This window comes from Dipteris shenzhenensis, chromosome 12, assembly GCF_047967505.1.
Source record: "Dipteris shenzhenensis isolate YYH24624 ecotype China chromosome 12, Dip_SZ_1.0, whole genome shotgun sequence".
NCBI lineage: Eukaryota > Viridiplantae > Streptophyta > Polypodiopsida > Gleicheniales > Dipteridaceae > Dipteris > Dipteris shenzhenensis.
In genome coordinates this window covers 5,911,323-6,055,501 of record NC_141607.1, presented here as the reverse complement: position 1 = coordinate 6,055,501, position 144,179 = coordinate 5,911,323, and the positions used below count along the sequence as shown (strand labels likewise).

The window sequence follows — 144,179 nt, the reverse complement described above, 5'->3', positions numbered from 1 at the left end:
AAGTCCACAAGCCCAGCCTGCATATGAGCCCAAAGGAAAGACGGACATTAGTCCAAAACATGCAGATTTAGAGAAACATTAAACAAGAAACAAGCTCAGCAACTATGACACTGGGAATGAGAAAAAAAATCAAAAACAAACTCAGATAGGTATTGATGCCCGACCTTGTATGCAGAAGAGAAGAGAACTTATAGAAGTTAGGAGTCATTTCTATAAGGCCTAGGTGATAACGGATACATATTACAGTGTATGCAACTTGACGACCATCGACGTTAGCGTGATTTGTCCAAAAATGTTATGTATAGAGAGTAAGTAGATTTCCAGGATGAAGGCACTGAATGTGATAGATCTAAGCACGATCGACCAAGCTTCTTCGAGACGGTCGTTTTCATCGAGGATGATGGCCCTCAAACTAATGAACATGTACAGAAGTGATGAGAAGGAGGTAAGGAGCAGTGTGATGCAAATGCGAGAGGGCATTATTTTGGGATTAAGTTGCAGCAACCATGCACAAAGAGCAAAGTTAGAGTTGGCGAGGTTGAGACAAAGTTTGGAGGCCAAGGGACGCATCATGAAGAAGGGTTACAAGGAGATGCGAAGAAGGTTTGTAGGGCGAAAGTAGTCATGCTAAGTAGTAAAGTACGAGAAAGTAGAGAGAGGAGGGAGACTAGAGGTCCCCGTTCTGACATTAGGGTCTAGAATCGTAATTTCAGGGTTTAAGCGCTTTGAGCACCGCCTATTTGGGGCGCCACTTCTCTATCTTGGCAAGTTGATTGTTGATAAATTGTATATCCCTGAGCTTCGAATCTCATCTGATTACAGTGCATTTTAATGCAATGTCCTCCTCCACTCTGCATGATCAGGACAGGTATCGACTGCTACATGATGAAGAGATTCCACAGGATTCCTTACCTTCTCATGATTTCCCTCGATTTTCTTTTTGATGTGATGAGGATTAGACCTCTCTCTACAAACTAGGCCAGAACATTGATCATTATATCGATTGGAAAGAGGCTAAGCTACAATGTTCACTCGTAGGGCCACTGATAGTCAACCACTTACTCAGCTTCTTTTTGCATATGGTCTCTGTCTTGTTCGTGTGACATTTTGGAGACCTCGAACTTGCTGGTGTCTTTATAGCCAACTCTTTCTCTGTAGTCAGTCAAAGATGGCAAGCACTAATCATGGTGAATGATGAGGCAAGGAGAGAGGAACTAATTTGAGGAAGAGATGTGAATGCACCAGACCCTGCACACACAACAATGACCACGGGCAAGCCTATTTAAGAGAAAGGAAACACCGAGTTTCCTCTAACACGTACCAAATCCTATGGCAGTTTCATCTTGCCATCCAAACGTGTTTATACTACTCGGTGCTGAGTGTCAGTCATCTATTGGTCATCCTTGCTTATCAAATAGCCATTTTTGTATACAAAATGCTTTACAAATGTATATGCAGTGTTTTTGGGCATAAAGTTTGTTGCAATCTAATGCCAGCCTTGTGACCTCGAGTACCTACAAATATGCATAGTAATCCCATGGGCCACACCCACTTATCCATGCTTGATTAAACTTTTCCCTGCTACACCTTGCTTTTATGTAATGTGCCCGAATGATGATGATGAATGACCCCTTTTGCCCATTTATTATTGTGGCTCGAATTAGATTCACAAAACCCACTTTGGGAAGGTCTATATTGTTTGAGCCCTAACGGGAAGCAGTTGGGATGAGAAATAAATCCTATTACAATTGAAGAACACCCTACCAGATTTCATGGAGGCGATATACATAGGCTTTCTCAACACTATCATAGACACTTCGGAGTAGGAAGTTGTTGCTGCAAATTTGCTAGAGATGTGAATCAATTACATTGTTGCACAAAATTTTATTGGATTGCTCTGTTTGGAAAGAATATAATTTTACATTTTTTGATTCCGTGGTGAGGAAATGATCTGAGAATGTAGGAAAATCAAATAATAAAATAGACAATAAAGGTTGTTCCTTGGAATCAGAGATCAAAAAGTATATTAAAACGAATTAAGGGTAGCTGAGCATGCTATAGATTGCCCAAAAACATAAGGCGAGAGTACAACGTGCCCTAGCTAACACACTCAGTTTCTATAATTAGAGAGGGACCAATCTTGTCATGTGTCTACTCATGAAGTTGCTTCCAGCTCTCGAATCTAGCAAGAAATTGTATAGTTGTCATTGCATTGGCCATTTTGCTCCATAGGAAAAAACCCAAGTCTTCTACCAAACAAGAGTGAAACAATTCAAGCTTAAGGTGATGTTTTGGGGAAAGGGATTTGTTGAGGTATGAAGGACTACTTTCATAATTGACTCCTTTGCTCTGGAAAACTATGTAATGGAATATGCAAATTGTAGACCGAGTAGTGATTGAGAGAGGAGCTGATAAGTTGTGCCAAGTTTTATTAGGATGAAAGACCTAACTATTTATAGTGAAGGAAAGTCTCATGCTCCCTAGCAGTCAAGAAGGAAATGATAGATTTACAAGTCAATCACATCTAATTGGAGCTAGAAGGCTTACAATCTAGGCATATTGCAAACCACTCCAACACAATTGATATGGTGAGGCACCTAGAAAAGACTCACAAATAAATGACTAGCCAACAAAAGATGCGAACGCCCGAGATGTCATTGCTTTTATGGATGAAACTCACAATCAACTGAGCAATTGATCCACATTCCAAATGAAGAAAAGAAATAATAACCCATCTCATGATCTTCAACAGATGATTTGGATATGTGAGCGATCGGGAGAGTTCGGATCTCATCAGCTCTGATTCCATCATACGGATAATTTGAATAAAAAATTCATTTTTTTAAAACATTAAAAATAGTAGGACAATCCAACTAATATTTATTTGAGTGGTAAATCACAATGACCTCTTGTTGGCAAAATCATCAAAAACTGGAAAAGACCCTGAAGCTTACTCCCTCTATGTCTATATTCTAGCAATTTTACTATATATTACAAGTATATTTTAAATTTAAGAAGATTGTGGTTCTATTATAGTTTAAAGTAAGGAACATTTTAATGTATGATTTTTATACAAAGTAGATTTTGCACATTTTCATTTATAGGTTTTAACAAAAAATAGATTATGGTTGCAGCCTACTCTAGCATTTTACTTTATATTAAAGGTAAATAGAGAAGGGGTGGATCAAATTCATTTTACTATCTCAAATATACTTAAATTGAATTGAAATTTAATTTTTAATAGATTCGTCATTTATTGTGGTCACATTCTCAAAGCGCAATAATCGATCATAGTTTGAATTATCATTACATTATCTAGGTACGTACCTTCTTGAATATATACTTATATTCTAAAATAAGGTATATTTTCTCTCATAAGCTATATTCAAATTAATATTTTAAGTTCTTCATGGAAAATATTTACAACTAAAACTACATTATGGTTTTGATTTCGTATTGTAAACTTTGTTTTGATAGCTTCTTCATTTATTGAGATCACATTCTCAAAATGCACTATTCAATCAAAATTTGAGTTTTCGTTACATTAATCACGTAAGTACCTTTTTAAAATATATACTTCTACCTTAAAATAAAGTCCACTTTCTACCTTAAAATAAAGTCCACTTTCTATTAAAATTTGTATTCAAAATGAAATTTGAAGTTTTTTATAGAAAATACTTTCATCTTAGACTAAAATCTATGTTATCTCATAAGTAGCATTCAAAGTGATATTTGGACTTTTCCATCTCCCATCTTAGTCTCTTTCCATTAGTCCTCTGTTTTCCATCTTGATTTATTCCATTCAATTTCTTTCCATTAGTCCTTTATCTACCATCTTGATCTCTTTCCGTAAGTCCTCATGTGTGTTAATGCTTTGAGACAGGCCATCAAAATTGTATCTTTCGTCCTAAAGAAATCAAAAGGGAGTGAGAGCTTCCTCTTTTATTTTCTTGGCATACTATGGTTGTATAAGCCTAGGAGAAATCCTATTTGAGAATGTAGTAAATCTCGATAAATATAGGTATTGAGAAATGATGTTAGAAACTCTAGCTACCATTCTTGGAATGGTAAAAACATGCTTCTTGAAGACAGTGGAGGATGAATTAAGACCAAATTCAAGTGAACTTGTTTCCTCTCAAAACAATAAATACAGGATTCAAATATTCTCACCCTGCATTTGAATTTTGAACAATAATGTAGATATAATGGATATCGAAAGAATGCAATATAAGTGCTCTTACTATGGTGAAATGTTATGGAAAGGTGAATTGAATTATGCAAAAAAAGGAGAAAAAAAGAGGAAGCTTCATATGGAATATTTTGTTGTTTTCATGGTAGGGTAATCTTATCTAAAGTAAGAAGACCTCCAAATGTTTTATGGCATCTCTTAAGCAAAAATGATGCAATAATCCATCAATTTCGAAGTTCAATACGTGCTTACAACAACATCTTAGCTTTCACATCTCTAGATGCAAAGATTGATGAAAGGGTTTCTAAGAAACTACGTTTATACTCATTTAAGATTCATCGATCCGTATATCATCGCATTGGATCATTGATACCATCTATGAATAACTATGAAGCTTTGGAACAATCTCAAGTTCCACAATTTGCACAAATGTATATATATGACACAGAACATGAGCTTCAAAATAAAATGGGTCTAATGCCTTCATTGGATTCATCTATACTTCAATCTTTACAACTCATGATGCATGAGGTAAATCCATACGTACATGTTTTTCAACAAGCAGACACATTTTGCTTGAAGAGCCTAATGAAAGTTTACAATTGATCGTGGTTGCAAAAAGAAGAATCACAATTACAATTTGCCAACAACAAATGAAGTTTTCGTGCTTATGATTGGGAATAATGATAGAGATGCAGAACATCATGAAATCATTCTTCATACTCATAGAAATGAGTTACAACAAGTTTCAAATTTGCATCCTTCACAAATGGCCCAATTACTAGGACAAGCAGCCAATGATCGTCCAGAACTATTAGTACATGTTTTTGCATTGAAACCTAAGGAGTTAATGGATGATATGATTAAAAGATCTATTTTGGGAGATGTCAAAGGATATGTATATGCCATAGAATTTCAAAAAAGAGTGTTACCACATTCTCATATATTATTAATACTTCATTGTAATGACAAGTTGAAGCATGTTCATGACTTTGATAAGATTGTTTGTGCCGAAATTCCATGTCCATGAAAATATCCTCTCTTGCATGAAACAATTTTAAAAACATAAATTCATGGACCGTGTGGAGCTATCAATCAAAAATCAGTTTGTATGGAAAAAGTAAGATGCTCCAAAAGATATCCTAGATCTTTCATTGAATCAACTATTCAAGATTGTGATGGGTATCCACTATATAGACGTAAAAATAATGGAATAATAGCTAAAGGGAGGAGCAATTATAGACAATCATTGGGTTGTGCCATACAATACTAACTTATCCTTGAAATATAATGCACATATAAAAGTAAAAGTATGTTCAACAATTTCGGCCATAAAATATGTTTACAAGTATGTTTACAAAGGTCATGATCGTGCTACTGTGCATCTAAACAAGAGTAGGAGATATAGAAAACAATGTCATCAAAGATGAAATTCAACAATATCTTGATGCAAGATATGTATCTTCAATGGAGGCAATATGGAGAATATATGGTCTCCATTTGCATGATGAAAAACTAGATATACAAAGACTCCAAGTGCATCTTCCAAATGAACACTTAGTAGCTTTCAAAGATAATGTGATGACATTAACGAAGTTCTTCAAAATGAGGAAACTAAACTAACAACACTTATAGCATGGTTCCATTGTAATTCATTGCATGAAGAGGCATGCTCAACATTATATCTAGATTTTCCAAATCCTTGGGTATGATCATCAAAGGAACATTAATGGTCAAAGCAGAAAAGGGGTAATACAATTGGACAAATGTACTTTGTTCCACCATCTACTGGGGAGTGCTATTATTTGAGAATGCTACTTTGTGTTGTACCTGATGCAAAATCCTTTGAACATCTTCAGGGAGTTACATATCTTACATTCAAAGAAGCTTGCTTTGCTAGATGATTGCTTCAATCTGATGAAGAATTGTATCAATGCATGCATGATGCTTCACAAGTTCAAATAGGAAGACAATTGAGACAACTCTTTGCAACAATACTCCTTTTTTGTGAAATAAATGATCCAATGTCTTTATGGATGGCAAACAGAGATGCTCTATCTGAAGATTTCTTACATAAAATGATAAAACTATGTGACCATGGTAATATCATTGAAAAGTCACTCAATAGTTCATTGATTAACATACAAAGGACTCTCGAAGCAAACAACAAAATCTTGAAAGATTATCTTGGATTACCCATACCCAATAATGAAACATTAAATGATGAAGGCAATCATTCATCCATGAAGAACTCAACTATGACAAGGAGAAATTGAAAATGGAGTCAATAGAAAATATTGAATCTCTCAATCTTGAGCAAAAGAATGCATTCAATGTCATTATCAATGCTATGAAATCAAATGATGGTGGAGTTTACTTTTTAGATGGGCCCACGAGGAACTAGAAAAACATTCATTTACAATTGCTTACTTTCAAAATTTCGATCAAATGGATTGATTCGTTTAGCAGTTGCATCTTCAGGACTTGCCTCTTTGCTGTTGCCAGGCAATCAAACATTACTTTTACAATTGAACATGATATATATCAAATCATTAAAAAAACACAATTAATATCTTTGTCATCTCTGATTTTATGGCATGAATGTGTATAAATCACAAATATACAGTAACTTATTTGCTATTTCTAGGTGGTCGAACGGCACATTCCCATTTTAAATTACCTTTACAATTGAATGTAATATCTATGTGCAACATATCAGTTAATAGCAATCTAGCAAGATTGATATCTTGTACATCTCTCATTTTATGGGATGAAGCACCTATGACTTACAAATATGCATTTGAGGCATTAGATAGAACATTGCAAGACATTCTAAAAAGCAACAAGCTTTTTGGAAATAAGGTAGTGCTTTTGGGAGGTGATTTTTGACAAAATATTTCCAGTGGTTCCTAAATGGTCAAGGGATGATATTGTGAAAGCTTCGTTGGTGAGAGTCATATATCTAAAACCATATTAAAATCTTATAATTGAAACACAATGTAACAATTCAAATGGGATATGATCATGGATCATATGATTTTTTTTGTTCTTGGCTATTAAATGTGGGTGGAGGATCAATTCAAAATGAGGAAAACCCAACAACCAAACTTCCAACTTCAATGATTCTCAACTCTATGAACATTTGTGACATTGTGGATCAGACATATGATTCATTATCACATATTGAAAATACTTCAAGTTATTTCCAAGAAAGAGCTATCCTTGCACCAACAAATGATGATGATAATAGCATCAATGAAGTTGCTATGTCTGAAATGATTGGTGACATAAAAAATTATCTTAGTGCAAATTGCATTCTTGATAGCAAATCAACCATTCATGATACTTTATACTCAATGGAGTTCCTCAATTCTTTGAAATTTGGAGGAGGCTTTCCTCCTCATAACCTTGCATTAAAGAAAGATCTTCCCGTAATGCTTTTAAGAAACATGAACCCAACTTTTGGTCTATGCAATGGGACAAGACTTCTTTGTAAAGTTTTTCATCATTGGGTTATTGAGGCAGAAATCCTAATAGGATCACATGCTGACAAAATGGTTTTTCTTCCAAGAATCTCACTCTCGACAAACAATCCGGATTTGCCATTCACAATCCAAAGAAGGCAATTTCCAATAAAAATTGCATTTTCAATGAATAGCCATAAATCACAAGAGCAAACAATGGATTGAATTTGTGCAATCTAGTCTTCTCTCATGGACAACTATATGTTTCTCTTTCATGTGCATCATCTCCAAATAATATCAAACTTGTTATCAATGAAGATCAAATTGAACAATCGAAAGGAACATCAATAAGTTATACAACAACAAACATTGTATATAAAGAAGTCTTTATTCAAATTTGAAAAAAGGTAAAATATTACTATACATTTGTTACATGAATATATAAAGATACTATCTATTAAAAGAATATGTAATCTAAGTAATTGTAAAAAAAATTTGGTATATGTAAAAATTTTCAATCTCATTTACATGAGGACACAAGTTTGGTTTCATCACATGTTTCAAACAAAAACTTTTATCCACAAGGGGAGAATGAGAAGAATGATTTTCATGAAGAAAGTGAAATATTGAAACAAAGACAAATGAGGATTTAGCAATTCCAAATAAGGTCCTCCAAAGAAGTATTGAAAATAAGAAAATTACAACAAGATCAATGAGAAAGAGAAAAATGGTAAATCTATAATTTCAATGGCTCTTTAATTAAAATAATAATAATATGAGATTGTGTTATATTAATTTTGAATATTTAGTCATTATAAAAAATAAAAAGTATATAATTTAATATAGTAACATGATAATACTTTTGATACTTTTAGAAGTTTTAATCTTTAATTATTTATGATTAAAATAGCCAATATCAAATATTCAAATAGAAGAAGAAGCAAAACCAAGTTCAATGATCAATGCCCAAGAAAAGAAAGAAAATGATTCATTAAAAAATATTGCAAGAAGAAAAAATCTATCTCTGAAAAGTGGGGCTTATAAAATGATCTTGGAACATCAAATAGCCTTGAAAGAGTATATTGTAAATAGAAACCATTCTCTACAAAATGACATGATAAAAAATCAAGAAAAGGTACAAATTACTATAAATTTCTTACATGAATGTAAAATTCTAATATTTATTTAAAAAAATTATAGTTTAAGTAATATTCAAACATTTTGTTATATTCCAAAATACATTTTTCATATATGCATATGAATCTGAAGAATTATCTCATCTATGTGAGGACACAAGTTTGATTTCATCACATGTGTCAAATGAAAATCTATATCCATAAGGGGAGAATGAAATGAATGATATTCATCAAGAAATTGAAATATTGAAAAACATATCAAATGAGGATTCAACAATTACAAATAAGGTCCTCAAGAGAAGTGTTGAAAATCTAAAAATTACAAAAAGATAAATGAGAAAGGGAAAGATGGTAAATATATAATTTCCATGGCTCTTTATTATAAAGAACATAGTATCACATTCTATTTGAATAATTATGAATATTTAGTCATTACAAAAATAATAAGTATATAATTTCATATAGTAACATCGTTAATTTTTTGATAATTTTATGAGTTCATTTAATTTTTTATGATTCAAAAAGCCAACATCACATATTCAAATACATGAAGAAGCAAGACCAAGTTCAATGTTCTATGCTCAGAAAAATAGAGAAAATGATTCATTAGAAAATATTGCAAGAAGAAACAATTTATCTCGGAGAATTGAGGATTACAAAATGATCATGGAACATCAAATGACCTTAAAAGAGTATCTTGAAAATAAAGACAAATCTCTACAAAATGATATATTAAAAAGCTAAGAAACATTCTTAGCAACCTTAAACCATAAAGCAGAGTTGAGTGTAGAGCAAGAATTTCTACAACATTCAGTGATGATTTCCTTGCTAGAGGAACATCTCCAAAAAAAGAAAAGAAACTATAAGTCAAAAAATGAAGCAATATATAATGACACTGGTCAACAAAGTGGGTAAGCCTGAGTCTCAACTTTTGAAACAACAAGATTAGATTGATTCATTATAGCGGCTTGACATCAAGCTAAATTCAAGCCTAAATACATTATCAGGGCTCCTAAATAGAGCTACAAATGTAATAGCAAATGCTACCAAATTTAAAAAAAATTAAAAACACATTAGAAACTCATAATATATTTTAACTACTAAAAAAATATTTCATATATAGCTAAATAGATGCTATATTTTATATATGTCAAACTTTTAATATTTGTTATGTATGACACTTTCAATTTACATATGCTTTAGAAAATTCTACCTTTTATAAACATATATAAAAATATCTATTTAAATATAATTTCCACACTTTAAAAAATAATTATAATTATTATTAAAATTTTAGATAATAAGTTTTTGACAAAAAAATATTTGTAAAATGCATTTGTAAAGATAATTTTTATTAATTTCTTATTCTTCATTTTAAATTATAGGTTTTACATGATGTTGAAGACAATAAATAAGTCACATTTTCATAATGAAAGGAGATATTTGTCAAAATTACAACGATCATTGATATCAATTACGCAAAAGATTAATGAACGATTCCTCTTAGCATATGGACTTAAAGAAATCAAGGAAGATATTACATTTTGTAACTCTATAAGTTTATACATAACATTAGATTTAAAGTTAGAAGAGAAGATATGTTATCATGTAAATAATTATGGAAAATGACATGATTTACATGTTATAGGACCTAAATCTTTACCAAAATTTTGGGAAGAAAAGAAATACAACATTGGTGTAACACATGTTACAATTTTATTTGAAAAATAGAAAATTCAAATTAATTATCAGCTTTAAATATGTCTCCTCATAGGACTTCATTGATGGATTATCAAAAAACTATTTCAAATGGAAAGAAAAAAGAAATCAAAAGAAAGAGGATAACATCCACTGCCAAAATAAAAGAACAAGTTCAAAATCTACATATTGAAGCAGTTATGTATTCAACAACATGCTACAATCTTCATCGACAAGGAAAACAAATAAGGAAGAAAATGAGGAAGTTCAAGCAACAACTTAGTGACTTCAAGAACCCAACTTCATATTTAAACAATTGAATCAATGACTATGAAACTCAAATTGATGAAATTTTGTGTATATCAATAACAAATATAGTTAGGAAATATATTGTGCATAAAGGCATTTAATTTTTAAAATTCTAAGAAAATAATATAACATAAACTATGTACATTGAATACATTTTAGTCAAGAAGGCATAATCATTGAAATTAATATCAATATTGATATTGTTTGATGAACATAATGCTTATATTTAAAAATAAGCTTATTTTTACACATATGTATCACAAATGTCAATAAAATGAAATCATTGTCATACTACTGCATTATTAATAACACATAAACATTTGGTTGAGAGAGAGAGAGAGAGAGAGAGAGAGAGGAAGGGAGGGAGGGAGGGAGAGGGAGAGGGAGAGGGAGAGGGAGAGGGAGAGGGAGGGAGAGAGGGGGGGGGGAGGGAGGGAGGGAGGAGAGTCATTTTCTCAAACTCGAAGGTTGTAATTCGGAATCCTATTCTCTATGGAACATCAATTTGGCAAGGATGTGCATCCAGTTCCGAGAAAAATTCGGCTCGGGGAGAGGTGCATAGCAAAATTCATCGGACTCTTTTTTCATCCTCTTCCCTCTCACAGTGTTGGTGGAACAGCTTCAGGGATGCTGTCCAAATGGTTGTGTTAGATTTCACGGCGAAAAGGTGTCTTGACAATGGGTGGTCCTTGTAGGTGTGCAAGTCCACTTGCATGATTTGTTCCTCATGTCGCATATAGATGTTATCAGTATGCCATTCGTGTATGAGCCCAAACAAGTATGCCATTCATGTATGAGCCCAAACATTCATAAGAAGGGCCTGCCTAGGATGGCTTCATATCCCGGTTGTTGCTGTGGGTAAAGTCCAAGACTACGAATCTGACAGGGTACGTGAACCTGAATACTTTGATGTTAATTACAGTGAGGACTCCTAAGGGTTCTACGGTTCCTACCATCGGCCAACTTCACCACTAGATGGGTTTGCTCGAGCATAAGTTTTCCCCACTTTATCTTGCATTCCTTGGTACAAACACTCACTCCCACTCCCCCATCCAAGATGGCATCAACCTTTTGGTGCTGATAGGTTATGTGGATAGCCGCGCTCGTGTCATCACCTTCAAAGTATTGGCCTAACTTATTTATGGGAACCTTGGGTAAGTTATGCCCCTCCCCTTGCGATTGATCGGCCTTAGTGCTAGCAGGTCCTAGGGGCAAGGATCATCCATTCATCCAAATGGATAGGTCTCGCTAGAGGATAGGATTCCCTCTCAACAAGGAGGCGATTGGCATTTTTATCTCAATCAAGATGAAGCCAGCTAACTTGGCACTATTGCACGGTTCCTATGAGGTCTCCCTTCCTACTGATAGCAGATCCTCGAAGCCATAAAGGTCTCCTTCCTCCTATAGGTTTTGCAATACTAGTCCTCTTGGAACATCCATTGCATCAAATCTGGAGCCTCTAACTTATAGAATCTAAAACGTTCTTCTTCTACCCTTTTTGGCACCATGAGCGCCTTTACCTCTTGGTGGTTAATCAGGTGGGTTGGGTGGATGGTATCCAACCCTCTACTTGCCTTGAGTCTATGCTCAAACTTTTCTTAAAAGTATCATACCAGGTCTGAGCCTCTATTACATATTGTTTTGCTAGGACTGGGTCCGGATAGTCTTCCTTATATGGAGGCAGAGGTGCGAGGCCTTGGGCCTACACTGGCTTGTTTACATCTAGGCATGGAGGTACACCCGGGTCACCCTAGGTGGAAGTACATTCAGACGTAGAGGAGGTGGCGAGTGTTGTTGTTGTTGGAGCAAGCATGGAGACATGATGGAGGTAGACAAGATGTAGAGACAATGGCACAAGTATGAAGGCAATGAGCAATTAATTCATTCATAGAATGGAGTACATATAGGCAACTACCCATGAGTATGTGGAATCTAGATCCACAATTATCTCAACTAGTAAGACCACCAATGTCTCTTAAAATCTCTCACAATCACACACCACACTCCCATATTCACTCAATCACACCTATTGACTGACACGTCATTAGTCACACCTAACTCAAGCACACCTACACACACACATGTGTTCACACACTCAATCACATGATTACTCATAGCCATAGACCTTGGTATGATCCATTACATCAATTTTTTCTTCAGTTGTCTTCTCATAGAAACCATCTTGAATGAGCACCTGGCCGGCCCCATCACCTACCCGTATGGCTTTCTTGGACCGAGTTTTTGTGAGTTGAGAAACCTCAGGGCTTTGTGGCAAGGGCCATTTATCCTTTCTTGCATGTTTCTTCATTGCCCTACCTATGGCTTTGGCCTGCATCCTTGTGATGACCTTCAAGGGTACCATGGCCACCTAGCGTTGTTCAATATTGAGCAAGTTAAGGCTGGTGCTCTTAGGCAAGGTGACTAGGGTGGTTGCTGGTCTTCTCAAGGGACAATCTTTGAATAGATGCTCGATTCCACACCCCACACACAAGGGTGTAGGGCCTGTGGTGGGGGGAGAAACTGGGGTAAGATCCCTATAGGGGCAATCCTTTAAGAAATGCAGCCCCTGACACTTGAAGCATGACACTAGAGGGTTTGAAGTACCCTTGTAGGGGCACTCACTTGCCTTCTGTGGAACCTGGCAGGTATAGCATTAGATCGAGGGCCTTCTAGCAACATAGTTTATGTCTGGAACACTAGGACTTGTTGATCCTCTTGCAGGAGTTAGTGACTTAGGGTACCACTTCCTTCCTTGTAAGGTAAGTAGTCGAGGGATCCGTGGTCCGGATCTATCTCGTCCTAATCATTGGGCACTTCCTCTACCAATACTTGATTAGCGGGAGCTATATGGGGTAGGGGAGGTTGAGAACCTTGTATGGGTAGTGATAGTGTAGCTTGTTGCACTCTTTACTGGCCCAGACTAGCCAAAGGGGCACCTTTTGCATTTATAGGATTAGGCAGAGATGTCAAGGCTAATGGGGGTCTTACTTGATACATAGGTTGGGGCAAGGACCTCAAAAATCCACATTGGGTGGTATTGTGTGCAATAGAGGGCTGGCCTTGTCCTAAGGCAAGGACACTCATTGGAGGGATGTGATTGCCATTACATATCCCGCACCAGACATTTTCTCTTCATGGAAACAAGTGGGGGTTTCTTGGCGCTTCCTTGAAGGTCCCTCACCTCCACCGTTGGCTCAACTGACTCAGCAAATTTGAGGCCAGCTCACTCACATCCAAACCCTTGGGCTCGTTGATATCCTTCTTGGTCGTCTCCACACTAGATGACCTGACTGATGGTAATGCTTCTGATGAGGTCAGGGTTTTATCTGAGTTAGCCTTGTCCATCATATTATCACTTATACGGATAGCTACCTTGTTACATAGTTCGAAGGAGGTAGGATTCATAACCATCAGGTGGTCATGCGGCTTCAGGTCTGCCAATCCAATGAGGAAGTGGGCCAACAATCATTCGTCGATCATCCGCTCATATGGTTTGTGGCGAGAATTGAGGTGCTTGATTATAGCTATGTAATCCCAAAGGTTCTTGATTCCTTGTCATTCTACTTTACCTCATATAACTGATTAATCGGGCTCCATTTATGTCCACTGGGGGCAAACCTTACAATGAAGGCTTTTCTCAGTGTCTCCCAGTTGACTTTTTCTTCCGAGGTGAGAGACCTATACCATTGTCCTGCCTTGCCATCCAGATTGAGACCAAACACATTAGCCATTTCTAGATCTCCAAGAGCTCCAACGGCTTCACATATTTGCTCAAATCGCTCCACGTGGGAGACCAGGTCTCCTTCTCCAAAGAACTTGGTCATCAACTTAGAGATGGCTATGGGTAAACTCCTTGAGAGTTTCATGATCCTTGCTAGAAACACTGGGATAGGTGGGGGTGGTGTGGCTTCCCTCCCTAGCGCATTCACTGGGATGCACATCACCTCATCTGATAGCACTGTTTGGGATGCTGGTGGAGGTGGCACCATTGTGGGCCTAACGGGACGTTAGGGTGGCCTTAAGCCTACTAGCCTTGGTGGTTGCATCCAATGAATGGTTGGTACCGGCATTGGGGCGGATGCACCAAGGCCTCCATTCATTGGAGCAAAAGCTGCGGGTGGGAATGGTCGAACTCCTAGAGGAGGTGGGTCACGGGGCATTAGCATGGAGGGTCCTTGCATTGGGTGATTGGGTGGAACTTGTGGTGCCAAATAGCCGACGAAGGTTGGGGGCACCAGGAAGGTTGGGAGTTCATAAGACGCCCCTCCTTGGGAGCCTCTCACATCTCCTCGGCTAGGGTCTTGTCCCATGAAGTCCCTCATCCAGGGGTCTTCATCCTCCATGCATTCCCACTGAGGATGCCATAACAAAGCTGTGTGCCTTGGGTCCACAAAGGTGGGGTTTCAGGCCCTGTCCGTGGTTCAAGAGCTGGTTGTTGTTGACCTTCCCTTCCCATAAACATGCTAGCGAAGGGGTTCTCCATGTCTACCGAACTTGTTCAGCCTAGACATCCAAACATGTTGGTGATTGTACCTCTTAACCTGGACACTACAGAAGGAGAAAGAGAGTTGGGGGAGCCAAATTAGTGAAGGGGGCCTTTGAAGCCCTTGGACCCGTTGGGTCTTGCATCTCCTCGTTCAAGCTCTCAGTCTCGTTGGAGCTAGGATCCTCCTATTAGGGTCCTATTATAGAGTGGGAGCTAGGAAGCGAGCTTCTGGTTTGGATAGATTTCCAACTGCAGTGAAAGGTGGGCTGAACGTAGCTTGAAGCACTATCCTCAGCCACGGGCTCCTTGGACAAAATTCTTCCAGATCGCAAGTGCATGTATAAGACCTCTAAAAGGGTACACTATGGCTGAAACTTTAATTCTTTATTTTTTTTAAACTACCCCAAAGGTATCCCGATAGTCGTAGGGATAGGACTATAGCAATGGTCTTAGGGATAAGCTTAACATGCCGGTCAGTGAGATATGAGTATGGCGACAGGCATGGGGATAGCTTATGGCGCCGGTCAACAGGATGGGTAGTGCCACATGTCGGTGGTATAAGACACAGGTGGTATCCCCACGGTGGTGGTGGGGATGAGAGCTAAGACTATGGTTGGTGGGATAATGGTATGGCCATGCACGTGGGGATAGCGATATGGCAATGGGTGTGGGGATAGCAATATGGCAACAGTTGCAAGGATAAGATTAAGACAACGGTTGACGAGATAGCAAAACGGCAATGGGCATGGGGATAGTGCTAAGGCCACAAGTCAACTATGGGATACTTGATTCTGACATGCATTGATTACGGTGGTAGGTTAGCTGGCCACGGTTCAACAAAGTTTGACCGATGGGATAGTGCTACAGCGACGGTCAACTAGATAGTGCTAAGACATCGACCCATGGGGATAGGACTGCATTATGTCACCGACTGATTTTTTATTGTTCTTGATAGTTTTGGAGTTTTTGTTCAAGGTTTTTTGTGATAGGGGATGCTAAACTATCTAGTCTATGTACTCACTGCAAAAAAAAGAAAGAAAAACAACATTTGAGTGCAAAAATGAGAGATTTCTTGAGGGGTGACTGTCAACACAAAAAACAACTTTGATTTTTAATTGATTCTTCATTCTTGGTTGTTTTTTGTGAGATTTGACATCATACACACTTTAGCAATCTCAGAAACTACCATCCTATCATTTTAAAACACTGAACAACCTCAAAAAGAAGCTTCCTAAAGAAGCTTCCTAAACTCAAAAATGCTTTTCAACATAAAATGATAGTTTTCTATTTCTTTTCAGTCCAACTCACACTTCCCTCCTCATTCCTCTACTAAAACTCCACTAACAAAGCTCCAAGTTAAGCTTGAAGCCATGTGCAATAGGTAGATTACGAAAGAAAGCAAATGCAAAGCAAAAGCATACCTTGAACTCCCTGGCAGCAATGGCAAAAAGGTGTAGCCTCGACGGTGACTCACGTGTCATGGGGATCTTGAAAGAATGCCAATGGAGCCTCCACTCCAAGCTACTCCTTGTGAGAGCAATGCAAGGCATGAGCCATCCGCATGTGTCACTCAAGTAGCTCCCGGATTGTTGCAGTGTGTTTCCACGAGAGAAAGAGGGAAGGGGGAGAAGGGAAGAGGAGAGTGAAGGGGGATGGAGTGGCAAACACAAAGGCACTACAAAGGAAACAAGAGAACACCAAGAGACACTTGTGAAAAGAAGAGGAAGAGAGAGGAAGCTTGTATTTCAAACTTGTGCATACAACAACAAAGACCAAAGTCAACCATTTGGTCTTTTATACAAGTCACCTTTTGAATGGAGTGCCAACCCTTTTCCTTTTAGCACTCTCTCTTTCTTTACATTTAAAAGGCTCTTGGACCCGTAGGGTGCCAAGTCATCTTTGGTATCCTTTCCATCTCTCTTCTATTGTTCCACTCTTGTGTGTCAAAAATAGCACTTGTGTTAACCATATAAGAGTGCCAAATAGCGCTTGTGTTAGCCTCATACCTCAGAGGCCAAAGCTATTTGGGACTCAAACCCCCTGAAGCTTGTATCCACTTGAGATATTTGTGGCAATCTGCAGCTTGAGCCTGTAAACGCTTGGGATATTTGGGGCTTAAACCCCCTAAGACTTATAATCGCTTAAGTTATTTGTAGTAACGTTCAAACCCCATGAATCTTGCATTGTACTCCTTCCATGGCTACAACCGTTGAAGTAAATCATGAAGCCTAATCACCTCTAATCACTGATTACCCTGCATTCTGTGACTGTACCTTGTGGATGTTAACAGATGGAAAACCATGGCAACAACGACATTTCTTCAACCTATCCTAATAAAGATGAAACCATATCGCAATATGGGTCCCTCAACAACCCGAGATTGTCATACATGAGATTGATTGATTGGAGGAAGAACTTAATGTTTCACAACATCAACCCGAGATTGTCATTTGGAAGGTGAATTGATTGTAGGAGGAACTATGGGAAGGCCTTCAATATTATAAGGACCCACAGTTTGCAAAGTACGTTGCTGAAGGCTCCCGTTGTGCTGTGTGTAGAGTGCATTTCATTGAAGCCTTGTGCACATCACAAGTTCTTCAAAGATCTCGAACATGATCTCTTGGAACTTCGGCTACTCTGTTTTTATAATAGTAAATTTGGATATATACCACCCAGGTCTTTCTTAGAGGCTGACCACCCCTCTAATATAGTGGGCTTTTCAATAGAACTTGAGATTTAAGTAGCAAATTGTCTTTGAATTTTATCAGAATGTGCCTACTTACCATAGCTATTAGAGGTGAGAAAGTAGATGTTGTAGCATGGCGATAGTGCCGAATAAGTGGTTGCCAGTGCGGTGGTGGTTGCACACTAGGATATTAACTACCACCAGTGCGATGGTTTGCTTTAATTATTACAATATGAATGGCATACAATTCATTCGTTTAGGATTTGTGGTCACTAGCCCAATGGCATAAATCTGAGAATAGATAAAGAGAACTAGCCTAAAGGGTATTGTTTTAATATAGCACTTTGCAACAATTTTAAGATAGCAATGCAGTAGTACAAGATAAGTGGTCACCAGCACAATGGTTGGTTGCACACTAGGCTATTAACTGCCACCAACATGGTGGTTTGCTTTTGTTATTACAAGATGAATGAATGGCATAGGATTTGGATTAGTTATGGGATTTCCTAAAAGAAGCGCAGTGGTTGTTTGGGATATACTAAAAACAAGTGTGGGATTTATTGTTTGGGATTTTAAAAAAACAATTATAAAAACATTGTTCCTTTGCAATGAGACTACATTTTCTTAGTACTACCTTAGTTGTATCACTCCAAGACACCGCAAGATGTGCTCATACATGTCTAAATCCAATTTGAAGACACTCTTGCCCTTCTTTCATTGTGGCATAGGTTGCATCTGGAACTTATTAGCTCTTACCAGATGAGATACACAAATGTTTGAGCAGCAAAATTTTCAACCACCAAGTTTCCCCCCTCCAATGGTACACGTCAGCAAAATTGGATATCCCAAACAATTGCAATGTGGCCTAAAATGCTTCAAAACACAAATAGGCCAAAGGGCATACTATCGGGTTTGATGCTATGTATTATGAAATGCAATGACCTTTGGCATGCTTATGAGCCATATAGCAAGCATGTGCATGGAAAAAGAAACAATTCAAATTTGTAAATAGTGTTGGATTTATTAAAACATCTTTGCACATGCACAAATTGCAATTTTCCAATTTCTTCCATTTTAGGATGAATTTAGATACGAATAATCCCACTAGTTTGGATTCAAAATTTTCAATCCCTTGGTTTCAACAAATCAAAAAAAAGTTATGGAGCATGCCCTCAAATGGGTGTGCATCATTTTAGCACAACATTGGAGGCATGTTAATCCATACCTAATGTTCTCACTTAGGTGTGTCCTTGGGTTCAAGAGAAGCTCATGTAGTGTACTTTTGAATGATTACTTGGTTGCATGTATGTAGAGAACAAAATTTTGATTTTTTTAAATAAATTGCTATATCTTATACTCTTCAGGATGCATGCCTCACATGCAACATAGCACTCGTAATGCTTTAATATCTCGTTTTAAATTGTTATTCCATTATTTTTTGATCTCATGCTCAATTTTGTAATGTGTACTACGACTTAAAGATAAAGTTTTCCGAATTCCATTGAGCAATGCATAAGTTATGGATCATGCAAGATACCTATACATAGAAAATTCCCTGGACCTCACAAAAAATGGCTACACCCAAGCAATCAATGACCCCATCATGCACCCTTGATGAGGATTTGGATTTTGTTATAGTTTAAGACCTATGCAAAATGGGAGGTATATTTCAAGGACATGCCCAAGCTAGGCCGATACTAACTCGTGCACTTAAAAAATTTTGAAGGTGCATAGGGACAATTGATCAAGGGGGGCACTCAAGGACCTATATGTGGAATACATTGGTTTTTTTGTATTGAAATCTAAGAAATACATCAACAAAATTATTTCCAAAAATATAAAGGATGAGGAAACCCTAAAACGTTCCTAGTTTTAACATCTTATAGTCCTTGCTAAGCCCGACCTCTAAGTGTTATTCCATAACCATAGGCTCAAATTGTAGCTTGACCTTGTAGTCCTCATTCCTCAAGTCTCAAAAAAATTCTATATTTCCATTGGAATTGGGTTTGATCTAGAACCACCTCACAACAATGTTCATTTCCTACATTTTAAGATTGACTTGGACACAAATTTTGGCCTTAATCAAATATGTGGCTGCAGATATAACCACACATGTAAGGTTCTATTGCTTTCCACATTCAAATGTATCAAGTCCATTTCACCATAAATTGCACACCATATACATTATAATAAGCCCCATCTTCATGCTCATTCCACCATGAGATTAGCTATCCATACCAGTGTTTTGAGCAAAGAACCCAATCTAGGTGCATTGTATCATGAGGCCAGATCCATGATTGAGGGTAAAAGAGTCTTAAGGTCCTTATGGAAATTAGTTCGACACCATCCATGTCACTTAAAGAATCTATTCTTGGATTTGCTTTGTGATCTTTAAGGTGAAATATTAATTGCAACTCCAAGAAAAAAGTGATAATGCTCCATGCATGCAAAGATCTGAGGTGTTGTGGAAAACTTGAGATGAATTATTAACAATTCATAGTTGAGGGTCTAAATAAACCTAGATGAAGATCTTTGCCATTAAAGCTATTTGGAATTAATATTTTCCATTTTCTCAATATAAATTTAGTATGGCATCATACGATGTATTGATAATTTGATAAGGAGCTATGCCAATGTTCTATCAATCAACATGGAAATCTATTAATTGAAAGGCCTCTAGGGAGGATCTGAAAAAGAACCCAGTTTGCAGTTGGGATTTCCACAAGCAATAGGACATAGCACAAGCAAGGTAGGAAATACCTAATGTATCCCAATTTGATAATTTTGATGGGGGTAGATCAATTTTATGAATTTTCATCAATTATCATTTCCTATCTCATCAAAGTGGTTTTATTCCTCTGTATGGATGCCTACTTTTTTAATTGATAGTGTTTGCTAAAGCATGTTACTGGATGCAAAGATAGACTAGGATTACAAACCCCAGAGGTATAATTATGCCTATAAGAATGAAATAGCCAATATCTCTTATTGGATAGAAGAGCATGGAAAAATCTTCATTGATATAAGTAATCCAAGGCATGACTCTAAAAACAAATCCTTTTTTTTCAAAATCTGCATTGGTCTTAGATAGTGGATTTAAGGAACGTAGCATTTCAACAATGCATAGAGAGAAGCTAAAAGAGGAGGTGGTTTCGAAGGCAATAGGGTTGACAAGGGAGGAAAAATAGCAACACGAGGTTGAAGAAGAAGAGAAGGAAGTGCATCTAAAGAAAGCCGAGGAGGTTGATAAGAATGACATTGAGGATGAGTCGAATGAGTCCTCTTCAAAGTGGGCAAATTTGTCCTATAGTTCTTTGTGATATTTATAGACTTTTTTTGGAATTTTAGGAGCTAGAGGTCCAACATACTACCCAATACAATATAATATCTTGGGATGATGAGTCATTGTAAAGGTCCTTCCATAATGTATAAACAATCTATGCACATCACCATTTAATGAAAATTGAACTACCCTAATCTACCAAAAAAAAGGATATACAATGTTGATATAAGCATTGATACATTTTCTAGGGATTTATTGATAACTATTTTGATGCACATCACCATTTAATGAAAATTGGATTTCCCTAATCTACCAAAAAAATATGGATTTATTGATAACTATTTTGATGGACATCACCATTTAATGAAAATTGGATTGCCCTAATCTACCAAAAAAAAGGATATACAATGTTGATATGAGCATCGATACATTTCTAGGGATTTATTGATAACTATTTTGATGCTAGTTTGATTTTACTCTTGATGTAATATTGAAAATGATATTTTCATTATAGTTCTATCATAATATTGGAAAAAATATTATCAAATGGGCCCCATTTGTGATGCCTTTACTCCGGATCAAAAAACTAGTTGAAGTCAAGGATATGGATTAATCAAAAATAGATTTGAGAATTGTTATAGTAGAATTTTATAATCTCTTTACAATCTCTCCATCAACAAAAGAAATTTGGATTTTTATATCAACCAATGTCTAATAAGTTTGCAAAGTAAGTGCTACCTAGTCTATTACATCACATGTAGCTATCATGCTATAATTTTAATAGTATACATTACAAGCTAGTTGTATGAAAAATAAAGTCCTAAAGGCAACTGATCAACAATAATGTTCAAGTAATGATTATGTGATTCACATTTGACTTCAATGTTGGAATGAAAAAGGTGCATTTTAAGAGCATTTGAATACAATAAAGTCTAGCATCATCATGTTTATGATCTCAAGTACCTAATCTTCAACATAGTAAGATATTTTGATAGCTTATAGTACACTCATATCTCAAGATATAAATCACTCCAAGATGCTAGAAGGTTTACATTTCATGAAAATAGGTCCATATCTTGTCAAGATAAAATCATACCTAGGCAAACATGTACTAACAGAACAATTCACTTGAAATTCGTCCAAGTTACATGGATGCCGTTATTGCTTACCTACCCTTATAATTGGTTGGCTGAAATTCTATTCATATCTCAAGATATAATAGATCACTTCAAGATTCTAGAAGGTTTACATTTTATTAAAATAGGTCCATATCTTGTCAAGATACAGTCATACCTAGGAAATCATGTACTAAGACAACAATTCACTTGAAACTCATCCAAGTTACATGGGTGCCTTTATTGCTTACCTACCCTTATAATTGGTTGGTTGAAATTCCACTTTACTTAAATTTGTTTTTGAATCCATAACCTTGTGGTATTCTATGTATTTGGTTTTGAGAGTGCCCACATTGTCTTTTCTTGCCATCATGACTACTCAAACTAGTTGAATGTCTGGCATAGTGCATCCTTAGAATTTTCATTTATTGCTCAAGTTACTAATTGATTACTACTAAGAAAACTAGAATTATGCATTATTTGATTGTGCATTTCATATGGATATGATATCCTTTCATATGTTTTGGCCATATGCATTAGCTACTATGATGCACCTTTTAATAAGAAATTGATATAAGATTGTTCATGGTAAAGAAAAATTGCATTCAAATCTAAGAAGCATTAATGACACTTTCATAAAATTTACAAACATATTATCAATCCTCAATTACAAAGTTGGGGGATAGGGTCATTTAGCCTTGTTCACACCACAATTTCATAAGTCATGCAATGTGGGGCTGAAAAGGACCTATTTAAAAAGGTACTAACACATTTTTAAATATTCACATTTGATATCTATGATCAAAACAATAGTGTTGCTCACAATATTGTCTTCACACAGTGCTAGCTTCATCCAAATAGCCTATTTGTGCAAGATGATGGAAGTTTCATAGGGGTACTAACCACATCCACACAACATAGGCATGCATGCACAAACACAAACATGCACATAAAGAAGCACCACCAAACATTCTATAAAAAGATTAAAAATCATGATTGTATATAATGATTCCATCTAATTACTTATTTTTTTCCGAATATAACAAAAGTAGGAGCATATGATGTTATGTATCTCATTTTTCATCAAATTTTCAATCTTTTGGTTGGACATGTAGGCATAATTGTTAAGTTGAGCCCAACATAATGACTACTTGATTTTTATTCTAGATGGATTGATTATTTTTGTTTTATTTCTTGAAAATTAAATCCTTATGGCAATGGGTCCATTAGAATGAATGCATATATATGCTCAAAAAATAAGGAGGGATAGTTGGCATGGTCTATTGATGATCCAATGAGCTATAGTAGGATGATGGCTATGACATTTTTTATTTTTATTTTGGGAAAGAAAAGAAGTTTTTGTATTATGTCTTAAAAGACATAGTAACAACTAGAAGTTCCAATTACAACTAGTTCAACAAGTAAAGCCCAAACAAATGGATATCATAGGCACATATTTATCTATGTCTACAAACCTAGAAAGAGAGTTGACTACTAAATAATGAAATCCTTAGAACTATCAATATCTAGATTTCTTGAGGTCAAGGCCCATGGATACTTTAATAAAGGTATATTAGCTTGTAGAAATCTCTCTAAATATGGGCTTATGTAGTCCCCACAATATGAAAATGCAATTGCACTATAATTATTACTTGAAAACCCGCATGCATTGGTGATGCTAAATCCCAAAATGAGGTTTATAAAGTCATAATTACAATGAAAAAAGTACCCTCTTTCAAATTTCAAGATTCTAGAATTATGTTTGCTGTAATACATGGTGTATTTACGTAATTGATTCCCACTAAAAAAAGGACTGATGTGGATCATTATTTCAAGTATCAATAAGTAGATCATTAGCTTTTAAATTTGAAAATTAATGCTTGTATATCAGTGTATATCACTTTTCCATTCCCAGCTACTTTGAAATTTTTTTATGATCATGTGTTCCATCAATCACTTGACAACATGTCAACAAGTATCAAAGATTTTGTGCTGCTTTTTCAATCCTTTTCCTAAGTGGAATGTTAATAATGTATCCATTTGAATGCCACTCGAATTCATTACAATTCAAAATTTTGAAATTTTGGTCTTTTATATAGATTTAATCTCAAATTGGGATATTGTTTCATAACTCCTTAAAGTAGAAAAGGATGAACGTGAATGCTACAATTTTTGTATCATGTTTGTGAAAGAGCCTTAATATATTGTCAATAATAGTTGAACTTTTTACAAGATTATTTGGTTTACATTTCAATAATAGTATGGCATTGTTACATGTCAATGTGTATATATTCTAATAGTCAAAATTATTAAATAAGAGATGTTTGGGCACCCTCATTTTTAGAATTCCTCATATGTTTGGCTTATAGAATAGTACTCCTATATTTAATCTCAAGAAGCTCTGAGTATAACCATTAGGGGAGATTTGGGGTCACAAAAGGGCCGCCTAAGGAGAAGATAAAATAAATGCTCACATTCTTCAAGCCAATACATTCATGACACATAAGCTCCAATGCCATATAAGATTCAAATTTGTAGGAAAATTAGAACTCTAATATGCCTTGTCCAATATATATCTGTGTGTGTGTGTGTGTGTGTGTGTGTGTGTGTGTGTGTGTCACTTACATGGGACAATTCTAATAGTATAAAGTCTGACAAAGTTGGGTGATTCTACTTTATAGGTTGTCCATGACTACCAAATTTCTCTCCAATATGACCATGAACATTTTGTGAACTTTTAGAAGCCCCTTTGGAGATCACAAATCTTCCTTGAAAAGATAGCTATCCCCTCTATAGATTTGTGTAAAGCACATGCAGTGGGCATGAAGTAAGATGCAAGGAATGTACACATGACCTTTACCCAATATATAAGCTAGAAACTCATTCTATTTTGAGAAAGCAAGTACACTAATCGTATGCTTCTATCCAACTACACTTTCATTGAGCTAATAGTTGATACTCGCATATTTGAGCCCATATATGGAATTTAAAGATTCCATTTACATGTATTTCTGATATCTATGTTCAACTTCATCTGATGTAACTTCAAAATTACTTGAGTGAATTGACGCATAGGTTCTTTAAAGCTATGCAACCTAGTCTCTTTAATTAAAAAGCCTTATTAGCTTCACGTGATTAAAGTGTGCATATCACATCAAGGCACCCAACCTCTCCAATATCCTTTTAAGTAGAACTTTTTTATCATGGAGCATCTTTGCTTGACTAGCTTTAGCATGCTCTACATGTATCTCAACATGGCAAACATTAATTAATCCCAAAGCTCCCATGTCGATAAAATTCTTTTTGTAAAATAATATGACTAGATTTAATATAGCATAAGTCTAGTCCTTATAACAAAAAGATGAGTGTCATGATATAGTGCATATATTTGATAAAAGTTCAATGCTCCATCTTATGCACTTTATATATTAGTTACAATATGTAAGACCAATTAAAACTATTTCTCAAATCTTTAAGAGTTTATTTTTTGGCACTCAGACCTAAATGTTCATAGACACACTATCTTCCTCAAAAGGAGCAAAGTTAGCTCATCCCATAAAGTTTGTCTTAATAGAATAAAACTATTATTGAGCTTTGATGTTCGTATTCGAAGTTCATGCATAGTAGTCCAATGTAGTATATCTCCTTATGAGCTTTGGATGAATTGATATTATATTATGATAGCCTTTTTCTTGGTTTGAAGGCACATGCGAATGGCTATTCATTATATATAAAATGGAAATTAATGGGCTAAATCTCATCACATGTGACTATTCAAGGCTAAAGCAAAGTTTATGCTTCACTGTACATAGGCTTAAGGTCAAAGCAATGAGTGTGCAAGAAGCATTTCAATTTTCATGGGAGTGTGGGATTGTCAATATTATAAAAATGCTTTACTTTATAGGGATCTTATATAGTCAAAGATAGTAGGCTTTTGGCTTAGAACCCGTGTTGTGTTACACCGTCCTAAGTTGTGAAGTTGTGAAATCATTTGTAGAATTCCCAATCCACCATCACAAGGCCGGGCAAAAATGTGTTGACTACAATGTAGCATTGTAAATTAGAAATCATGGGGAGGGATTGCTTTGAAGAAGAAGTGTCAAGCTCAAAAAAGGGCTACTAGGGCATGTAGAGATGAGGCATGCATACATAGAACACATAGGCATAAGATGGTAGGAGTATTGAGGGTGTGCACTCGCTCTAAAAGAGAAAATCAATGTGGACATGGCCTTATAAGTAGAGCAAGGGTCGTATGAGCCCTCTACACAAGCACAACACGCACGTCCCATATTAAACCTCTCCACACGATCAGGTGCTATCCTTTGAGAGACAAATCTACTATATTCTAAGGATTTTCGTTACAATGGAATTCCCCTCTTCACACACACACGAAGAAGACACTCATCAAGGTCATGTCAACGAAGACCCTCACCTTGCCATCCTTCATTCCTTCTTCCAACACGACTCCGGCGATGGTATAATCCAGCTTGTGCAAGAGATGGTTGCTCGAGGTACCCAGAGAGTGCCCTCCAATTACATTCTTCCCGCCTGCCAGAGGCCTTGCCTCTCGGACGTTTGCCACTCAGCGCGCGTACCTATTGTCGACCTGGCGATGTTGCAAGGTGCTGACAGGGGAGAAACTCTTCTAGAAATTAGCCGTGCGTGCCAAGCATGGGGCTTCTTCCAGGTATCTTCGTCGGAGGGAGAGAGAGAGAGAGAGAGATTTTTTTACTTCTAGCTGCAACAATGCCAGTAGTCAAATTGATTCGTCCGAAGCGATTCCTAGGCATCCAACACACAGTTGAGAGGAGAGAGAGAGAGAGAGAGAGAGAGAGAGAGAGAGAGATTGTTTTTCTACCGGCTTCTGTTGAGTTCTTCGTCTAATGGGTTCGAATCAAGTCTCTCGCTCATAGAGTTGAGCGCAGGTCATCAACCATGGGGTTCCCGAAGGCGTCATCCAAAAGATGTGGGCAGCTGCCGAGAAATTCTTTGGCCTTGGAGCGGAGGAGCGGGCGCGCATTTACATGAAGGATCCTCGCAATGCGCCTTGCGATGGGTTACAGAATCCTGTCCTCGGATGGAGAGAGACGATCCGGTTTCGCGGGGTCTGGGATCTCTCCGAGAATTTACCAACATTTTGCAGGTCGTAGAAAACTAGCTGAAAGCTTATAATGTGCTCAATGTGACGTACCCCCTTACAGATTTGTCTTGAATCTCCAAACGATGGATGTGTATGGTCGGCGACATTCGTTTTACTATTCATGCTAACAGGTGGGATGTATGCAGAGAGCCAGTGGAGCATTATCTGAAGGAGATGAGAGCTCTGACGCAGAACCTGCACGAAGCGATCATGGAGACGCTGGGAGTGAGAGTCCTGGATGTAGAGAAGGCGAACGTGTCCAAGACTGGGCTGAGCATACATCTGTATCCGGCATGCCCAGACCCGAATCTGACGCTGGGATTGCATGGCCACAAAGACGTCACCACGTTCACGATCCTGCTAGAGACGGAGGAGGTGGAAGGCCTGCAGTTGCGCAAAGACGGGCGATGGGTGGCGTACAAGCCAGTGCGAGGTTCGCTGAGCATCATTCTGGGGGAACAGATGGAGGTAATGGAAAATCAAAGCTTTGTAGAGATTTCGCTGCAGGGTTTTGCCTTACTCTGACTTCGTTGACAGTAAGAGACAGAATTTTATTTACGTAGGAGCGGAAAACTTTGCAAATGCTGCGGCTGCTAGATTGTCTCATGATGCAATTATGCAATTCACGTCGACTGATCATGAGGGTGTGCACTGTGGTGGCGTGACAGAGATTGAGCAACGGCAAGTTTCAAAGCGTGCAACATCGGGTTGTCACTAATCGAAGGAAGCTCCGAATGTCCATCGCCACCTTCTTTCTGCCGCCACCACACCTGCAAATTGGCCCCCTCCCCCACCTCCTCGACCCTCACCACCCGCCCCTCTTCCGCAACGCCGCCATAGCTGATCATCTCCCGCTAGCCTCCCACTGGTTCAACTAACTAACGCCACCTCCTACTTTTTCTCCTACCAACAATTGCTCTCTCTTTTCCCCTGCCCCCCTGCCTTCGCCGTCCTACAAGCAGCTAGCGTCTATAATATATATGCGTGTGTGCGCGTGAGTGCATGCAAGTGCGCAATCTGTATCCCCTTCCTACAAGCAGCTAAGGTACCGTATGCACGAAAGAGTACTAAGTGCAAGAGCGTGATGAGACTGTAGTATGTATGCTTGTGTTTGCATCCGAGTCAATACACACTTTAGCCGCCCTTGGTTGACAGCATTTACCATCTCCAAAAACTAAGCAAGCCACGAGGGAACCACTTCCACTTCTTTCATAGCTTGCATCATGTCTCCTCTCCATGACATTCCCATCTAGCTATCATCGTGTATTTCTTTTCCATCCTCTTGATTGTATACTCCATGTAAAATTTCAAGTCATTTGCGCTTAATGTTGTAATGTCTTCCCTCTATTTGGAGTTGATGTTGTAATTTGTCTTACCTCCATTGTTTATACATTGTGAAACGCCAAACACTTTCAAAGTTAAGTAATAACAAGTTAATCTCTCCTTCATACCTACCATCCCTCAATGTTAAAGATCTCAAGTATCTTATACCGAATAGTGCAATTAGTGCGCTACTCTTTCATACAAATTTGGTGAGACGTATAACACACTTGACTTCCCAATCCCCAATACAGTGAGATATAGGTGCAAGGCCAAGGTACTATTCTAATATAACCAAGTCTTGTTCCCATTTATGCATATCCATTGGATAGGTGTTAGGATGTATAAGGTTGTCCTAATGGCTCTTAGGTCTTCAAAATTTGTTACTCAATAGAAATATATAAGATTTTTAAACCTCTTTTTAACTTTACTCACCTTGGGAAGATAAAACTCCATGTAAAAGTCATGTGCAAGAAGAAAGAACATGTGAGGCCTTGATTAACCTTATAAGAGACAATGATAGGAGAATGGGATTGCATTTCTTAATGTCAAAACTTATGCAACTAAGCAACGTTAATGCAAAAGACATAAGCTATTTGATACATGAAGCAAAGAAATGAAGAGGACACTATGAACAACATTGAAGGAAATATAGAATAATAAGGGCTATATTGATGCACCACCACCTTCTTTTTACATTTCCATCCTTTGCTAAATGTCCTTTCCTTTTAATAAGGGCTTTATTGATATAATTCCACCTTTCCTTTCCCACCTTTTCTCCTATGCTAGAATATGATGTATCCCACCCTAACTTGTTCTAGTAAGGCCCCAATGTTTCAAAAATACTTTATATAAAAGGTAAAGTTATACCACGCACATAAGTTCACATTCACATGATTATATAAGGTAAAGTATATGTTGATTTTTTCATACAAAAAAGAATAGTTATGAGTCATAAATTTCCTTTTAAAGACACAAGTATCTCGTATTTCTTATAAGTCATAAAAGTAATAAGCAATCAAATTATAAGTCATAAAAATAATAAGCAATCTTGTATTTCTTATAAGTCATAAAAATAATACGTAATCAAATTATGTAAATGACTAAATGTCTTTCACAAACAAATACTCATCATCTTTATAAGGTGGTACCTCATATCATAAACATTGTCATGGTAGAGGCTTGCAAAGAATATTAAGGAGTCACACTATGTCACTGACAAGGTCAAAAAGTAACAAGAATATTCAACTTGCTCAAATCTTAATAGACTCTTAGTATATACTATGAGTAATAGAGTTTAGACTCTCAATATCCTCATGGTGATGCACATCATGTAGCATGGCTACTTAACAAAGTTATGCAATACCTGAATTGACACTACTACCACTTTCTTACTTTTAAAGTTTCTCACATCTTTCCTCTTGTACTACCATTTCCCCTCCCCATCACCTTTTCACCCACCTATGAGAATGTCTTTGGTGTCTCATTCTTTTCATGTTTTGCACATTGTGTGACCTTTCTCAACCACCCAACACGTGGCTCTATATCATATCTTGACAAAATAAGACTTCACTACAGTTGTAAGGACTTGGTACTAGACTGTACTAGCCACCAATGCAAAGTCCTTATAGATATGGAGGCATGTCAAAGTCAAATATATGAGGCCCAATCACATGAGATGGTTCTAAGGATATCTCTTTTGTTATTTATCTCATGGACATCAATGCTTTATCACTCATAGACACGTTGCTTGATTAGTGAGTTGGTTGATTGATTTTCTATTGGTTGCTTATTAGTGAGTTCATTTTTCTATTAAGTTGTATATTCAACATAAACTTTATTTAGTAATTAGAAATTTTAAAGATAATCCATAATAATTGAATTGCTCCTTCGTGAATGTTAAAGATTTCAGGGTCAACGTTTGCTTAGGTCTAGCCAATCGCAAAACTATTTTTGTGGCCATTTTGGGACCGCAACGCGATGCGCTCCTAGGTGAATATTTGAATTTTGCACAAACCCGCGCTCTCATCGAAAATTTTCCTGACATCATGAAGGCACACTGGCGTAATAATGAGATGCAATCTATTTATTTTGAACACCGCATAGCTCGACACACGGCATCTCTGCACTACTTCGCACAATGCTCTACACCGCCTGATCACTTATCATCGTGCAACCTTTTGTCGTAGCTTTGCTACCTATCACTGGGCACCGCACCCATGCAAATCATTAAAATTGAAGGTTGGCTTGGAGAGACTACCACACTGGTTCTTGGCATAATAATTAGACGTAATCTATCATTCTGAACACCACCGCAATGCAGTCTTTGGCTTGACCACCTGTCATCGTGCAGCCTTTTGTCGCATCTTTTCCCGCTGTAGCCTACCATGCAAATCATAGGTTGGCTTAGAGAGACCACCGCGCTAGTTTTTGGTGTAATAATGAGATTCAATCTATCATTCTGAGCATCACCTCAGTGCAGTCTTTGGCCTGACGACCTGTCATCGGCCAAAATTCAAGGTTGTCTTGGAGAGACCACCGTGCTGGTTCTTGCAGTTATAGCTCCATTACCTGTTATTGGACGTAGATGTACATTGTAATCTCTTTTGCTTAATTTTCACCTGATGAATTATACTTTTACCCTCCTTTATATTTATTGCAACAAGGACTAAAATACTAGTAAAGTAAGACTATAATTTCCTTGATTTATGACCAAAATAGTGCTAAAATAGCTCCAGCAATGACCCACCATTGTGGTTGCATGGAGATACATCTAGAAAAATATAATTAAACTTTCAAAAAATGCAATTGACGATATGGCCCTTGAGGAGTCCCCTCTAGGGGCAAAGGCCATATCGACATGCATTATATAATATCCAGGATGCTACTGAACAGAAATGGCATGTCGATATGGCCCTTGTCCCTAAAGGAGACCCTCAAGGGCCATATTCTTAATTGCATTTTGCTTGGTTGAACAAGGAAATACATTTTCCTTGGTACACAAATATATATAACTCCAAGAACGAGCATGGTGGCTATCATAGATTTCCTTCTGTTTGCCAATGCATTGGTCATCATAGACCTCCTCCTGTAATACGTAAAAATAGGTAACGGAGCTATAACTCCAAGAACCAACATGATAGTCTCTCCAAGACAACCTTAAATTTTAAGCGATGACGATAGGTCGTCAGGCCAGAGACTGCACTGAGGCGATGCTCAGAATAATAGATTGCGTCTCACTATTATGCCAAAAATCAGCACGATGGTCTCTCTAAGCCAACCTATGATTTGCATGGGAAAAGTTGTGGCAAAAGGTTGCACGATGACAGGTGGTTAGGCTAGAGACTGCACTACATTGGTGTTCAGAATGATAGATTGCATCTCATTATTAAGCCAAGGACCAATGCACTGGTCTCTCCAAGCCAACCTTCAATTTTAATGATCTACATGGGTGCAGTGCCCAATGATAGGTGGAAAAGCTACAAAAAAAGGTTGCGCAATGATAAGTGGTCAGGCAACTCAGCCAAAGACTGCACTACGCAAAGCAGTGCTGAGATGCACGATGTAGTGTAGAGCTACTGTGTGTCGAGTTATGTGGTATTTAGAATAAATAGATTGCGTCTCATTATTATGCCATTGCGCCATCATGACGTCGGGAAAATTTCTAGCGAGAGTGCGGGTCCGTGCAAAATTCAAATATTCACCCAGGAGGGCATTACGTCGCGGCCCCAAAATAGTCTCAAAAATAGTTCTGTGATTGGCTACACCCAACCAAAGTTGACCCATACTTTTCATAAGAAATTCCTTACTAATATTAAAGACCACTCCACCTGGTCCTTGCCGATCCCTTGCCCATTCAAAAAATGCAATGATGATGGCATTTGAGCACTTACTACTCTAACCCTGTAGCCATGCTTGGTTGCTTGTTAAGATTGCCTTTAAAAAAAATTTATTCGCTATCCACATAGTGTGTCACACACACACACACCGCGTGCTCGTACTCTCACGTGGATGGGCTGGGGGAAATGGTGTTAGGGCATTGATGTATTTCACACATATTCTTCCCATTTGATTGGATCACATGAGATGGCCCCCTCAAACTTTCGCTTTTTAAGGTTGTCCACACTGTGGGGGCCTATCAAGGTCGGATGAAAGCAAATACGATGTACATGAATTTTCATCTGAACCCTCACATTATAACAATCCTCCAAATAGCTCCATATAGGTTATAATTAGAGACTCAATTTCTCTCTTCAATGTTGGCCATTCGAGGCATGAAACACCTACTAATTGTGGACATCATGGAGGCAAGGCCACAATAAGGGTCCAAATGTATATTAGTAATCTTACTTTCATAGGAAAGGGAGCTTATGAAGCTGTTGTGCAAATCTTTCTCTACCCATCACGTAATTAGGGAGTAACATGGGAACGAGGTAAGGCGATGGGATGTAAACTAGATATGAATAGAATCTGGCTCACTTCCCGAACAATAACCTTGTCCATCTCACAATTGCTCAATGCTTGGGTTCTCCTACGCTTGGAGAAGCTACTAACCCTAGGACACTTTTTGGCATAAGCTATGTTAAATGCAATTATAGAGTGAGTAAGCATTTGGTAGTTCATGTAGTATTCAAACAGGTGATGAAGCCTCAAACAAAGGAACGACCATCAGAGTCACATATGTAAATACGTTGTGGAACATTAATGAGCAAGCATATTCTATAATTTAACATATTTCTAGAGAGTGAAAGGTGACTAGTGAGCATTATCTAAGCTTGGAGCTTTGACCTCTAGGATATTGAAGTCGTATGCAACTACTAAGGGTTCCAACACCGGGTCAGTTCTTCATCCTGCATACAATATCTCGTCCCCGCACCAGTCATGCATTGACAACTATTAAAGTTCTTGATTGTCATGATGAGAATCACCAACATAGAGGAGCATCATGATGGCATTTGGCCCATGTGCCACGTACATTGAAACCCTATGGGGGATGCTTTTTCTACATACAAGGCTCCATGCAACAACATTGTAAGTAGCTTCTATCTTTAAAGATGTGAGTACACGAAGGGAAAACAATGCATTCCTTCTGGCATGGGCTTTCGGGAACTCTGATGAGCTAGAGTCCTCAGTGCTTAGCTCTTTCTCCTCAATCACCAGACGTTGAAAGGCATGAAAGATAAATCCCATTGTTGGGAACTAGGACTATAGTCCTCATGCCTCTTCACTAGGTTCAAACAATACCTCTAGATACCTAGGCTTCCCCGTGCTTTCAAGCACTCAACCCATTCCATTAGGCTCATATTGCATAAAGAAGGGTGGTGATGACGAGTAAAAGAAATCTACTTCCCATTCCTCATCGAGATTCCTTGTGCTTTTTGTGCACTTAGCCATGGAGAAGGGCCCCAACTAGCCACAAGGCCAAGGGGTCTTCTCTTTGGAGGGTAAGAAAGCCTCTATAATCTCAACACTAGGCTCATCGAAGAGAAGGTATAAGTGTAGAGGATGTAGTCAAGAACTCCATTCACAAGAGCAATGACGGTGCATATAGTCTCCTCATCAGAACACAAGACCACTAAGAGAGAACAGCATGCACATATTGGCTAGAGCACCAAGGGTGAAGGAATAATATAGAGAGGGAGAAAGAAACAAGAGTGGATGCAAAATGGGAAGCTCTTAGCAAACACTCGAGCTCCATTAGTCAAGAGTAGGGAGGGGGATGCGTCATATATTTTCTATGGAAGGAGGAAGAATAGAAGTGGAGCGACTAACCTATGTCAACTTCCTTATGTCTTAAGAAGACGTTGAAGGTGTCAAGGAATCCGTGAGTCCTCTTCCTAAGGTGCCAACATGCCCTTACTTCTTGCCAGTAGTCTAAAAAAAGGTTTGGGGCACCGTGTTAATGCTTTGTATTCTATTGAGTCCAATAGTCCACCCACATTTCCAAGGGTGGGAATTCACTTGTTGTTTTATAAAAGCATCAAATTTTTTGTTATTACTTGGTCCATCTTCCCCACTCATGTGTACCATTGTCCATCCTCTTCCTTTCAATGATTTCTCCCTACTTTTTAGCTCTTCTTTCACCAAAGGGATTAAGGGAATAATACCGATGGGTTATTAAGTAGGACTCTTTGTTTAGTGTCAATTGAGTGTACCGCAGTAGATCCCATGAGGATCTACTCATGGTAGGGGTTAACACCCTAACAAATACCATGGGTAGGATGTTCAACCTTGGTTCCTTTAGTTCAGTATACCATGGATGCTCATGAATGCCCTACTCCTTTCTAGTGGTTAACCCCTCCTTTTCTTTGGTCCCCAATAAAAATTCCCTTAGGAACTTCTCTTCCCCAAAGCTTCCAAGAGGGGCTTCCCCCCATATGCACACATTCTCCCTTGGTTACTTGAGGGCCATGTAAAGTGCTAGACTATGTATCCATATACCTCTTGGAGTTAGGAGCAATGGAAGGGAAGTGTGTGGGGTGAGCGGGGAATAGAAATTAGGGCAAAATGTTCATCACTCAAGATCTACCATAATTGGTCATGTGATCCAACAATATCGGTTTTATAAGCTATCTTGTCCCCCATACATGGTCTCATCCCATAATCCCATGTTGTTCCAAATTTCATGGGCACACGAAGGGATGTGTGTGTCTTTGTGCACATGCACGTGTGCGCATGTGCATGCATGCATGTGTTCATGCATGTGTGCATGCGTGTGTGTGCATACATGTGTATATGTGGTGCATGTGTGCATATGTGTGTGCATCCATGTGGGGGTGGGCGTGTGTGTGTGTGTGTGCGTGTGTGTGTGTGTGAGAGAGAGAGAGAGAGATAGAAGTGTGTGTATCTATGTATTTATAATATGTATATATTTGTATATATGCCATGTTCTTGAATACCATAAAAATGTGTTGATGTTCTCTCCCTTGTTCAATGTCGAATAATCTCAAAAATATACTTCCCATGAAAAGAAATTTAGTTTTTGAACCATTTGTTCTTGAATGCAGATGTATCCTTTATACCTATAATATGATAAATCATACTTCAGAATAAGCTGGTAGGGGAGGAAAAATGATAGAATGTGACATGGTACCAATAGAGGGAAGGTGGGAAGAAATTTAAAAAGGATTGTAGCTAGCATGCTGTGTGACTTTGACACAGGAGGACTTACAACAAGATGATAGGGGGGGGAAATGTGATGGATGTAAGGGACATGGTGCCATAGAAGGAAAGGTAGGAAGGAATATAAAAAGAATCTGATAGTGTATTAATGTGGCTCTTTCTAGGAAATTATTGATAATGCCCATATATTTTTGCTCATAATCTCCCCTCATCTCATTGTTCTATATCCATTCTATACATTAGATAGTATATATCTTTTGGATCAATGTTTACTTACTTGTACAAGTTGTGAGCATAAGTAATTAATGCAAGATCTTTATCGAATTATTGCATCTTTTAAGATCAATCAATAACTCATATATTATTTCTTGTGGGAGTACCTAGTAGCACCATTTCCTGCACATTTGGTGCATGGACAGCTTTCTGTTTATGAACATATGCAAATGGATTCACATATTGGAAAGTGATTCTCCTCATTTCCACATCCCTCATGGGTTTCTTATGCATCCTCTTCTCATTGAAGACCACATCATAGCTTTATATGATCTTCTTTGCTTCTGGATCCCAAAGACGATAGCCCCTCTCCACTTCCACCATAACCACAAAAAATGCATTTTCTAGACTTAGAATCTAGCTTCTTTCAAAGCTCTTTTGGCACATGTGCATATGCCTCACACCCAAATATATGCAAATGAGGGTAAGAGGGCTTCTTACCACTCCATGCCTCTTCAGAAATACCACCATCTAAACTCTTTCTAGATGATTTATTGATCATATGCACTACAATCTTCATTGCCTCAGCCCAAAAACCACCAAAAAGAGTTTTGTTGAAGAAACTTCTTCCCATGGGGGCTAGCTTTTCTTCTACACTAAAGACTATGTATTGTTCATATCTTTGATGATATAATATAGTATAAACTTTTTTTTTGCCCAAAAAAGAAAAACCACCAAAAAGACTTGCATTGGAAAGCATACATTGCAACCTTTCTTGAAAGGTGCAGTTCATATGTTCTGCATGGGATTTTGCTCTAGAGTATGAGGGGATGTGAGCTCCCTCTTAATCCCACATTTATAACAGAAATGCTAAAAGTCATGAGAGAGTTACTCTCCACCATTGTCAGTCCCTAGGTATTTAAGCGTTCTACTTGACTGATTTTCAACCAAAGCCAACCATTTTTAAAATACCTAGAATACATCGCTCTTCCGAGCTCTAGCTTAAGCCCATACTTTCCTAGTTGCATCATCAATGAATGTCACATAGTATTCAGCCCCGCCTAATGACCGTGTAGGCATGGGACCACATACGTCTGAATGTACCAAATTAAGCCTTTCAAGCTCTTTCTCTCCCCTTCTTATATGGGCTGATTTAGTCTACTTTCCATAGAGACAATGGTCACAAAATTCAAAGTTAGAAAAACTCAAATGCGATACATAACCCAAACGGCATAAAAGTTTCATTCCATTCTAGCTCATGTGGCCCAACCGGTAATGCCACAAAGAAGTGCTTGGCTGCTCGGTTATTGCAACAACATAATCAAACATCCTTGATACATGTAAGGGATACAATGTCCCACACTTGGCACCTCTTACCAAAACCATAAAGCCCTTCTAAATTTTCCAACTCTGAAAACCAAAGGTGGTCTAAAAACTAGCATCATCTAGCTGACCCGTTGAAATGAGACTCTTGGTCAGCTTAGGCACATGTCTCACATTTTTCGAAACAAATGCAAACCCATTTGCAAAAAAAAACTTTATGTAACCTGCTCCCACTATGTCACATGCATAGTTATTTCCAAGATGCACACAACCTGTCTTTCCATTGCCATAAGTGGAGAACCAATCCCTCTGGGAAGTAACATGGAATGAAGCACCAGCATCCAAAATCCAATCTTGGGAATATGTATCATCTGAAGTGGTAAGCAACTCTGCAGGTAGACTAGACATGAAGAGAATGTCATTGTCACTATTATCAGTGACTACATTGAACTCCTTCTTGAGCCTGAAGCTGGCTGAAAATAATATTGACTCTCTTCCTTCTTGAGCCTGAAGCTGGCTGAAAATAATATTGAACTCATTCAAGTGAGAAGCAATGGATACCCCTTCCTTCATCTGCAGCTCAAACAACCTCTTCATGATGTAAACTTTATTAGAGGTAGTTTCCTTCTCATAAGTGGTAGATAATGTCTGTAGCTCAAACAACCACTTCATGATGTAAACTTTATTAGAGGTAGTTTCCTTCTCATAAGTGGTAGATAATGTCTTCCACAAATGCTTTGTAGTCTACTCATTTACTACTATGAAATAAACTGACTATGCAAGATGAAGTCTAACAATAGACTTTGCTAATACATCCAACTCATTCCAATCATCCTCAGGCTCATCCAAGAAAGCATAGCACAATCAATGCATCAACTGCAATGTGTTAAAGATGTCCCTCAGCATAAAATAGCATCTATGTCCTATATGTCCATCAATAAAGCATCCCATAAGGCAATCTGGGCTTATCAGCACATCCAACAAGGATCACAATGCATCCAAATGTTATGTAAATCATCCACTGCAACCCAACACAAACCATGAATGAGCACACAAGGCTCAAACTACAACCAGAGTGATCTACATAAGCTATATCCAAAAAATCACGACCCCACGGCAATGACCACTAGTGAAAATAGAAACTAGGATGCCTCAAAACATGGGTGTCATTGCATAATTGAACACAATTAGCAAATATCTCTCTTCTGCTAGAACTCAAAAATCCCAACCAATGAACGAGAAATAGGGAATCAACCCTTGCAATTGACCTGTAATCAAAAAATCAAAGTTTTGAACATTTGAATGGAATTTTTGATAGGAAAACAAACAATTTGACATCTCAGAGAGACGAAACTTTTCCAAATCTCCACAGAATTGTGCAAGATCTAACAGAGGTAGGGATTTTTGGACCTCTAGGACGCAATGGAACAAACGGTTTTGGAAACGATGGTCCCAATAATCGGGCCAACACACGGACCAAAAACTTTTTTGCAGACAGATCTATTTGTAAATACCACTAGAGTGTGAATGATGAGCAATACAAAAGTTTTAGGACCTCCTAAGTCCACAAAAAATAACAGATCTATGAATGGTTGCTTCAAACTTGACTTCCAACACACTGGCAGAAAAATTTTTAAGTAAAGACATTGAGTGGGAAATCCAATGAAATGATCCCGAATTCAAGAATGAAGGGGTTTTCAAACTCCCAAAGTGGAATGGACACCAAAAGCAAGCAATGGTTTCCTCAGCAAGTTGTTCTGGACTCTCAATCATGGAAAAGAACAAGGGAATCAACAAAAAACATCTTTTTTCTCCAAAACCACTCAAAGAACTTTCCAAAGGCTTAGGCACACCAAGATGTAGGTAAAGTCAGCTAACAAAGCTTCTTCTGCCTCCCACAGAGCTGTAGATAGTAGACTTCGAGCTCCAAGCACACACATGGGCTTAGCTAGACCACCTGTGCTCTGATACTAGTTGAGGGGATTCAACAACGAAAGTGAAAATGGAAGAGGGTGAGAGAAGGAGAGCCACATAAGGTTTATTGGATGCAGAACACCCTAATCTTCTATGTCATCCATATATATCTGTGATTGAGTATTGTACATAACTGAGGTTAAGGTACAGTGGCCTTTACCCACCACAAAAACAATAAAAAACCCTATGAAGTCTACTACCATAAAGTGGCCCTTCCCTAATCACACTGCATGTGCCAATCTCCATATAGAGCTCCCTTTGGTACATTAAACTTCAAGGTTAGCACTAGCTACTTGCTAGTTGTGGAAGTCCTTCCACCTGGATTCCTTGACTGGCCTAAGTAATTGGAAGTTTCTCAATAGGGGTTGAGACGTATCTCTTTAGGCTTGAGAATTGCTTTGACAACCCATGTTGTAGATAGTTTGTGGGTAGTAATCTATATGTCAATAACCCCTAGTGCAAACTCTTGTTCATCAATAGTGCAAAAGGACCACTTGATAAAAGAGATATTTCTCTTAGAGTTAAATCCTCCTCTTAAAAAGGACACACATATCCTTATAAACTAATTGAGAGCTTTTGAGAAGGGAGACCAACAAGAGAGAAAATAGATGACCATAGTGCAGATATAGTGATTGAGGACCATATCCCTCCTACCCAAGTTAGCTTTTTACTTCACCTTTTTTAAGAATCTCTCTAAAAAATTCCATATTTTCCAAAGCCTACTGGAATGCTCAGCAATTTGCATTTCCTCTCAATCCTCTAGTATCCATGGCATTTAGAAAAGGATGTTGGTTTATCAAATTGGGAGATCAATTTTGATTGATAAGAGACTCAGAGGCTAGGTAGAAGGTCTCCTTATGTGCTTGTAAGAGACTCGGAGGCTAGGTAAAAGGTCTCAAGAAAATCTATGACAATTGAGACATCCTCTTTAGTGTTTCTAGGTGTAAGTATTTTCTGACTTGCAAATTATTGATTAACCTAATCCATCAAGAATCCCTGTGCCTTTGATGTCATTATTTATGACCTCATGATCTATGAGCCACCCTAGGGCATCTTGACAAAAGTAGAGGAGCAATAGAGCATCCTTGCCTTGTTGATCTCTTTGGTTGGAAAGAGTGTGAAAGCTCACCAATGATGTCGACTTTAGCTAAAGCATTGTTGAATAGGAGCCTAATGAAACATGTAACTCTACCCTTATCCCCATGTCTATCAAGGATTAAGAAGAAAGTACCAATCCATCCTATCCTATGCCTTATTAAATTCCACCTTTGTGAAACATATATCATGTCGTCTCTTTCACATGCTCGCACCCCTCCCAAAGTTTAATAAGAACTTTTGGCATGTCTTTGTCATTAATGAATCAAAGCTTTGATTTTGCTACCTACTTTTAGAGCTGATGCCTTAGTCAAGATCTTATAGCTATAGTCGAGCATTGGAAGAGGTCTCCTTCATTTCCTCCTTTGGGGACCCCTTTAGATATTAATTTAATGATCCCTCCATTCATGTGTGATGTGAGAGAGCCACCCAATAGGCTATCTTACAACACACCAAGAAGGTAGAGTCCAACAACCTCCCAAACTTAAAAACATCTAAAGGCAAACCATCCTCCCTAAGGATATTTCCATCAACCATAGCATTTACTACACTCTTAAGTTTAGTTATGGTAAGAGGTGCCAGTAATTGAAGATTCAAAGTTTGCAACTACTTTCAAAGCTTCAAGCCTACCATAACTTTGAACGACATCATCCATCTTGGAGGTAGAGGAAAGAAACCCCTAGAAATGATTGAGAATACGCTTTGCCTTCTCTTCCTTGTACGTAGTTGTAGTCCCATTTTCCCTTGGCATGCTTTTTCTTGATTATCTTAAGGTCTCTTGTATGGGCCTATCTATATTTTTGGCTCACCATTCTATGAGGATTAGTCCACTATGACCCTTTGTTTCCTTCCTAGAGAAGTTTTTAAATTTATAAGGTCCATTTGGTCCTAAATGTTCCCAATCCTAGCCTTGACTTCAACATTTTTAATCTTCTCTTCAATCTAGTCCCTTCTTTTAGCTGTAGCTATTGCCAAAAAAGTATCACATTCTTCTATATAGCCTTAATGTGGAAGAAGCTAGGGTCTTTAAACCAAGATCAAGAGTTTTGACCCATTGAAAGTCACATGCATAAGCCACTAATTTGTGATAAAAAAGTAGTAGTGAAAGGTTAGCCTTCATCTCCACCCTAACATGGAATCATAGAGTGATTTAAAGGCAAATTCTATATAATCTAGCCTCTCTCTTTTTGTCTCCAACCTATTTGTTAGACTAGTGGAATCAAAGCCAACTAAAAATGTTTACTAATTGGATATTCTTCTTGCCTCTTCCAGTTATGGAGCTTAGGTCCTCATATCATCGTCACTTTTCAAGCCACTTGCCTTTTTATAAATCAAACATGTTTAATTCCCCTAGCAAGATGAATTTTTCTCCATGAAAAGGTAACCCTGCCCAGAGATCCTTCCTAAGAGAGCAAGAGGTAGGGAAGTATGGAGAAATTTGAAATATTTGATCATTCTCAACCATCGCCTTTACTATAATCTATCTACCTTGGGGGTTTTCTATAAACCTCTTTAGGATAAATCCAATAGGTTGCAAATTTCCAATCATTGTACACCCTTTCCCTTCAGTATGGTGAGCACCCTGTTCTCCTATTGTCCACTTTTTTTCAATCTGTTCTTGAGAGTCTCCCCATTCACGTCAACCTCTTGAAGGGTAAGAAAAAGCAAGACAATGTTTATTTTCTTTGAGCCATTGAGATAGGTAACTAGCTCTCTATATGGGTCTATAAGACCAAGAATATTGTAAAGTAACCATTGAGTTTGGTTACTTAAAATTCTTCTTCATTTTGGACTTGCCTCCAACAATCCTCACTCGATTAGGGTGCCTATCTTGGATGTTTTCCTCATTGCTTGAAGAGAAATAATTTCCTTTTGCAAGACTTTCTCAAGTCCATGAGTTCCATCCAATGGCTCATCATCTAAAGTGTCTCTGTCAATATTTTGTCATGCCATTAGCATCTTTGCTATTCAACTCAGCTTGAAAGGCATCATTGCACCCTTCCTCAACTAAGTTATCCTTGTTCCCTTTCTTAGCATTCACTATGGCCAATTTTGATGCTTGATCCATTTCCTCGTTCTTAAGGATTTCAAGGGCATTCTATAAAGATACACTTGTTTGACAACTATTTCCTCCTTCTCAATGTAAGAGGGAGATATGCATTCTTAGGATTCCATTTCTTTTGCACTTTTTGGCCCTCTTGTGTCTTAGTAGCCTGAGATTCTACTTTGGGCTTATCCTTTTTACCAAGTCTCAATTGTGTTCTCCAAGCTCTAGTTCACCTTCTCAACTTCTTTGTGCTACCCCTTGTTGGCTCGATGCAAGCTTAGGATTTGAGATGTCAGGGGGGGAAAGAAGAAGCTCACATCCATGGAGTTAAGAAAAGCCATTTCTTGGCCCTTTTTGTAATGAGGAAAGTCCAAACGCAATGCGATTTCCTATAAGGAAAAGCCAAATGAGCTAGCTTTCATCTCGATGCATAGAGGAATTATTATTGAAATCAAGGACGTGTCTATTGGAAGGGTGGAAATGAGAGCAATCTCATTGCTTATCAAGCTTTGGCCTTACTAAGAGTTAAAGTATACATGTGTGCATGTGTGCACATGCATGCATGCATGTCTGTGTGTGTGCGTGTGAGTGTACATGTGCATGTGCATGTGTGTTTGAGTGGGTGTGTCCAGGCATGCGTGTGTGCGTGCCTCTATGTAAATCACATAATTACATGAATTTGGGAATAATATTACCCACCATGACAATGTAAATATGATCTTAATGTGATACCATAAACAAGTAGACACAAGTGAAAAAGTGGCTAGCTTACACTAATGTATCGGATTATACATGTGTGTAAATTTTGCTTACCAACTGTTGTGGATACCAATGGCATTTGTATTAGTTAGGCAAAATATTCCTTTATAGCACTACGTTTAGACAATATTCAAGGGTTAACTTTTAAAAACCATTGGTCATCAATATAAGTTGGTCCCCAGAGTCATGTTCATAATAGAAAATTCTATTTGAGGGGCAACATAGTGTTACTTGCCTCTCTTGTCAACCTTTTCATTGAGGGTGAGAGAAGGCATTGTGTGTGCTTCTTGAGTCTATTTTGCATTTATTGTGTAGCATTGTGTTGTGTCTTATTGTGTATCATTTGTTGTGTTGGAGGACCAGGCTATGATGTTTCTTCTCCTTTTGGTCTTTGGATTGGGGGAATTTCTCTCAAATTTTGTAAAGTTGTTGTGCATGCATTGTGGGGAAAGCTCATGGCATCAGGATCTCTTTTGTCTTTAGATTATAGTGAGGAGTGAAGGTGTCATGCCTACCTCTCTCTAGAATCTTGTGCTTTATTTGTGATGTCATATGTGCATTGTGGTGAATAGTTTGTAGTGCGGTTTGTCCTTTTGATCTTTGGCTTGGAAACAAAGGGAAGGAATCATACATATATCTCTTTTTATTTCATGTCCAGTGTGCAGAATATTTTTTTGGATTGCCAGAGGGTGGAGGGAATGCACCATGTATGTTCTATTTAGTGAACATGTATTTTGCATTGATAGGGTGTACGAGCTTATAGGCTCTCAACTTTGAGGGGGAGATTGGGTCCTAAGTGAGACAAAATAGTTGGGATAATACATGCAAGCATTGCACTTTGTATATGAGTAGGATGTCCCATCAAGACTCTTAGTGTCTTTGGAATGTATTCAAGATTTGTTGCTGATGACTCATCTCTACTCTATAGGATCTACTCATGGGTGGCAAACTAACCTAACATCAAGATGTAACAATGCTAGTATCTTAGATGGGGTGGGTACTCATTGGACTTGTGTCTAATCTCTTGCTCACTTGGCATGTGTGAAAGACAAGATCTTGATCTTGACATCTCCCGAGCGAGCAAGCGAGAGAGAGAGAGAGAGAGAGAGAGAGAGAGAGAGAGAGAGAGAGAGAGGACCCTTTCCAACATTTATAGATAGGACTTATAGATAGGACTCTTTCCAATATTTACAATGCATAGTACCCACCACATTTACAATCACTCACATCAACCCATTTGAATGGCAGGTGACATTGTATTGGATCCTACTATTAGCTCTGATCTTTGCAGGATCCTATGTTCATTGGCATTCGGCATTTGCAAAAGATTTTGATAATTAGGACACTTTGTTGCCTTACCCTTGTCATGTAGTGCCGCCTTACCCTTTTCATGTAGTGTTGCCCGGCTTTGTCATGCTGTGCGACCTATTAGCGGTTGGGCATCAGGTAGATAATGTTGACAGGGGTATAAGAGCTACTCACCATGTAGCATGTCCCCGCTCTTTGGTTGGCTACTTTCTTTGCTCACCTGGGGCATTTGTTTGGGGCCTTAGTTGAATCCTTGAGATGTCAATACCAAGGTTCAACACATTTTTGCATCCATTAAGGTCACTTTAAATTTGCATGGATGTATGCAATCTCTATGGTACTTGTCCCTTGCCAATGACCCATACTGAGTAGATTAACACGTTTTCCAACATCCGCCCTAGCGGTGGGAATCTATGACATAGAGTCGCCTTCATCATAGACTAACTACTAACAAAGAGCTCGAGCTAACTAATCCACGTTGACTGATTCACTAACTGTGCCTTTTTTACATTTGATGTTCTAGGACCTCCATCGCCTCTACCTATATCTCCTTTTGTATGTAAAGGACCATGGTGAATTTGAACGTAGGAATAGCACATAGTATTACACAATGAACATGCTGATTCAAGTCAATGCTGGAGAGTACACCCAAAGGAATATACGATTGAGTTGAAGACTTTGATAGAGTATGGTTCCTTCAAGGACTGGCATCCCTTTCCACTCTGGAGGAATAGTCCTCGCTAGGGAATTATCTCCCCCTTCCACAGGTTACATGGAATCCATCAATGATTGCCCATCATATGCATATGTTTCTATCTACTAGCCATAGCTAGCCCTTCAAAGTTGAGCCTTCCAGTGTAGAGCTCAGAGGTTAGTAGCCCTAAACTGTTGACTAGAAACAAGTTTGATTCACACACACACACACTCTCTCTCTCTCTCTCTCTTTCTATAAACTTAGGGTTGGGACTTGTAAGAAACACAAGGAACTAGATGAGAGGACATTTCTACAGGGTTCTCTTTGTGTTGAGTAGCTTCTAACCTTTGCCTTCCCTATCCTCTTATATTAATAGGCAAATGTTGCCTCATAGGACCTTGAGGGAGCCTTCCGTAGTTGGCTGTTTGCATGGGGGCTCTTCTTCATGTGGACTCATAGTCTACACATATGTTTGGTTCCCTAATGGTCCCCTTTTACCTAAGAATCTTGCAACTAAAAACACCAAAGGTTAAGATGCCCTTATAAAGCTGAACATTCTATGCAAAGACTGAACCCTTCCATTTCCTTTTTCCCCTTCCTTGAGTATTCATGGGCTTGCTTCATTATTCCTTGAGTATTCATGGGCTTGCTTCATTATGGCTATGTTACAAGGTCCAGTTGAAAGCTTGAAAATATCAAGTTCTTTAATATATACAACACCTTTTGCCAAAAAAGATCAAGAATTTCATTGGGGAAGAAGAAGAAGAAGAAGACGATGAAGAAGAAGATGAAGAGGAAGAGGAAGAGGAAGAGGAAGGGGAAGAGGAAGAGGAAGAAGAAGAGGAAGAAGAAGAAGAAGAGGAAGAAGAAAAAGAAGCAGAAGAAGACTAGAAGAAGAAGGAGGAGGAGAAGAAGAAGAAGAAGGAGGAGGAGGAGGAGGAGAAGAAGAAGAAGAAGAAGAAGAAGAAGAAGAAGGTGAAGAAGAGGAAAAGAAGACGAAGGAGGAGAAGAAGAAGATGAAGAAGAGAAGAAGAAGACGAAGACGAAGAAGAAGGAGGAGGAGGAGGAGGAGGAGGAGGAGGAGGAGAGGGAGAAGGAGAAGAAGAAGGAGGAGAGGGAGAAGGAGAAGGAGAAGGAGAAGGAGAAGGAGAAGGAGAAGCAAAAGCAGAAGCAGAAGAAGAAGAAGAAGGAGGAGGAGGAGGAGGAGGAGGAGGAGGAGGAGGAGAGAAAGAAGAAGAAGAAGAAGAAGAAGGAGAAGAAGAAGAAGAAGAAGACATGGATTCACAAACATGGTTAGTTTCCTCTAGGGAGTGTCTATATCATGGATAAATGGACGGAGTACATTACTTGAAGATATAAAGAATTCCAACCCTTCTATTGCACTTTTGTGGCAAGATGCCATACTATTGATAACTAGAGACCTAAGGAATGGGTATGGGTTAATCTGAAGAGCATTTGTTTAACGGTCTCTTTTTTAGCATCTAGGGGTACATTCCTTGCCTTGAGGTATGATAAACACCCCTAGAGGGAATTATGTTGAAGTTGTCATTAAGTACCCATGAAGAATATGCATGGCATATAGCAACCATCTATAAATAAAATAATATCTTTTAAAATAGAGCTTAAGCGAACTGATCAATATGCATCTATGGAAGCATTTAATCCCCCTTGGAGGAAATTAATTTGTCAAGCTACTTTGATTATTTATTTAGAATTGTGCCCCTTGGAAAGGGTATTAGCATCTTCTTTTGTAAAAATCACATTGAATGCATTTGTCATTAGGTATGATGTTGAAGGATTTGTGGGAAATGGAATGGTTGCCAAGCTTTATATAAAATATATACATGAAATATAAGAGTTTGTATACTAAGAAGATGCCAAAGATAAAATCATTGTGTTTCTCTTAGTACTTTACATTGCAAAGTGTTATGACTAAAAATTAGGTGCTTGTTGATGTCATAAAAGTAACCCTTAAAGGAGAGCGCCATGAATTGAACCTAGTGAATGTTAAAATTTATGCAAGCCAATGATGTCATTCAATCTTTTAAATAAGGTAACTAGATATTTATGTTATGACTTAGTGGTTGTGATCCTTAAAGAAGAGTGTCTTAGTGTGTTTGCTTTTATTGATGGAGACAATTTAGTAAAGTGGTCAGCATCTTTATGATGTAAGGAAGTTTTACATGTTTTACATGGGTTTGTGTGGATACAAGTTGGCAGGCACATTGTGGAGATGTAATGCTTGCACATACAAACAAGAGATTTTGTGGGGTCTTTGAGGGGAACATTTGGCCTTTTGTTTACAAGATTAACTTGCATTCAGCCATGTGTTGTTATAGTAATGACGATGCAAATTAGAATTTAGGTTGACTACAATCTCACTTGCGCTTAGATTGATGACACCTTTAGCTTTTTGGCTAGTTACACCTATTCATTTTGCAAACTTCATGACATCAAGCTTGAAAGCTTGAGTTGGAAAGGGACAACAGTAGACACAAGCACCCATTATTTATATAGAAAGAATTTTATACTACTTGCAACTTGTAATCCCAAAAGTTGAAAATTAAATGTACTATACAAAAGCAACGCTAGGAGTTCACAATAAAAGATGTACTAGAGATCCAATGTGCAAGTTCACAATAAAAGATGTACTAGAGATCCAATTTGAAAATTCAATGTGCAAGGAAACATGTTACTATTTGAAAATTCAATGTGCAAGGAAACATGTTACTGTAGGGTAATCCATGGGCTTCATCAAAGGCTTGTCATGTGGCAATCTACTTTGCCCACTGGCCACAGAAATTGTGACATGATGTTCATTGGCCATGTGAGCATGCATTGTAGCTAAGTCAAGCTAACACTGTCTTTACTTGGCTAGCACTATGAAACTCTAAAATCCTATGAAGCCATGTGACACATTCTGAGTTGTTAGATCAACTGGCCTATTATTAGCTACTTACAATATACTTAGCAACTGGCCAAGCATTCTAGTTTATCAACTTTGTACTTTTGACATACCTTGTAGAATATTTTTAAAATTAGATTGTAGCTGTTCAGAATTGTTGCTTAGTGGTTATGCTGTAGGTAAAATTCTTTGCATTTGAGTTCAAAAATTGACATATAACATATAAGGTAGAATAGAAACTCAAGTTAGGAAAATTGTTAGAGCCTATTCACGCGAAGGGAGGGATTGCAAACCAAAAAATTGAATTTGGGTTCTCTTGGAGGGAAAACCTGGTTTTTTTGTTGGCCCCTACTCAAGAGGAGGGAATCCAGCAGCAACTAGTTGCCGATAGGGACAGACTGGATTGCAAACCACCCCTCCCACGTGAACAAGCTCTTATGTGAGGCCAAGATAATGGATTTTTTTGTTATGCTAGGTCGAACTTCTCGGGGCTTGTTTCCCCGCCATGGGGTGCGGTGGTGGTTGGGAGCAGATTCCGCCACCGATGGCCAATATCTAGAGTCCAGAGTGACTCTGGTGGTCTCTTTTGGCCACCGATGGCCAAACACCCAGCCAGCAATCATTGTCAAACTGCTGGGTGTGCACAGCGGAAACAGGCCCTGCGTTACTTTCTGAGAAATAAATAAGTCAAGTTGCTAGGTGGATGCATGCAGGGTATGTGATTATTAGGAGAGTACATGAGGGTTCGGTTCACGTGGGTGGGTTAATGAGGGGTTAAGGGGGCGATTATGAGGTTCATTCTTGATTAGGGTTTGCTGAAGCAGCTCACATGGCGATGGCGATGGCGTATTGTATAAGAAGAAGGACACCACAAAACATTCAAGAAGAAGAAGAAGACATCCGAAAGCTCAGCAGCCCAGCCGGAGGCCTCCGCTTGCCTCTCGCTTTCCTCTGCCTCATCCATCCATCCTTCCATCATGAGTTGTCGATTCCAAATGTCCGCCATCACCACTGCGCGCCTCGCTTGCAACCACCCTCCTTAATTTGTCGTTCCTCCGGGCCCTGGGCCTCGCCGTGCTTGCTTGGATTTGCACCCTGCCCACCGTAGTGACTCCGAACACACGATTTTTTTGCCTCCATTGCTTCATCTGCGACTGCGAGCCGTGCTAGATTTATGCTTTTCAATACTCCTGCACATTTCCTCTCTTTCCTCGAGCTGGCCTTGATGTATGCTTTGGAAATAAACGTATAGAGTCTTCTTCGATCTGCCTGGAGTTAGAAGCCCAACATCTATAATAGAGAAAGCTGAAAGGCTGTTGTGCCATTGTGTCATTCCGCATTGCCTCTGACTTGGGTCTCGTCACATCTGATCACTTGCTTGAACAATGAGGGCGCCAGGGGCTAACTCGGACACGGAAAACGCACAGGCATATCTCGCGGAATTTGAACCAGGACCGGTACCCCCCTTAAGGCCCGTTGATAAGTATGGATTCATCAAATCCGACCAGGTGACTGTGCCAGTGGAGGTTTCCAGCAAATGCAGGCCAAGGACTGACCGAGATAGGTGCGCTACAACTTAAACAATAAATCTCCTGTCCATTTTAGTATTCGAAGGTTAGAATGATTCGAAGTACGCCTGAAGTATAGTTCAAAGATATAGTGAAGTCGGAAATCGGCGGCTTCTTTACATTCCAAAGTCGATCCGTCCGGGACAATCGAGTGTGTACTGCCATCGTTCAGGGCTCCTTTGTACAGTCGTGAACAATGTTGATCTATCATGATACATAGAATTGCGTGCCCAGACGTGAATAAAAAATGATCCCGAGCGTTGGGCTGTTAGTAATTTTACAGCACCTACTTAAAGCATGCGAACAGCAGTATCGGCATGCTTTTTCGTAACGCGTACTTTGGGATCCTTTGCATCAAACAGAGAGGAGAAAAGATTGAGAAAATGGAGAAAAATGATCGGAGTTGGTGGGACTGATTGGAAGCATTATGCCAGACGGAAACCCAATGTTGTGAAGAGGCGCATTAGAAAAGGCATTCCCGATTGCCTTAGGGGGCTTGTCTGGCAGTTGATATCTGGAAGCCGGGATTTACTTCTCATGCATCAAGGCGATTATGAGGTAACACTCAACGTTTTCTCTGTTTTCTTTAACCTGGTTTCTCTTTTTGTAGGCTAGAAGTACTCTGGCTGAGTAGCTTCTTGGTCTGTATGTGCCTTTGATGGGGTGATTACTGCGGATGGCAGTCTCTCATTCGCTTGTTTTTAAATATTTGTTAATTTTGGAAATTTCCATCAGTGATGCTCTACCATCATGTCTCCTCGAGTTTTGATGGTGTATTTATTTTATTAATAATCTGTTACTTCTGCTAAGTAAACATGGCAAGTCAATGTCGTTTCTGCATCAGTACAGACCACTACATCAATAGTCATTGTTGGAAATCAAAGATGAGTCAGCGTCATTAGTATGGGATGGCAGTAGCCCAAACTAGTAAATTCCATAGGGAGGTAGGAAGAGGCAGCTTTTTGGACCTCCAATCGTATTATAGAGGGTCCAATTCTCTAGTAGTTCTACTCCGTATGCGACTTCATGTATTGGCTCAAGGTCTGTAATATCTGGTAGATAGCTTTGGATATACCTTTTCTTTTCCTTTCATCTTCTTGGCTTTCTTGAACTAGAATCTCCTTCTTGGAGATTCATTTCCACTTCTATGCTTATCGGCTGTTCTTTTGTGCTTCTCTTCTATGGCTGTCCAAATCTGAGAAAAAGCTGTCTTGAGGTCTTGGACATAGTGGTCAGCCGCAGAAATTTCATCCTTGGTCGCGAGAATGGGCGGTAAAATCACTGTCCCATAGATCACTTCAAAAGGGCTTTTCTTGTGGAATTATGAGTGGTGGTGTTGTTGCTAACTCCATGAAAGGAAGGTATCTTTTCCACTCAGCTTTTGGCTCAGACACATAGCACTTCAGGAGATCTTGCACCGTGGAATTCACATTCTCACTTTGATTGTCTAACTGGGATTGAAGAAAAACCATGGTGCGTGAAGATCCGTGCCATAAACAACTTTGCCATGTGATCCGCTGTGATTGTCTCCTTCCCAGGAATAAAGTGAGTCCAAATCCCATCATTTCCTTTCTTTGATCTCTGTAGATCAAAGATGAACTCCATGGCTATGGGGCTTGAGGCATTGGAAGTGGCATCAACAGCCATGGGAATTTTGTCTGTCATACTTTACTTTTTAGGAAGTAACTTTATTCTTCCGCTTACTTGGCCAAAAGAAGTACCTTTCAATAGCTTGGGTTGTGGTGGATATACCTCGATGACCTGCATAGGCTGGTGCATGTGATTCCTTCATTACTTTCATCCGCATGTCAGGGGTCACACACAGATGTTCATCCTTCATCAAATATCCATCCTTGAGAGAATACTGGCTGGTGGATTGACCTTGCTGAAAATTGTCCATGATATTTGCAAAGTCTGGGTGCCGTAAATAATGCTCTTTCATCTCTTCACGGTCTTTATCATGGGCAGTGGTGACATTATTTTCTTGGGGCCTTCTGGAAAGGGCATTTGCCACTCTATTCTACGCTCCCAGAGTATGGACATTCTGAAAATGGAATATGGACAGAAATTTGTCCATCTGAAATGCTTTTATGAGAGCTTGGTTTGGGTCAGGAAGTACCTGAGGCTTTGGTGATTTGTCTTGACCGTGAAATCAACCCCCGAAAGATAGTGCTTGTAGATAGTAAGAGCATGAATAACTGCCAACATCTCTTTCTTATATGTCCCCATATGTATGGCATCTCGCAATCTCCTACTTTGTAGGCAACCACGTGCCCATTTTGATAAGCAGCTCCAACACACTCTCCACAAGTGTCGCAGTCCACATCCAAGGACTTGTGTAAGTCGGGAACAGAGAATCGTCTCCGTGGTTAACTTCTGCTTGATGTTAAAAGGCTGTCCTCTATCACTCTCTCTGTGTATGTATGTGTGCATGCATGGGTCTAAATGACGGAATTGTTTCCAAAATAGGTGGAGGAATGACTTCTGGCAATATGTACTCTGTGGCTATTGTGGGAGTTCTGCCATTTGAAAACTGCAAATTTATTGTCAAATCATGTAACGAGACTGCGATATCAGCTAGGTGTTTGATGAACATCCTGTAGTAGAAACAAAGCCCTAAAAAGATGCCCACTTCTTGCATTGTTCTCAATTTGGGCCATTCTTGAATGGCTTTGATCTTTGCGGCATCCATCCGTATGCCATCTTTGGAAATGATGTGATAAAGGTCATTATGGATTTCATCTAGAATTAATTCGCTTGACAACACTAAAACCGTAGCCTTAATGCAGCTCCCATAATCATGCTCTCTCTGGTGTATCCGCACCTTAGGAAATGAGGCCAAAACTGGTTGGAAACCAAATTGCAGCAAGGAGAGTCAATTCACAGCTAGAAGGAATTCATCTAGAAGCGGGGAAACTCTGAACAGCAAGCTACAAATGCAATGATGGGGCTGGGAAACAAATCACAATAGAGAGAGACTGCGGGAGAAGAAATGAGAGAGAACACAGCACTAAATAAGGGCTAGCCCCTCCCTCCCCGCCTGGTCTTTATTGAGATAGAGCTCATAGCCTTTTAGTTTACAAGCAACTAGAAAGCACATGCTTTGCAAAAGCTGGCTTGCTATTCTTGCCTAGAATAGGCGGCTTTCTCCAAAAGCAAGGGCTTTCATGCAGGTGCTTTCTCCATAAAGTGGGGTGTGCCTTAAGTGATTTTAGCTCAAGTGGGCCCTTCAGTAAATGAGGCGCCACTTGTCTTGTGCTTTTCCCCTTAAAAGTCAGAGGGAATGAAGCAGACTCCAAAGTTATGCACCTTGCACAAACAATATCCAACATTTTAACCCATCAAGGTTAGCAAAATGCATGCAACTAGTGCAACGCAAAAGAGAAATGAAACTTGTACTAGTTAACTGAAGTCAGCTTTTTTGACCAAAGTCAATATAAAATATTTGTCTTTATTTCTTGGGAGAAATATAAATTCGGGAGTATTTTTGAATCATGAATAAAATCTAGAATAAAGATGTCTCTTAGCATCTTGCTCTCGAATGGGTCAATCATGTGGACATCCAAGGGTTCACATGTGTTGTGGTAGTGTTGGAGGAGCAGGGTTTCTTTATCCTTCAATTAGACAAGAAGCAAAATTGTTAGTGTGGAGTGGCTGACAATCCTCAAACTCGAGGGAACATTGTTCTGGGAATTGGGCTGCCATCTCATAGAGGGCTAACTAGGCTTTTGTTGAGTGGTCACTTCCCCATTTGTGAGCTCGCAAATGAGGAGTGCATTGGGGAGATGGACTAGGGATTGTTAGACTCCTGCCACATGGGCTGGTCTGACAAGGAAATTAGGGCTGCCACATGGGCAGCACATGGGCTGGCATGTGGGCAGCAAGCAATCAAAGAACAGTTGAAGTCTCCTTGGAGGCCTGGAACTGTATGTGTCAGTCAGGAAAATTACAGGGCAGACAAGTGTAGGCTGGAGCAAGAGGTTTGATACCTGAAATGAAACCTTAACGCAGCTGCCACCAAGAAAACCACAGCCTCTGGTAAATTCACACCTTATAAATTACAGCCAGAACTGCTGGAAACCAAAACACAGCAAGGGAAACCAATTAGCATCACGCTGGAGTGAATCAGTCAGGAAAATTACGGGGCAGACAAGTATAGGCTGGAGTAAGAGGTCTGAAACCTGAAAGGAAACCTTAACGCAGCTCCCACCAACTAAACCACAGGCTTTAGTTAATTCACACCTTAGAAATTACGGCTAGAACTGCTGAAAACCAAAACACAGCAAGGGGAACCAATTCGCATCTCTCTGGAGTGAATTGCACTTGTAGAAGGGACTCATTTGGAGGCTGTAAACTCCAAACAGCAAGCAGGAAACTCAGTGATGAGGCTGGGAATCAAATCACATTAGAGAGAGAAAGTGGGGGGAGTAGTGGTGTAGGCCATCTTCTCCCGGTCGTAGTGATGCCCTATGGGCCCTGGTATGTGCCTTGTAGGCATAGTTATAGGGACTTAAGTGTTTTAGTGCCTTTTATGCCACGTAGGACATTTCGTCCTATGTGACACCTAGGACACTTAGTCCTAGGGTCTATCTTCATGTACTTGGTACTTTCATTTCTTCTATTCTAGTTGACGTGACAGCCTTTAGCTTTGACTCTTGTGCTTGCTCCCACGCTCACTGCACCTACAGTGGTATCAGAGCTCCTAGGACCTGCTCCCTTGTCCCTGGACCTGCGTTGCTCCCAGCCTTCAACAGCTCGAGTTGCGTCCTCATCCGTACAGTCCATACGACTGTACGGACGTCCGTATAGGTCATGTGCCTTGCCCGTACAGCCTCACATTTTCTTGTTGTTGCTCGTCTGCTTGCAGTCCAGCGCCATTCGTACAGTGGTACATACATGTGTCGTACCTTTGTTGTACAATCGTACCTCCTGACGTACCTGCTTTCATACAGACGCACTTGCCTTTCGTACAGACGCACTTGCTTCCGCAAAAGCGTACCTGTAGGCGTACTTGCTTTCGTACAAACTTACATGCAGGCGTACATGCCTTCTGTACACACGTACTTGCAGATCAACTGTTATTACAGCTTGTACTTGTACCTGCTCGCAGCTCCACACGTACGAGTTTCGTACCTGTTTTGGCATTGGCTGTGAACTAGGTTCTTGGTTCTTGTTAGATATCAATGCTCCACTCTCATCATGTAACTACGCGGGAACCAACTAACTCTACTTGTAAGCCCCCCATATGAGGAGAAGGCATTTGAGTAGCTCGGTTATCCGGTAGGTCCTGGTTTGGACACCAGATGGGGGCCATGTGTGGCCTGATGGCTGGACCGCTTCATATAGAGTTGGCACACTGCTAACTAGGCTACATGCAAGTGTGGGAAGGCATCCCATGACTGACCGCACTGAGGGTAGACGGAGCATTTTTCGAGGCAGTCCACTCTCGGGTTCGGGGTGTGTTTGGAGTCCCAGATGATTCCGGATGGTTGTGGGCCGAACGGAGAACTGTAGGTCAGTTGCTTTATTTTGCGCACCGGTTCTATCGTATGGTCGGTGGTCTATTTCGGGACCGATCTCCAGTCGACCGTTTTGGACGGACTGGGTCGGTCATCCAATTGGGTCTAACCGACTACTAGTGGTGGTTGTATAAGAGCAAGTCTGTGAAGCTCATTTCATCACTGGCTATAGCAATCCTGATTCCTTAGTATCCAGCCTCCATCCTCTACTGTTTTCAGCACGCCATCAAAGCTTCTTTCATAGGAGCGCACGGCTGGGAGGCAGCGCCATTTATTATATCAATTCTACAGTAATCAAATTTTTGATTCTCCATACGATCTGCTTTTCTCTTTTGCATACGAGATCTTGTTATCTCTTGAACACAGATGTTGTATTGTTTTCTTATATGGTATCAGAGCTTGGGCTCTAGCAAGAAGATTTGGTAGTGTGTTTCTGTTTGCGAGCAGATTGTGAGATGGCCTAGCTCGTAAGGTTGCAAATCCCACCGTTTGGCGAAAGCGAAAAGTTGCACGGTACTAACTATCTACTATGGAAGTTCAAGATGAAGACCATCCTAAGCGCATATGAGCTTTGGGATACTGCTACTGGGGTGAACGTAAAGCTGGTTGAGAGACCGGATCTAGCCAATGTAGGACAACAGATAGTACCAACTGCGGATGAGATCCTTGCGTGGGTAAGAAGAAATGCAAATGCGATGTGTTCTATTGTCTGCAGTGTAAGTAATTCTGTCATGGCGTTAATTCAACATGTCACCACAGCGGAGGAGGCATGGACGGTCTGCTTTTCTCTCTTACGAGATCCTGTTATCTGTTGAGCACATACGTATTATTTTCTTACATGGTATCAGAGCTTGGGCTCTAGCAAGAAGGTTTGGTAGTGCGTTTTTGTTTGTGAGGAGATTATGAGAGATGGTCCAGCTCGTAAGACTGCGAATTTCACCGTTCGACGAGAGCGAAAAGATGAACGGTACTAACTATCCACTTTGAAAGTTCAAGATGAAGATAATCCTAAGCACATATGAGCTTTTGGATACTGCTATTGGGGTGGATGTGAAGCTGTTTGCGAGATCGGATATAGCTAATGCAGGACAACAGATAGTATAAAGTACGGATGAGATTCTTGTGTGGACAAGAATAAATGCAGATGCGTTGTGTTTTATTGTTTGCAGTGTAAGTGATTCTATCATGGCGTTAATTCAACATGTTACCACAGCGGAGGAGACATGGACGGTCTTGAAAAATCAGTACGAGATCACGAATTAGATGTGAATTCAAAATCTAGAGACTCAACTCGCGAACGAGAAATTGTTTGAGTCTGAAGCGGTAGAGAAGTTCATCACTAGGGTGAAGAATGTGCGCGATCAGATGATTGCGATTGGTATCACCATCACCAGTAAGAATCTAGCACGAAGGTGCATACGGATTCTTTCACCAAAGTACGATGGTCTTGTTACGGTATTGAATACGCAGAACAGAAATTCGTCTCTCAATTTTGAGGATTTTAGCGCAATGCTTCAGGAGGAGATGCGTTAAAAGACGAGGACTGGAGAAGATTCGGCTTTCTATGTTGGATCAAAGAAATGTAAGGGTAAGGACTCTGGTAATCCATCTTCTTCTGATGATAAAAAGAGAAAGAAGAAGATCAAGTGTTTTTATTGTAACAAGGCAAGGTACAAGCAGAATGAGTGTCGGAAGAAGATTACAGATGAGAAGAACAGAGTAAAGAAAGAGTCCAGTAACAGCGCGTAGGCAGTATCACTACAGCTATTCGTAGCAATTGAGGAGATTTGCACGGAGGTAATTCATGTACTTGCGGATGAACCTTGGATTATTGACAGTGGTGCATCGCATCACATGACCAGTTGGAAGGATTGGTATACCTCTCTACAGTCGGTAGGAAATAACATCCTGATAGCAGTCGACAATGATGCAAAATGTCTAGCAAAAGAAAAAGGTACGATTTCACTTAAGTCAGATGGAGTTGTAAAACAGTTGTCCGATGTTCTTTATGTGTCAGATATCAAGAGGAACTTGTCCGTTTCTACGATCACGGATCGGGACCTCAAAGTTCAATTCGATAAGAATGGCGTACAGATTTTGAATCTTTAAGGGAAGAACATCTACGAACTCTCAGCTTTCAGTGCTTAAGCCGGTGTGAAGAATACTAAGCTGTGGCATGAGAGGTTTGATAATCTAAACCTTAGTTCTTTAAAGGAGATGCATAAAAGTGGAATGATTGTAGACTTATCAGAAATTATAGATCTGTCCGACGTATGTGAAGCTTGCATCATAGACAAGCGGCATCGGCAGTTCTTTTCTAAAGAGACCAGCAGGACAAAGGCTCCTTTAGAGCTCGTTAGGACAAAGGCTCCTTTAGAGCTCGTTCACACGGACCTTTGCGGAAAGATGGAGATGCAAGCTTTGGGTGGTTCCTATTACTTTATGACGCTGATCGACGACTACAGTAGAAGGATATGGATATACTTCCTGAAGACTAAAGACGAGACTTTTAGTAAGTTCAAAGAATGGCATGTAATGGTCGAGAAAGAAATGGGGAGAAAGGTGAAGAAGTTGAGATCAGACAGAGGTGGTGAGTTCACATCAAGTGAATTCGAAAGTTACTGCAAAAGTCATGAAGTAGTGGTTCCTACTACTTCATGACGCTGATCGACGACTACAGTAGAAGGATATGGATATACTTCCTGAAGACTAAAGACGAGACTTTTAGTAAGTTCAAAGAATGGCATGTAATGGTCGAGAAAGAAATAGGGAGAAAGGTGAAGAAGTTGAGATCAGACAGAGGTGGTGAGTTCACATCAAGTGAATTCGAAAGTTACTGCAAAAGTCATGGGATCAAGAGGTAGAAATCCCCATCACATACATCACAGCAAAATGAAGTAGCAGAGCGCAAGATGTGCATCATTTGCGAAATGGGCAGGAGTATGATGAAAGGAAAAGATTTGTCAAAGACTTTTTGGGTTGAAGCATGTAACACGGCTGTTTACATTCTGAATCGTAGCTACACGAGGTTGTGAACAGGATGACTCCACTGCAGGTCTTTTCTGGTAAGAAACCTTTAGCTGCACATTTTAAAGTTTTTGGATGTGATTATTTTGTGCGTGTTCGTGATGCTAACAAGATCAAATGGGACTCGAAGAGCCGAAAGTGTATTTTTTTGGGCTACATTGAAGAGGCAAAGGGTTACCGTCTCTATAACTCAGTTACGAAGAAGGTAATAGTAAAATGCGATGTGGTCTTTTCAGAACAGTCGCATCAATTGGAAGAGGATGCTTCCTTTTCAGACAACCAAGATCAGGATATCCATCTAGTACAATCACCAACAACAGACCGAACTCCCCCAACGGTGCTTGAGAGGATTCACGATAAAGAAGAGGAAGAAGAGCCTACAGAATCAGAACGGCAACGGTCATTCTCGAAGTAGGTAAAGGAGCTTTTGGACGGTAGAGAACCTCCAGTCATTGAGGAGGAACCATCTGAACACCATCGGTCCAAGAGATTAGAGAAGCAAAGGACGCATGAACACTTGGTCAACTACGCTTTGATGACAAAGGTGATCCGTGTTGAAGAACCCAAGTATCTTGAAGAGGCACATGCATATGGTGGATGGAGGCTATGCAGTCGGAGTATGGCTCCATAATGAAAAATAACACTTGAGACCTTATGGATCGATCATCAAAACGTAAGGTAATTGACACCAAGTGGGTGTACAAGATCAAGTATAAGTTTGACAGCACGTTGGATAAGTACAAGACTGGGCTCATGGCAAAAGGATTCGCACAGGTATATGGTTTTGATTATCAGGATACTTTTGCTCTCACAGCTCGACTAACCACAATTCGCAGTGTTTTGGCTTTAGCTGTCTAGGGAAGTTGGTCCGCGTTTCAGATGGATGTAAAATTCGTCTTTCTGAATGAAGATCTTAAGGAGGAGGTATACGTGGAACAACCACCAGGTTTTAAGATTCTCGGTTCAGAAGGTAAAGTTCGTAAACTGAAGAAGACACTTTACGAGGTAAAACAAGTTCCACGAGTGTGGTATCAGTGGATTGATGCCTACTTTTTGTAAAACAGGTTCAAGAGGAGCCCATCTGATGCAAATTTGTATATCTTCTGAGAAAGAGGCAAGTGTATGATCGTGGTCCTTTATGTGGACGACCTTGTCATAACAAGGAACCATGAAGAGAAGATCTCGCAGACAAAGCATTTGCTAGGAAGAGAGTTTAAAATGACAAACCTTGGACTGGTGCATTTCTGTTTAGGGATTGAAGTTTGACAAGAGCTGAAACAGATCTTCATTTCACAGTTAAAGTATGTTGAAGAAATATTGAAGGCATTTGGCATGATTGAGTGCAAGACAGTTGGTATCCCTATGGAGGTTGATGTGAAGCTCTTAAACGAGGATTCATCACCACTGGTGGACGAAGCGAAGTACAGAAGGCTTGTGGACAGTTTGATTTACTTGTGTAACACATGGTCGGACATCAGTTTTGCGATTGGTGTACTAAGTTTTTCAATAAGTCCCAGGAGAACCATTGGAGGACAGGGATACGGGTGCTGAAATACATCAAAGGCACACTTGATTATGGCATCATCTATACCAAGGGCAACATCTTGATTGAATCCTGTGACTCGGATTGGGCAGAAGACATGGACAGCAGGAGATCAGTGATAGGTTATTGTTTCTCACTTGGATCTGGAGTTGTGTCATGAGTCAGCAAGAAGTAATCCACAGTTGCTCTTTCTGTTATCGAGACTGAGTATAAATCAGCATGTTTTGCTTCTTGTAAGACAGTGTGGTTAAGGAGGATTTTAGGAGACATGGATGTAGTGCAAAACAAGCCTACGCAGTTATTATGTGACAATCAAAGTTGCATGGCGATTGCAAAGAACCCTGTGTTTCACGCTCGCACAAAATACATTGAGATTCAATATCACTGTGTACGCGAGCTCATCATGGATGGAGAGATCGACTTGATGTACTGTCCGGCTATAGAGAATGCTGCGGACATCTTCACGAAGGCTTTTGGAAGAGACCTCTGGAGAGGCATCTTCATCGACTTGACATTGGCCCGAAAAAGTAAGTTATCTTGCGGGTGGACATTCAGGGGGGTGTTAGATATCAATGCTTCACTCTTGTGTAACTACGCGAGAATCAGCTAACTCTACTTGTAAGTCTCTCATATGAGAAGGCATTTGAGTAGCTCGATTATCTGGTAGGTCTTGGTTTGGACACCAGATGGGGACCGTGTGGCTTGATGGCTGGACGGATTCAGATAGAGTTGACATACTGCCAACTAGGCTACATGTAAGTGTGGGAAGGCATCCCATGACTGACCGCACTGAGGGTAGATGGAGCATTTCTCGGGGCAGTCCACTCTCGAGTTGCGGGGCCTGTTTGGAGCCCCAGATGATCTCGGATGGCTGTGGGTCGAACGGAAAACCGTAGGTTAGTTGCTCTATTTTACGCACCGATTCTATCGTATGGTCGGTGGCCTATTTCGGAACTGACCCCCAGTAGACTGTTTTGGGCGGATTGGGTCGGTCACCCAATTGGGTCTAACCGACTACTAGTGGTGGCTATATAAGAGCAAGCCCGTGAAGCCCATTTCATCACTGGCTACAGCAACCCTGATTTCTTAGCATCCAGCCTCCGTTCTTTACTGTTTCGAGCACGCCATCCAAGCTTCTTTTGGGAGGTAGTACCATCTATTGTATCAGTTCTACAATAATCAAAATTTTGATTTTTTATACTATCTGCTTTTCTCTCTTGCGTACGAGATCTTGTTATCTGTTGAGCACAGACGTATTGTTTTCTTATAGTTCTTGCTTGCTATAACCCTTTTTGGATCTCACTGTAGTCATCTACATACATTTGCAGTTTTGGGGCTTTTGCAGGATATTGGCAAATATGGGAATTTTAGTTCATTTTTCTTCTTTTTGTTGCAATTTCTTGCAAGACCTTGGAGCCCTGGGATTTGGATTGCAATTTCTTGCTCAGATTGCAGGACATTGGGTTACATTTACAGGACATTGGGTCACATTTGCAAGACATTGGGTCATATTGCAAGACATTGGGTCACATTTGCAAAATCTCAGCAAAATTAGGGGCTTTTCTGTATTCACCCTCTTTTTGGCTTTTTTGCTCTTTTGCCAAATTTGCTGATTTTTGCAATGGTCATTCTTTGACACATTCACATTTGGGTCAAATTTGCATTTGCCCTTTGATCTGGGCTGGAAATTTGCAGAACATGACTTGCAAACATTTACTGTCATTTTTGGACAGCCAGCTCTTTGCAATGATAGCCTTGAGGCTTTTGTGTTTTTAGGTCTTTTCTTTTCAGGGTATCCCATTTGCAATCGCTTGCAACAATCATGATCTATTTGGCATTCTTTGTGAAGATGATAAGTTGGATGGCACCGACTATCTGATGTGGTCTTATCTCATGAAACATATACTTGTTGGAAGGTGTTTTTGGAATATTGTTTCTGGGGTTGATCTGAGGCCAGCCAATGCTACAGTGGCTGCTCCTATTGCTGGTCCCTTTGCAGAGGGTACCCCTCCTGATGCTTTATCCTCTAGCACCCCTGCTGCTGTTCCTCCAACTCGGGAACAAACAAGATGGAATGCAAGAGATGCAAATGCACATTCTTGTATTGCTTCATCATGCAAGAGACTCATTATTTCACACATCCACTCTTGCAGGACAAGAAAGGATGCTCGGGACAAATTGGCTTCTCTTTATCAGATTCTCAATGAGGCATGTGTTGCATATTTAAGAAGGCAATTGCAAGAAGTCAGTATGAATGAAGGTGACTCTATGGATGATTGAATGGGCTGCCAGATACATATCAAGGGTTTGCTACAACCCTTCGTTTAGTGGCCATGGGTAATCCAAACCACTACTCTTTTGATCAGCTGGTCACTTTGCTTTTGCAGGAAGAGCAAAGTCGTGCTAATAGGCAAGCTACTATTTCTAATCATGCCTTTGCTTCACAGCAGACAGGAAAAGGCAAGGCTTCCAAGCCTATGGGCAAGCCTAAATATGTGCCTAACAGTGGCAATTCCTCCAATGCATCTAAAAATACAGCAGATAAGTCAAAGAAGAAACGATGCAACTATTGTCGCAAGCCAGGGCATGAAATTTCAGAATGCAGGAAGCGCATTGCTTCGGAGAAAAAGAAAGCATTGATAGTCAATGCCTCGCATGCACATGCTCTCCAGGATGATTGGGCATGGGCTGACCATTGCTCTTTTGATCCCTCCAAAGTTGATGCTTTTTTTACTGCTAATGATGCTCAGTCTTGGTATTTTGATAATGGTGCTTCCAAGCACGTCACATCTTGCAGACACTTGTTTCATTCCTTAGCTAATGTACCTCGAGGGGGACTGTCACATGTGCTAATAATGCTTCCTATGCTGTAAGAGGAATTGGAGATGTGCAGCTCACATCCATTTCAAGCCATCTTGTCACTTTGACAAATGTTCTTTTTGTGCCTGGAATTGAAGTCAATTTGGTTTCAATTTCAGCAATTGCCACTTCAGGTTTCAGAGTGATTTTTGATGGATACAGATGCCTAGTATATGATCTTCATGATGACAATGCCATAGTTCTCACTAGCACTTTGAAAAAGGGGCTTTATCACCTTGATGATCGCTCAGCTGCACTCTCTATTGAAGCATTTGCTATTTCAGATTCACAGCTTGCTGAAACTCATCTTTGGCATGAGAGAATGGGTCATCTCAATTATAGAGCTCTTGCCAAGTTACATTCACAGGGCATGGCAAATGATGTACCTCAAACTCACACAGTTTTCAAACATGTGTGTGAGGGTTGTCTTTTGGGTAAGATGCATCAGTTTCCTTTTCAAAAGAATAGTCCAAAACTCTCACAAAGAAAATTGCAGCTAGTGCACAGTGATGTCTGTGGCCCAATGAGGACCAATGCCATTGTGGGGTACAAATATTTCATGACTCTCATTGATGAATTCACAAGATATTGCTGGGTATATGCTTTAAAAGCCAAATCTGAAGTGTTCTCATGCTTTTAGAGGTGGCTGAATATGGTTGAGATTGAATCAGGATGCAAGCTTGTCACCCTCAACACAGATAGGGGGGGAGGGTATATGTCAAAGGAGTTTGATGCATTTTTGTCTTCACGGGACATCGTTCACTCATGCACTACTCCTTACACTCAGCATGATCCTGTTCGTAAAAGGAAGAACAGGTCCACTATGGAGATGGCCAGATGCATGCTTAAGGCCAAGTCCTTGCCCAATAAATTTTGGCTTGATGCAGTGATGTGTGCCAACTATGTGCTGAATAGATCACCTACAAGGGCATTGAGGACTGTTACACCTTATGAAGCATGGAAAGGCAAGAAGCCTTCACTTTCACACATGAGAGTTTTTTGGGTCTCTTGCATATGTTCATGTACCATCTCAGCTGAGACATAAGCTTGATGATAAGGAAATCAAATGCATATTTATTGGTTACAGCTAGGAGTAGAGGGTATCGGTTATACCAACCAAATATTGGGAAGATTATTGTCAGTAGAGATGTAATCTTTGCTGAACATTCGGCTTCTCCTCGTGGACTGCAAAGCTAAGCCAGAAGTTGACATGTTTGATGCCTTTGACTCTTGGTTACCTCTGCTTCCCTCAGAGGGAGACTTTGACCAGCAACATGAGCCTCGTGCAGGCCCTCCAACAAGTAATGATTCAGCCAGCACCCCATGCTGATTTGCAGGTTTCTCTTCTAGCACAAAATGATCCCACTATTCATGATGCAGTGATTGAAGAAAGAGCTGTCAATAGACAGCAAAGGCAAGTTCCCAGATGGCTTATTGACACGTTGACGGACAACAAACAAGATCAACCACTTGCTGCCCGGACAAGATCAGGGAATAGACAGATACATGGTCACTTTCTTGAGTTTGTACTCCTTGCTATAGCTTGCAATGAAGAGCCTTTGTGGCATAAAGATGCTTTTGACAGCAAAGAGTAGATGGATGCAATGAGAGCTGAGCTACAATCTATTGCCAAAAATGACACATGGGGCATTAGTAGATCTCCCTTCCGGCAAGCATGCCATTGGTACCTTGTCAAACACTCTCACTACCTTGTTCTCTACTTCGATCACGGGAGTAGTACCATGAATCACCTCCCAGCCATATCTCGCTAAGGCTAACAAGCAGACAGAGATCTTCGTTAGTTAAAAATCAACGTAAATCCTTTCCTTCTCTTCTCTCTCTAGTCTCAACAAGCCCTAATTCCCTAGATAGATCTAGATGCCACATGTCATCCATATAGAGCCTTGCTAAGGTAACATTCCACCCCTCTCTTGGGATGCATTAATTCCTTTGTCCCTAGGCACAATCATTGCACTAGGCTCTTGGCCTTAGATCTACCTAGTCTGGTGCTATGAGCCCTCACCTAGGACCTTGACATTAAATCCCTCCCGATCATTTACATGAAGCGCAAACACATATATTACAGAGATAGATCCTTTAAGGGAAATGTTGATTGATTCTTCCGAGGTCATGCTACTTCGACTAGAGCGTAACAATCCTTCCCTCTTCAGACATCAGCGTCCTCGATGATAAAATTTGGGAACACTCTCCGCAACTGATATACAGATTTTCAGGTAGCTTCGGATAGAGGCTGACCATGCCATGCAACCAACACCGTGGATATGTTTCGATTTCGTATTTGCATTGTTCCTCGGTCGAGGATTCTTGTTGATTTGCGCCTTGCAATATCCTCTATCTCCTGAAACAAAACCACACCTTCGATTAGTGAGTCACATGTATGTAAAAATTTCTTTAAACGCGAAACATGAAAAATCGGGTGCACCTTACACCCCTGTGGCAATTCTAATTTATAGGCTACATTGCCTATTCTCTTCAGAATTAACCACGGTCCACAGTATCGAGGTGATAACTTAGCACACTCTCCTAAAGTCAACGACTTCGAGTGCGAAGGAACTCTGAGAAAAACTTTTTCTCCTTTCTTAAATACCCTTATAGACCGGTTTTCATCCGCATACACCTTGGCTCTATCCATAGCCTGGCGGATATTATCTCCCGCATCCGAACTACAAAGTTTGCGGCACTAGGCACTTTCTGAGGTACTCCAACTATAGTTGGATTGGTTGGTCTATAACCATAGTTCAGCTCAAACGGACTGAACCCGGTAGATGAATGTTTTTTATCATTGTAGGCAAACTCCAACAATGGCAACCACTTGTCCCACGTATGTTGCCTCAATGACACATATGCTCTCAGCATATCCTCTAAAGTCTGGTTGACTCTCTCCGTCTGACCATCCGTCTCAGGATGATCCCCACTACTCATTCCCAACTCAATCCTTAGTGTCTCAAATATCGCTGTCCAAAAATGACCGGCAAATCTGACATCTCTGTCTGACACTATGGATCTAGACAATCCATGCAGACAAAATATATGTCTAATGAATAAATCCGTCACTTGCGGGGCACTAACAGACTCCCTAGTCGGAATGAAGTGAGCCATCTTGGTTAGACGATCAATCATCACAAGGATAGAATCATATCCTCCTTGCGTCGTAGGCAGCCCTACAATAAAGTCCATGGAAATGCTCTCCCACTTACTTAGTGGTATTTCCAAGGGCTGTAAAAGTCCGGGTGGCTTCACCCGCTCGGCCTTGCTTACCTGACACGAGAAACACCGTGTCACATATTCATAAATATGCTTTTTCATCTTTGTCCAAAAGAAATCTCACTTCACGAGATCATATGTCTTCTCGATCCCTGGATGTCCCGAACACGAGTCGAATGACTCTCTGCCTGAGATCATTCTGACCAGGTACTATAACCTTGCCATTTCTAACTAGCATACCATCCCTTATGCTATATATTGCATAGGTTTGGCCTTTTCTGGATGCTAGGTCATCCTTCTCACTTTCCTCGGGCTTCAACACATGAGCCTTAAGCCATAAGCTGTGGACAAACTCGTCCACTTTTTGAGTTTTTCTAATCTCGGTCATTAGAGTACTCTCTAAATCCGTGAAACTCAGGTTGTGCATAATGCGAGATAACGCATCAGCCACCTTATTATCTTTTCTTCTTCGGTACCGAATCGTTAAATTAAACTCCTGCATGAGCTCTGCTCACCTAGCTTGGCGGCGCCTCAAGTCAGGCTGTTTACAAAAATGTTTCAGAGTATCATGATCCACATCCACGTAAAACTCTGAACCATACAAATAATGCCTCCATGTTTTCAAAGCATGGATAACAGCATACAACTCCAATTCATGAGTTGGCCAATTCCTTTGAGAGGGAGAAAGCTTCTTGCTTTCAAAGGCTACTGGCCTTCCCTCTTGAAGGAGGACTGCTCCTACCGCAATGCCACTTGCGGTTTCTAGGAACAACGGTTTCTGGGGATCAACTATTTTTAACATCGGTCCTGAGACCAGAGCTTGTTTTATGGTGTTAAACCTTTCTTTTTGATTCTGTCCCCAAATAAAAGATACTTTATCTGAGGTCAGATCAGTCAATGGCGATACTATTCCGGAGTATCCTTTGATATGCCTTCTATAAAACTGGACAAATCCCAAGAATGATCGCAACACGGTCAGACTCTGAGGGATTGGCCAAGTTAGTATCGCAGTCACTTTCTTCGGATCCATTTCTACCCCCTGTGGAGTAATTATGAATCCTAAATATTCAAGCCTAACCATACACAGTATAGTTTTCTTTTTATTTACATAAAGACTGGCTTTCCTCAAAGTACTGAACACTACTCTTAAGTGTTCACGATGCTCAGTAATACTTTTACTGAATATCAGGATTGTACTACGAACTTTCCGATATACGGACGTAGTAAATCGTTCATAAGCATGACGAATGTCGCTGGAGCATTGGTAAGTCCGAAGGGCATTACCAAAAACTCATAATGACCAAATCTGCTTCTGAAAGCAGTTTTATGCACATCCTCAGCTCTAATCTGGATCTGATGGTAGCCACACTTAAGATCTATCTTGCTGAAAATCACGACTCCATGTAATGCATCTAGCAAATCATCAATCCGAGCCATCGGATATCTGTGCTTAACAGTGATATTATTCAATGCTCTCTAATCTATACAGAAGCGAAACGTATCATCCTTTTTCTTCTTTAATATCACTGGCGAAGCAAAAGGTGAGAAACTTGGTTGAATCTGCCTCAGCTTGAGGTATTCTTCCAGTTGTCTACGCACCTCCGTCTTCTCAGTAAAACTCATTCTATAGGGAGGTCTATTTACAGGTTCTGGCCCCGGGATCAGTTGAATCTTATGTTGAACTTTCCGCTCTGAAGGTAACCCATAAGGTAGTTCATCCCTAAAACATTCAGAGAACTCCTCTGTTATAAGATTAGCCAGCTTGGCCATCTCACCACTTTGCATAACATCAGTGCTAGCCGAAGAATCATCAACCGGCTCTACCGATGCTGTGCAAAGGAATAAAAACTCTACTTGAGCTTTTTGGATTTCCATCACGGAAACCAACGGTCCCTGAGGTATATCTTTTTCACCTCGTAAGACATAAAGCACATCATTCATCTTGAATTGATATACGTGCTTTTTTCAATCAATGGCTGGAATCTTTCTAGAATGCCACGCCGTACCCAGGGCTATATCTGCATGAGCAAGTTTGGTCATTTCAAAATCAAGCTTCTCAGCGTAGTCCTGAATCCGAAGCACCAACTGGGTAACCCTTTGGTCCCATACTTCAGTTGAACTTCCATCTGCCATCCTGACTGTATACGCATAGTCAGATGGGCTTGTTTTTAATTTCAGCCTCTTCACGAGCTTGGAGTTAATCACATTGTGAGTTGACGCCGAGTCAAACAACACAATGACTTCATGATTGGGCACTTGCCCTTTCATTTTAATTAACTCCGTATCATTAAAGGCCGTATACCCCGTTGCTGCGGGATTAGATAGGATGTTATCAGGTGCACTCGTCACTAACTTAGCAACAGACACACATAACAAACAAGGTACTAACGCCTACGTGTTCCGCTCATGCACGTCACATTTCTCTCTGATTTCGTTGTCGCAGTGGGAGCGCCACCAGTCCTTCGTTTCCTAGTTCGTGGACATCGCCAATTACCAGCCGTTCCACCCAGGTTACAAACCCGCTGTCCGCCACTAACTTATGGGACCCCTAGGCTCAAGCCACAATTCAGAAGCCTCCGTTCGTCACGTCGCAGCATCACCCAGTCAGTCCGTCGATTGGCGCTCAGATCGTTCGACGATCCAACTCTTTATCGTTCACGTGAAGGTCTTCTTATCCCCTATCTAGCTTGCGTAGGCCATCGTTGGACGACTAGCCACCAAGCCCATGAACACGACGTTTCCTCGTCACGTATCCCTTGATCTCTCCACAGGCTCTGATACCAATTGTCAAACACTCTCACTACCTTGTTCTCTACTTCGATCACGGGAGTAGCACCATGAATCACCTCCCAGCCATATCTCGCTAAGGCTAACAAGCAGACAGAGATCTTCGTTAGTTAAAAATCAACGTGAATCCTTTCCTTCTCTTCTCTCTCTAGCCTCAACAAGCCCCAATTCCCTAGATAGATCTAGATGCCACATGTCATCCATATAGAGCCTTGCTAAGGTAACATTCCACCCCTCTCTTGGGATGCATTAATTCCTTTGTCCCTAGGCACAATCATTGCACTAGGCTCTTGGCCTTAGATCTACCTAGTCTGGTGCTATGAGCCCTCACCTAGGACCTTGACATTAAATCCCTCCCGATCATTTACATGAAGCGCAAACACATATATTACAGAGATAGATCCTTTAAGGGAAATGTCGACTGATTCTTCCGAGGTCATGCTACCTCGACTAGAGCGCAACATACCCGGTGGGTCTACAAGTTAAAAAGGAAATTTGATGGCAGCATAGATCGACACAGCCCGTCTTGTTGCAAAAGGGTATGCCCAACAACAAGGCATTGACTTTGAGGAGACCTTTGCTCCCACTTCAAGGATTACTACTCTTAAATGTGTTATTGCCATTGCAGCCCATCACCATTGGCAAGTGCACCAGCTTGACATCAAGACTGCCTTTCTTCATGGGGATCTGCAGGAAGAAGTTTATGTGACACAACCTCTTGGCTTTGAGGTTGTTGGTTTTGAAAGCAAGGTATGCCGACTGAGAAAAGCCCTTTATGGTTTGAAGCAGGCACCCAGGGCATGGTATGCCAAAATTCATGCACACTTACTGTCCCTTGGTTTTCAAAATAGCCCCACAGAGCCCACTCTTTATGTCAGTGGGAATGGATCTGATTTTTTAGTGCTGATTTTATATGTGGATGACATGCTGATCACAGGCCCTGATACTCAGCATATTGCAGCTTTCAAGGCTGATTTGCAGCAAGCACTATTATTTGGGCATTCAGTTTGCTCATGTTGAGGGGGGTATCATATGTCACAGTCCAAGTATATTGGATAGCTCCTTGATCGTTTTCAGTTTGAAGATTGCAAGCCAATCTCTACTCTAGTGGATCCTGGCTTCAAATTTTCAGCTCATGATGGGAGCCCACCATCTGATATCACTCTTTACCAGTAGGCTGTTGGATGTCTCATTTACTTATGCCACACTAGACCTGACTTACAGTATGCAGTATCCCAGCTCAGCAGGTTGATGCACATGCTCAGTTCATAGGATTGGCAGGCAGTGAAGAGAGTCTTCAGATATCGCAAAGGCACTCAGGATTTAGCCCTCTTCTATGGTGATCAGGGCTCACTTACCATGCATGCTTACACGGATAGTGAGTGGGTAGGTTGTTCCGACACCAGAGTGTCACATACCGGCAACTGTTTTTACTTGGCAGTTTATGTATCTCTTGGCTAAGCAAGAAGCAACCAACAGTTGCCATGTCCAGCTCTGAGGATGAGTATAGGGCAACCTTCACTACTACAGTAGGGCGTATCTGGCTTCGACAGTTACTTTCAAATCTTGGTATTCGCCAGACATCATTCACTATGGTCTACACTGACAGTCAGAGTGCTTTGGCCATTGCGCGTAATCCAGTGTTTCATGCGCGTACCAAGCACATTGAAGTTCACTATCATTATGTTCGTGAGTGGTTGTCAGCAAGAGACATAGAGTTGTCCTACCTTCCCACAGAGGACAACATAGCAGATATGTTTACAAAGGCACTTCCTCGTCCCAAGTTTGAAGTCTTTCGACAGGCTTTACACTTAGTTCCCTTTGTTACATGATCTGACATACCTTGTACATTCATAGGTGGCTAGATGAACATGTGTCACCATGACCAGAAAATACCAGGTATTATGAGACGTTTCCAAAATACTTCAGTCCATACCATGGAGGGGGGTTTGTAGGCCATCTTCTCCCGGTCGTAATGATGCCCTATGGGCCCTGGTATGTGCCTTGTAGGCATAGTTATAGGCACTTTAGTGTTTTGGTGCCTTTTATGCCACATAGGACATTTAGTCCTATGTGACACCTAGGACACTTAGTCCTAGGGTCTATCTTCATGTACTTTGTACTTTCTTCTATTCTAGTTGACGTGACAGCGTTCAGCTTCGACTCTTGTGCTTGCTCCCACGCTCACCGCACCTACAAGTGGGAGGTGCGCCCCCCCCCCCCCCCCCCCCCTCCCCGCGCCCTTTTTCCCCTTCCCTTGTTTCCCTTCCAATGTCTTTATTGCAATAGAAATCTCTTTATACAAGGTGGCTCATGAGGGAGCAGAGTCTGGGTACAATTTCATCTGCTATTTTGAAGAGATAGCATCTCTCCTTCATGCTCCACATAAGAAGGACAAGTGGGGTACCAAGGAAATTGCAGTCTTTGAGGAGCTTAAGGAAAAGTTATTCTCCGATCTTGTCATCATCTTGCCAGATCCACACAAGCCCTTTGTTGTCCAATGCGGTATCTGAACAGCATAGGAGGAGTGCTTATGTAGGATGGAAGAGTGGTCGCATAGAGCATGGTGCTTAGTGATGCTGAAATGTATTTGTAGATTTATGAGAAAGAGATGTTGGCTGTCATACATGCTCTTTCTATCTGGAAACACTATTTTTTAGGTGCTGATTTTATGTCCAGACAGATGACGAATCCTTGAGTTACTTTCTCACTAAGAGAAAGCTGTCAGAAAAATACATGCGGTGGGCAAACTTCCTTTCCATGTTTCATTTTCAGATTGTGCATGTGCCTGGCAAGAAAAATGTGTTGCAAATGCACTTTCAAGGAAGCCAATGCCAGATGCAGTATCCATAAAACAACGGTTTCAGCTATCACGATTGCATACCACCGTAAGCTTGATGCCATGAAGGATCAATATGCAAATGATGATGTTAGAAAAATACATGCGGTGAACAACTTCTTTTCCATGTTTCATTTTCAGATTGTGCATGTGCTTGGCAAGAAAAATGTGTTGCAAATGCACTTTCAAGGAAGTCAATGCTAGATACAATATCCATAAAACCACAAGTTTCAGCTATCACGATTGCATACCACAATAAGCTTGATGCCATGAAGGATCAATATGCAAATGATGATGACTTTGTAAGGATTTTTGATTAGTTGGTTGAGGGCCAAAGACATAAGCACTATACACTTAAGGATGGTTTTCTGATGATGCATGGCAGACTTTGTGTCACAAAGTAGCTCAGGCCAAAAGTTTTGACAGAGAGTTAGGTTTTAGACTTGTTGTATAAATTCATGATATGCATGCGGTAGACGATTCACACAAATTCACAATGAAAGTTCAAGACGTATCGACGACTTCGGTACTTCATAAACACCACGAACATGCAGAAGAGAGAGTTGAAAAATCCTTAGTTATTCACGGTATTGAAGATAATCAGCTCTGGCTCATTCCTATTGGGCTTGTCACCGTTTACAACCATTAACGACTCTACTAAGGGACCCTATCACAACTGCGTAAGGACTTTGATATAGACTTCTAAGGAGAGCCACGAGGGCTCGGACAAAAGGAAGGAGAAAAGAGCACTTTGTGCCATATGAATTTCATGGTTGCCGCATCAGCATTGCCTCGAGGAAACCTAAAGATCGCCAGATAGTAACTGCCACGACACTTGCATGCACTGGCTAGCCACACAACGATGATCACCCAATCTCCTCTAGAGACCAATGCATGAACCAATAAGAGTAGAAGTTGCACCACGTGCCTTCAATCCACCACCAAGTGAGCTCACATATCAAACTGTAGCCATCTCCTTGCATAAGCCAATCAGTGGATAGTAACCACTTGACAAACCCCATGAAGATGCTCCATAGTCAAAGAAACTCCAACAATCCAACAAGAGTCATGCCCCACCATATGCAGGACACAGAGCGAAGCCACAGTAAAGGCAGTGGAGCATTTCTTTTATTGGCTAGCTTTGAGGAAAGATGTCGAGGCATTTGTGCGAACATGCATCACTTGTCAGAAGGTACTGGGATTGTTACATTCACTACTTATCCTAGATACCAACTGGACATGATGGGATCTAGACAATCATATACAGATTCAGCAAGCAAGCCCACTTCATTCCAGTTAGGAAGAAGATTTAGCGGATCGGATGGCGAAAATATTCTTGCATAATATTTTCAAGTTCATGGAATGCATCAATCCATTGTCAATGATAGAGATCTGTGTATGACCAGCCTTTTTTGGAGAAGTCTCCTTGAAAACATGGGCACTATGCTGAATTTTTCATCCTCTTTCCACCCATAGTCAGATGGACAGTCAGAAGAAGCAAATTCTACTATCTTGGATCGTCTCAAATGCTATGTTTCAGAGCATAAGGCAAAGTGGGAACAGTTTTTTGCCACTGGTTGAGTTCGTATGCAACGACACAGTGCATTCGTCAACAGGGGAAGCATCCTTTGAAATCGTGGAAGGCAAATTCTACTATCTTGGATCTTCTCAAATGCTATGTTTCAGAGCATAAGGCAAAGTGGGAACAGTTTTTGCCACTGGTTGAGTTCGCATGCAACAACACAGTGCATTCTTCCACAGGGGAAGCATCCTTTGAAATTGTGGAAGGTGGAATAAATTTTGCACACCAAAGAAAATATCTTTGAAGCACATCGGCATGTGGAAAGTTTGGATGCAGCCTATAAGAAAGTAAAAGAAGCTCTCTAGAAAAGCCACAAAAAGCAAAAGAGAGCAGCAGATTGTCATCGCTGGGAGCTCCTTCATTGGGTTTTGCTGCGTTTTCAGAAACCAAGACTTCAGAATAAGAAAGATAAAGAGTGGTGTTGTACTAAGCCCAAGGACAGGGCTCTAATACCAATGCAATGAAGGGGACATTGATAGATTTGGTGAAGGGGCCAGAGATGGTAGAAAAGGGGAAGAGGAAGGAGGGGAGAGAGAGAGAGAGAGAGAGAGAGAGAGAGGGGGGGGGGGTAGAGGGAGAGGAAGAGAAGAAAAGGGGTGAGGGAAGAGATATAGAGAGAGATTGGAAGAGACAGTATAGGTAGCACATAGGAGGAAGGAGGAGGGAGTAGATAGGATTTGATGTCACATCAAAAGTGTACAAATAGGGGTGGATGGGGACTTATAGTCCGTGATAATGAATTTGAACAGAATCAATCGGACAACCTGCAATATCTTACTGCAAACAAAGCTGAATGAAATCTAACAAAACAAAAAAAACCCTCTAAATATGGAGAGGAATAATCAATGAGAAATGTTAATTGAGGACAATACCTCGCTTGTGGATTGCGTAGCAGTGGGGGTTCGGCTAATACGTGTATTGGGCCTTGTGGCAAGTGAAGCTTGTACTTGAAACATGAGGATTGAGAATTGAATGCCTTACAATAGCTGTTAGCTCAGCAATTGCAAGCCAATGAGGGACAAGAAAGTTGTGTATGCCTTGGGCTATTCATGCATTACAGGGAGAACAAGGCAAAAGGGATAATGGAACCTGAATCTAGTGTTCAAATGATAGAAAAGGGTAAATAAAATGGCCCAATATAGCAAACTATATCTAGAGAAATTTGCACAGCTGATGTATGACATAAATTCAGACATCAGTGAAGCGTGGACCGTGAAGTGGGACAAAGCATTTGCTATTTGTGAAGTTCACAGTGACCGAATGATGATTTGCGAAGCCATGCATATGTTTGTGGAGGCTATAGATAGATGGTAGATTAAACAACAAAAGGATGGTGTTTTCTAATTACATGAGAGAATTTTAAACTGGAGTTGTTGGAAACATTTTCTGCCACTGGATGAAGCTTTCAAAGCGTAGAGGAGTATAGATACCTCAAGTAGGAAAAATTGTCAGTTGTTGAATATATTTATGAATTCCGAGAGATAGCTATGAGATTCTTGAACCTTTATCGTAGCTTTTCCAATTCAAAGCCTATATATTTGGTATTTGGGTAAGCATTGGGTTTGCCCAAGAGACACCACGGGTCTCAAGAAACCCAGTATAGCTGCTTGGGCACTGATGACGACATAAGCATTGCTTTGCTTGCTAGCTAAGTCTACCTTTTGTTTGTCAAAACATTTTTCCATTTTTCTTCTCTTTGTTTCCTTTTTTAATTTTCTTTGTAGATTTTTGGACTTTAGAAACAACAAAATTCTGAGTTTTGGACTTTGAATGATTGGATGTATTTTAGTCCTATAAGTGGGGTGTGTGATCTTTTGCTGATGTATTTTGGCACATCCCATTTTGGGATAGCTACTTTGTAATATAAAGTCTCAATATTATGAGGATGCAAGGGGCAAGACAAGTGGTTTTGCATGCCTTGGAATTCAGTAGAAGCTCCCAAGGAAGCGGAATTTCAGAAAAAGTTCGTTAGAAAAAGTACAGTATAGCAAATCGGTAATCATGTCAAGCAGGCTAGTATAATTGGTAGGGCTTCATGTCCACGTAGTGAAAAGGAAACTATCCCCTATGGTAGCTTGGGCTTGGTGAAAATCTTCTTTGATCTTGAGAGCAGAAGGAAAAGAAGGTATGTATTTCGGATGCCTTCAACCACATTTGTGGAAATATATTCAGAAAAATAAGAGCTGTGGCATGACTGAAAATGGTAATTTTAGAATGCGATGCAGAAATGAAGGAGATTCCCAATGCTGAGGACCTTCAAATCCAGCTATGGGGACCCTCTCACGTGTTAGAAACTGTATTATTATGCGTTTCTATTTCTTAAAAACTTAAGAATGCTTCTTATAATATCCTATCTAGACCTGCAACAGCGGGGTATTCATATTTTGCTGGAATGGAATTAATAAAGATGAAGGGCAATGTGACTTAGAGTCAATGCATAACATTATTGATTCCAAATTGGTGAAATGACTAAGCTAAAACTAGCCCATCTGATTATGCTTACACAGTTAGGATGGCAAATGGGAGTCCAACTGAGGCGTGGGATCTTTATTAAGGGCAATGTTGTTGTATTGTTTGACTCAGTGTCAATGCACAACATTATTAATTCCAAATTGGTAAAAAGACCAAGCTAAAACCAGCCCATCTGATTATGCTTATCCAGTCGGGATGGCAAATGGGAGTCCAACTGAGGCGTGGGACCAAAGGGTCACATTTGGAGCTATGCATCCAACACTAAGCGGAGAAGCTAGATTTTGTAATTATTAGACTTGTTCTCATAGAAGCACATCTACCAACTTGAATTGGACGGTCTGTTGTATATTCTTTGAGGTGAAAAGGATCTTCCTCAAGCTCCTTGATGTCGACTATTGATTTAGAAAGACTTCAGGTGAGTTTTTGTTTCTTTGTTGTGCATCAGTTGAATGGACCAACCGATTTTTCGGCTACTTAAGATGGGGAGAAGGCCTTATTAGCCAAGCAAATACTTAGTGAGTTCTCTGATCGTTTTAAGATGAATTCCCATTCCAGCTATCTTCGGAAAGAAATATTCAACATAAGAATGAACTTATTCCTGCGGCAGATCCTATTTATTGTTGAAAATGGGGAGACGGTGAGAGACACTCATCACATGATTGAAGACAAGGACTGAGGCATAAACTGATGTTGATTGATTGATAATCACAGCAAGTACATAGCCTCTTTTATAGGCTGGGCAAGCCTTACAGACACCTCATAGATGAGGTCACACACAAGAGAATCTAAATCCTATAATCTAGGTGAGGAATCACATGAGGTGGCACAAGTGGCCTCAAGACTCTTCACACTCACACAACTGTAGGTCATTCCTAAGACTCTAGGACCACACACACTAGGACTCCGATTCCAACAAACCCCCCCTCGGAGCTAGGGTGAGAGACTATGACATCATCCAGACTGTGCATCCCAGGCAATCTCAGAGGCTAACAGCTGAGCATAATTCAGAGGTTGAACCAAGCACTCTCATGGCTTAGGTGTCAACGTGATCAGAGACTCAAATCTGAGCATGGATGCATGACCAACTCATAGGTCGAGGGAGTACACCAACATCCTGGAACTCGGCCAGGCCTGATAAAGGAAAGACATAACAACCCCCCCTGTCTCCTAACTGGGTACATGGAAGTAAGTGGAGCCTTTTATAGGACAAGGCACACAAAATGACAAATTATTACAACATTTTAGGGGGACTACTCAAGGCAGAGTACCTAACACACATGACTCTAGAAAGCCCACTCTTCATCTATCACCTCATGGAGGGATAGAACAGAAATAGCAGCAGTGCAGGCTTGTTCCTCAGGTCTAGAAGGTGTAGTTTCATCGTCTTTGTCCTCGCTCTGCTCCACAACCAGATTGGCATGTTCTTTGGCTTGTACCTTTGCCATTTTCTTGAAGCAACGATCCTCTGGATGGCCAAGTTTTGGATAGTAATTACATTTAAGAGGTTTTCCGTTCTTCTTGGGCTTATTCTTGAGAAAGAATGCTTTGCCAGATTCGAAGGAAGATTCTGCTTTCTCTGTAAGCCTACGGTCCTCATCAATGAGATGAGCTACCATATCCTTAAAGCTCAGATTGCGGCTGACTCTTAGGACAGCAAGGATCTCATTGTACTTGGAAATGTCTTCAATACTGGAGAGAAGTACAGCAACTTGATCATCATCTTCAACAATGGCTCGGATGGCAGATAATTGTTGGAGAATTGACCCAAGATTGCTCAAGTGTTCATTGAGGGTTTCAGTTTCCTTCATCTTGAGCTTGAAGAGTTTTTGTTTGAGAAATACTTTGGAATTATTGATCTTATTTCCAAACAAATTCTCTAACTTCTCCCAAACGTCGTTTGCTGTCTTTTCAAAATCCACATGGTGGATAAGGTTGTTAGCTAAAGCTAGGCCAATGATAGCCATTGCTTTATCATTTTGGTTTTGCCACCAACTGATTCTAGCATCATCACTTTGGGGTTTTGGCTCCTTGCCATTGGTGATATTCCATATCCCTTCTCGCATAAGAAGAAGCCGGAGTTTTGTTTGCCAAGTTGGGAAATTGCTCCCTGAGAATTTCTCGATGAGCAAGGAGTTTTTTATGCTATCCATTGGTGGGAAGGCCTTAGCTGTTATTACAGCCAGTGTCTAAATCCCTTACAATGTTTACTCAGATTTCAAAAAGGGCCCAAATTTTACATGGTAGAAGCTTCAATTATGCCAAAGGAAGACATAGAACAGAAAAGCCCGAAATTTTAGTGTTAGGGTTACTGCAAAAATTGGGGTTTGCAGAAAATTGGGGCTTTTCAAAATTTCCTAGAGCATAGTGTTCTAGCAACACTAGGGGAGCTTCAGACTATAAAAGCCCCAACAAATTCACCCGAAAATGAGGCAAAAATCTTCAAAAAACAAAATATCTCAGACGGACTGTTTGGTAGGCTGCTGTACGGCAAATCGTACGTCAGTACGGCAGATCGTACAGCAGTACGACAGATCATACAGCAGCTGCAGAGATCAAGTTGTATGGCGCCACAACAGCAGCATCAGCATGGACAACGTGGATTGCAGGCTGCGGGCAGGCTGTACGGGCTGTTGTACGATAGGTACCTGCTGATGTACGGCAGGTACGGGCTGATGTACGCTGATGCTGAGGCTAAAGAGCAGTCGATGGTGAGGCTTGGGCATGAGGTGAGTCGATGGCCAAGGCCCTCAGGTTGTTAGTCGCCAAGTAATACCCTGCTGTCGACGCCTTGTTCATGGGAGAAGTTGCGTGGGCAACGGGCACTCAGCAGGCGGAAACAGCAGGTTCGAATCTGACAGGTCGGACCAGCAGGTGCAGCAGCAGCAGAGGCTATATGGCGTGCAGGAGCAGAAGAAGAGTGGCACAGCCGAAGGAGCAGAGGCGGGAGCAGCAGAAGAGTGGCGCAGCAGAGTGGCGATGAATGATGGGCAGGACGCTTCATTGCGAGGGAGGCTGACTCAGATCTGGTGATGAAATCTAGAAACCCTCCATGAGAAGTAGACGACAGGCTGAATGAACCAGCTCTGATACCATTTGTTGAAAATGGGGAGAGGGTGAGAGACACTCATCACATGATTGAAGACAAGGACTGAGGCATAAACTGATGTTGATTGATTGATAATCACAGCAAGTACATAGCCTCTTTTATAGGCTGGGCAAGCCTTACAGGCACCTCATAGATGAGGTCACACACAAGCGAATCTAGATCCTATAATCTAGGTGAGGAATCACATGAGGTGGCACAAGTGGCCTCAAGACTCTTCACACTCACACAACTGTAGGACATTCCTAAGATTCTAGGACCACACACACTAGGACTCCGATTCCAACATTAATAAATTGCCTTATAGGCTGAGTTTTATTGAAAGACAACTGGAAGAAGTGATACCTTTTGGCTGTGTATGGACTATCGAGTGTTGAGCTACATTACTGTTAAGCACAGATATCCGATGCAAGAATTGATGATCTGTTGGACGCATTGCATGGTGCTGTAATTTTTAGTCATTTTAACTTTGTGGTTATGCCATTCGGCCTTACTAATGTTCCAGCTACAATCCATCACGTTTATCAATGATTTACGATGCCCGTAGATCTGAAGTTCGCAATACATTTTATTGACGATGTAGTGGTTTACAATAATAGTATTGCTGTGCATAGGGAACATAAAGAAAAGTGTTCAGTACTGTGACACAGACTAGTCTCTACTTGAATTCTGCACATTGACTCTTCTGGAAGTGTTATTTCAGTTCTGCATTTGTATTTTTCAAAAATTGTTCACAGAATCATATGATTTGGAGCTGTGATTGCAAGAAGAGTTGAACTCCTTTCTTTGTGGTTGGTGGTGCAGAAATTGGTTTTGTATGAAACATCTGCCTCCGAATTGGACATCATAAGGGATATTTCACGTACTTTCCCATCACATGTGTTCTTCCAGCAAAGACATGGACCAGGCCAAAGATCTTTGTATAACGTTTTGAAGGCATATTCTGTGTATGATCGAGCTGTTGGCTATGTCCAGGTATCATCTATTTGTCTATTGTTATGAAACAGAGTTTCATAGCTGTGTATATTTTTCCTCATGGGATGTGAAACTGTCTTATAATTTTTGGATTCTTCAACTCACCTTCAAAATGGAGTTTGGTTTCATGTTTTCTAGGTCAATGAAATTCTCTGTACTTGATTGGATGGTCATTTGATGGTACGGGAGTTTGATTTATTCAGGGAATGGGGTTTCTAGCAGGCTTGCTCCTCCTGTACATGAGTGAAGAAGATGCTTTCTGGTTGTTAGTGGCATTGCTGAAAGGTGCAGTTCATGCTCCAATGGAAGGTCTCTATTTGGTAAGAAAAACAAAAAATCCTGCTAAAGGTTTGCTTTTGCATCAAAGACAAAGTTGTCTATGGTTTGGACATGAAGATTTAATTTGATTAACTTGAGTCTCTTAAGAAGACTGCTCTCAAAGTTGGGAAGTTGGATCTTCAAGATATCTTTTGATGTTTTGTTCCAGTTTGACGAGGTCACACAACTCCGCTGATTGCCTCGTGTGTCCACTGGACTATTGGTATACCCAAGCAATGGGTGAAAGCCTAAATGATCAGCCTGCAATCTCGGGAACTTTGCACTTGAACTGGAAGCATCCACTGTAACCACCCTGCCAACAAAGTCTCTCCAAGACACCTTACAACAAAAGAGTAGGATCAAGCGGAAGCAACTAGCTTGTCCTTGTCAATCTAGGGGCATCTAACTAAGCTCATACACGAGCTTGTGCAACCCATTCTCAATGGTGCATTATCTTGCTCGTAGATCAGCATACATTGCCCATACAACAGCAATAACAGAAGGGGGGGATATTTAATATATATATATATATATATATAGAGAGAGAGAGAGAGAGAGAGAGAGAGAGAGAGAGAGAGAGAGAGAGACGATTGAATGCAACCAGCCCCTTCTAGAGCAGCTCGTCGCCAATCGAGCTTGGCCTTGTGAGCAGCCAGGCCCCTCTATGGATGGAGTTGTAAGCCCATGAGCCTCTTTATTGCTGGCCATTCGCCGTACAAACATCCCACAGTCCAGCAAGCTATCTCAAGGCCACCCATGCGGACACTAAACTGACCCATAGAATTCGAAGAACATCGTATGGCCCCCGGCATGGAACCTGTGCGTCAAATCGTTCGTCCTTTCCCTTGCCTGTGGCCAATTCGCCATACGATAGGTTTTCTTCCTCTCGTTTGGCGCCCCACAATTTCTCCAAGTGCTTCTCACAGCCCGTGAGCCATGCACGTAGCCTTTGAAGTTTTAAATAGGTGCCATGTGGCACCTATGTTTCATTTGCATCAATGCTCCCTCTATATAAACATGAATTCTAGGGGCCTTTTGCCCCCTCTTTGGACCAAACAATCAATTCACCCCCAAGGCCATTAATCCCTAGGCTTCTAGGGAAGCCTTGCACACCTAGCAACTCATGGCCTTTCCTATTATTTTCCTAGGGTCTTGCCCACATGCAAGCACAATAACTCACGCCCTTCTAACAATAGCATCTATTTGATCAAGTTTGGCTTCATGTTGGTTTTTGATTAGATAGAGCAATGCTTGGTGGTCCACATAGAAGATGAAGGGGTTGCTCGGGAGATAGTGCCACAGCTTTTTAGCACTACATACCATCCCTAGGGCCTCCCTTTCAGTGGTTGAATAATTCATCTCCACCATTGAGAACATTCCGCTTGCGTAAAAGATAGAGAAATCCATGTTTCCATCCGGCTGAGCTAAAATGAACCCAATCACCATTTCGGATGCATTCACATGCACATGAAAGACCTTGTCCGAGCTCAGCTCTTTCTGACTATGGATGCCTTCACTGCCATCCCTTGCACGATTTGGAACGATTCGGCTCAATTTGCATTCCATTCAAACTTCCTATGCAGCCATGAATGACATAACTTGCTTGGTTCTTGCATCTATCTTAAGACTTTTTGATCACATTTGTAGAAAATTATGTGTCCAAGATAACATCTGAGAACATACAAGACACAGTTAAATGGATTAAGAGAGATTGTGGTCTCTTGACAATTTTGAAATACCTTCTTTAGGCCATTCAAGTGTGCGTGCTTCGTGTTGTAGATAAAAAAGCATCTAGGATAATTGCTAAAAATTCGTTGTGTATTTGTGGGCTATTGCTAGCATCAAGCATTGGAATTTGGACATGGCTGGTGCTTTATTTAGTCGAACTGGCATCACTTGCCACAAAGTCGTACACCGATTCATCAAGCTTTTGGTTGATTCAGCTGAGCTTCAGTATGACGTCTGCCTTGCTGAACTCATATGGAAAGCTCTCCAAGAAGGCTTCCTTCAATTCATTACATGTGGTGGGTGACATTGTTGATCAAACCAGTTAATGACTTTGTCTATTAACGTGGACATGAAGTACATTAAGTATTCTTCCTCATATTGACTTGCAATATTTCGGCTGTTCACAACAGCTTTGCATTTGGGATCGGGGATTTTCACCCTCTCGTCCCATGCATTTCTGAAATTCTATCCTTATCTTTGGTCTTCTTGTTGCTATTGAATCATTTCGAACAAATCCAGTACGGATTGCAACTGTTGAATTGGGAATTCTTTGCTTTCTTGAGCTTGTGGGGATTTGCTTCTCGTTTCTTGGTAGAATTCGCTCGATTCACCTTGTTTCCATCTTTATGTCTTCCCCTTCTTTGTCTCTGTATTCTTTGCAATTGTATTTAGTCTTGAAACATTCTTCTCTACACTGTCGGTATCTTTGTCGGTGACGTGCTCTTGCATCCTGTGGTCCTGACATTCATAACGAGTTGGTTCACACTGTTTGTTCCTATCACTTCATTGGCAGTGTGGTCCATTTCATTCCACAGCAAGATCAAAAAATATATCATTACAAATTATGGTCGACAGGCGGATTTGTTTGTCTATACGTGCATTTGCGATTCACATTTGTTAAGGCTGTTACGTGGTAGATTGTGGAATCAAGTGTGCGTTTGATGGGAAGTGCGTGCTATGACAGTTGTAACGAATGGGCAGATAGTTGAATGCAAGGCAAGTAAAATTAATTGCTTAGAATGAATGGAAAGAAAAGTTCTCAAGACGTGGGAATGATATATTGTTTGTAGTAAGAAAGAGTCTTCTGCGCAATGTGATAAAGGACAACAAATGGGGATGTTTTATCATCACTTCGAATCTCTCTGGCAAAGTGGGAGGTCTCCGAGGGGAAGTAGCAAACTGCGACAAACAGATCCCTGCTGTCAATGTGTCGTATCCGGATCCAAAGAAATCTGGAATGTGTATCTCTTTGCTCTACTGAAATGATTCCCCGAAGTGTGGATCTAAAAAGGACTGCAACTCCACGTGAACCTCAAACTCCTCTTGTACCCCTCGTCTCATCTCTGTAGGCAGACTCCCATGTATATCCACCGACTATTGGAAGAGGGCGCTCTGGACTCTAATGTGTCTCTGTATAGAAGACTATGTCGTGGCTTGTATAGGATTCCGAGAAGTTCCCAGGTTCTGACCATAAGGTACCATTACAGTCTTAAATGGTGTAGGACAGGGTCTCGAATATCTGAGTCTCGTAGACCTTGCTTCCTTATGTAGGGGAGGGACAGGTGCCCTACGGGGGCTTGTAAGAAGTCGTCCCTCTTGTACCACTGCCACTTCTCCTTTCGGGCCTGATCCCGTTGCTGTAGCAAAGAGCGCCTCTCCTCAACCTGTAGAGGTGTGAGGTCCTCATCCATAGAGATTGTTGGCTGATCTCGAAGGATTGACTTGCGTCGTAGAGCTGAAAGTCGTGCCTGACTGTATGATCAGGGGTTGCTCTCGGTTGGGATCTCTCCCCACCCGCCATGCCCTCTATATCTTGTGCTCAGCAACACCCAGGGTAGCGGCCACGAACGCAGTCGCATCTACCATTGGTGTAGTCTCAGTGCGTGGGATCCCGTGTACTCTGATGTTGAGAGCCTTAATGGCTCTCTGCTGTTGCTCCATGAGGGTAGCCGAAACGGTTACCCTTGTGGGTTCCCGTTTGGCCACGTCAACCCATATGGAAGTCTCCTCAATAGCAGATTGCATGCTCGCAATCTGTGCCTCGACCACTGGGGTACTCCCTGGGATAGTGTGTATGGCTGTGACCTCTTGTCGGAGCTGCATGATATCCTGTCTGAGTCCCTGAATAAGACCCACTTGCTCCCGAATGGTCCTAGCGTGTTCTTGTATGATGCGGCTCCGCTCTTGGTTGAAGCGGACCTGCTCCCTGCGAAGTGAGTCAGCTCCATCTCACGCTCACGGAAACTATGTATCTCCGTGAGCAAGGTCTCACGGGCCTTTGGTGTATTAGCCTGACACGACCCCGCAAGATTTGACCCTATCACTAACCTAGAATCTCGTCCTCAATCCAATTAGAATCATAGCACATGTGCCTCGATCCTCTCGACCACCCCCGAGCACGTGGGCTAGAGCTCGACTCATCCATAGGCCCGTATCTAACCCAGGCATCCCATACCACCTGAGCCCGTCCAGAGGATCTTCGATACACCACCTATGATCCGCCATGTAGATGGCCAGAGTCCCGGCCTTAGTCCAAGCCCCATCCATCAGTTGAGGAGCGCTCAACTGATCTACACAATAGCACCGGCTCCCCCTCTATAACCCGCTATAGATAGCACAATGCTATGAATAGCTCCCTCCATATAAAGCGAGCACTATATATGAAGCAACCTCTATATATAGCAATCTCGGCTAATAATAGCCATCCAGCCCTATGCTATCTCGTAACCCATGTTCACCTGATATCCAACCCTAGGTACACCATGCACATGACATACTCTCCTTCCTCTAAGAACTCACTCTTGAGTTCACTAGAAAGCGCGAAAACTCTCTGTGAAGATGAGTCAATGCCAACAACTACACTCTGACTATCAATTTGAGTATGCTATACGTTCCATGAGATTCAAATCAAAGAGAATCTAAGGCCAAAGCCAAAATCTTTGATCACTAACCCAAGGAAAGTAAATCTCTCAATCTAAACAAGGTTAGTATCGTCGAGTATTCTCCTCGAGAAATCCAAGAACCCCTGAATCCACAGAGTTAATTCTGTTGACATGTCCGTACTCAAGCATGGTAAAATCCGTACTTGAAGGTAAATGATTCTATCAACCTTATCTATTGAGTATCCTTGAACTCAAAATTTTAGGTTGAGATCAAGGAATCATTGTTCGAACAACCCCATCAATTGAACCCCTCGAGGTCAATTTGTGGGTTGCAATTTCTATCAATCCTAATTCTTGAATTACTTAGTATTCAGAAAATCCCTCAACAGAATACCCTTGTAATTCAAATTCTTGGGTTGAAATACATGACAAACTTTCCATCGCAGAACAATTAGGTATCTGTTCATAACTCATGATGGAAGAATCTTCATGGAAGTATCAATGCGCTAAATCCTGACCAAAGATATGGTCCCCCTTGATCTATCCTCGAAATGCCCCTACATGAGGATAATAAGTAAAAATTCAGTTGGCTATATCTAGTCAATGGTAATGTTCTAGTCATGAATATAGTCAACCATCATAGGAATAACATTCTATGTGATCCAAAGACTACGGAAATATACAATCCGAAATCTCTAAAAATAAGATCCACTATCGGATATCTTGGATAAACTTGTGCACAATAAACCGCTCCGATCACAGGATCATCCAATTCTTAGGATCTCTTATCTAGGAACACCAGGTTCCAAACAAGGCATTGACAGACCATCATCAGAAGAGATGTGGTAACCCTCCCTGAGATTGACTCTAGACTATGGAGCTCCAGGGTTGAACCCAAAAAATACATGGCTTCTCTCAGGGTAAAGAATCTTAGTCAGCCCTCGTAAAAAATCTCATCAGGTTACCCCCAATTTAATTCAGCCTACTTGTACTTCACCCTAGAGGTACTCGGGTATTATTTCACGCTGGATTATACCACCACATCAGAGAATCTTAAAGGTAACATACCTTAGTGTCCCATACCACCAAAGTATACTGCAAATAAAAAACTCAGTGGACAATATGAGTAAATCAGGTAGCCAATCCCTCTTCAACTCAGATGATCTCAGATTGAGTCAGGGTGGCAAATCCATTCTCCATCCTTTTCTTAATGTGATTATATCACCCCCTTGTGTTACAATACCCCAACCAATAGGTCAAAGAAGAAAATTACTTCAAGATATATGGAACAAGAGTACACTTTATATAATTTGAAAAAAAAACCCCATCAAATTATAGATGCCACAAGTTACAAATCATAACCAAATTAACCAAATCCAGGTCAATTTAATAACAAGACAGTTCATAATTCATACAAAATTGGGGAGCTTCTTGAACCAAACGTGGTTCAAAAGATCCAGTTGAGCAAAAAATAATTGGGTGTCGGTCAAAACTGAGGATTTCAACCCCTCCATCGCTTCTCAATAACTCAGAAGCGGTATAAAGACTCTAAAACAAGCTGTCTTCACTTAGAACAGCATGAGCCTTCTTCAATATATTTTTGGTACTGAGGGGTTTTATAGTAGTGAAGAGCTGCCCAGAGTTCATCCATCAAGGAATCCAAAATATCTCGCACGGGAGAGGGACTCGAAAAAAAACAGCTGCGTCCAAACGTGTGCTCTTCACACTAACAAAAGAGAATCTGGTGCTGCATGGAATCAAGGAAGAAGGTGAGTAGAGGACAGCAAGAAAGATGACGAAATCTGATAGGCTGATCTGAGACGGAAAGAGGGTGGGAAACTCGCCTTCATGCGCTGAGGGGAGAGTGAAGTGTGATGCGGCACAGTGTATGACACCTTCGAAGTAGGGGTCATAAGCTGTGCGAGAGCTGTAACAGGAGAAGAGGGGAAGGGAACAACAACTGGCGCCATGGGCATGAGTATGTCACTGATCGTAGATGTAGAGGGAGCTGAGATTGGAACTAGAGCTGGGCCTGAAGCGGGGGCTGATGTCGAAGTAGAGATAGAGATAGAGGGAGCTGAGGCTAGAGCTGAAAACGAAACTGACACTGTAGCGGGAGTTGAGGTTGAGGTTGAGATAGAGGCTGAAGAAGCTGAGGCGGGTCCTACCTTTGCCTTGCTGTCTACCTCGAGTCCACTTCGGTTGTAACGTGTGTTCACATCCTCCAATTTCAGTTGTGTCGTTTGCTTTTTTGTTGTTGTTGTTATTGTCGTCTTTCTGGGCTTTGTCCCCCATTTCTCTTGGGGTGTGGGTGCAGGTCTTAGTGTCCGGCTGGGAGCGGGAGCACCGGTTCCCCCCCCATAATGGGAGGCACGTCCAGTGCGAGGTGGTGGAGAGGCAGGGCGGAAGCTTGAGGTGGAGAGGCAGCCAGGAGGTGGAGAAGGAGAGGCTAAGATGGCGAGGAGAGAGAGAGAGAGAGAGAGAGAGAGAGAGAGAGAGAGAGGATTGTATTAAAGTCCTCTTGAGATCCTTCAGGATTTATGGGACTGGTGACCACTTTCGAACTAAATAGTGGTCAATTACATCCAGTGAAAGAAATCTCTACAAAGCTTTCTATGTTATGAGTATTTGCTGAGCTAGTTTGGTGTGCTAGCCTGAGGACTTTGCTGCGGTGCTCGAAGACTTCTTTCAGGTAGATTCCATGCTTTTGGGCTGGCTGTTCCAGTAGATTTTTCTGGCTACCCCTGTTGCCACTATGATGTGTGTGTATATGCTTGAGATCTCAGAATGACGTGTTGCTCATCTTATAGCTCCCATGTAGGGAAGATTTTGCATATCCTTTCCTCTCCTGGGATTGTGGGTTGTGGCTACCTGCCCTTCTCTGGTCATGTGAGCTGGTTCTTATTTTGCAGGTTAAATGCCATTTAAACATTGAGATATCTTCCCAAGATATTTCTGCATTGCATGCTTGTCCATCGAGATAATTCCCTGCTTTTAAAACTGTATTTTGTTCTTGGATCTAGCCATCTATATCGTAATGTGAGAGAGAGAGAGAGAGAGAGAGAGAGAGAGAGAGAGAGAGAGAGAACAATAATTGCGTCGTTTTTATTTTTTGAGATCAGGTTGGATTGCCACTTGTTCAACAATATCTTTTCCAGTTTGAGAGACTTGTAAAAGAACAATTACCGAGACTAGGTGCTCATTTCGAAGAAGAAATGATCAATCCAAGCATGTATGCAAGCCAGTGGTTCATCACTGTATTTTCATATTCTTTTCCTTTTCCGTTGGCACTCCGCATATGGGATGTATTCCTTTCTGAGGTGTGCAGTTTTGACCTTTCTATGAGTTGTATGATCTTTTATGTCGTTCTTTTCGTGAAATGCAAATGAATTGAGGAATTTAAGCCCCCCCCCCCCCCCCAAAAAAAAAAAAAAAAAAACTGTTGCTCATGGTTTGGATTCTTGAATTTTGATAGGTGATTGCATCCAATATTAGAGATTGAAGGAATGCACTTAGTACATATGTAGCCTAGTCTCAATGCTAAGATTGTGTTGGAGATATTGTTGATATTTCAAGGATATACAATGTGTTTTGTGGACACACTAAACAATATTAGTCTATATAGACGGTCATTATTTTTTTGTTCTTCTACAACTATTCTGGAGTTTGGACCACATTTGAGTACTTTGCTTCTACCCATAGTCCTTGTCATCCTGGCTCTGGAGTTGTAAAGTAGACCCTTAACACCTTTTGGCACATACAGACACAATCTTCTCGTCCCTAACTAAAAAATACGAAGGTCATCATAAATGTATGTTTCTATCTTGTTGTATGAGTGTATAGAGAGAGAGAGAGAGAGTCCAAACAAAGGGATTTTAAAAACAAATTGTATAGTTCAACCTCATTCAAAGTAAATGCTAACCAAATCAATTTAGTCTCAAAAAATACCCACATGTGAACTTGCAAGCCTATTTGCTAATAGGTGACTCTGATCACCGATAAGAAAAGCATTATGAAAGTTGGAACGGCAGGGAGGAGAAAGAAAAGAAAGAAAGATATATTAACGTCCATGGGAGGCCTCACGGGCCTATGGGACAAAGTACACAGCAAAGCAAACTCATACAAGCCTCAGTGGGCTGAAGCAAAGGGTACGCTAGGACCCTTGCTGAGTACTAATCTATGCTAACAGAATCATAATCATAGAAAAAAATCAACTACGACTGCAGAGTCACTGAGGCTACTAGACAGCCTTTATTTTACAAACCTTTGGAAACAAGTGTCAAAGCATGACACATACTTTGCATATGTAATTGGTTGAGCTTTCAGAGAAAATTTTCACCTCTTTATTATATATACTAGCAAACTCCTTTCCTTCATGTCTAGAGCTACAAGATAATCATTTGCCAACAAGTGAGATATTCACACATACTTCTGTCGAACCATAATCTATTCTGTCGAACCATAATATATTAGATATAAATAGATACTATAGGTGACAAAATACAATAGCAACAATCCTAAAAAAGGTAATCCAATGATATGGTACTCTAGCGACATGTTGATTAACTAGTATGCTGTTGTAGCGATGACAAAACAATACACTACCGTATTAGCGGACATGCAAATCTCACCTTGTGAAGACAATTGTCTATCCAAAATATGTGACCTGCTGCTATGTGGCAGCCCTCCTTGCGGCAACTGTTTGCTGCTTATTTCTGCCAGTTTGCTGCACAGGGCTGCAGCCCTGTGACTTGGCACTGACAGACGAGCCTTGCTCTCCTTGCAGTGTGTCCTGCTCCAGGCTGGTGCTGACTCAGTCATATTCTTCTGATAGCTTTCCATGCTATCTATGCTGCCCATGTGGCAGCCCTGCATATGCCTTAAGATCGGCCTATGGCATTCCTAAATACCGTCTGGTAGACCTCCCCCATGTCCTCCTCATTAGGGGGTTCATAGGTGGGGAGTTGACCCAGATAAACCCAACAGCACTCTCTCGAAAGCACCTGAAAGGGCATCCATAACAGAGTGATATACTGTGATTCTTGATGGTACATGATCTGTTGTGGAGTAAGAATGTCAATCCCATCTTCAAGCTCAGCTTCCTCTATCCAAAAATGCAGAAGTATCGCCATGGTATCTCTTCAAATTGCTCACATGAAAGATATTCTTCATATGCCAGGGGGCTGGTATTTTCAACTCATATGCTTGGGATCCTTCTTTTGGATATAAGGCTGCTGAAATCTGAAATGGACCATAAAACTTTGGTGCAACTTGACATGTTTTGTACTTCCTCTCACTGACTTGATTCTTCTTTTATCAATCTTTAGTAAAAGCCAATCATCCTCTTTGTAATGAACTTCCTTTTTCTTCTTATTGGCTGCCTTGGACTGTTGAACCGATGCCTTCTTGATATGTTCCTTTACCTGCTCAATATCCTGTGACATATCCTCAGCAAACTAGTCAGCAACAAAAATTCGCTCCCCCAAGTGTGTTAATGGAGTGGGTAAAGATTGCCCATACAGCTTTCTTGGTGGAAGTATGTATATTGTTATTATAAGCCAACTCTAACATGGGTAAGAATTATGGCCACCTTCTAGGTTGGTCATGGTCGTAAGCTTAAAGCAAAGTAGTTATGGGCTCAGTGGCATTCTCACTTTTACCATCTCCTTGAGTAAACTTCAGTTTGGTTCCGAGATTCTTTGATAAGGCTGTCCAAAAGTTGCTAATGAAATGGCCATTGTTATCGGAGAAAATAGGTTTTGGTAACCCATGCATAGTTACCAAGGAATGGCATTCCGACATCCAAAACGTTTGGAATGTCGTTCCAAGTAGCAGAACGTTTCCGTTCCTTGGTAACTATGAACCCATGCAACCTAAAAATTTCCCTAATGAATAGCCTTGTTGTTTCAGGAGTAGAGAATTCCTTTTTGCAGGGAATAAAACACGTCTGTTTACTCAGCCTATCTATAACAGTGAAACTTGTGTCAGATTTAATGTGCTGACATACATCACATTGTTGAACGAAGGCTGAAACTTTCTTGTGAAGTAGGAATAGCTGCCTTTGCTTGCCCTGTAAGTCAATGGATTTTTTACCCCTCTCTAATCCTCAAATCCCAAGTATTATTCTTGTTCAAAGCATCCATTTCTTCATTCATAGCAGTTTGCCATTCTGGCTTGTCTACTGCATCTTCGAAGTACAGTGGCTCTTTTGTAGCCATGATGGTAGTCATAAGAGCATAGTTGGTGGTTTCAACGTGAATTGCTTTGCCTTTCTGAGCATATGTCAATGTGGTTGGAGGTCTACTTTTCATAGTAGATCGTCTGAGTTGCTGTGGTTCATCTCAGGGTGCTTCTGGCAATTCTTGATCTTCTGCATCAACCTTTTTTGTAGATGACTATGAAGTTTGTGCGTCTATCTCCTGTGTATTAGCTCTACACACCGTTATAGGGGGTACTTGGTGGGTGGATCACCCCCTTAAAACCTTGTTCTAATCCAACTTCCCATTAGGGAGAACCGAGGGGGGGGGGGGCTCCCTGCTCTTCACGGTTTAAGGGTTGTAAGGGCACATTTGCACGAGGGTCACCTCGTCAGGGCACCTTGTTACCCGTCCAAAGAGTAGAAAAACCCCTTCTCTCAGAGCCTCCAATATTTGCCTTGGGTGGACAAATCCCTCCGAAATAAAATTAGAAAGCGTGGAACATGCAAACCGGGCGAAGATTCATAGACTAGGTTCCTCGTGGGCCGGCCCTTCAGTGCAGGCTGCTAGTTGGTTGTGTGGTCCTTTCGTATGCCGACCTCCTTGCACGTCTCTCCCTCCGTTTGCTATCTGTCTGTGTGTCTCCTTGTACGGCCTTGTCGGTACGCTGGCCTGCTTGCTTGTTTGCCTCCTCCTTTGCTCGCTTCTTCTCTGCCTCTTCTCGTCTTGGTCATGGATTGTCTGTGCTCTGATACCAAATGTGAAGTTCCAAGCTCTTTAAGAATGCAAATCTGTGCAATGCATGTAGAATTTGAATGCTGACTGGCTCTCCAATGGGGGGAGAGCGCGCTCGTGAGAGGACTTTTTTTCTTTTCGACCTACATGCAAGGTGGGAGAGAGATGACGAATGAATGCAATGTGGTAGAGAGAATGCTACGAATGATCACAATGAAATGCAGTACCCCTTCATCAATGTCTCTTGAGATCACTCAAGTTCCATCTTCCCATTTAAATGTACCCTTAGCCTATGACCCTTGCACCTACCATTCAATGCACTCTAATGCACCCTTCCCTTCTATGTTGCCCCTAGGACCTAGACATGTGTGTACATCTTTATTAATAATACAATATTGGCCAATGTTACATAGTTTCGCGGTACTATTTACATTGCTCGAATGATCATAAATACAAACATATACCGCACCATCAAATTAGTGCCTAACAATAATAATGTTGTAATGATTATTAATAACCAAATAATCATTTCTCTTGTCATGACAACTTTGAGATACCACGTTCACTAAAAGTCACATACGCTAATGGTCTTGAATTTCTTAGTAACTTTGTATTTTCCCCTTCATTACCAAGGCTCACCGCCTAAACCACTGAAGAATGATCTAAAAATGAACATGTGAGTAGGCCTTGTAGTTTGTGTGCATGCCAATGAGTATATCTAGTGGAGGTTGATACAGCTCTCATCTTTGTACACCCAAGGTTGAATCTTTGTATGCCTTCGGAGCCTCTATATTGGCTCTAATTTCTCGGCAAGGAATCCACCACATGCACTAGCCTAAACTTCACTAACGTTCATCAAATGTCGTTTGATGTCTACATTGAAAGATGAGAGCTTTTTGAACTGAAATTGTTGACTTGGGTGTCGTAGAGTTTGGCCAAAAAAGAAACCTCCACACAAATCATTAGTATGTGCACAAAACTAACACAAACGTAGCAATGGAAATATGGAAATAGAAAAGGATTGGATGGCGATTACAATTCTATATATCTCACTCATGCATGCATGCATAGGGACACACACACATGTTGTTTGTGCTTGCTGTGTGTGTGTGTGTTTCTCTCTCTCTCTCTCTCTCTCTCTCTCTCTCTCTCTCTCTCTGTGATTTACGATGAGATTCTTGCCTTTTGTTTTGGAGGCTTGTTTAATTCACTTATTCTTGGAAGAACCTCTCTTGTTTTTGTTCAATCATTTATTTTTTTTGTTTTAATGTTATTTTTGAATTCACATGCATTTTGGAGAATGGAGTCCATCGAGGTAGAGTGGAGATGATTCAATAATTTGTTGGTACCCTTAATTGTTTACAAAGGGAGGCCACTCCTGGGAATGTTTTCTTAAATTTCACTTTAGGTTCGATGATAAATTTTCATCTCGTTTGGTGGTGCAGCTCGGTGTTTTGATTGAGGCAATATAGAGGGTAAGGGTAGTTGTGTTTGAGTTTTTCTTCCGGCAGCCACCTTAGCATGTAACATGGCAAGGAAATCTGAATATTGCAGGATAGTTTGGAGTGGAGCCAAAAAAAGGACTAGAAGCTCTAAACTTTTGCCTGCAGGGCTGATGCCCTTACTTCGGACATGAAGCTGTTTGGTGGCTATTATAAGACTTTCAATGGTAATAAACTTTAGTCCTAGTGAGAGCAATGAACAATAGGAGCAAACAGTTTCTGAAGGTGCTATAAGATTGAGCTTGAGATCATGCTTAAGGAGCTTAAGAGGGGGAACACAAATAAACTAATAGTCTAGAACTAGTGCAATGCTGACGGTCTTTGAACTAGTCCAATGCTGCGTGAAGTCCTTGAACACAAATGAGAAGGGGTAACACAATAAAGTGGTCTTGAGCTAGTGCAATGTTACATCAAGTCCTTGAACAAACCTCCTTAACCTTTGTGTTGTCTTGTCAATACATTTGATTTCAAGTGAGGTGTTATAAAATTCTATCTCACTTTGGCTTATTAGAGGAGGAATGTGTTTTGGAACAGATGCTTTGTACTCTTCTGGATTTGAAAAATGGTTTATGATGGGCTTGGCTCCATAGACCACATTCATTTTCGCGTGCTTGAATTATCAGACATATTTGAAATCTGCAATTTGAACAGAACTACTGTATCAGGAATGATAGGATTGTAGATGTATTTGAACAATAAAAATTCGGAATCAAGGTTTTACTAATGTACAGCTCTGTCTATAAGGGAATGTTTTGCAGTCGTTATATAATGCTGTGCAGATGAGTGATCTATCAGCTTGTCATGCAGGGTGTGAAGGTAATTTTCAAGGTTGGCTTGGCACTTTTGAAGTACTGCCATGATGACCTAGTAAGCATCTTTAACTCTGGGTGGAGCAGGCTTTTTGTAGTAGAGCCTTCAGGTCTGGCCTCTGGTCTCCCCAGACTAACCAATACCTTTCTTTTTGAATGCTTTAAAAAATAAAAGGTGAAGCTGCCCTTTGAGAAATTAGTCCATGCATTACGGAATTTTCCAGACGATGCATTGGCTCCAGACACTTTATTGCCCATGGCTTTTTCAATTAAGGTATGCTAATTTCCATTTACAACAAAATTGTGAAATCCTTGTTCCCGTCATGTAATTATAAAGGTTGAAGTGTATCTGAAATGTAGGGGTCGATAAAGATAGAAAATGAATTCTCACTTTCTCTTTGGGGCTGCTGCATGGAAAGTGCAGCTAAAATGTATGTGTCGATGTAGACTGCAAATGAATTGTCACTCTCTTTGTGGGGCTATTGCATGGAAAGTGGAGTTGAAATGTATAGGCTGATTTGTAAAAGGTCTGCAGTGGAATAGGTGGTCTTGAATCAATAATGTCATGACATTGATGGTCAAATATTATGGATGTTGCATGGAAAGAGAGCTGAAGTGTATAGTTGATGTAGATTGCAAGTGAATTGTCACTCCTCTTTTTGGGGCTATTGCATGGAAAGTTGAGCTAAAATGTATCAGTCGATGTGCTAAATATATTTTGGTTGGTTGACATGGGTGGTCTTAGATCCAAAAGGTCATATAATGTAGTCACAATAATGATTGGATCTTCAAAATACACCCTTAAGTATAAAGTCAAATTAATAAATAATGGATATAACATTATAGAGACATAAGAGCCACACTTGATGAGAATTTGTGACTCAAAAACAAACTATATTAGAAATTCTAATAGATCTACTTAGCCCCACCAGGCTTGTTGTAGAAACTACAAAATAAGATTATCAACTACACTATTATAGGTCGAGATATAATGCCACACAATCCAATACCACACAAGCAGCTTTCAACATTAGTCTCTCTTATCTGCTCATAGCAACCCACTCTTCCACTGACTCCACCTCTGTATCCTCAATATAATTATAATGAAGGAAGAAATTCAAGCAGTCAAAGATTGTTTGTTGATAATTTCTTTGTGCAGCCCTTATTGTTTCTTGAGCATCCACATCAAATCATCCATACTGAGTCCTATGATAATGAAGGTTACTTAAGAAGTCTATCATATCTTGTCGTGCTTTTGTCATACTCCATAAAAGTGTTTCGCTCTCTCCTATCTTTAGAATTTCCTCTCTCTCTACTTGCCAAGCGAAAGCTGATATTCGAGCATTATGCACATTATACTGATGATGACTAAGGTCTGATCATATGGATTTTGGTGATACTCTTTGCTAAGTGAGGAGGTTAGATTATGACTGTGCCTTAATAGAAGGTAGATCTGTTTGGTTGGTTTATGTTTGTTTGACTTTTTCAAACGATGAATTTCCCCTGATTCGTGATAATTTAACGTCATGGTTGACTTATCGTTAGATTAAAATATTCCCATTTCATTTGTCTTTTGCATGGATGTCTTTTTTTTTGAGGGGGGGCGGTTAACTAGGTGAGAGGTGGAGAAAGCTAATCCTTTCTTGAGAGAGACCAGCAGGAAAATTACACATTTTGCATTGCTCAATTGGGTCTGTGGGACCCTTGGATCCCTAAGAGGTGAAGACTTGTCACAAGCGAGAGGCTCAGTAGATGGCGATTAGGAAAATGACTGCCATTTGCGCAGGGGTGTCCCTAGAAAAGGGCACCCGCACATTGGATATAAACGATGAGTCTCACTGCAAACCTTTGAGGGGGTCCCATACTTGAACCTAGCCCCATCTTAGTTCATCTATGACCTTGTAGTCATAATATTGTTCCCACCATAAAACAACCTTACACTAGGAAGTTTTAGATGCTCGTTTGGGAGAGACTTCACAAGCAGTTGTAGTTTTTGAATGAAGAGATTTTGGACTACTTTTTTTTATCAAGTATCCTAGAATTTGGATAATCACGACATGAGGTACCCTTTGTACATATAGGGTAGTCTTAGGGTTGAGACACTGTGGCATCCTAGGCCTATATTAGTGAGAGCCTTGGCTCCTTTGGGACATTTTGGGGGGTGGGGCCTCCTAAAAATCCAAAGAAGGGATGGGAGGCTATGTGTAAACCTATGTCTCCCTAAAGACATTTGTGCACAGGTGGGTTTGTAATATGGGACGTGTGGTGTTACTTGGGAGCATGGTGGGTAGGAGTTGTGTGGCCTCTAGCTAGGGGTTGATCCTTGTGAGGATCCATGGTTGAGTGGTGATGTACTAGACTACACTAGTTTTGTCTTTGAATTTGTGTATTGACCTTTGAGGTAGCTTGAGGATAGAGATTAGGTTAGCACGTCCAATAGTTGAGGCTAATCCTTTAGGAGGTGTTTCATTTGGTATCAGAGTTTAGTGTGTTGCAACAATTGCTGAGTTATTGAGGTGGAAAGCCTAGTGCTTGGGGGTAGGTATCTTTGGCCCGATTTCGGCCCGTTTTGGGCTTGTGAGGATGCTAGTATGGTGACCTTGTGCTCCTCCTTAAATTTGTGGCATGTGCGAGGCAAACATGTGCATATACGTGGTCCGCGTACATGTTTATGTAAAGTTGACATGTAGTGAGATCTCAAAGTTGCACGCGAGTTAATAAGCTTGCAGGTGGGTACATAAGAGCGTGCATGTAGGAGTACTAGTGTTTAGCATGCATGTTTTCATGTAGGTGCATGAATGCAACTAGTACACCCATTGTACTAGTAACTTTGTCTCTACCTTAGTTTAACCCAACTTCAATTCAGAAGACACCTTTTTGTGCCTTGCATGCATGCACCAGTAACACTTGGCCACACATGACTAGTGCATGTGGATGGCCAAGAGTTCCAGCTGACTAGACTACTTGCTGAAACCGGACCAGAAACCCTAAAATGACTGCTACTTCCACGCCATATTTTTGAAATATTTCACAAGAACTTCGGATGGAAACTGGAGAACACAAACTGAAATCTGAAAATCAGAATTGCAGCACTTATCTCAAAGATTGTTCGCGATAGAACAAAGGGAGAGGAGGAGGAGACGCAGCATACACAACACTAGTGTCCAGAAATAAGGGCTGGACCCCCCTTGAAGGTCTTTATTGCAATAGAAAATACTTTGTACAACTGGCTCTGAGAAGAGCATGAAGCTGAGTACAACTCTCAAATGAATCTTGGAGGCATGGGGTCTTTCTTTTATAGACTAGGCCTAGCAAAAAGCTAGGGCCTGCTTTCTAAAAGCTACTTTTACCAGAAAACCCAAGCTTTTTAGGCTTTCTTTTCAAATCTGGTGCTGTTGGTGCCTTTCTAATCTCGTGGGCTCTCCTTTTAAAGAGGCTCTCCCCTTGTCCATGCTTTTAGGCCTCGTGGAACCTTCTTTTTGTGCTTTTCTCCCCACTCTTGGGTTCTTTTTGCAAATAATGTGTAGATACACTCAGAGAAGTTTCCCAGGCAAATCCATGCCTCTTTCACTTGGAGTTGAGAGCTTCTTCTTTGACTTTCACAAGCCCTACTAGAGATAGTTCTAAAACGATTGCTTCTTCCAACAGCTCTGTATTCCCCTCGGCTTCTTTGGTTGCAACTCGATCTTAAATCCGAATAAAAAGGAAGCCATAAATCGGCATGGCCAATATTTGGGCATATTATACTCAATGACTTCTCATTCACAAGAGGTGTCTTCCTAAAAGAAAATCAAGAAAACAGTCTTCTTTTCTCCTTGTATTGCCATACAAGGGTTAGGTCTTGAAATAAACATAAGGCAAACTTTATCAACATGAATGAGATACTTAGCCTTGTATATTTCTTGGAGCCTTTCTTTGACTTCTTTTCTTGAGAGACCCCTCGAGTCTTCTCTCATGGAATGATTTGCAGATATACTGATATTGTTTCCAAGTAGTGTAAAGGGTCCATTTAGCTTTTTATGTTTTGAATGAGAAAGAAAGAAAGAAAGAAAGTATATTAACGTCCACTGGAGACCGGTCTATGGGACAGCAAGAAACCCTCTAGTACATCTGCTTTAGGGAGGGCACATGGTAGCTCCCAAGGAGTGCAAAAAGCCACCCCCATTATTTAGAATACCTACATGATAGTCTGGAAGAGTAAATCGCCATACATCAATTTAAGATTGAGAGTCTTTTGGTTTTGATTTGAACTCTTTGATTAGTGCTACGTCTTCACGGTAAATTGCCCATTTTCCATCCTTTCTGGCAGCCCTGACTTTAGCTAATTCAATTGCCTTAATCTTAAGTTGAGCTTGTGGAAGCTCCTTTGCTATCCATACTTTGGTGCCCTTCAACTTGTAAGATTGTTGAAGAAGTTTAATCCACATATCTTTTGACTTCGGTGTAAGGATAGCATGACCTTTATAGTGCAAAATAGAAGCTGGCTTGGAGTCATCGTCATCCTGCTCATCATCATCCACCCATTCAATGTTGGGCAAGCTTGCTTTGATCTTTGTCAATATTTCACTATATGTGTCCTCTTTGTATCAATCTTCTGGGAGTCCCCCTATTCTAATCTTCAGCGCATTATCACATCTAGCTTCGTGTTCTTTAATCTCTGCTTGAATATCTGACTTACATGTTTTGGTGTCCACTTCCACAATCACTTCCTTCTTAGCAATTTGTACTTCAGTGTGAACAAGATCTTTGACTGTAGAGACTAGTTGCGGGTTGGGGGGGAATCCTTACAAAATTTTACAGCCTCATCAATTCCTGCCTGCTTACAGGGCCCTTCCAGAATGTGAAGTCGAGCCCGTTTCAATCGTAGCTCTCTCACTGCCTGATGCAGATAAAAGATCTGATCTTGTTGCCCAAGGATGGGTCATTTTTAGCAGCCTTGTTGGTAATTCCGTGCATATGGAGAGGGTGTCATGGCTGCAATTGTAGAGTACCGAGTCTTGATGGATGTTGAAGGAGTTGAGGGGGACTTGGAGGAGAGGGTAGGTCAGTAGTCCATAGTTGGCTGTCTGTTTGAACCCCCTAGCTTAACCTAACCCCCGGGTTGGGTCAGGGGTTTAGCCCAACCTGAGGTTAGGGTTAGTTAGTTGCTTCTAATGGGTGCGGAGGGAGAGGTACGAATGGAGATGTATGGCTTCTGTTGATAGGCGGTACGGTACTGGTTGCTTGTTGACGGGCTGTACGAACATGGGGGAGAGGTACAGATGACGGGGAGAGGTACGGACGAGAGAGAGAGAGAGAGAGAGAGAGAGAGAGAGAGAGAGAGAGAGAGAGAGAGAGATCCATTTTTTGGGAAGATTTTGTTTCTTGACTTGCTTGTTTATTTAGCTTAGTCACCTTCTTCCTTTCTTCTTTATTTCTTGTTTTCTTTCTCTTTTATTTATTTGACGTATTTTAGTAAGCACTAGGTTTGTCCAAGAGACTCCCCGGGTCTTTAGAAACCCAATATAGCTGCTTATGCTTGGGCACTGATGACGAAATAAATGTTTCTTTGCTTGCTAAGTATGTCTTCCTTTGGTTTTTCAATAAAGTTTTTGTTTACCTATTTTTTCTTCTCTTTCATTTTCTCTTTTATTTTTTGTGTAGATTTCTGGTCTTTACAACAATAAAAAATCTAAATTTGTATGATTGGACTTAATCTAGTATTACAAAGGTATACTGATATTGTTTCCAAGTGGTGTAAGCCTCTTCTTGGAATGGCTTGAGAAATAACTATTCTGAAATAGATTCCATTCACTGCACAAGTGCTCTCAATTCTCAACGGTCTTCTTGCTATCAAACACTGGCAGTGTTGGTCAGACATAAACCTGGAGGGTTCCCAAACTTTCCAAAAGGACATATAATTGATAGATGACTGTAAAACTCTGTTGCTTTGACCATAATAATCCATGAGAAACCATAAGAGTTCTTGTATAGAACAAATCCCAATGGAAACTATTGAATAATAGAATCTTGAAGAAAATACTGGGTTAATGATGACCATAAAATGCTGCCATATTGAGGGCTGGTACTTGAGCATGTCATGCTCCCATAACAAGAAAACAACAAAACTGAATATCATAACTGAAACTCCGGGAGCTGAGATAATATAACTTGAAATAGAAATACTTGGTCAATCATGACCACATGGAATTCGGCCATAAAGGATCGGATACTTGATCATCTCATCCTCCATAAGAACATAATGGATTATCACGATTCCGGAGTGTCGATAGCCTTCACCTCCGGAGTGCCAACAAAAACTCAGTTCGAAGACTTTGTATAAAAGGATGCTCAAGTATGTGTGGGTGTGTCGATTTGTATGTGTGAGATCATATTTTTATACTATGGTCTACACCCACTGTTGGGGGCTGATGATGTCAGTGGGGTTGTCATAGTAGCTAGTCCTTGCTATGCGTGATGGAGTTTATGGTTTTCAATCTTTTGAGTCACTATCGTGAGATTGAAACTGCACTATGTTAAGTTTTTAGAGGATGAGTTTGGGAATGTTCTTGGATTCATTTAGGTATATCATGACTAGCTATTATAACTCAATTCCCTAATTGAAGATCATAAAATCAGGCGCATGACTATCAACTTGCCAACTTTGAACATGCTACCATAGGGTCTGATCTTGAATCTGTCATGAACCAAACTCTTTAATTCATAAAAGATATACAAGTAGTGACTAGTCTTTGACACTTCTCTTTGGCATAAGCTGCTCAAACCCATAAACTAGATATAACTACTTTGAGATTCTTTTGTCTTGGTACTATGTATACAAAAGTCTGATGAGACCAAACAAATAGTCCATAGCCCTGACCACATAAGTCATAGAAAACTGGTTCATAATAGAGACTATATCACTCGTGCACAATAACTTGGAATCCTCCAAAACTGAAATATAACTCGGAATAACTAGCTTGTCCCATCAAGGAATACTTTAGGACTGCTTATGTATGTATAAGCAATCTTATATGCTTGGATTTTGATTCTTGAAACAATCAAGGAAGAAATACTTATCTTGAAAGAAACATGAAGCCACTTTGTCCAAGGACAAGCTTTAACTAAGAAGTCGTTATCTCTTGCTTTTGCCAATTGAGCCAATAGTTCTCGATAGGAATCCTCATCTGAGGACCTTTGCCCCTTCATCTTGCAATCTTGCTTAGGCACTTGGACTTGTGAGGGCTGAGAGGCCGCGGCCATTATGAGAAAAATGAAAATAGCAACTCTTGCTTTTTGCTGCTTTTCATTGCTTTTTGTTGCTTTTACTGCTTCTTTTACGTTGCTTTGGAGAAAAGAAGGCCACGTGTGCTCATGGTTGCTTTTTGGGAGAAGTAGGTGCTTTTCGTGAAAAGCAAGTGATTTTTGTTGCGAGAATTTTGAGCAAGAGATTGGAAGCATGTCACTAAGGATGATGACAGGATGGACGTCTTTCCCACTTGATAGATCACAGAGAAGAGAAGGAAACAGCCCAAGAGATAGGTCAATAGAGAGAGAAGAGACGTTTGGTCAAGACGAATTTGTGCCTCCTGAAAAGTGCCACCACGAGCCTCCTAACAGGAGTGCCCCACCTTCTCGAGCAACAATTAGGTCACAATTGGTGCGCCTCACCCTCCAGCACTCGAACTGATACAAAAAGAGGTGCACCTCACCTTGATTCACAGCTGCGTGCTAGCCTTGAACTTTTTCCACCAAGGAAAGTGGAAATCCTATGCTTTGATACCACTCAAACCGGACCTGAAATCCTAAAACGAACTGGTGATCAGCCTTGAAACCCTAAAAACGAATCAGTTTTGGTAGATATGCAGCTTGGATCCTCAATTTGCAGCAGCTAATCACCAAGATAGATTTTGAATTTTAAAGATATCAGGGAAGAAGAACATCTGATAGTTTTGTTTAACAAGGAGCAGTAGCGGATTTCTTATGGTAAACAAAATAAACTGAGAGACTGCAATGAAGGAGGCCGGGGCTGAATTGGTGAAGCGCCAGAGATGGTAGGAAAGGGGGAAGAGGAGAGGGGAGAGGAAGGGAAGAGAAAGAAAGAAAGATATATTAACGTCCATAGGAGACCTCACGGGTCTATGGGACAAAACGCACACCAAAATCATCATCAGTTAGAGACTGAGAGTCTATGGGGGAGTATAGCAGCTCAGCCCCAAATTATTATAGCATAACTACATTCAAGTACTATATTAAAGGTGGTCTGAATAACATCAGTCTAAGAGTGAGTCTTTGGGTTTAGGTTTGAAATCTCTTATGAGTGCTTGCTCGTCTCGATAAACCGCCCATTTACCTTCTTTCCTTGCTTCTTTCACTTTGATAAGTTCATGCCCTTTGTTTGAGTTGGGTCATAGTGAGCTCTTCAGATATCCAAATCCTAGTACCCTTGAGCTTGTTGGTTTGTTGTCTAAGGATCTTGGTTCTCAGAATCCTTTCTTTGAAATAAATCTGTGCTTGGTTTCCCTTTCGAGTGAGAAGACTTATGTCTTTTTCATCCCAATCGATTTGTGGCATTGCCTTGTTGAGTTGGATAATCTTTTCCTCATCAATACATTCCTCTTCCTCTTCCATTTCAAAATAGCTAAGGCAACTATCTTGCAATCCCCGAATACGTAAAATCTTATTGTTACTTGCTATGGCTTGCTCCTCTCTTACCTCCTTAGCACGAGAGAGATAGGAGGGAAAGGGGTTAGAGGGAGAGGAAGAGAGAGAGAGAAGGAGTGAGGGGAAGAAAGATAGGGAGAGAGAGTGTAGGCAGCACTTAGGAGGGAGGAGGTTGGAGTAGATAGGATTTAGATGTCACATCAAAAGGTGTCCTTGTACATGAGAGGATGGCACTTATATAGTACCTCCTTTGCCCTTTAGACCCCTCTATCTTGCAAACAACCCAAATACTAATTATCCTAACCCCCACTAACTTGACCTACTTTTGGTCTTCATTACAACCATCCCTCCTCCTCTAAAAATTCAATTTGTCCTTAAAATTGCAGGTGATGCGCCCCCTGCTGTAAAGAGGACAAACATGGTCATGCATACTACCAGGGTCAAAAGGAATGATTGCTTTGCCATATACCCTCAATGGTAGCTTCCATGAGTGCCTCAATGAGCTGTCTTTGCATTGCATCTCTGGTTATGCTGTGTCCAGAATTGAAAATCATCTTCATTATAGCTGCTGTATTTGGACTCAAACAGCTCCATAAGCTTCTCCAATACCCCAACATGCCATGGATCTAGAATTCTGACAACGCAGGGCTCCAATATTTGGATACTAGTAGCATACATGTCTTTCAGACGGTCCAGGTGCATCTAGCCTGCGACAAATAATCTTACAAAGACGAATTAGGCCTGCTAGGAGTCATGTAGGCATGGTCCCATAAACTTTCCTTGTCACTGGAGACACCAAAATCCAACTTCCAGACTACACAATAATCAAACACATTGTTTGAACCTATTTTGGTAGGCTGAAAAGTGTTAGCTGTCCATGTTGTTGTGGTAGTAAAAGGACAACACAAACATGCACGGAGAACAAAGGCTATCAGCCATGTGCAACCCAAAGTGTATGTGCTGACCCATAGTCTTGCGTACGCATGCCATATCGATTGCATCTGAGCATCATTGAGCAAGTCGCCTCTGCCATAGTCCTCAAGTACAACTAACCAAGATCCAGTCAAGCCCTCTGAAGAGTACGCCTTCTTTGTTGAAGGAGAGACATGAGCTTGCATACATTGAAATTCAAATCAAGATATGCTGCAACCAAATCTGTAACCAAATTACCATTGGCTGGCTGGATGCTTCTGCCCCTTTTCCCACACAACATCAGCAGGTTGCATGTAGCATGAACATTAAACTTGGAAAGACAAGGCCTAGCCATACATTCTCGTGCAATCATTCTGTTCCAAGTGGCTCCTTCAAGCTAAGTGAGTTCTTTTGCAAAAGCTGCCTCTGCTTAAGCTCTGCATACAAGGGACAATTGCCAAGATTGATCACGTAAGGCTGTGTAATGTATCATGCCTTGAAAAGAATTGCATAAAAAATTTCACATCCGTAGCCACCATGTTCAAATCTGGAATCGCAGTGGCTTCATTTCCGTCTAGGCTTGAAAGCAAGTCTATCAAGCAGCCATTCATTTCAATAGCATGATTCCCTTCTATGATTACATTTTGCATGTGGCAATGAAGGAAGTAGCAAACGCATGGATGATCTTCCTGTGATATCAACACCCATGGATCTTCATTGTTGGTAAGCTGTAATAACTGCATACAGCATAAAGAAGTATAATGCCCTGATGATAAATATGCCAAAATTTGTGGTCCAAAAACATCACCATCAGACTGCATTAGGACTGCAATCATAACAGCTGTATCTTGGGGCTTGTCTTGCTGGCTTATGTCTGCAACTTGCTGGACCGAGAACCATTTTACATATTTCTGAATTTCTAGCTCATTGGCTAGTGACATCTCCTAATCTTTTTGCATGCTACATAAAGCCCTGCATAAGCTGTCCAAAACTAGAGGCATGTTGTCCCATGTTCCCTTCATACGCATAAAGCTGTCCCATGGTGTGCATTAAACCTTCGTGGCTGTTCCACTGTGCCAAATACATGCACATGTGCTCATTTTTTGCCTATCTCAAAGCTCAAAATGTAATGGAGAGGCTAGGAAGAAAGTGCCAAAATAGGCTCGAATGTCCATGGAGAAGGCTTGAGAAAGAGGTTGATGAAGAGGCTTCAAAGTTGGGCTGTGGAAGGCCTTGAGAATAGGGGTAGTACACTAACCTAGGCCTCCCTAAGTCACCTATGACAGCTAGTACACTAACCTAGGACTCCTAAGGTAGTTAGGACACTGACTTAGTCTACCTAACCAAACCAAACTTAATCCAACCCTAGTTAAATTAATCTAGCCTAAGTTAACCCAAATGTTTAACCTTGGTTAGCATTAACCAAACCACACCCAAACTACCTAAACCTAAACCTAACTAACCACACCTAAACCACACCCTAACTACTAACCTAACCCAAGTTAATCTAACCTAAAACGTAATTAAGTCAAATCTAAGGTCTAGGCTGAGGTGACAATTGCACGGAGGCGTTGGAGAATCGACGGCGGGCGACGGGAGCGACAGCGAGTTGACGATGGGCTCGTTGCAATGGTGTTTGGCAGGGCGGCGTTTGGGTTGGCTCACAGTGGCACACAGTCTACACGGGGCTGACATGTGTCGATGCAGAGAGGGCGTCTGTTGATGCAGAGAGGATGGACTGCACATGATGTTTTTGGCACGGGAGCCGTGTAAGGATACCATAGCATAGATGGCTCATTGTCGCTTGCTAGTGACGATCCACATGGGCTTGCTAGTGAAAGCCCCAATTGATTGTCGTTTGATGGGGGGGCTGTTGCCTCAGATGCCACATTCTAGCCTTTTGTTTGTACGTTGGCAAGTTTGGGTTGCGAGAGGTTGAGATTCGGGTGGCCTAATTTCTATGGTGGCGAGGCTAAGACTTGTTGTCGTTATGCTGTGCTGCACACCACCTGCTGCTACATGCAAGATTGGTGATTGTGTTAGCGAAGTAGTCACACCACCTGCTGCTACATGCAAGATTGGTGATTGTGTTAGCGAAGTAGTTGAGTGAAAGATGAATTGGAGTTGCAGAGGTGCCAGGGTTGGAGCTTTGATACCAATGCAATGAAGGAGGCCGAGGCTGAATTGGTGAAGCGTCAGAGATGGCAGGAAAGGGGGAAGAGGAGAGGGGAGAGGAAGGGAAGAGAGAGATAGGAGGGAAAGGGGGTAGAGGGAGAGGAAGAGAGAGAGAGAGGAGTGAGGGGAAGAGAGATAGGGAGAGAGAGTGTAGGCAGCACCTAGGAGGAAGGAGGTGGGAGTAGATAGGATTAGATGTCACATCAAAAGGTGTCCTTGTACATGAGAGGATGGTTCTTATATAGTACCTCCTTAGCTCTTTAGACCCCTCTATCTTGCAAACACCTAAAATACTAACTATCCTAACCCCCACTAACTTGACTCACTTTTGGCCTTTATTATAGAGACGGAGAGAAAGAACATAGATTGCTACCTCCACACCAATTTTTCGCAATATTTCACAAGAACTTCGCGATAGAAAATGGAGAACACAAACTGAAATCTGAAAATCAGAATTGCAGTTCTTATCTCAAAGATTCTTCGCGATAGGACAGAGGCAAAGAAAGAGACACAACACGTGCAACACTAAGGCCTAGAAATAAGGGCTAGACCCCTACGAAGGTCTTTATTAGATTAGAAAATGCTTTGTACAACTGGCTCTGAGAAGAGCATGAAACTGAGTACAACTTTTGAATGAATCTGGGACGCCTGGGGCCTTTCTTTTATAGACTAGGCCAAGCAAAAAGCTAGGGCCTGATTTCTAAAAGCTGCTTTACCAAAGAGGCCAAGCTTTTTAGGCTTTCTTTTTAAATCTGGTGCTTTTGGTGCCTTTTTAATCTCGTGGATCCTCCTTTAAAGAGGCTCCTCCTTGTCCATGCTTTTAGGCCTCGTGGGACCTGCTTTTTGTGCTTTTCTCCTCAGGTTCTACACATTGCACAAACCTGCACTATGTTATGTTTTTAGAGGATGAGTTTGGGAATGTTCCTGGATTCATCTAGGTATATGCTTTTGCCGTATTAGCGGACATGCAAATTTCACCTTGTGAAGTTTTCGTCCATTTTTTCGTTTTCGTTTGCCCTTCAGCTCCAGAGTGCCGATAGAAACTCAGTACGAAGACTGTATAAATGGATGCTCAAGTATGTGTGGGTATGTGGATTTGTATGTGTGAGAGCATACTTTTATACTATGGTCACACCCACTGTTGGGCGCTGATGATGTCAGTGGGGATGTCATAGTAGCTAGTCCTTGCTATGTGTGATGGAGTTTAGTTCTCTTTTACTAATGCAAAGCAAATGTAAAACAAAGCTTATTCTAGTTAACCAAAGTCAACTTTCTTGACCATCGTCAATGCAATACATATTCCTCTTTATGTCTTGGGAGAAGTACCAATTTGGTGACACGTGCTCTCTCTACACATTGGCGTAGTTATTGCATCTCTAGCCTTCTTTCGCTTTGCCGTTGTTTATTCGGGGAGATAGCATCGAGATTTCGCATATAGCTTGCTTGGTCCTTCACATTTGGAAGCGACCCTTTTCGCCCGACAATATTGTGCATTCCTCGCCATTGCCTAGCTTTCCCGTCAAGGAGAAAGGCATTGTCATGCTATCAAATATTTGCGCTTGCACTCTCCATTTCTTATCTTCCTCCTCACAAGAAGTTGTTGAGTTTTTTTGATTAAATATTTTCAGATTGAGATTTGGGATTGAGAAACACGCATTCTATATGTATGCAATTTTGTTATGCTAGCTTTTGATACATGCTCTCCTCCTCTTTGTTTCTTTGGGCTTTGTGCCTGTAGTCTTTGGACTTTCGGTGTATGTGATTGTGACTTTATGCATGTGTTCTTTTGAAAGTGTGCTGTGGTCTACGTGGGTAACTCTTCGTTGAAGTGTATTTGCAATAATTTTGACCTGAGGGATATAGAAAGTCCCATCAGTTTGAACTTATGCAAGAATTTGACTTGAGGTGGGTGACATCTTGAGTAGAATTGATCGTGTGAATCAACCTTGCTTTAGACAGACTTGTATGACTGTCTCACTAATCTTTATACCGAATTTCTTCAAACTGCTTGGGATGAAGCACAAGCTGTGAATGGTCCTCTTGGTGGCAAAATTAGAGAATGTTCCAGTTGGAATGGTCTGCTTTTTCGAAAGGATTAAGTTCTGTGTAACTTGGGTGAAAGATATGGGACGTTGTATCTTGATTGATTGTCATGACAATTCTAGTGCTGGACAGCTAGGGGTCCAAGGACCCTTGGATCCAATGAAAAGAACCTTCTTTTTGCCAAAGCATCAAAATTGTCAATACTGCCAAGTCACTAAAGCTGAGTGCTTGAGATGAGGTGGCCTGTCGTATCCTTGAAAATACCTGAGAAGATGTGATAGGTTTACCACAGAACTCTCAAGGGCAAGATGCAATTCGGGTGTTGTTATGACCTATCAATTGTCATGATTGTCGATTCATTTTTACGAGAGATACTATTTCAGTAACACAGCTTGTTCACTTGTTCGTTGAGAAGTTGTTTAGTCTATATGGTTTATGGGCTGAAGTAGTTAGTGATAAAGATTCCAAGTAGTGCTCAAGAAGTTGGACATTCAACTCAATATGAGTCAACTTATTATCTTGAGTAAATGGACAGACTGAGCGAGTAATCAGACATTGGAAGACATGTTGAGCATGTCTGCTTAAGGCAGTCTGATTGGAACTCTTCTTGAAAACTCTAATCGCGATTGTTTGCCTATCCTGCAAGGCTCTTGCACATCTAGAGTCCTTGGACCAAGTAATGCCCAAGTTCCTGCTATGATTGTTCCTACTTTTATAGGTCATCTACCAGCCCAACCTTTTGCATCTCGGAGAGGAATCACTGTTCTTTTATGCAAGACAGCAGAAGCAATCTAAACTTGAGAGTATGTAGAGAAAAGGATGAACGTTTGTTGCTCAAACAGGCTGAAGCAGAAGCTTTACCAATACAAGAAGTAGCCATGCTCTTCTTCTACTAGACGTCCATAGCCTCCATGCACCTTCCTGAATGGGAAGTGATGAACAAAGTAATGCGCAAGTGCTCACTATGCTTGATCACTCTACTCCTCCACTGATGAGGGATTCTGAAATCCCTTGAAACATAGACGATGAGATCACATACTTGATTTTCTAGCATGGTTCCAATTGTTTTTTGGTTTTGTTATGGTGTTCTGGCTTTTCTAGTGAGTATTTCGGGGGTTGCTACCTCCTTTTGCCTGAGCGTTTTTCTGTTCATTAGGGAAATTTCAGTCAATTTTTCTGGAATTTCTGATTTAATTCTCTAAGCTTGTGACTTCTCATTGAGATATGAAGTACAACACATTATGTCCTTTGTTATCTTTTGTACTAGGCGGGAAAGCATTTAGGCTCACTTAGCTCTTTGACTCCCCAGGTACTTTGTTGTCTTGTAGATCATTTCGGTCCTTTTCGATGCTGATTAACTGTGTGTGTGTTGAGTGTGCGTGCGCGTGCGCGCGCACGTCCATGTGCGGGGTCCATCCGCTGCGCTTCCTATTCTTTGCTTGCCATAGACCTTTCTCTCGTTTTTTAAAGTTGATGTTCTGTTGGCTTTGCTATCCTTAGCTGAAACAAAAAGGTTCTGGAATCCCTTGGATCCCGGACTGATGACATAATAAACTTTGGTTCGTTTAGCACAGTTTTTTGTTTTTGTTTTTGTTTTTTTGGCGGGGTTATGATGTCCATGCTTTTATAGTGAGTATTTCACTTATTGTTAAGGCCCCGTTTTTCTTAGCGTTTTGCTCGCCAGGGAATTTCAGTTGCTGTTTTTGGAATTTCTGATTTAACCCTCTTCGCTTGTGACTTCTCATTGAGACATGGAGTGGTGCACATTAGGCTCTTTATTCAGGCTTTGGGTTACTCAGTTTTATGACACAGTAGCATAGTCAGTATTGTTTGTAAGTAGAAAATTCACAATGGTCTGAATACTTGTTAGTCATCTGAAAAAGGATTGTTAGTCATCTAAAAAAGGGAAATTGCAAGTTTCTGAAGCCGTTTGCAGATAGAAAGTTGTATTCTTTCTGCTTGTGAGTGCAAGTAGTTTTCAGCCTAATTTGTACAAAATGTGGGCAGGTATCAAAGAGGTTGGAAGAGCTTAAGCAGGAGTATGATCAGATGAATAAGCCCTTGCAAGAAGTTCAAAGCTCAAGATCTACCAAAGAGTGGGAATTATCGAAAAGGCTTCAAGAAAAGTCTATACGCTGTTGAGACTTGTAAAGCGATGTAACCTGGTGATCTTGTATTCTGAAAGGTGGCATTGGGCTGCTACTATTTTGCATGGAAATATATCCCATTGATTACGGGGCCTTTTCTAAATCTGGGAATTGGTTGTTTTTGTGTACGAGGTCTTACTCCGTAAGGATGTACTTGTTTTGTCTGCCATTGTTTTGGATATATTCTTATGCGGTCCCCAATATTAACAACGCTGAGTTTTCTTCGCTTAAGGCATGTACTCGCCAGAAAAATGACACAGCCCTTTGGGTGATTTTATAGGCTTGCTGTCGTTTAGGCCCTGGGGCTTGTCCCTGTAGTGAAGGTAATGCCCCACAACAAATGCATTATTACCTTTCTTGTCCCATATTAGGTCAAAATGGTCTATTGCACTCCAAAGAGGAGCATCCTTGACCCTACAAAATTGCTAGTTAGAATAACGGAATGTTGGATTAGGACCGGTCACCTCCCCACTTGTGAGCCCCCATATGAGGAGTGTATTGGGGGGGGGGGGGACATAGAGTAGTAATAGGCATGGGGCAGCACACGAGCTGCCATGGTGGCAGCAGAGAGAAAGGACAGGTACCTGGTAGAGGAGACCCACCTTGGAGGGCGGATCTGGATCCACATGCTGTCCACACATGGAGAGGACAGAAATGCACAGGGAAAACAGGTTCAGCAAAGGTTTTGGACCCTATGGGCAGGTTTGGGGCAAAGGACAAACGGTGGGACTGCCTGGGCCAATGGCTGGAAGCCATGTGGGCAGGCAGGGCCAATCAAAACAAGGAGCTAAGCCCTGAGGGGCTATTTATAGCCCTCCCCCTCCAGTCGGCTGGTAGGGGCAGTAAAAGTCAGCCATGCTGGTCTGTTTTCTGGCGAGGGCTCCAGACCTATAAAAGGAGGCCATTTCGGCCTCATAAAACATCACTTGGAGCAGCCACAGGACATCAGCCAGGAGCAGCAGTGTTACGCTCAAGTTGAGGCAACATGACCTTGGAAGGGTCAGCCGACATTTTCCTTTAAAGGATCAATGTTTGTATTATATTTGTTCGAGCTTCACGTAAATGATAAAAAAGGAATCAAGGTCAAGGTCTTTGGTGAGGGTGACATGGCACAAGACTAGGTGGATCTAAGGCTAAGGGGTCTAAATGCATTAAATGTGCCAAGGGGCAAATGGTTTCAATGATATTCCAAGAGGGGTAAATGATGCATTTAGGAGGTAACCTAGAATGAAGACATGTGGCATACTAGATCCATCTAGGGAATTGGGGCTCGGTGGTACTTTGCAAGCATGAGCTTTCACGTAAATTTGGTGTTTTGAGTTTTTGCAACCACTGAGGTTGGTTGGGAGGAAATTTTTGTGCCTGCCTTGTGATTGACTGTCGAGTTGACAAAGTAATTGAGTGATTGTAATATTTGGTACAGAGCGCAGATCGCTTAGCTCTGATAACGGTTTGGCGGAGCGTCAATCTGTTGCTCAGATTCTTCGTTAACTTTTAACGAGCTATGAACATGAAGCCATTAGAGGAGTTGGGATCTTGTCTTACGGGATCAGAGAAAAAGACTAAGGTTGTAGATTGTTTGTGTCATCTGGTTCAGGCCATCGAGTAGTTCATCAGTTTGGGTGGGTGTTAAACATCAGGGTGGTGCACATGTTGGTCACGGCTTATTGACTGTTGAGCTGAAGAACTTGAAGAGAGTGATCGTAATATCACTGCATCATATTGAGCGGGCGTAGTATCTCTCTCCTTGACCTTGAATTTCGTTAATGCTCTCTTCGATGCTTGGATGACGACACCGGTGGTTTTTTGTTAGCACGTAGTAGAAGACAATGTCCCACTTCTTGTTCAGCAATCTTATTTGTAAGGAATCGGCATACGGAAGCGTAATTAAAAGCTGGATCTTCTTTTGCGTAAAAGCCTTGGCCAGCATGCCATACTCTATGTGGTAGAATTGCATTATTGGAGGATGCATTGCAACAAATTTTAGTGCAATAGTTACAAGCAAATGTAGGGCAATCTGAGCTCAGGAAAATGGTTCACAGTATGTCTACCAGACCATCTCGTGAAGAGAAAGGTAAAGCTCCAATGGAGCTTGAATCCAGTGTTCATACGGTCGAGCCTAGGAGTGCCAAGGTGCCTAATATTGCCAATTATAGGCCAAAAAAGTATTCTGGTCGGATGTCTAATTGTAGTTCCGATATCATAGACCTGGTTACACAAATGGGACGAGGTCTTCGCCATTTGTGAAATCAGGAATGATATGAAGAAAATCCGCGAGGCCACCTATATGTTTAATGAGGCAGCGGATAGGTGGTGGATAAAACAACAGAAAGATGAAGTGGCATTCACTACTTGGGAGGGGTTTAAAAAGGAATTTAGAAAACACTTCTCTCTTGACGAAGCGTCTCGAGCTTGGAATTAGTATCGAAACCTTCGTCTGAGAAATTTATCAGTGGCGGAATACACTGATAAGTTCAGAGAAAGTGTAATGAAAGTTTATGAACCCCTACCTCAGTCAATCCAGGTAAAAGATTTTATCTTTGGATTGAATGATCGGATCAAAATGGAAGTTTGGGTTAAGTATGAGAACACGCTAGATGAAGCAATTGCCATAGCCTTGAACTAAGAGGATGCAAAAGGAAACAGACCAAGTGGGTTTGTGCAAGTTGGGACTCGGTATGAGTGCCCCAAGAAAACTGGGTTTAAGAAGTGGATTTGCAAAGGAAGTGGCTCACAGCCTAGTGGTCAAGCCAAGCAGGCGAAGCCAGTTGAGACTCCTAAACCAAGTATCACCATTGGAATGAAAAGTAACACCAATGGCAGCCCGGGCTTGGTCGAAGTCTTCTTTGAACCCAGAGCAACCCAGAACAAAGAAAAAGCAAGGAAAGAGGGCTTGTATTTTGGATGCCTTGAGTCTCATCAGCGGAAATATTGTCCACGAAACAAAGATCGTTGGATGGCTGAGATAGTAATCTCAGAATGCGACGTGGAAATGCAGGGAAGTCCTAGAGCAGAACAGATGCAGATTCAGCTAGTGGGATCTTCCCAAAGGTCAGTACTTGTTTTGTTATGTGTGTGTTGCTAAGCTAGTAACTAATGCACTTGATAATGTCCTGTCAAAGCCTGCAACAACGTGGTTTATAGCCTTTAACGATATGGAGTTAATTAAGATGAAAGGGCAAGTAGCCAATCATGATGTCATTGTGTTTGTCTCAGCGTCAACACACAATGTAATTAACTCTAAGCTTGTAAAGAGGCTAAAATTAAAGACTAGCCCATCGGACTATGCATATACAGTTAGAATGGTAGACGGAAGTTCAACTGAAGTATGGGACCAAAGGGTTACCCAGTTGAAACTTTCGATGGCTCAGATCGATGATTTGCTAGATGCGTTACATGGGGTCGTAATTTTCAATAAGAGATCTTAAATGTGGCTACCATCAGATCCATATTAGAGCCGAGGATGTGTATAAAACCGCTTTTAGAAGCAGATTTGGACATTATGAGTTTTTGGTAATGCCATTTGGACTTACCAATGCTCCAGTTACATTTGTCATGCTTATGAACGATTTACGCCTTAGGCCAAAGACTCTGGATAAACTCGTCCACCTTTTGAGTTTCTCTTATCTCAATTATGAGAGCACTTTCTAATACCGTGAAACTCATATTATGCATAATGCGTGACAACACATCAGTAACTTTATTATCCTTACCTCTTCGGTACCGAATCGTCAAGTTAAAACTCCTGCATGAGTTCTGCCCACCTAGCTTGGCGGCCTCTCAAGTCAGGTTATTTACAAAAATGTTTCAAAGTATCATGATCAACATCAACATAAAACTCCGACCCATACAAATAATGTCTCCATGTTTTCAGAGCATGGATAACAGCATATAACTCTAATTCATGAGTTGGTCAATTTCGTTGAGAGGGAGAAAGCTTCTTGCTTTCAAAGGCTACTGGCCTTCCCTCTTGGAGGAGAACTGCTCCTACCGTAATGCCACTTGCATCGATTTCAAGGAAAAACGGTTTCTGGGGATCAATTATTTTTAACACCGATCTTGAGACCACAACTTGTTTTATGGTGTTATAACTCTCCTATTGATTCTATCCCCATATAAAAGGTATTTTATCTGAGGTCAGATCAGTCAATGGCGATACTATTTCGGAATATCCTTTGATATGCCTTCAATAAAATTGGACAAATCCCAAGAACGATCGCAAAGCGGTCAAACTCTGAGGGATTGGCCAAGTCACTATCGCAGCCACTTTCTTTGGATCCATTTCTATCCCCTCATGAGTAATAATGAATCCTAAATATTCAAGTCTTACCATATACAGTACAGTTTTCTTTTTATTTACATAAAGACTGGCTTTCCTCAAAATATTGAACACTATTCTTAAGTGTTTGATTTGGGGAAAAGGGTGATCTGGCATCCAGAAAAGGCCAAACTTATGCAAGATATGCCATAAGAGATAGTATGCTGAAAAGAAATGGCAAGGTAGTAGTACCTAATCAGAATGATCTCAGGCAGAGAGTCATTCAACAATGCCATGATAGCCCATGTGGGGGACATCCAGGAGTTGAGAAAACATATGATCTCGTGAAGCGAGATTTTTTAAAGCCAAAAATGAAAAAACATATTCATGAATGTGTGACGTTTTTGGTGTTAGGTAAGTAAGGCAGAGCGGGTAAAGCCACTCGGACTTTTACAACCTTTGGAAATACCACTAGGTAGGTGGGAGAGCATTTCCATGGACTTTATTATAGGTTTGCCTACGACACAAGGTGGTTATGATTCTATCCTTGTAGTAGTTGATCGTCTTACCAAGATGGCTCACTTCATTCCAAATAGAGAGTCTGTTAGTGCCCCGCAAGTGGCGGATTTGTTTATTAAACATATATTTTGCTTGCATGGATTACCCAAATCCATAGTGTCAGATAGGGATGTTAAATTTACCAGTCATTTTTGGACTGCAATGTTTGAGACACTAAGAATTGAGTTGGGAATGAGTAGTGGGGATCATCCAAAAACGGATGGTCAGACGGAAAGAATCAACCAAATTTTAGAGGATATGCTTAGAGCATATGTGTCATTGAGGCAACATACATGGGACAAGTGGTTTCCATTGTTAGAATTTGCCTACAATGATAGAAAACATTCCTCTACAGGGTTCAGTCCATTTGAGCTGAACTATGGTTATAGACCAGTGAATCCAACTATAGTTGGAGTACCTCAAAAAGTGCCTAGTGTTGCAAACTTTGTGATTCAGATGCGGCCTAGTGTCGCAAACTTTGTGATTCAGATGTGGGAGATGCTAGCACTTGCGAGAGCTAACATTCGCCAAGCTATGGATAGAGCTAAGGCGTATGCGGATGAAAATAGATCCGTTAGAGAATTTAAGAAAGGAGAAAAAGTTTTTCTCAGAGTTCCTTCGCACTCCAAGTCTTTGACTGCAGGAGAGTGTGCTAAGTTATCACCTCGATATTGTGGGCCGTGGTTAATTCTAAAAAGAATAGGCAAGGTGGCCTATAAATTAGAATTATCACAGGGTTGTAAGGCGTACCTAGTGTTTCATGTTTCTTGTTTAAAGAAAATTTTGCATACAAGTGACTCACTAATCGAGGGTGTTGTTTTGTTTCAAGAGATAGAGCATAATGCAGGACAATAACCAACAAGAATCCTGGACCGAGGAACAATGCAAGTGCGCAATCGGAAGATGGTTACATGGCATGGTTTACCTCTATCAGAAGCTACCTGGGAATCCGTATACTAGTTACGGAGACTGTTCTCGACTTTATCATCGAGGACGTTGATGCCTGAAGAGGGAAGGAATGTTACGCTCAAGTTGAGGCAACATGACCTCGGAAGGGTCAGTCAACATTTTCCTTTAAAGGATCAATGTTTGTATTATATTTGTTTGAGCTTCACGTAAATGATAAAAAAGGAATCAAGGTCAAGGTCTTTGGTGAGGGTGACATGGCACAAGACTAGGTGGATCTAAGGCTAAGGGGTCTAAATGCATTAAATGTGCCAAGGGGCAATTGATTTCAATGATATCCCAAGAGAGGGGTAAATGATGCATTTAGGAGGTAACCTAGAATGAAGACATGTGGCATACTAGATCCATCTAGGGAATTGGGGCTCGGTGGTACTTTGCAAGCAGGAGCTTTCACGTAAGTTTGGTATTCTAAGTTTTGCAACCACCGAGGTTGGTTGGGAGGAAATTTTTGTGCCTGCCTCGTGATTGACTGTCGAGTTGACCAAGTAATTGAGTGATTGTAATAAGCAGAGGGACCAGTCTTTGGCCTACATTCAAGTGGAGAAGGTGACCCTAAAGGAGCTGCAGACTGAGCTAGAGTGGCAGCACACCTACGCTAGCTTTTCAAACAGCAATATGGAAGAGATCCTTTGGATAAAGAGTCTAGCGGAGCACGTGGGTAGAGGTGCCCGGCATTATAGTAGTAGAACTTTTGGTATTGTATCCTATGTAGTTTGTGGACGGGTGGAAATATGTAAGAGTTGCTTCTATAATCTTTGAGCATGGTCTATTTGCTAGTCTGCACACACATGTGAATGGTTGTGAAGCGCACACACTTGATGAAGCTTGATTCCATGACGAAACACTTCTGCTTGTAATTCTTGGGCTATCTATCAGTCCTCCACTGCGGGATACCCTCTCGTGGGATTTCATTTTGTAACATGGTATCAGAGTTCTGACAAAAGTTATCGGGAAGTGGAGCTTGAAGGCAAGGATCTTGTTGAAGGACGGCCTTGATTCATTTGCTGGGAGGAATTAGCTTCGGTATGAAGGATTGTACCTAGGCGGAAGGCTTAGGTCCTGGCAAGCGTCTAAAGGATTATACCCAGGTAGGAGGCTCAGGTTGAGATGGGTGTACGACACGCCAAAGCTATTGACCTCTTTTAGTTCATTATCATGGCCAATACATACCAGATTCCAAAATTTAGCAAGATAGGAAAACTTGACGGGACCAACTACCTGTTGTGAAAAATGAAGGTTTGGAACCACTTAGTGTTGAGGGAGTCGTGGGGGATTGCGAATAGGAGGGGGCTGATATCTTAGGCACCGTAACTACTCTAGTCACATCATCCTCGACGGCGATGATAACGCTAGCGGATGTTGTATTAGTGAGAGCATGGCAGATTCGGGATGCGGAAGCCTTTGCTATTATTGTGGGAACGATGGTCAATATGGTGCTGCCTCATATTCAGATGGCGAACATTTCTTTTGAGGCTTGGACAACATTGAGGGATATGTATGAGCTCGAGAATCTTAGACCTTAAGACAGAGCTATATGACATGAGGATGGAAGAAGGGGAATCGATACAAGAACACATCACCAAGATAAAGGTAGTGCGGGATCAACTGGCGGCAGTTGGTCAAAGGACGAGCTCGACCAGCATGGCAAGGTTGTTGTTGAGAATGCTCTCCCAGAGCTATAGTAGTTTTGACTACGATGACTGCATGAGATAGGGTGGGGTCGGTGACTTTTGAGGAGTTGGTTTCATCAGTGTGGCAATAAGAAGCTCACGAAAAGAAGTATGATGGTACAAATAAGGATGACAAGGTTTTGATAGCTTAGGACAAGAGCAAAGGCAAGGGCAAGGGTAAGCCTAGTAAATGTAAGCCCGAACCTGATGACCGAGCGTACTCTTCAGATGAAGACACCAAGAGGAAAAGAAAGAAAGAGAGGAAGTGCTTCTACTGCGATAAGCTTGGACATTTTGTGATGCAAAAGGAAGAAGGCTGATTAGAAGAAGAAGGGCGTAGCTTAGAGTGAGGAGTTTTGCTCAATTGGTGGTAGGAGAACTTTTATTGGTGGCAACTCCGAGTGTCGGTGAGATTAGATATGCGTACCTTGGAGTGATTGTCAAAATATCAGACATTGAGGATTGGTCATAAGAGGAGTCAGGATCCTTTCTGTAGGTGATCGACAATGACGATTGCTTGGAGTTTATCCAGGTGCTTGGTTGGTGTTAGGGGGATTCTTTGTTGGGACATGAAGACTGAGGGTCAGACGGTGGCTGTGACTTAGAGGGGGACAATAGTACATAACCACAATTTGAGCTTGACGATCCAAGTAATTTGGATTTTGCTTGGGATATGATGTCTCAGATATGTTGTTTGGTTGCAAACTAGCTAGATGGAGAATGGGTTGAAACAGACGTTGAGAGATTGGTGCTTGGAGGACTTCAGGATGTTCACCTATCATGACAAGACGTTTGAGGATACTAGTACCTTGAGAGCTTGAGTCTAAAGGCGGGTTCGTGATTAAAAGTGGTGGTGCCATCAAGTGTTGCCAAAGATGGACTTCTGTACTAGACTGGTGACTTGGCGGAGTCGGGGCCATTGGTTGAAAAGACTATGACGATGCCAAAGTGTTCCAAAGGGTTAGGACACAAGAGCTACTAGAGCATCTTCATCGATGGATTGGGATCGAGCTAATGTGTGGGTACTGGAGTACGACTGGTTACCTCCCCACTTGTGAGCTCCCATATGAGGAGTTATCGTCCGAGGGGAGGGGGGACCATCGAGTCGTAATAGGCACGGGGTTGACACATGGTTGTCATGTGGGCAGCAGAGAGCTCAGGTACCTAGTAGAGGAGATCCACCATGAAGGGCAAATTTAGATCCAGATTTTGTCCACACATGCACAGGGAAAATAGGTTCAACAAAGGTTTTGGATCCAAGGGCAGGTTTGGGGAAAATGTGAAAGGGTGTGATTACCTGGGCCAATGATTGGAAGCATGTGGGCAAGCATGGCCAATTAAAACAAGGAACTGAGCTCCAAGGGGCTATTTATAGCCTTCCCCTTCTAGTCGATTGGTAGGGGCACTAAAGTTGGCCATGTTGGTCGGTTTTCTTGTAAGCAATCCAGCCCTATAAAAGGAGGCCATTTGGGCCTCATAACCAGTGTCACAAGAAATGTTTCTAGATTTTTACAGGGGCTTTGCCTAGAAACATGGTAGAAATTGCAGTTTTTCATATATTATATATACTTTAGAAATATTTATAAGCGTAGGGAGTGATTTGTAAGCAAAACATGGAGCAGGATTAGTAAATTGACGGCCAAAACGATTCAAAACAGTGTTGAAAATCGCGTGCAGGCTTTTTTGTACCAGGGCAGTTTTCCCAAGACACCCACATTCTCGGATGTTTCGCCGAAACATTTTTGAATGAAACGTTTCGTCACGTTTCGGTGCCCCAAAACATGTTTTTTGGTTACACTGCTCATAACACATTACTTGGAGCAGCCATAGGATAGCGGACATGAGCAAAGAGGGACTGGCCTCAGGCCTACATTCAGGAGGAGAAGGTACTCTAAAGGAGCTGTAGATTGAGCCACAGTGGCAGCCCACCTAGGTTGGCTTTCCGGATAGCAAGGTGGAAGAGATCCTTTGGACAATGATCTACATACACTTAGTGGAGCACGTGGGCTTAGAGATCTAGTGGTGCTAGGCTTATAGTAGAAACCTTTGGTATTGTATCTTGTCCAGTTTGTTGACAAACAAAAATATATAAGAGTTGCCTCTATATTTGTTGTCTTTGAGCACTGTCGCTAGTCTACACACACATGTGAATGGTTGTAAAGCACACACACTTGATGAAGCTTGATTCCATAGTGAAACACTTTCGAGTGTAATTCCTAGGCTAATCTATTAGTCTTCTACTGCGGGATATATCCTATGGTAGGATTTGATTTCTAACACAGTGATGATAATTGATTGGGTCTTCTGTGGTGAGTTGAACATAGAGATGGGATGTGAGGGTCCTGTTCCGTGGCTCTATAGGACATATCATTCCTTTGGAAGATTGACTACACATCGTTTTATTTGCATCAATTGTGAGGATGCTCTCCCATTCTCTGATTTTGAATTTGTGAGCATTGTCTCTATGGGAAGCAGACTAAATCAGCCCATAAAAGAAGGGGAAAGAAAGTTTTTGAAAAGCTTGATTTGGTGCATTCAGATGTATGTGGTCCTATGCCTACACGGTCATTAGGCAACGGTCATTAGGCAGGGCTGAATACTATGTGACATTCATTGATGATGCAACTAGGAAAGTGTGGGCTTATGCTATAGCTCGAAAGACTGATGTGTTCCAGGTATTTCAGGAATGACTTTGGCCTTGGTTGAGAATCAGTCAGGTAGAACGCTTAAATGCCTATGGACTGACGATGGTGGAGAGTATCTCTCTCATGACTTTCAGTATTTCTGTGATACACGTGGGATTAAGAGGGAGCTCACATCCCCTCATACTCCAAAGCAAAATCCAATTGCAGAAAAGTTGAATCGTACCATTCAAGAAAGGTTGCAATGCATGCTTTCCAATGCAAGTCTTTGTGGTGGTTTTTGGGCCGAGGCAATGAAGACTGCAGTGCATGTGATTAATAGATCACCTAGTAAGAGTTTGGATGGTGGTATTCTTGAAGAGGCATGGAGTGGCAAGAAGCCCTCTTACTCTCATTTGCATATATTTGGGTGTGAGGCATATGCGCATGTGCCAAAAGAGCTTCGAAAGCAGCTAGATCCTAAGTTTAGGAAATGCATCTTTCTCGATTATGGTGAAAGTGGAGAGATGGGCTATCATCTCTGGAATCCTGAAGCAAAGAAGATCATATGCAACCATGATGTAGCCTTCAATGAGAAGAAGATGCATATAAGGCACCCATGAGGGATGTGGAAATGAGGAGAATCACTTTCTAGGACATGAATCCACCTACATCTGTTGATAGACAACAAGCTGTCCATGCACCAAATATGCAAGAAATGGTACCACCAAGTACTCCCATAGGTATACAAACAAGGGTAGATGATGAATCATCTATTGGTGGAAATGAAGAGCCAAATGTGGCTGATATGCAGGTGGGACAACAAGCTGAAATGCCCTTGCGAAGATCATTTAGAATGTCTAAATCGCCTGATAGGTTTATTCCACGGGTAGACTATGTGATGCTTACTGATTGCAGGGAGCCTTCTTGCTACAGAGAGGCTATAATGCACGAGGATCAACACAAGTGGAAGTATGCTATGTAATCAGAGATGAGTTCACTTATGAAGAATAAGACTTGGGACTTGGTTTCTTTACCACATGGAAAGAAAGCATTGCCATGTAAATGGGTTTACAAGATGAAGGTCACAGGTGATGATGTGCCTAGGTACAAGGCTCTTTTGGTCGCTAAAGGGATCAAGCAAGAGAAGTGTGTGGACTTTGATGAGATATTCTCTCTGGTTGTGAAGATGACCACACTTAGATGCATGCTTGGACTAGTGGCAGCAGAGGATATGAAGCTTATATAGATGGATGTCAAGACAGTTTTCTTGCATGGGGATCTGCATGAGGAAATTTACATGGTGCAGCTAGAAGGCTTTGAAGAAAAGGGCAAAGAGCATTTAGTTTGCAAGTTGAAGAAGAGTCTTTATGGTCTTAAGCAAGCGCCTAGAGAATGGTATTAGAAGTTTGATGCTTTCATTCGATCCCAGGGTTTTAGAAGGAGTGAAATTAATCACTGCCTTTACACTAAAAGAGCTAAGAATAATAGCTTGATACTCCTGGCACTATATGTGGATGATATGCTATTGGCTAGCAAGAATACTTATGAGCTAGATGCATTAAAGGACAAGTTGCATGAGGCCTTTGATATGAAGGATTTGGGACTTGTAGGTCATATTCTTGGTATGCGCATCACGCGTGATCGGAGTAGGAAACTCCTTTGGATTTCACAGAAGGAGTATGTTATAAAAGTATTGCAGCATTTCAATATGGAGGGGGGGAAGGTAGTGAGTACTCCATTGCCTCCATATGTGAAACTGAGTCATACAGATAGTCCCAAACCAGATGAGGAAAGGGCCATGATGGCCAAGGTTCCTTATGCATCAACGGTTGGGAGTCTTATGTATGCTATGATAGCTACTAGACCAGACATTGCATTTGCAGTGGGAGTTGTTAGCCAATATGTGGCTAATCTAGGAAAGAGGCATTGGGAGGCAGTTAAGTGCATCATGAGGTACATTAAGGGTACAAAGGAGATGTGCATTTGATTTGGTAGAGGAGACATGCGTGTACTTGGATACATAGATTTAGACTATGCAGGGCATGTGGATAATAGGAGATCCACTTCTAGTTATGGCTTAAAATTACACTTTTTATAGTTATAAAAGAGAAAAATTAAAAATTTCAAGATGTATATGAGAGTTACAACTTCTCCCTAATTCATATTATGGTAAGAAGGAGTTCAGTAAAGACCACACTTCCTTAAAAGTACTTAGGTTTGGAGAATTGGGAATATTTTGAAAATCCCTCCCTTGCCTTTCCATATTTGATAATGTATTACAGATTAATTTATGATAAATTATAATGGCTTCAAGTATGAGGTTTCCAATATCTTTTTCCTACTCATCCAAGGAATATGGTATACATTGTTATATGAGAGCTTCAAATATGGGATTGCTAAAGATTAGGGAAACTCTTTTAAATTGATTGAATTACCATAATCCTCAAAAGAGTGTATGGTAGGGAGGTATTTATAGGAGTTTCTAAAGTGTTCACTATTTGTTCATATATAGATGATGTTCTCTAAAATGAGGGTTATAATGAAAAAGAAGTAAGTATATGGTTGCATAAATGAGAAATTAAGAAAGAATTGTATATTCCTTTGAGAAATATACAAGCATGGTTGGTGTAAAAAATTATTGCACATCTGTAAATTCCTAAAGCTTAGAAATTCACATCCCTATGACACTTGGCTCAACTGAATTGGGGGCTAAGCCAAGGCTAGTTCAGCTCCATCTTAGATTAGAATCTCATTTTTCTTGCTTCTTAGCTATCCACACACCTTCCAAGAGCCAATTTCTTTGATCTGCCACCATCATCAAGGAGCCTTGCCAGGTCCCAGACTATAAAATCGTGCTTCCTAGGAGCTATCCTAGCAATTCGCAATCTACTAGTAGCATGTTCAGGGTTGTATGCTGAAATTGCAATTTACCAAGGTGCCTTCCAAGATAGGTAGTTGATGATCGCACACTTCTCTAGGCTTATTTCTGCTTCCAGACATGGCGATTCACTGTTGTGCATGCTTTCGGGGGTGATCTAGCTGATTCGCACGTTGCAGGAGCCTTCCAAGGCTGATTTTTGAAATTGCAATCGGCCAGCAGACTCTTCTAGTCTACCACTTTCAGATTCACATCAATCTAGGATGTTTTGGTGCCCTCTAGCAAGTCGCCTTCAGGTTTTCTCATCTGCTAGAGCCATCGAGGGTTTCCAGGTTTGGCGAATTTCTCCAATAGGTCTCCTAGGTTGGTGATTTTCCTTTAGCAGGTTTCCAGACTTGCTTTTGTTGATTTTCGCTTGCCAGGGTGTTAGGTAGTTGCTTACTTTCAAGAAGCTTTCCTACTACCTCAGAACCTTCAGATCCTATTGCTTTGTTGCACCTAGCCTTTTTGTTTGCCAGGAATAGCCATGGGTGGTTCTTTTGCTGGCCTCTGTCTTGCCAGGACTCCCTTGATAGGTATCAGAGCTACCAGACATGCCAGGTTAGAACCCTCAATCAAAGTCAAAAGAAGGGTTGCCATGGGATGTTGCACTTGAGTGGGATGCCTTTTCTACGATTGCCTAGCAGGATAGAAGTGCCTGTAAATGGATTATTGAGTTGGTTGTCTTTGGACTAATGCACGATAGTGCTTTCTTTGTATTTGAATTACTTTTGAATAAAAGATAAAGAAATACCTAAAGGGGCATGAAGTTTAGGGCGAATTTGGTGTCCAATGCAGGACAGGGGTGATCTAGCTCTCAGGTGTTGTTTTCTAAGTTGTTCTGGTTTGCTGTGGAAAGTTCTTAGTGGCTGGAAATTAAGTATTTACTATTGAAAGTTCTAAGTGAATGGAAATTAAGTATTTTCTACTTATTAACCATTCACTACCCTTTGGATTTCTTGAACGCCGATTACTATGCTTCCATTACGTGGAGATCGCCATTTTCTTCAAAAGGGTGAGCTTGTGGTTTTGTTTGGATGACTTGATTCTCTAAGCATTCTGCTACCAGGGGAATTGTAGACTATGTCAAGAGACCGGAGTGCTCTCGAGGCTAGATTGCTTACATGATATACATTGCAAGACTTGATTATGTAAGCATTCTTCCAAGGGAATGCATATCATTTTCTTCAAAAGGGTGAGCTTGTGGTTTTGTTTGGATTAGTGCACAACTTAATTCTCTAAGCATTCTACTACCAGGGGAATTGCAGACTGTGTCAAGAGATCAGAGTGCTCTCGAGGCTAGATTGCTTACATAATATACATTGCAAGACTTGATTTTGTAAGCATTCTTCCAAGGGAATGCAGATCATGTCAAGAGACCGGAGTGCTCCCGAGGGTAGATTGCTTACATACTATACATTGCATGACTTGATTCTGTAAGCATTTTACTAGGGGAATTGCAGACTGTGTCAAGAGACCGGAGTGCTCCTGAGGCTAGATTGCTTACATACTAGCATTGCACAACTTGATTTTGTAGGCATTCTACTAGGGGAATTGCAGACCGTGTCAAGAGACCGGAGTGCTCTCGAGGCTAGATTGCTTACATACTATACATTGCATGACTTGATTCTCTAAGCATTCTGCCAGGGGAATTGCAGACCATGTTGAGGCTAGATTGCTTACATACATAACTTGATTGTCCAAGAATTCTACCAGGGGAATTGCAGACCATGTCAAGAGACTGGAGTGCTCCTGAGGCTAGATTGCTTACATACGAAGTCAAAGTAATGGATTTCAAAGTTATTAGCTACGACAATAAATGAGTAAAATTTAAATACAATTTCTTACAGTGTTTAAATAGTTATTCAAACATAACAAATATGCATAATTATATCAAACATAACAAATATGCATAATTATAAAGTAAATATAAACTTAGACCTCATTTAAATAATGATTTTCCAATTAAAAACCAAAACACTCCATAAACGAGTTATATCATTCAATAAATATTTGACTAGAAAGACCTTCAAGGACTTATATTAATTCAACTTAACTCTTAAATTTTGATCCATAAGGCCAAAATTATCATTTTTATTAGAAAGGTCAAATCCTCTTAAACAATAAAAATATTATATGTAGGTGTATGTGTGTGTGTGTGTACACTCACACACACTTTTTTTAAAAATGAAACCACAAAATTTATATTAGAAAAAAGTTTTTAAAATGAGAATAAACTCAAGAAAAGACTATTCTGAAAAACCAAAAGCACTGGGAAAACACCTCTAGAGAAGAGCCATCCAAGTCATTCTCATGACAAGCTACACACACACACACAACCGAGAATAAAAGTGAAAGACTCAAATAGAATAATTAATGATGGGAAAGAACATGCTACATGTCCATGTAACAACACATAAAGAAGAATATAGAAGAAGCATAATGACATAGAAGCATATAGAAACATAGGCATAAGCATATCGAAGCATATAGAAACATAGGCAAAAATGTATAAGCATAATGGCATAGAAGCATAAACATAGGCAAACATAGCATTAGCATAGCATTAACATACTCACTGACATAAGCATAATGACATAGAAGCATAAATTAAATTTTTAATGTTATGAGAGAGAGAGAGAGAGAGAGAGAGAGAGAGAGAGAGAGAGAGAGAGAGAGACTGCAAAAAGCCATGCTATCACAAACCAAAATACATATATAGGCATAAACATAGGCAAACATATAGGCATAAACATAGAATCATAAACATAAATAGGCATATATATAGGCATAAACATAGAATCATAAACATAAATAGGCATAAATAGGCATGAATCATAAACATAGACATACATATGGACATGAATAGGCATAAACATAGAATTATAAACATAAATAGGCATATATATAGGAATAAACATAGAATCATAAATATAAATAGGCATATAGGCATATATAGGCATGAATCATAAACATATACATACATATGGGAATAGGCATAAACATAGAATCATAAACATAAATAGGCATATATATAGGCTCATATAAACATAGAAATAGGCATATAGGCATATATAGGCATGAATCATAAACACAGACATACATATGGACATGAATAGGCATCAATAGACATAGAAGCACAAGCATGGGCATAAATAGGCATTAATCATAAAAATAGACATAAATATAGGCATAAATAGGCATAGAGTCATACACATAGGCATAAATATAGACATAAGTAGGCACGATCGTAAACATAGACATAAATATAGGCATAAATAGGCATAGAATCATGTAATACATAGGCATAAATGTGCATGACATAAACATAAGCATAAATATAGACATAAATAGGCACGATCATAAACATAGACATAAATATAAGCATAGAATCATGCAATACATAGGCATCAATAGGCATGACATAAACATAGTTTATAAACATAGATTACTACTATATGGATCCTTACAATACCGGAATGTTTGAATATAAAATATCTCTGTTCACCATATGGAGCCTTACAATATTTGAATGTTCAAGATATACAAAAATCAAGAAAGCTAAATACATATGAAGGGATTAATCCAAAATACAATGAATTACTACTCTGTGGAACCTGAATGAAAAAAATACCTCTGTTCCCAATGATCTGAGCACAAGGAAAAGGGAATTTAGTCATTCCAAATGTACCTGCAAGCTTGTTGGAAAAATGTCTCCAGCTCCTCACACACGGCTGGGCAGCAAAGGAAATAGAGATGGGTAGATGAGAATTAGGGATGGAGTGATGCGAGAGGCAGAAGCATGAGAGGGAGAATCCTTGTTTCATTAAGGGCAATCACTTTGCACAATACAAGGTCTATGTAAAATAGCAGAATGGGATGCCACAAGTTCTTTGATGGGAACGGGATGCCCTAAAATAGAGCACACTATAGGTACAAGATGTAGTTGACAGTAGATACCATCATGTATGGGTAGGTTGGAGCCTTGAAGTTATGGGTTGAGCATGGAGACAGGGTGCAAGGTGCATGTATGAGATGCAGCTGAGAGCAAATACCATTGCATGGAGATGTATCTAAGAGATACTATCACGCACGAGATGCAGCTGAGAGCATGGAGATAGGGCGACAAGGTAGGCTGGAGCTTGGAGATGACGAGCTGGCCATTGCTGGATCATGGAGATGTAAGAGGCTAGGCAAGGAAAGAATAAGGCTCTGTGGAGGCTCGCAAGCTGCATCAAGGTTGCGTGGTGACAAGCCTGCATGGAGACTCTACAGGTGACGATTCATGGGCAAGCGTAAGCTGCGAGCTGGATAAGGCTTGTGATATCCAACATGCAACATGTCAGCTATACATCCCTCTGCAATGTTTTGATAATACCATATGTAATGTTTTATTATCAAATTATTCAATTTGATTTACAATTATTGAGCAATTATTGAGACCTTTGCATGATTTTGTAAGTCTTGAGAATTAAAATACCCCTCATTTTGAACTCTCCTAGTATACTTACATTTCCCAGATGGACACCTCGAGATTGCAACGAACTAAAAACTAGGCCTATGCAAAACATTTTTTGGATCCCTTAATTAAGGGCCAATCCTAAAGACATTAAGGGAAATCCTAAAGCTTAACCGGGACTATATCCATATAAATATCAGAATTTCCCAATAAGATCAGTAATCATAAGACCAGAATTTGCAAGACCAATAAACATAAGACCAAAATTCATAACAAGCTTGTATTCATAAGACCTATTGCTGCAACTACCATGCTGGCTGGTGATGCAGAACATGTGGTGTTGCATGTGACCACCATGATGGCTAAAATTATATTGTAGGTGCAGTGGCCACGCCAACCACCATGATGGTTGCGCACACCATCAAGATGACTATAACCAACCAACTATCCATGCAAACGTGTTTGAAGTTTTTAAATTAAGGCCAATCCTAAAGACAATAAGGAAAATCCAAAAATAAATATCTCGATTTTTGAATAAGACCAGTATGCATAAGCCTAAAATAAATAAACAAAAAGTAATTTTCAACAAAATCAATCATTGAGATAATTGTGTCATTGGGGAAACTTTCTTGTCTTGCCAATGTGCCACAAAATCATGAAGCATCCGGTCAAAAGGCTCCTACGATGAAGTGGCTTTGTATGACCACAGCCATCTCTTCTTGTCTTGTCCTTCTACCTAGAACACTTACTAATTTCCTCCAATTTATTTCCAAGGGGTTGTCTTTCTTGAAATCATTTGGGCAAATAAACTGCTTCTCCTTTGTACAATCCTTCACACCACACTATGGCATTTACCACAAATGCAATCGATTTAGTGCCACTCAGAATCTCCCTTTGGACAAACCACTAGATCCCACACAAAATATCCCACACAAAATGTAGTGTGTTAAACTTGTGTGCCCTTGCAACACATAAAGAGGATCCAAGTGGTTGACATAATAGACATTCACTTGGGAGACATGGGCATATATCTCGATGAAGCAATGCACCGATATGACCACATATCGTTTGATTCAAAGCTTTTCAGGCTAAGTTAAAGTCTATGTGTATTTTGCAGTAGCACACATTCTTGTCTTTGAGTCTCTTGCTATACTAGGGTTTGCAATGCTCGAAGCTTCTTTGCTCAATCCTTATGTTAGTATCATCATCCTTAAATATCAAATATAGCTCCGTTTACTTATCTAATAAATTATAAAGGGTATTCATACACCCCTTGCAAACTTAAAACCTTTGTAGACTAAGTGTAAACTAAGGTTGCAACTAGCATGGTGGTTTTGACTAGCAAAGTGGCTTCGACTAGCAAGAGGCTTCAACTAGCATGTGGGCTTTGACAAGTAGGGTGGCTTCGACTAGCATAGAGTATTTAATCAGTACAGTGGAGTGGACACTCAATGAATCCTAGGATGCAAGGTAAAGCTTCTGAGGACACGAGCCTCATAGTTCCCTAAATGACCTCATGTTGCTACCTCGAATGCTCTCAATAGTTTTGAAACCAAAGCTCGTGCTTTTCATTTTGATGGGACTACTTGAATTGGTACATCTGTTGCTTCCGAGACTATTCTGCGAGCCTTCTTCTTGGCACTCTCTCTCTCTCTCTCTCTCTCTCTCTCTCTCTCTCCCCCTTCTCTCTCTCTCTCTCTCTCTCTCTCTCTCTCTTTGCATTCATTGCAAGTGTGTTTTCTATTTCCGATTGGATGTTGTATCATTGGTTTCCAACCTTCACCTCCTTCTCATACCTTGATTGGGTATATCAAATTTCTATGTCACAACCTTTGTCTAGTTCTTTGCAACCCATGACAAACTACATCGCACTATGTGGCTCTTTATTTTAAATAAAGAAAGTGAACAAAGAAAGAGAAATGATTTATTTTGTTAGAAAGCTACCTTGTGAAGAGAAACAAGGACTCGTCTGAAAGCATTGCGATACGAATTAAGCATTGTGCACATTTCAACTTCCAAGAGAGCTCGAGGAGTACAGATTGCCACATGGGAAAATGCCCCCAAGGAGGAGAGAAGTGAGAATAACAAATTTCAAAAAGAAGCAAGGAAGAGAGGTAGCCGAGGTAAGAAAATCTCATGTGACAGGGTGCTAAGGTCAGGACTCAAGTGACACATGGGTGTGGACTATGTACTTTATCTAGGATTTACCACCACAAGAGAAGTAAATTTAGTGAAAGTTTTAAATGCAATAGCAAGAGTTGTAAGATTTTTGGAAAATCCAGTAGTCATGTTTTGCTGCTTTTAGATGTATACATCACCAAGTTGTGCCCCCTAAGTGAGTGTAAAGAGGCCCAAAATGGTAGAAAAACGCAAAAGGCTAAATGGCTCACTAGTGGGTTTGATGCAGTGGATTAAGAAATGGAACCACCTTTGACATGGTTATGGGCCTCATTGCAAGGTAGTGACTCTAAAAGGAACCAATGCAAAATGATAAAAATGGTGGGATTTATTGAAAGAGCATTGCACATTTATGAATTTAGAAATTTCTAGTGCATCCATTTATGGGTGAACTAAGCTATAAATTTCACCAATATCGAAGGTTTAAGACCACCATGCACTAGTTGATCCATAAGTTTAGAGTACATTTTTACAAAAATTCTTCCTTCCCAACTAAATGAGAAAAAAATATTAAGCTTGCCCTCAAATGTATGCGCATGATTGCAACACACTACTGGACACCCTTTAAACCATAGCAAAGTAGAACAACTATTTGATGTTTAATTTTTTTTGGGATGTCCTATACAGTCTACCAACTTGCATGCTTCATATGCATTATATCATTTGCAATACCTTAATGATCTCATTCAAGATGCCATTGTGTGACATTCTGATCTCAAATTCAAGTTCAGAATGTGTAGATTAGTTTAAACACCAAGTTTGTCAAATCCCCTCTAGAAATGCATGAGCAAATCCCCTCTTTAAATGCATGATCTATGAATCGAGCAAGTTAGCCATATGCAATATATTCTCTAAACTTCACAAAAAATGGCTATATCCAATCATGCATTGGTTTAATCGATCTTAGTGTACTAAAGTTTACCATAGAGTTATTACATTTTATCATGCAATATAAAACCACAATCACTACAAGACATGGACCATTTTTCGATGGAAATACTGACCTTTTTGACACTATTAAAAAAAAAAAAAGGGGTGCAAAAGTCGCTATTTATGTCGAAAAATAAATGTCACTATATAAGCATCGCTATATAGCAACTCTGGTAAATGTCGCTATATAGTGACACTCATAAAGCCTCGCTATATAGCAACCCTTAACAAAACTTAAAAAAAACATTAGTGGGGCTAAATAGGGCCACAACAAGCCCTGTTTTACCCCACTAATGTTTTTTTTTTTGGCATTATAAAAGAATGTTTACAAGCACACAAACTCTCAAACCTCGTTTGTTACAAAATTTCCCTTGTGAAAGGGGTGATAGAAAATTGCTCAAACGAGTCGAGAGATGCACCTACAGTGTCCAGTCGTCTCCTCGCATCCCTCCTTTAAGTGTCGAACTTTTGGAGTTCATCCCTATACTCCTTCAAAAACTTCTAGTTAGCTTTGTTTGCCCAGCTGGGTTTAGTCTTCCCCTTTGCCCAGCTGGGTTTGGTCTTCCCCTTTGTGATGGAAGTTCGCAAGGTTGACCTACGATGCTTCAAGACACCACACATGCACTCTCGCACGTAATCCTCATTGAAATCCCAATTTGGGGGGTTAGGGTATTGTCTTTTCAATCCCTTGATGACTTCCATCTTCTTTTCGTCATCCTGGTACCGCCAGTCAGTAGCTATGCCACTCTTGAAGTGGTGGCTCATCAACTGCCTCATGGTGGCTAGCACTTTTGAGCTCTTTTTCTTCATAGTACAGGTCCTCGGGCGGGATAGAAGGAGTCATGGGAGTGGTAGTAGCAAAGCTAGAGCAAGGGGTGGTACTGCGAGCACTTACGGAGTAAGGAGTAGTAGAGGGAGTGGGAGAGGGTAAGGGACTTGACTGGTACTAGGTTTCATGATCAAGTGGAGACTTGTAGGGATGTGAGTTTGCTGACTCATCTACATCTCCCGAGTCACCATAACAACCTCGACCCTTCCTACTCTTCCTATCCTTATGATGGGTACGCTCAGGTGATGATCCCTTAGTCAAAGGGGCTAGAGGGGATGGCTGTTGATGAGTAGGTCCAGCCGTCGGTGTAGGAGAGGGAATAGCTGAGGTCCTCTGGGATAGCAGAGAGAAGAATCTCACTGCCTCCGCATTGCTCATCTATGAGACAAACTCATCAGGACTCCCTACGAAGCCATGGGTTGCTAGCAAAGGAGTTCCCCAAGGGTAGTCGCAGTGCTAGACCCGAGAGGAGTCGGGCCAGGGGTAGTCGCAGTGCTAGACCCGAGAGGAGTCGGGCCAGGGGTAGTAGGCCCTTGAGGAGTCGGCTGAGTGGAATCAAAGTCCTCTAGAGAGTATAGATCATGATGTCTCCTCCTACGAGGTTTTCTATACTCATTGGACATGCAACATGATCCCATGTCTAATTTGGGGGGATTGGACAAACGCAAACACAAATACAAAAACAAAAACAAAAACAAACACAAGAGTGGGTAAGAAGTGGAAAGACAATTAATTACTTAAGACAATTATGGAATGCAAACTCAAATTCAATTTAATAAAACTATGAAAAGACAATTAATTACTTAAGAAAATTATGAAAGGACATTAATGCAAAAAGGACAATTATGAAAGGACAGTTATTTACTTAAGACAATTATGAAAAGACAATTTTGAAAGGACAAATATTTATAAAAGACAAATCGAATCCAAGAAGGTCTTCATATATAAAAAATATCGCAAAAAATACTATTGTTAAACAAGAGTTCTCATATACAAAAAGAGAGTGCAAAATTTGTCTCCAAAAGTATGCTTAAGCAAAATCTATCTCCAAAAGGGACGTTCTCCGAAAATGCCAAAATAATAGAGGAGGTCTACTGCTCTGCATTATTGTCCGAGGTACTTTCCTCCTTCGAGCTGCTAGGCGAGTCACTCAGGACCTCATCTTCCACTTCTTCTAATATGAGGTCATACTCTTCAAGGATTACATACTTGCAATCCATGAAGACCTCTACACAACCCATTATGTCCTTTATACATTCATCTTTGGTGCTCCAGCAGTCGTGGCGGTCTCTCCAAAACCTACCGAGATCCTGTAGGTTGTGTCATGCGTTCCTCAATTGCCCCTGCTCCACGCGCCTTCGATGAGGACCCCACCCAAGCGCACACACTTGGATGTTATAATTCACCCAGTATTGGTATCATGCGCAATCTTCTCTGTTACATGTAATAGCAGAGAAGAGATGTCTTGAATCACTCCAACATGGGAAATCGGGTTGGCGTTTTGGGAGGAAAGTCATGGGTGAGGGTGTGGTTGTTCCATTTAAAATCTGTTTGAAAAAAAAAAGAACCAAATAAAGCTAAGGAGCAAAAGAAAAAATAGGAAAAGGTTCTTGAGAAAAAGATAGCCTAACATTGAGCAAGCATTTAGAGACTTTGCATTCTTTGAATTAGAGTAATAGAAGTTTGTATATGCTTGCTCAATGTCTGGCTATTGAAGCTTCACATGGGTGGAAAAGAGAGAAAGAAAGAGAGGAAAAGAGAGAAAAAGAGAGGAAATGAGAGGGGAAAAGAGAGGAGAAAAAAGAGTAAAAAAAGAGAGGGGAAAAGAGAGGAAAAGAGAGGAAAAAAGAGAAGAATTAAGAAAGAAGAAGAGGATGAAAAGAGAGGGGAAAAGAAGAGAAGGAAGAGGGGAAAAGAGAGGAAAAAAGAGGAGAATTAAGAGAGAAGAAGAGGATGAAAAGAGAGGGGTAAAGAGAGGGGAAAAGAAGAGAAGGAAGAGGGGAAAAGAAGAGAAGGAAGAGGGGAAAAGAGAAGGAAAAAAGAGAGGGAAAAAGAAGAAAAGAGAGGAAAAAGAGGGGAAAAAGAGAAAAAGAGAGAAAGCATATGCTTATGCTTATGCATGAGCATATGAGCATATGCTCATGCATAAGCATAAGCTTATGAGCATATGAGCGTATGCTCATGCATAAGCATTATGCACAAGCATATGCTCATATGCTCATGCATAAGCATAAGCTTATGAGCATATGAGCATATGCTCATGCATAAGCATAAGCATCTACTTTAGCATATGCTTATGAAAAGAGAGAAAAGAGCATGAAAGAGAGGGGAAAAGAAGAGGAAGGAAGAGGGGAAAAGAGAAGGACAAAAGAGATGGGAAAAGAAGAGAAGGAAGAGGATAAAAGAGAGGAAATAAGAGAGGGGAAAAGAAGAGAAGGAAGAGGACAAAAGAGAGGAAGAGAGAAAAAAAAGAGAGGGGAAAAGAAGAAAAGAGAGGGGAAAAGAGAGAATAGAGGATGAAAGAGTAGAAGGAAAAGAGAGGAGAAAAGAGAAGGAAGAGATTGAAAGAGAGGGGAAAAAGAGAAGAAGAGAGAAAGCATATGCTTATGCTTATGCATGAGCATATGAGCATCTACTTTAGCATATGCTTATGAAAAGAGAGAAAAGAGGATGAAAGAGAGGATGAAAGAGCATAAGCATATAAGCATAAGCATAAGCATATGAGCATATGCTTATGAGCTCATGCATAACCATGAACACATGAGCATATGCTCATGCATAAGCATAAGCATCTACTTTAGCATATGCTTATGAAAAGAGAGAAAAGAGGATGAAAGAGAGGGGGAAAGAGAGGGAAAAAGAAGAGAAGGAAGAGGGAAAAGAGAAGGAAAAGAGAGAGTCTTTAAAGAAGAAAAGAGAGGAAAAAAGAGGGAAAAAAGAGAAAAAGAAAAAGAGAAAAAGAGGGAAAGAGGGAGGAAAAGAGGGAAAGAGGGGAAGAAGAGGAAATAAGAGAAGAGAAGGGAAGAGAGGGTTCCTACATCCATCACTCAGAAAAGAGAGGAAGCACTTTCTTACTTGGAAAAATCCCATTCGGTGTTTTGTGGACTGGCCCTACAAAAGAGAGGAAACATACCATTTTTCAGATAGCTAATTAGTGAAAGGAGGAGTTTGGAGAAGCAACTTTCCAAAGGGATTGGATTGAGGGGACAAGCATAAGCCTACAAACAAGGAGAAAGCACGAAAGGAAGGGAAAGAGGAGGAAGAGAAATACCAAAAAAAGAAGAGGCGTCTTCTTTCTTTCACCAAATCTAGTTTTCTGTCCTTCAACTTTGAAAATCAAGCATGAAAATTAGCACATGGGCTTAACAATACAAGGAGAAACATGTTTGAACACTCACAAAATGAAATCTCATAAAAAATGAACCTACATTGCTTAAAGAGACACACCGTCTTGAAAAACGTCCTTTCACACGAGCAGAGAGGGAGAAGGGTGGAGAGGGAGCACAAGTGTTGGGAGAGGGGCTAGGTAGGGGTGAGGAGTGTGGGGAAGAGGTTGGAGGAAAGTGAGGTCACCGAATCTAATGAAGGAGGACTTCATGTCAAACATTTTTAAAAACTAGTACTTTTATGAAAAAAGAATGCATAAAATATTACTTACATTTTACTCCAGAACCCAAAAATGTCTAGTATTATCAATTGAAAAAAGTGTTCTCTTCTTTAATTTGAAAAATGTGACAAATTACAAAGAAGAAGAATCTCCTTCATTCAACTAAGAGAGTCATTAGAGCTTTTGCTTTAAAATACCAATTGTTTTTCGTGCAAGTGCCCATATATTTTAAACTCAAATCCATATAAAAGGATTTCTACATCCTATAAATCAAGCATGTCCACACATCGATGAATTCCATTTTTTTTCTTTTATCGCATTGTTTAAGCACCTCTGGATGATATGTTCCTTGAAGTCCATTGGTTGAAAGAATCTTTTATGAATTGACTTCCACATAAGTAACAACATTGCCCTCATGGATAAGTACACATTTCTAGAATACTTGTTGTACATAGCATGCTATCCACAAATTGATAATTCGTAAAATGATGTGACTTTAATATCTAATACAATTCGATGAAACACTTTTAGTGCATTGTCTAACAAAATAACTTTTCTTTTTTATACACAGTTGATCAAATGGTGGAATTTTAATATATTTTGACATTAAGATGGGTAGGTATATATGGAGTCCATGACTTAGGGGGGTCACTCATCATATGTAACCCTATCACGTGAGTTCAACAAAAGGATATTTTTTATTTCTAAAATTTACAAAAATAAATATACATAAGGGACTATTTAAAATAGTTTTGGGAAAATTTTACAGATTTGTATAGAAAAGGGGTACACTTTATTAATGAAAAATTTACAGATAAGGGATTTTAGAAATAGGCCTTGAACGCACGTGGTATAGAGGGTTTATACATAGTGACCCCCTCGAGGTCCATGACCATAGAAGAGGTTTATTCAAAGCAAGCATGTCTCTAGATTTATAAAAGCCCAATGACTCAAATGGTCAAATTGTAAATGGTTCTGATTAGTACAATTTATCATTTACTGTGTTTCGGTCTATTGGTTCGATTCAGAGCACTAGCCTTTGTAAAAATATAGCTTTTAGATTAAAAAGGCTAGATTTGGAAGCATGAGTATGCTAGCAATTTTGTTTTTGAAAAATTCATGAATTTTTGAATTTTGGAATCCACTATGTTGACAAGCGTGAACATAATGATTTTTTTATCTGAAAAAAAGTAAAGTTTTGTCAACAAACCAAAAATTTCATATGAAAAAAGATGAACTTCAAATTATGAATGAACAAAAATATCGTTTAAAAAACTTCGTCACATAAACCTTTCATCAACAGAAACTTTTTATCGACGGAATTTTTTTTCCATGGACGGAAATTTTAATTCGACGACAGAATATTTTTTTCGTTGATGAATTTTGGAATTCCAAAATCCAGTGGGATACTAGAACCCCAAATTTCATCGACAGGAAAATTTTTTTCTCTCCCGTCAATGAATTTGAGATACATTTTTTTTCCTGTCGATGAAATTTGGGATTCCAGAATCCCACTGGATTCTGGAATTCCAAAATACAACAACAAAAAAAAATTCCGTCGATGGGAAAAAAATTCCACCGACAAAAATTTTGCATTGATGAAAGTTTTACTTGATGAAATATTTTTCCTTGTACTAGAATGACATTTGCATTCAATCATGTTAGAAATTTTCCTTTTTTCGAATTAAAATTTTGTTTCATTGATGAAATTTGTTATCCGTTCAACGTTATCACAACAAAATGGATTCCAGAATCTAGATTTACATCATTTTTAAAAAGGACAATAGTTTTCATTTTCATGATTCATATTTAGATCAAAATAAAGTAAACCACTAAAATGTACTACTCACAATCGTCTAAAATTTGATCGTTCAGATATTTGATTTTCTTTCTACATCTATCAAAAAATTTTCTTTCAACGAGCCTCTTCTTTGTCTATGGACGACATACCTACTTATCTTAACACCACATATATTCTCTAATTCAATGATAAGGATGAACTTCAATGATTGGGATGAAGTTTTCGTAGAAGAAAAAGCACATTTTTGTAATTCTAAGTAAGTAATGTATTATACTTTACCTACATGAATTATTAGTAGTTTTAAACAATATTAGATCGTATCATTGATCTTGTTTTTTTCAATTTGTCATTTGATGTGAAAAGTAGAAACTTTTTCATCTTTTAATTAGCAATATATACATTTTTCAAAAGAAGTTTGAAATTATGCTTATTTTGTAAAAGTTACGAAAATAGTTCTCATTAATGTCTCCAAAAGATTGTAAAATTGATCAATATTTAAGACTAGTGAAAAATCATAATAGCCTGTTGCAAACGACAACTCATGACTCATTGTCGTTTTTCATGACATGCTATTTTTTCCCGCAATAGAGTTGTGAAAGATGGCATCATGCGGGGTTTCGGGTTTTCGCCCCCAGCGTCGCTATATAGCGATGCTGTATATCCTAAAAGTATCACTATATAGTGATGGAACAGGGTATAACGTCACTATATAGTGAGCATTTTATGTCGTGAATTTGGAGGTGTGTAGGTGATGCGCCAATGGCCAGGAGTGTAGAGTGGCTTATGGAGAGGTTATATTGTCATTACACTCATTGCAAGCGAGAAGAACAACATCAACGCCATATTGTCATGTGCCACTTATGGATGTATGGGGAGGAGCCTGCACCAGTACCCACCGTTGGTGGTGCACATGGTGATGGATCATCAGTAAGTCAATGCTATTTGAGTTCGTGATTAATATTGCATGCGTACATGACACAAAACCTTGAGATAGGATGAGGAGGGTGGCAAGGGTGCACATATACCTTCACACTTTGAGCAGGAGGATAGTCTCTCGGATGTGCTAGATGATGACAAGAGTATGGTGGACATGATGGATTCTATTTTTAGGGACAATACATCACATGCACGTGATGTCCAAGTCTGAGGCCAATATGTGAGAGTTGCAATCAACACAATTGTACGAGGATGCTGGGATGTCAAAACTATGGGCTTGTCTCTCAATCTTGAATCTGCAAGCAAAGTATGGGTGGTCGGATACAAGTGTCTCAGCCTTAATGAGGTTAGATCCTGCATTAATTTATCTCATTATTTAGATATTGTTTGTTTTGAGAATCATCATAGTTTCTCATTATTCAAAGCCTATGTATGTTTTAATTGCGATAGGTGGCTCCAGAAGATGTTACCTATACCTAATACCATGCTTGAAGCAAAGAAGACGGTGACAACAGTGGGTATGGATTATGATACCATCCATGCTTTCCGTAATGATTGTATTCTCTTTCGTCATGAGCATGGATATTTGGCTAGTTGCCCGAAGTGTAGGGAACAACGATATAGAGATACCTTATAGGGTGAGCAGATCCTGGTAAAGGGCTTGAGACACTTTCCCATCATTGCTAGAATACAGCACATGTTCCGATGCAAATCCATAGCAGAGTTAATGACTGACTCGGCATGCTACACATTAGTCCACTGATGACACATTGAGGATTCTTGTAGATTGTGCAGCTTGGAAGCACATAGAGAATCAGTGGCCGGACTTCACACAACTTACATCTTGGGCTCCCCATGGATGGCATGAACCCTTTCAGGCTATGCTCGACATGGCCCATAGTCTTGGTGAATTACAATATCCCACCATGGCTAACAATAAAGAAAGGAAACCTCATGCTTGCACTGCTTCCAGGGAAGTACAAGGCCAAAAATATGGACGTGTACATGGCACCTTTGATAGAGTTGTTACAAATGTTACAGAGAGGAGTGCAGGTCTTTGATATTTCTAGAGCTCCTAGACATACCAATGACATTTTGGTCAGGGGAATCTTGATGTGGACCATGCATGACTACCTAGGATATGGAGAGTGCACAGGTCCATGGTTGCTCTGTGGTTGTGTCTTTACATGTATAATATATGATACTTTTATGACTCTCTTTCTAGCGCATGTCTTATACTAACACATTCATGCATGCATGCAGGACTTGCAATAAGTGGGTACCATGCTTGTCTTGTTTGTGGGCCGGGTTTCATCAAACCGCTTGCATGACACTCCAAACATATGAGGAAAATGTTTTATGAAGGTCATGCTCGATACCTTATGTGGAGGCAAGCTTGATCTACCACCACCATATTTGAAGGCAAGTGACTAGATTCAAGCTTGGAGGGTGAATGGAGAGGAATTTCCTCTTGGTATGAAGAGGCTATCCATCTTTCATGAGCTTCCTTATTGAGGTTAGTTACAAATCAATCATCTCTTGGATCCCAAGCATATCTTCAAGTATGTGGGGGCTACTATTTGGGCACACTTGGTTGGTGCCAAAGACTCGAGAGAAGTGCGAGAAGACTTGTGTGCTATGAATAGGATGCCTCATTTGTGCCCCAAGTGCGTGTTCGTAAAGTTGTCCTCCTGAAAGCAACATGGATCCTCTCCCAAGAGAGAGGAGGTAGCGGTCAAGGCAGACATTAGCTCTTTTTGAAAACTTGCCACAAGGTACATGTATTGCTAGAAAGGAGCATTTTCAAAGGACAATAAGCTTAGTGGGCTCAAGTCGTATGATTGGCACAAGGTCTTACATGTATTCTAAGCTGTAGGATTAGTGTACCGATAATTGTGATGCATGTAATTATGATTATGTTATATTATTGACATGACTTCTTTGTTGCTTGGATAGTTCATCCTCCCAATGATAGTGAAAGGGTGCTTACAAGAAGATGTTCGAAATGCTATATTGAAGATCAATGGTATTGTGAGGTATGCTTACTATCAACTCGCATTGATTGCATTTTCTTCAATTTAAGTTGAATAATCCGTAGATTGATTATGAATATATCTTACATGGGCATGCAAAATAGGTGGATATCTCAAAAAGAGATCTCCATATCGAGCATCGAGAAGGCTAGGGTGGACTCCATCAAAGCCGTATGCTTTCTTGAGAAGCACTTTCCCTCGAGCATTATGACAACTCAAGTGCACTTGTTTGTGCACATAGTTGATGAGGTGGCCATTGCAAGTACCGTTCATAGTCGGTGGATGTTTTTTCTTGAGTGGTTTATGAAAAATTTAAAGGGATTTGTACGGCAGAGAGTAAGATAGAAGCAAGCATGGCAGAGGGATGGCATGTGCAAGAGTCATCAGTATATATCATGGAGTTTCTTGCATCCATGGATTCCAATATGCCGCAAGCTTGGCATAACAAGGATGATGATTGCATCATTGGGAAGTTCCCAAAGGAAAAGGGATTGAAAGATATATGAGCAAAGAGCAAATGGAGAAATTCAATAAGTTTTGTATCCTCAATAGCAAGGAGATGTAGTAGTGGATTGAGAGATACAAAGCAGCTAATCCAAGGAGGAGGTTCATAGTAATGTACAGGTGAGCGCAACCATATCCATGAGATCTCGCCCTTCTTCCCACTCACATGTCACTTGATTGGCTACAACTAGTTCTACGTAAAGCCAAACGTGATGGAGAGACAATAATGAGTGCAAGCGAGAGTTATCATCTCAATGTATGATGCATGTACGTTTCTTACCTCTTGATGTATTAAGTAATTATTTGTGGCAATATATGCTATAATATAGATGCATCCTCATTGTTTTAATGATGCTCTTTTGCAGTACAAAAAGTACAGTGCATTATGGTCATATGGACGACATTTTCACATGGAACACATCGATTCAAAGAGAGTCACATATGATTGTGGAGTCATGGCTAACATCACACAAGATAGCTTAGCAAGTGCTTCAAATACCAATCGTCTCTCCTTGTAGTTAGATTATTGTGGGACCATACATGAAATCTAGGAAATTGATTTCAAACAATTTAATATTTTCATTCTTGATGTAAAATAGTTTAGAACTATTTAAAATGGTCCCATGCAATAGTGAGGAAAGACAATAGTGGTTTCTTTGCGATACACTCCACCAAACTTTGGACCAATGAAAGTGATACTTTTATTCTTCTCGAGCATTGTGAGTAAGTGCATATGTACTAATGATTTAATTAATCAAAGCTTTCATTTTTTAAGATCAATTGGTACATGTACTTAAGCAAAATTTCATATAATTGATGGCATTTGGCACCCATATTCAATATAGGTGGTTTTGAATCCGGATCATTTGGATCATTCTCATCCAAGATGGTGGTACATGATCCAAGTTGCATCACGAAGTAAGCAAATTTTTGAAGACAGAGGATGTAGATATGGAGATGCCACTACCAATGCTAGATCCAATTGATCGAGATGGGTCTAGCAAAGAAGATGAAGATCACAATATGAGGTAAGAGGAAGATGCACATAATGACATCGTACAAGATGAAGATGGAGATCACTATATTGAGGAAGAAGATGACAATCATCAAGAATCACCCGACTTTATTGAAGAAGATCAAGTCTCAGGTGAACGTACAATGCCAGAGTATGATGATGATATAGGGGATCAAATCGGTATAGAGTTGGAGATAGACTTTTTAGATGCATTGGACTTGGCTCAGGATGAAGCCGCTGATGTAAATGCTCTTGATTGATTTTTTTCATCTCAAACTTGGACATAAATATATGAGCTTCAAACTTGTACATGCTCTTGTACTTTAATTCTTTCAAAGGATCAAACATGCATGAAAAGATTTTTTTTTTCATTGGGAAAAACTATCTTTAAATGTTGGTATGGGAAAAAACACTCTCTATAAAATGTTGCTATAGGAAAGTGTCTTAGAGTTGTTATATAACGACCTTTTAGAAGTCTAAAAATGTTGATATATACCCACCATTTACAAGTCTGAGAGATGCCACTATATACCAACATTTTAAAAAGGTCGCTATAAAACGTTTTATATAGCGACCTTTGTAAAACATTGGTATATAGCGACCTTTAGTCACTATATACCAACCTTTTTAAAGCCTCCTTATGTACCGATGATTATCGCACTGCATGCACTAAATGTCGATGCTTAATTATCAGAATAAGGCCCATGTATAGTAGTGAATTGAACAAGATACTCATGATACAAACACTTGATTTAGGTATAAACCATCACAAGTCTCACTAAAGAGGACGTTTTTATGGGTGATAACACTCTATAAAAGGACTTTCAACAATTATCAACATTACACTAAGAGCAACATAGTCCTCATAAGCATCATTGATGATGCATTCTACATTAATTGTACAAATTTTGTTAAAAGATGAATAGATTCAAAATGATATGGCATAATACTAATATTTTGTTGAAAAAAATTGAGCAAGACTGGCTACAGCCTAGAACCTTCAATTGAACTTCAATTATCCCCATCTCAAGTGTACTAATCAAACACATAAACATCTAATGGCTTATTTAAGCACATTATTAGATTTCACATAGGAGATCAAATATGGTTCAAGATCTTTGTAGAAAAGATGTATACGAATCATGCCATATAGGTAAGAAACACTCACAATCCTCTCCATATCAAGAAGTCTTCAAGAGTAAAAGAACCACTCTAACTAGAAAAGGGATGTTTCATGGTTTCCTATGGTTAGGTGGTTAAGTAATAACATGTCGTCCTAGTGGGAAATGGAATCAAGGGAGACTTTAATATTTTTTTCCATGGCCCTTAAAAAGCTGCAAAGTGATGAATCTCAAGATATGAATAGGGTAATGAGATTTTATAAATAATTTTAAGAATTGCATTGGGAAATAAATTGTAACAAGGGTGAAAAGACTTTAAGATTCTTGGATCTCTTTCTCCTCTCTTTCTCCTATTGAAGGTTTTCCATCAAATCCTTTGTACTTTTATCTTAGTGACATAATACAAGATTGTTCTATAACTATCTAGCATTCAATAGGAGAAACCTATTGTTATATGATTATGTTAACACATCACATTCCATGTCATGTTCATAATTTTGATAAAAGGCTCATATGAATCTATATACTAATTAAAAAAGCTCGCCTAGTATTCAAACACTATAGTTTCTCCTTGAACTATATTAAAACTTTTTAAAAACTTCAATTTTGTTTTTTCGTTTTTGTAGATGCTTTAGACTTAAATTTTTAGATATGTCTTATCATGGCATGCATGAATTGATTTTTTGTGCAAGTTCAAAGTACATGATGATGCTAGTGGAACTCCACATAAAGACCCTTTTTGGAAGTCATGCTTGGTTAATTTGAAAAATTGAATGGGATCAAAAATAGGGATGCTTCGTTGATTTGAGGGCTAATCATGATGGTGAGATCTGAAGCAATTGTAAAAAATTTGAATGTTGATTGGCAACAATTCTTTTCAATGAATATAGGTTATGTTTCCTTTGTCATGCATTTATCAACCTTGTGTTGCATGTGGGAATGATCCATATGTTTTAACAAACCATAACAGCTTGGCTTTAAATGACTATATGTGGAAATTCCCATGTGCATGAGCTATACTTCTTCTAGCTGAAATCCCTTCTGGTCTCACATTAGGGATGCTTGACATAGGGTGGTTCGCACTCGGCTTATGTTCCTTCAAGTTTCAATATAAATGCTATGTATATGTACATGTGAAAGCTAACTCTTTACTTGTAGATCCTATAAATGGTCATTTTGTTGTTGGATTAAAAGTGTGGTTTGCAAGGATGTTGCTAAGGAGCATTTGGGGTAACCTTTTGTTTTTCATGGGACCATGTATCTTCGTGACATTAATGCTAAGAGGGTACAGAATGGGGCTTAGAGTCAAGGGAGGCAAGCTCATACACAACAAGACAAAGCAACTATAGACATGCTTGATAGACGAGCAAAATATGGGCGTGTCTATAGGCACACCTAGAATAGTGAAAATACGAGAGTGTCTATAACCACATCTATTTGCACATCTACTAGTGCATCTATTTACGTATCTATTCTATGTCGACACTATGAATTAGACGTGGATTTAGGTGCCTTTATAAACACAGAACAAAGAATATAAAAAGTGATATTTTGGTGCAGGCTGATAAATGTGCATCACTGCTTTCCAAACATTTCCCATGATTACCAAAGCACATAATTTTAATAAAAATATCAATGCTTTTTACCAAACCCACATATACAAAAATTAAGTGAGGCAAGGAGAATGAGACAATATGTAAAATAGTTTTGTCAATATCAATGATGGGATCTCATCCTCAATGAGATCAACCTTTGCCAAACTATCTACTTCAAAATCCAAACCAATGTTGAGATCTACAAATACATTTAGCCCACTACTACTTGTGCTACTCATGTGCTCATCGAAATCAACATCATCCATGGTAGGCTCATCCTCACGGGTAATGGCCTCAATATATGTATCTCCCATCTCATGAT

The 144,179-nt window shown here is 40.4% G+C and overlaps 2 protein-coding genes across 3 annotated transcripts; both read left to right on the top strand.

Annotated features, from left to right (window-relative positions):
- Nucleotides 1–26,729: 26,729 nt before the first annotated feature.
- On the top strand, nucleotides 26,730–28,384 carry LOC147895734 (flavanone 3-dioxygenase 2-like). The gene is made up of 4 exons (XM_087382829.1): nucleotides 26,730–27,053; nucleotides 27,292–27,509; nucleotides 27,653–27,974; nucleotides 28,175–28,384. The coding sequence occupies exons 1-4, from the start codon at nucleotides 26,730–26,732 to the stop codon at nucleotides 28,382–28,384; spliced, it is 1,074 nt and encodes a 357-aa protein (XP_087238955.1).
- A 20,769-nt stretch (nucleotides 28,385–49,153) lies between these two features.
- On the top strand, nucleotides 49,154–109,986 carry LOC147895733 (uncharacterized). 2 transcript variants are annotated; one of them, XR_015541880.1, is made up of 8 exons: nucleotides 49,154–49,830; nucleotides 50,197–50,392; nucleotides 79,595–79,765; nucleotides 79,969–80,085; nucleotides 87,816–88,013; nucleotides 93,907–93,994; nucleotides 94,112–94,210; nucleotides 109,717–109,748. XR_015541880.1 is itself a non-coding variant. In XM_087382466.1 (8 exons), the coding sequence occupies exons 1-8, from the start codon at nucleotides 49,652–49,654 to the stop codon at nucleotides 109,849–109,851; spliced, it is 1,155 nt and encodes a 384-aa protein (XP_087238592.1). In that variant the 5' UTR covers nucleotides 49,154–49,651; the 3' UTR covers nucleotides 109,852–109,986. The 2 variants fall into 2 exon arrangements, 1 of the variants encoding a protein (XP_087238592.1); XM_087382466.1 differs by having other exon boundaries at nucleotides 93,935–93,994; nucleotides 109,717–109,986.
- The last annotated feature ends 34,193 nt before the right edge of the window (nucleotides 109,987–144,179 follow it).

Excerpts from the sequence above, each read along its gene's own strand:
- LOC147895734 (XM_087382829.1), top strand. The coding sequence starts at position 26,730 with ATGGAATTCCCCTCTTCACACACACACGAAGAAGACACTCATCAAGGT. Across the intron at positions 27,510-27,652 it reads AATTTACCAACATTTTGCAG|AGAGCCAGTGGAGCATTATC; the intron begins GTCGTAGAAAAC and ends GGATGTATGCAG. Across the intron at positions 27,975-28,174 it reads TTCTGGGGGAACAGATGGAG|AGATTGAGCAACGGCAAGTT; the intron begins GTAATGGAAAAT and ends GTGGCGTGACAG.
- LOC147895733 (XM_087382466.1), top strand. The coding sequence starts at position 49,652 with ATGAGGGCGCCAGGGGCTAACTCGGACACGGAAAACGCACAGGCATAT. Across the intron at positions 49,831-50,196 it reads CCAAGGACTGACCGAGATAG|AGAGGAGAAAAGATTGAGAA; the intron begins GTGCGCTACAAC and ends TGCATCAAACAG. Across the intron at positions 50,393-79,594 it reads TGCATCAAGGCGATTATGAG|AAATTGGTTTTGTATGAAAC; the intron begins GTAACACTCAAC and ends TTGGTGGTGCAG.